General features: G+C 39.7%; 1 protein-coding gene, 1 long non-coding RNA gene and 2 pseudogenes across 2 annotated transcripts; 1 reads left to right on the forward strand and 3 right to left on the reverse strand.

Annotated features, from left to right (window-relative positions):
• Positions 1 to 2,694: 2,694 nt before the first annotated feature.
• LOC123585126 lies at positions 2,695 to 4,186 on the forward strand (annotated as a pseudogene).
• Positions 4,187 to 8,188: 4,002 nt separating this feature from the next.
• Positions 8,189 to 11,055, reverse strand: LOC123586504. The gene is made up of 3 exons (XR_006706842.1): positions 10,416 to 11,055; positions 9,480 to 9,641; positions 8,189 to 8,789 (listed from the first exon to the last, which is right to left on the reverse strand). It is a non-coding gene; the product is annotated as an uncharacterized LOC123586504 (long non-coding RNA).
• An 11,561-nt stretch (positions 11,056 to 22,616) lies between these two features.
• On the reverse strand, positions 22,617 to 111,599 carry MROH9 (maestro heat like repeat family member 9). The gene is made up of 22 exons (XM_045452957.1): positions 111,500 to 111,599; positions 106,346 to 106,434; positions 103,412 to 103,458; positions 95,532 to 95,611; positions 80,527 to 80,662; positions 79,880 to 79,966; positions 77,608 to 77,712; positions 63,380 to 63,515; positions 57,576 to 57,700; positions 55,245 to 55,394; positions 51,561 to 51,715; positions 48,815 to 48,980; positions 47,514 to 47,656; positions 46,381 to 46,518; positions 44,482 to 44,602; positions 37,303 to 37,440; positions 34,631 to 34,807; positions 32,420 to 32,572; positions 32,202 to 32,318; positions 31,483 to 31,585; positions 24,868 to 24,930; positions 22,617 to 23,115 (listed from the first exon to the last, which is right to left on the reverse strand). Exons 2-22 carry the CDS (start codon positions 106,398 to 106,400, stop codon positions 22,829 to 22,831), a joined length of 2,682 nt encoding a protein of 893 aa, XP_045308913.1. The 5' UTR covers positions 106,401 to 106,434; positions 111,500 to 111,599; the 3' UTR covers positions 22,617 to 22,828.
• On the reverse strand, positions 74,427 to 75,486 carry LOC123585128 (annotated as a pseudogene).
• Positions 111,600 to 144,179: the final 32,580 nt, after the last annotated feature.

The raw sequence follows: 144,179 nt of genomic DNA on the forward strand, positions 1-144,179 counted from the left end.
GGCACAGATTGGCTCTCTCTCTGTTCTTATATTTCAGTGATGATATATAATGATGCAATGTCTTGTGATAAACCTATCACTAATTAGGATGTTTCTTCCTGGCCCATGATCGATAGGATATGGAATTTACCGGGACATAACCAGAATTTTTCATGCCCTCAAACTATTAAAATCTTAACTGATTTTACAAACCCACAAATTGCTGCCTGCCAACAAGTGCCATAGTTATGAAACCCTACTTATCACTATGCTGAGAATGGCATATATCAAATTTGGGATGTATATTTATGGCTCACACCCACGACTGGACAGCTCAGTCAAAAGGCACTTTTATGCTGGGGACAAAGAAATCATACATATGATACCTGGGAAAATAGCCAACATCTGGGCGTTTAGGATGGCTATCATTAGAAACAAGTTCCCAAACCATTGTGCTCCAGGATACTGACAAGTTTGCTACTGATTGGATAAGGTGACCTGGAATCAGATGGCCAGCTCCAAACAGAACCCACTGGTTATGTGGCACTAACCTATGGCCCTGGCTTCCTCCGGAGTGGATAGGTTGTTGCACCCTAAGTTTTGCCTGGATTCACGGGCACATTAACAAAACCATCTCTACCCTGACTAATCTTCCCAATTTAAAACACAGGTGGGGGCACCCGGATGGCTCAGTTGGTTAAGTGTCCGACTTCAGCTCAGGTCACGATCTTGTGGTTTGTGGGTTCGAGCCCCGCCCGCGTTGAGCTGTGTGCTGACAGCTCAGAGCCTGGAGCCTGCTTCAGGGTCTGTGTCTCCCTCTCTCTCTGCCCCTCTCCCACTTGCCCTCTGTCTCTGTTTCTCTCTCTCAAAAATAAATAAAAACATTAAAAAAATTTTTAAAAACAACAAAGATGGACACGATCTGGTTTTCAATGGTATGATCATTTGGCATCCATTTTTCTCCATCTGTAAGGTTAGAAAGTATAATTTGGCACATGGAAGTCCTCAGTAAATACACCATAAAGGCACTCAGTGATTCACAGAACAGTATTTCCTTACTTAATACTGAAGTTGCACAGATGAGCAAAGCAGTTCTACAAAATAGAGTGGCTTCAGATGCTCTAACCACAGCACAAGGTGGCACATAGGGCATTATTGAAACAGAATTCTGTGTTCACACCCCAGGTTATCACAGAAATGTCACAGGGTTACTAAAAAATGTGAATATACAAATTGGGGCTCTACAAAGTCTTTCTCTCTCGTTTTTTAAAAAATTTATTTTTGGGGTACCTGGGTGGCTCGGTCGGTTAAGCGTCTGACTTCGGCTCAGGTCATGATCTCACAGTCCGTGAGTTCGAGCCCCGCGTCGGGCTCTGTGCTGACAGCTCAGAGCCTGGAGCCTGTTTCAGATTCTGTGTCTCCCTCTCTCTCTGCCCCTCCCCTGTTCATGCTCTGTCTCTCTGTCTCAAAAATAAATAAACATTAAAAAAATTTTTTTTTAATTTATTTTTTAAGTGGGGTAGGGGCAGAGAGAGAGGGAGAGAGAGAATCCCACACAGGCTTCACACTGTCAGTGGTGCGAGGGCAGAGCCCCATGTGGGGCTTGAACTCACGAACCGTGAGATCATGACCTGAGCTGACATCGAGAGCTGGACGCTTAACTGACTAAGCCACCCCAAAATCCTTCTCTCTCTTTCAATGATTGGTTACATTCCTGGCCTGGGGAGGGTTATGGTCAACAATTAGGGATCTTTTCATTGGACTTCTCATTCTTTTTTTTTTTTTTTTCACATTTATTTATTTTTGAGAAACAGAGTGAGACAAAGCGTGAGCAGGGGAGGGGGAGAGAGAGAAGGAGACACAGAATCAGAAGCAGGCTCCAGGTTCTGAGCAAGAGGTCAGCACAGAGCCCGATGGGGGCTCGAACCCACGAACTGTGAGATCATGACCCGAGCCGAGGTCGGATGCTCAACCAACTGAGCCACCCGGGTGCCCCTGGACTTCTCATTCTTATAGCCACACTCATCGTAGTGTGTTGCTTTCTTAATAACTCACTACTTGGTGCCAAGACTCCTTCCCTGCCATAACTTCAAGCTGCAGGTGATCCTTTCCACTCCACACGTGTGCCCCCCCCCTTGGACTCGCTGCTTCTCCTTTCATAACTCCTACTTACAAAAGCCCCCCACTGACAGTGTTGACCCATAGTTAGGGACATCCCCATGCCCCTATTCAGCAGGAAGAAGTTACAGAAGACAAGACCTTCCACTCTCAGCAACCTTAAAGATTTAGAGGTTAAAATTGTTCAGGGTGGCGAATGATGTGGGGAAACCGAGGCAAGCTGAGGTCAAAGCACAAGCTAACAACCACCTGGGGTGGGGGGGAGGAACCTCCCAGGTCAGGTGGGATGAGTGTGACATCCCTCGGGCACTCCTGGCTGCCCAAGAACCAAGGAAAGAGAAAAAACTAATGGTTCACTGATAGAGATCCCAGTCATGCAGGACAGAGTTTCCATCAGTTTGTAACTATCTTAATGATTACAAGGCAAAAAGCAATCAAAAAAACTTTTTTAATGTTCATTTATTTTTAAGAGAGAGAGAGCGAGCAAGCAGGGGAGGGGCTGAGAGAGAGAGGGAGACACAGAATCCGAAGCAGGCTCCAGGCTCCGAGCTGTCAGCACGGAGCCCGATGCAGGGCTCGAACTCACAAACAGTGAGATCATGACCTGAGCTGAAGTCAGACACTTAATGACTGAGCCACCTAGGCGCCCCTAAGGTAAAAAGCAATTTTATCCATAGCAAACTTCCAGAAACCTGTTGATTCAACTTCTTGGGACCCTGATGTCATCCTCCCCTCCATAGGATGGAAAATTCGTATATAATCAGTCACTCCTTACACTTACAATGCAGCTCTTTCTGCCCATGGGTCCTGTCCCCATGCTTTAATAAAACCACTTTTTTTCTGCAACAAAGATGTCTCCAGAATTCTTTCTTGGCTGTCGGCTCCGAACCTCAACACTTCAAACCACATCAGACCTATATACGAAAAGTGGCTATTCAGGTGCTGGCTAGGTTGGGGGCATTCACGCATAAAATTTGTACGGACATATGACTCCTGGCACACCTCAGGGAGATAAGGGAACCCTCTGAGAGACAGCAGACTGACCCAAGTGCAATGCCACACAAGCGGAACCCTGTGTGCTCAGAGCGGTGCTGCAGCATCTGTGCATTGGTTTGAGGGCACAGCAGATGACAGTGTCGATCTATGTATCTGTTTGGCTGAGGCACTTCTCGCTGCAGATGTTACACTGAATACGCTGCAGAACATTTCTGAAGGATTGGCGGTATACCCCAAAGTAATTGAGCAGTGCATTCAGCAAGAGCTGCCTTTCATGGCCACGGAGAACGTCATCACGGCCATGGTGAAAGCTGGGGCTAGTTTCCAGGATCGCCACGAGAAAATAAGAGTGCTTTCCTAACAGGCAGCTGCTGTGGTCAAGCAGGAAGGAAGCGGGTGACAATGACCTCATAGAGCGAAGCCAGGATGTTGCCTCTTTCAGTCCCATTCACTCCCAGTCGGACCATCTATTGGATCCTTCTTTTACAGGTCGTGCATCCCAACAGGTGCAGAGATTCTTAGAAGAGGAGGTTTATCCCCTGCTAAAACCACATGAAGGTGTCATGAAGTTGAAAGCAGAATTACGTCTGTAGAGTTGGAAGAGAATTAAACAAGAAATCCTCGTTGGCTCTGTTCACTTTTGTTGCCGAGTCACGGAAACTTGCTCCTCCAGTGCCTTATTTTACCTCAAGAGCCGTTAACCTGCAATTGATAACGGTACTTTTTGTTTGCATGACACATTTCTCAGCATTCACAATGCAGAAATAAACTACGTTAACTTGGACTCTGTTTTCTCTGTGTTTTCGTTTGCCTGTTGTAACAACAACGCAAAAATGATCTATCTGTAACACAGCCCAGTCTCCATCACTTTAGCACATCACAGGGGTAGAAAAGAGTCACACGGCTAGCACCCTTTCATCTAAGGCAGAACTTCATGCCTCCCCGGACCACAAGCCCATTTCCCTCCAGAGATCCAGCCCAGAGCCCAGCTGAACACACAAATAGGCAAGCAGAATGAAGTTGGCCCCAGGCCTCCGCACGTCTCACCTCCCCCCCCCCCCCATGGCCCTCCAAGCTTCCTGGATGCACCCTTCTGCCCCCCACTCCCAGGCCAACTCCTAGCCTCTGAGTCACCGGGGAGCTTTCTTTGTGGGATAGTTAACCAGGGTTTCAGTGTTAATATAAAACAATGTCCAGTGAAATCCATTGTTTCCTAAGTGACTCCCCTATTTTAATGACAACTGATGCTGCCTCTGTGCCTTCATACATGATGTCCCCTCTGCCTGGATGATCCCCAACTCTTCCAGATACTACATTCCTATAGAATCCGTCTGTGCATAAAGAAACCTCTCAAATCCCCATTTTATATTGGGTCCTTTAGGACATGATCTCAGCGCCTGTTATATCTTACAGCATACATTTTATAATCGTATGCTAATTTGTACATTTATATGTCTAATATCACCTCTCTAGTAGATCGTAAACTTCATGAACTTACTACTAACTCAGTGCAAATGAAAGAATTGTAGGGAGTGTGTGTACCCAGGCTTGGCTTTGGAAAAGAAGGTGGGTGTCCTTCTGAAGCCCTGGGCTCACTTCTGCTCCGTATACCTAAAGGTAGCTTAGTCTGCGACCAGGTCATAAGAAAGGTAATTTTCAAAATTTTAAGTAGCGATACAGTAAAACCTTGCATTGCAAGTAACTTGTCAGCGAGTGTTCCCCAAGATGAGCAAACGTTTCTAATAAATTTTGACTTGATAAATGAGCGATATCTTGCCATATGAGTAGTGCGTCATGCCAAAAGTCACATGACCGCAACTGAGCCAATAATTCTTGAAATTCGCTTTGATAGACAAGTGCTCTGCCTTACAAGCATGTTTCCGGAGCGAATTATGCTCGCGAACCAAGGTTTTACTGTAGATCCTTGCTACAACAAATAACTGTGTTGTGAAGGTGACAGATGTGTAAAGTGTGGAGGCCGCTTTTAGGCAAACAGGCTCGAGCGATGGGGTACAGAAAGGGCCTGGTGACCACCTGGCTGAATACAGACAGGCCCTTCGGGCAACTCACCCTGAAATATCCATAGGCTCTAGCTGACCAGCGGGCGACCTGCAGCTAGGCACGCTTACCCAAAAAGGGAAATTCTGTACGTCACCATACCTCCTCACTTTCCCTCCTTGAAAGCGGCCCCCACCCTCTGCCTCCTGGCAGACTGCCTCTCCTCTGCTGTCCTGCGACACCCCCCTGTGGTGTATTCCATAAACTTCTATCTCCTTTGTTCTGCCTCGGGTGAATTCTTTCACCTCCCATGCCACTGGCATCCACCTGATGGTTGCCCCACATTTGGAGGTCCCCATCGAATTCAGAGACACCATTTAGGCACCACATTAAGGTTTATAATAATTAGGATCTTTAGATGAATGTAAGATACTGTAACCAAAGTGTGATGCCCTCATGTCATGAGCCTAAAACGATTGGAAATAGCAGAGCTTAACACTCAAAAGTTGGGTAGGCGAGAGTCAGAAAATTTGGGTTTGAATATTTGAACTTTGCTTTCTGGTTATGTATCCTTGGGCAAATTACTGTCTCTGTGCCTTGGTTTCTTTATCTATAAAAAAGGAATAGGGGCGCCTGGGTGGCTCAGTCGGTTAAGCGTCCGACTTCGGCTCAGGTCACGATCTCACGGTCCGTGAGTTCGAGCCCCGCGTCGGGCTCTGTGCTGACAGCTCAGAGCCGGGAGCCTGTTTCGGATTCTGTGTCTCCCTCTCTCTCTGACCCTCCCCTGTTCATGTTCTTTCTATCTCTGTCTCAAAAATAAATAAACGTTAAAAAAAAAAAAAAAGGAATAAAAAATTCCTTACCTTCAGAAGGCCGATATAAAGATGAAATAACACATATAAAGTGCTTGGCTCTTAGGGGGTGTTAAAAATAAAACAAAATTCAACCAGCAATTTTGAAGATCTAATTGGCTTCCTTGAGCAATTCATGAATTAGGAAGCTTGCCGTCCAGCAAGTAGAGAGGTGCTGCGAGGAATTGTACAAGATGAAAGGTTTTTACAGGAAAGAGGTTGGAGCAAGGAAGCTGATTAGCAAAAGAAAAGAAAGATTTGCTACATCTTCTTTTGGCAGGGAAGGGAAAGGCAGGGTTTGTTTGTTTGTTTGTTTAAGTGGGACACATTTGACACAGAATGCTACATTAGTTTCAGGTATACGACATAGTTTTTCAACAAGTCTATGAGATATGCTATGTACATCACAGGTGTAGTTATCACCTGCCACCAAACAACCTACTAGAATACTATTGACTGTATTCCCTCTGCTGTACCTTTAATCCCCGTGATGTATTCATTCCATGTCTGGAAGAATGTGCCTTCCTCTCCCCTTTATCCCCTCCCTCTCGCTTCCCGCAACCATCAGTTTGTTCTCAGTATTTGTGGGTCAGGTTCTGCTTTTTGTTTTTTTATTCATTTGCCTTCTAGGTTCCACATATAAGCGGAGTCCTGTGGTATTTGTCTTTCTCTGACTTATCTCACCCAGCACAGTACCATCTAGGTACATCTATGTTGCCACAGATGGCAAGATCTCATTTTTTGTGTGTGTGATTTGGTAATATTCCATTATATACATCTTTACCAGTTCATCTCTTGATGGACATTGGGGCTGCTTCCATATCTTGGCTATTGCAAATGATGCTGCAATAAACATAGGGGTGCATATATCTTCGAATTAGAGTTTTTGTTTTCTTCAGGGAAATATCCAGAAGTGGAATTACTGGATCATATGGTGGCTTTATTTTTAACTTTTATGAGGAACCTCCATATTGTTTTGGACAGGGACTGCATCAGTTTACATTCCCACCAGCAGGGTGTGACGGTTTCTTCTCCCCACATCTTCCCCAACACTTGTTATTTCTTGTCTTTTTAAGACTAGCCATTCTGACAGGTGTAAGGTAATAGTTCACTGTGGTGATTTCAAGGTGATATTTCATTTGACAGAGTTGGTTGGGTTTTTTTGTTTGTTTGTTTGTTTTTTTACCATGCAGATTGCTTCTAGCACTGATCAGGAAATTTCGAGATTGACTGTTAAAGGATCACATTCCTGAAATAGGTTGAAACTGTAGTTCTTGGTTTGCTGTCCTGGGGAGCCAATGACTCCATTTGGAACTTGTTGTTTCTTTTTTTTAACGGAAGAGCCCTGTACAAGTTTACTACGACCTGTTTAGACACAAAAGCATACTTCAGGGAACAGGTATGGGAAACCCATGGAAATGACAGAACCAAGCAGGTGTCTGTTATTTTGTGATTCTGGCTTAACAAATTAAAAAATCGCAAAGAAAGTTTAGAAGTCAATGTTTATGCTTCAAGAGAATAGTATTTTTTATAACTCTTTCATTTAGTAAAGCCTTAAGAGTTTAAAATACCTGTAATATCCTCTGAATGCATGATTATGCTTATTTTAAACTTTTCTGAAGTAGAGAATATTTCATTGCTGGGATTAGCTTATGAATTTTTTTGTCACTAAACACATCTGTAAAGTGATAGACACTTTATGAGTAAGGAATGACCTAAAATGATCTCAAACTTCAATATATTATTCAATGGCTTTTGCAATTACTAATATTGCATGTATATTAGGCCTTATTGACTTATGGTCTCTATATCTTTTTTTTTTTTTTTTTTTTTTTTTTTTTTTTTTTTTTTTGAGAGAGAGAGAGCTTTAGCAAAGGAGGAGAGGGGCAGAGGGAGAGGGAGAGAGAGACTTAAGCAGGCTCCACACTCAGCTTGGAGCCCGCTGCTAGGCTCAATCCCATGACCCTGGGATCATGACCTGAGTCAAAATCAAGAGTCAAAGGCTCAACCAACTGAGCCACCCAGGCACCCCTCTGTATCTTCGTAAAGAACACAGTGGGAGCACCTGAGTGGCTCAGTCAGTTAAGCATCCAATTCTTAATTTTGGCTCAGGTCATGATCTCACGGTTTGTGGGATTGAGTCCTGCATGGGACTCTGTGCTGACAGTGCAGACTTGGGATTCTCTCTCTCTCCCCCTCTCTCTGCCCCTTCACTGCCTTGTTTGCTCTCTCTCTCTTGCTCTCCCTCTCTCTCCCTCAAAATAAATACATAGACATTAAAAACAAACAAAAAAAGAACACTGTGAAATAGCCTTTCCTAGCTTATTTACTGCAATGAACATCATGGTCATTAGCCACTGTTGGTCCAGATAACCCCTATTACTTGGGGCTGTTCCTCCACTTTCCTATTCTTCCTGTTTTTTGCTACTCTTGACTATAGTTATAACCCCTTAATGGAATACCTTCCTCTATAGCTTGACAGTTGGTGAAGGAAACTATGCTGGGACATATTCCATATCTGTAGGTGGTGAAAGGGAAAATAAAAGAGAGAAAGGCATTAACTGAAATCAAGCTGTAAAGAAATAGGACATCAAAATACCAGGGATTAAAGTCTCCGACACTGTGGGCTAGCTTAGTGCTTCTGGCCTCGAAAACATACTTCTAAGGAGCGGTCCAGTTCCAATCAATATATGATTATAGAATTGTGGTTCCCGTGTTTCTTGATGAAGGATCTCCAAAAAAGAATATTTTTTAGCATTCTCCTTCCAAACTATAGATTCGCAGTTCTCGACTTTTTCTCTATGTCGTGGTGAGGTGGTGGGGGAAGAGGGCCAGAGAGAAGGTTTCCTAGAAAAGGAATCAGCAGAGTCTAGTGAAACCAGAGCATTAGAAGCAAACTTATGAGTTCTAGCCCGGCTCTGTGACTGATCAGGGGGTGGCTGAAGGAAGCTGGCTTAATGTTTTGAGGCTGTACTTTTTGCGTCTACTTTTTTGCGTCTACCCAACTCACTGGGTTGGGAGGAATAGAGAGGGATACTGCCTTTTGTGATAAGTGTGATGCTGAGTTTTGAAATATTCAAAGTGAAAGGAAAATGTAAAGTTCCATCTCTTGTTCCCCATGTCAGCCTGGACAGAAGCCCTCACACGACCTCATCTGTCGGAGTGACTCACTTTCCTGACTCTCTACCTTTGCTTCTTCCATCTCCAACAGATTGCCACCAAAAGAATGCTTTTCCTGAGAGTCTGATTAAATCACAGTTCTGCCCCACATTGCAATGGCACCCTCCCCAGAATGAGCTTAAATGTCTCTGCAAAACATTTTTTTAATTCCCCAAATATTTACCCTGTTCCTAATATGGACCAGGCATTGCACAAAGCGCTCGGGATTCAATGAGAAATATGGCACAGCCCTAATTGCAGAGGAACTTGTAGACCAATGAGGAGAAAGCAGACAATTTCTGTCTTGGTCTGTTCAGGCCGCCATAACAAAGTACCGCACGGTTGGTGGCTTATGAACAACAGACATTTATTTCTCACCGTTCTGGAGGTTGGAAGTCCAGTTTCAGGGTGCTGGCACCTGGTCAGCTTGAAGACTTCTTACTGTATCTTCACATGGCAGCAGGGACTAGTGAGCGCTGTGGAATCTCTTCTAGAAGGGCTCCACACTCATGACCTCATCACCTCCAAAGACTCCACCTCCTAACACCATCACATTGGGGGCTAGGATTTAATATATGAATTTGGGGGGAACACTAACATTCATGCTATAGCAATTTCTTCATTTACTTTTTCAATGACACTGGCTTATTTAAAAAATCATTCACCTGATCAACATATATTTGAGTGTCTATTTTTTTAGATATGAAATTTATTGTCAAATTGGTTTCCATTGAGTGTCTATGAAACGATAGGACCAGGACTTGGGGTAACAGTGGTGGATGAAATTAAATGTTCACCCTCTTAGTGCTCTCATTCTGGCTTAGATGACTCCTAAAAATACTACATCTCAGAACTATAGAAAGGAAAATGCAAAAATTAACTTTCCTACCCTATATCTTTCATTTCTACTTCCCAAAGGTAATCATCATTAATGACTTTTTGTGTTTCCAAGATGTTCTATGCTTATGCCAAATGCAGGACTATTTTATTTTTAAGCAAATGGATCAAGCTCTAACTCTACACAATGTATTTAACTGAGTCATATTTAACACCATTGCAATAGGTATGTGTCTTACAATCAATATCATCTTATATTTCTGATGGGCAGAATATTTTTCTTCTATTCTTTTCTTTTTGGTACATAAAATCAGGGTGAGTCTTAGGGTTGAGTCAATAAAATATGGTATTTTAATAGTACAGGACTTGACTACAAGAATACAATACTGAGCCAGTCAGGATTGCATTAATTACATTAGACTACGAGTAACAGAGATTAAAAACAATAGCTAAAAAAGGAATGTAATTTGTCCTTACCTAATAAGAAGTTCAGGAGTTGAGAATGCAGAGTACATGCATGGCTTTAATAACCCCCCAGGGTTCAAACTCCTTTTGTCTTTCTGCTTCTCATGGCGGTCACACTTGGTGGCTCTTTTCTTCCCAATAGAGTGACCACATTCCAGGCAGGAAGAAAGATGTCATCTGCCTCTAACCACTCAATATGCAGCAGCGGAGAAGGAACAGGTAAACGTAATAAACAAAAACTACCATTCAGGAAAGGGGATGATGGGAAACATGTGGTGGTCACTGGTCCATAGCTATCATCAAATTCTGCCTGGCAGACGTGGTGAGGACTCTGGGCCTTAGCACAGGGGAAGCTCATTGGTTACACAAGCTGGCAACTCCCGAGTCTGCTTTCTGGGAGAATCTTCCTTGTGCATTGTCCTCTGTGGACCTCGATCTTTCCTCTCCGAGGTGAGGATTATAATGGATGCACTTCTAGGAGTTTGCCCAGCTTTTGAAACCCACTTATTCTGGTGGCAGTTTGAGTGCACTGAGATTATTCTAGCACCTAAAAGCTTTTACAGGCCAGGTTTAAGGCACCTTTGACCACTTTATTCTATTTAGATTTTGCAAGCCTGCTGTCTGTTTGCTTCCAGTCATTTCCACACATCAGAAACAACAGCCAAAGATCTTGTGAAGACATGCTTTTTACATGTGACAATTCTGACCTTTTCCCCACTGGCTTCTGTGCTACCTTTTCAGATGGCTCCTGCTGTGAGGAAATTTGAGAAAATGGCAAATTCGATCACACCAGAAGCTTTCTGCTCTTTTATGAAAGTAGCACTGATTTTCTCTCCTAAGCCTGTACTTATAATGCCTTCTGTTTGAAGTAGGGTAGCAGTTGGCTTTCTTAACTCTGCAAGGCTACAAACTATGGAACTGTGGTAGGCTGTGCTGTCCCAGAATGGGTACATTATTCCCAATCCCCCATGTTCTTCTTACAATCTTACTGTGACACTCCTATTGAATGATGGGTTCTAAGCTCCTTCCTTAAGCATCCCGGTTGCTTGTGGCTACTGTAGAAGTGACATTTTGGTCATAAAAGTGATATGGCTTCCTTCCATTCTCTTAGAAGGCTCACTCCTAGGACTGTGAGAAAGCCCAAGCCACATAGGAAAGTCACGGTAGCTATTCTGGACAACAGACCCAGCCCCCATCAACCTCCCTTCATATGAATGCTGGGGACTGTTCAATCAAATGAAATAAAAATAAAAATGACCATTTTCAGAAAATACTGAAAGTAGACATAGATGTATGTGTAGCACGCTGGGAGATAAAAACTAGTCTAGATGATGTTTGAATAAAGTGTTTCAATTATGGATCGATGAATTAAAGACATAAGTCATTGTGATCGGTTAAAACTACTTAAGGGATAACCTCATAGGACTATTACTCTGAAAAATACTGAAGGTTTTTTGCTTGCCCATAGCAAGAGTTTTGTTAAGATAATAAGTAATGTTTTTAAGGTTTGAGAATTCTCACTTTACATACTTTTTGAAAATATGCTTTTGAAAGATACTTTTGAAAGACAGTTCCTGATTTATTATTTAAAAAATTTTTAAAAATATTTATTTATTTTTGAGAGAGAGAGGAGGGGCAGAGAGAGAGGGAGATACAGAATCTGAAGCAGACTCTAGGTTCCGAGCTGTCAGCACAGAGTCCAACATGGGGTTTGAACCCACCAACCACGAGATCATGACCTGAGCCGAAGTCGGACGCTTCACCCACTGAGCCACTCAGGTGCCCTGACAGTTGCTGAGATATTAAAGGGAATACTCAAAATGGTAAACAGATAATTTGAAACGTAAGACTTTAAGGAAACACTGAATGTGTAAACTGAGGGTAAAATGTAATGATAGAGAAATATGAAAGTTTTACATAAAAATGTTTTGAAGACCGTATGTCTCAACTCATCTATCATTTGATTTGTAGACAGCCATCATATGTGAACATTTGCCCATATATCTGAATTCCACACGAGATGCTATGTTAGTCAAGATAATTAGGATAAACTTTGGGAATACACAGACTTGGAAATCCAATGGTTTAACATTAAAAGCATATTTTTTTACTCACATAATGTGGGTTGGACACTTTCTCTGGGACGTTATCCTCCAAATGGAGACTCAAGGATCCAAGGACCTTTCATGATGTATTGCCATCATCTTTCACAAATGACCTTTGATGCAGAAAGGGAAGAGCAAGCATATCTAGTGCTCACACCTCAACACAGAAGTGACACTCGTCACTCACTCGTATTTGACCGGCACTTGCCAACCTAACTGCAAAGGACTCTGGGAAATGTCCCTCTTCCTATGTACTAGAAAGGGTCAAGGACTTGCTATTGATCACATCACTCTGCTACAAACTCTATTATTAAACTGATTATGCTAATAAAATCCAAGCTCTTATAGACTTGTCCACTTTCTGCACTATGCAAAAAAAAAAAAAAAAAGGATCAGAAAACAGCTCTACTGTTGTCTGTCCAATGAAGAGTAGCGCGTTGTATATCAGATCAGGCTACGGGAAGCCACGTCCACTGAGGAGTGGCCGTGTCACCCAGAAGTCACCAGATTTGAGCAGAGAGCATTAACTGGATGAAACTACTGTCTTTCTTGGGGGAAAGGGTACGTTCTGACGGAATGGGAGACTTGTGTTATGTTCTTCATTCTCCTCCAGAAAGAATCCTTTAAACTCACTTATTTGAAGACACAATTGATGAGTACTATTTCATTAGGATAATCCTTAAGGACAGCACTGACATCTCAAAGGAGAGGTTTTTATGGCGAAGGGTGAAAGATTTTAAAGTATAACTTCGGGCTGTTTGAGCTGGGTGTTCAGAGTGGGGCTATATTCATCGGAGTGAAGATAGTTGTTTATTTCTGTGTCGTATAAAAGTATGGGATGGGCAGGGTCTACTGAGAAGCCATCCAGATGCCCAGGCTAGTGGGGGCTCTGCCCTAGTCCAAAGAGCGTGTTACTGTCTGCAGGGTTGAAGCTGAGTTCCACCTCCACATGCAGCCAGCCGAAAGACACAAAGCCGATGACCAGGCTGTGGGATTTCCTCTTAAGCAAGTGATGCCAAAGTTGTAAACTTTGCTTCTACTCGCCTTCCATTGGCGTGAAATTTGGCCACCTCTAGTCTTAAAGGGACTGGTCTCTGCTTGAGAAGCTAAGTATCTATGTGGGGACATTCAGCAGACTCTGCCGTGGAGGGCTTTCCTCTGCTTTGAAATCACTTCCGAAGACCTTCCTCACCAGAGAACTCCCTATTCAGAAGTCATACATTGTCTCCCTTCTTTTCAAAAGGAAGAAGATATCTTAGTTGCCATGATAGGCACAGACCGAATATAGGCAAACCATCCCCTGCAGTGTGTCCACAACCGTAGAAAGTAGCTTGTCTTTGGGTTTAGGCTTTGAAACCTTCACTTGCAGACTGGCCTCACTCGCCAAATACATTCATTGGCTGATCTGTGGGCCTCGTAAGGACACACTGAGGCTCTGATTCCAGATGCTTGCCCTCTAGGCGAAATGCACCTAAGGTCGCATAGCAGGAGGGAGATTTGAGAGAGATTCCTCCCAGGCCATGCCATCATGGGCAGGGGGGAGTCATGTACATTGTAGTAGAGGCAAAAAGCATCACTATGTGTGCAGACCGTGGTTCAGGGAGGGTAGTGGTCTTGGTCGGGATGTTGGGTCTGTGTTCTCAGTGCTCAGGGAGAGTGGAGCCATTTTCTATCGGTCTTCTTAAAAAAATATGGGGTAAGATTCACACAATCTAAAGTAATTTAAAAGTGTACAAATTCATGACATTTAGTACATTCATAATTTTGTACAACCATCACCTCTATTTAGTTCTTTCTTTTTTTAAAGTTTTCTTTTCTTTTAATTTATTTTGAGAGAGAGAGAATGAGCAGGGGATGGGCAGAGAGAGAGGGAGGGAGAGAATACCAAGTAGGTTCCCTGCTGTCAGTGTGGAACCTGATGTGGGGTTCGAACCCACGACCATGAGATTACGACCAAGAGTTGGACATTTAACCGACTGAGCCACCCAGGCATCCCACCTCTGCCTAGTTCTAGGACATTTTCATCACTCCAAAAGGAAACCCTATATATTAAACAGTTACTCCTCATTTCTTCCTGTTCCCTGCTGTGGCCCCACTAATCTGCATTCTGGTTCTCGAATTATCTGTTCTGAAATTTTGTATAAATTGAATCATACAGTATGTGGTCTTGTGTGGCCGGCTTCTTTCACTTGGCATAATGTTTTTAAGATTCATCCATGTTGTAATATGTATCAGCACTCCATTCCTTTTTATGGCTGGATAATATTCCATTGTACGAATAAACCATGTTTTGTATGCCCATTTATCTGTTGATGGGCATTTGGTTTGTTTCCACCTTTTTTCCTTCTACTTTTGACACACACACTGTTATGTAATTTTTTTTCCCTGAGAATCCCAGTGTTCAGGTACCATTGACTTGTTAACTAACACACCAGGTGCTTTGGCGTTTTGGCTCTTGGGAACAACCTGTCACATGGCCAGAGGAGGAGGCCAGAGGACCTCCAGCCACATCCTGGGAGAAGCCGGCTCTGTGGAATCCTGCAGAGCTGTGTGCGAATCTGGTGTCTCTAGCCTTAGTCAAATCTTAGAGATTTTCTTCATTGGCAAGCCTGGGATAATAAAGTTCGCCTTAAATTGTTACCGTGAGGATTGCAGGAGGTGAAATGTATATGAGGTAACTTGTACGCGGATGGGCACGCTTTGTGCTTGTCAGTTCCCTGCAAATGTGTAAAGGGCTTCGGATATGTTTCAGAGGAGATGGGCTGTGAAGACCGAAGATGTGTTGCGATCACTGTGATATACATCCCTGATCCCAGATGTCAATGGCAGGCCCTCGGGCCCAGCCCAGGGGCATCAGGCTGGTGGCCCTTGCTGGTGTCAAGTCAGCTAAAGCTTCCTTTCGATTTCAGGGCAGCATCGGCTACTCACAAATTCCTATTCCTTTGGTAGCACCCTCTCCTCGGGCCCTAAGGGTTGTCTCATTGCTTTATTCTGCGCTGGCTCTTTCATTGAATCTGGCACTCTACCAGGTGCATGGGCATGAACACAGAAGACTCTTTCTCAAAAGACTCCCATCTAGTGGACGAAACATCTGAATGCAGCAGTTGAATTTTTTTTTTTTTAACGTTTATTTATTTTTGAGACTCTAGAGAGAGACAGAGCATGAACGGGGGAGGGTCAGAGAGAGAGGGAGACACAGAATCTGAAACAGGCTCCAGGCTCTGAGCTGTCAGCACAGAGCCCAACGCGGGGCTCGAACCCACGGACCGCGAGATCATCACCTGAGCCGAAGTCGGATGCTTAACCGACCGAGCCACCCAGGTGCCCCTGAATGCAGCAGTTAAAATCTGCTATCATAGATATTGTGACTCTGGCGGGGAGCACAGAGGGACACCGCCGCTAGTCTTAGGAAGCCAAGGAAAGGCACCAGGAGGGGGTGAAGAATTAGCCAAATCCCCAAATCAAGTGGGAATTAATGAAGTAAAAACACGATTCGGATGAAGCAGGCTGAAATCATTTGACCTTTCTGAGCCTCAGTTGTTATGTCTGTAAAGTGAGGGCCATATTAGAGTTCTTGTGATAAGTGAAACATAAAAACACTATGTTTAAAATTCCTGGGGGCAGTACCTTGAAATTCGTAGCCTTGTGATAAATGGGAGCCCTTGATTCTATTATTTTAAAGGGAAAGAGGAAGAAGAGGGTTGTAAGGGCAGGAACAATAATAAAATTAGTAATAACAATGGTTGTAATGTTTATGAATGATTAAATATTAGACAGTGTACTTAAGTGGTCTTTGCGTACTATCTTAGGACAAGTTAGATGAGTGTCATCACACTTTAAGAGTTGGGTACAGTCCGGGGCACCTGGGTGGCTCAGTTGGTTGGGCGTCCCACTTCAGCTCAGGTCATGATCTCAAGGTCCATGAGTCTGAGCCCCACGTCAGGCTCTGTGCTGACAGCTCAGAGCCTGGAGCCTGTTTCGGATTCTGTGTCTCCCTCTCTCTCTGCTCCTCCCCCGTTTATGCTCTGTCTCTCTCTGTCTCAAAAATAAACAAACGTTAAAAAAAAAAAAGAGTTGGGTACAATCCATATCCCCATTTTATGGAGGAGGAAGCTGAGACACAAAAGTGTCAGCATTCCTGCCCGCACCCATGCAGAGCTCGCACGTGGTGGGATCCAGGCCGACAGATTCTAAAGTTTTGGCTTCCAGTCGCTGTGTGGGGACAGCTGCATGTGGTCCCTTAAGACAGCAGCATAGATAATAGGAGGAGGTCGGGACGTAACGAGGCTAGAGAAGATAAGCAGGGCCAGGAGAGGGAAGGTTTGCCCAACTCAGGAGTTAGAATTTCACGCTGAGAACAAGGACTCACTGAAGACTTCTCAGGAGAATGACGTGCCTGGGTTTTCTCTGGGGGATCCGACAAAAGGAGCAAGACTTCTAGTGGTGACCCCCAAATCAGTGAGAGGCCAACAGACAGCGCACAATCCAGGGAGGGAGCTCGGCTGCGAAAGATCACCCAGCTATACGTTCTCTTAGTCCCTGCAGCCTGAATAGCTGAGGATGGAGGGAGGGGTGTGAACAGAGGGAAGGTGCATGGAGAGAACGTCTCTCCCAGCTGAGAGGCTTCCAGGAATAACCACCACTCTCAGGGATCCAAATAAGGGGAAAAACCTGCACTAGGGATTTGGCCTTTACTGACCCAACGCCTTATGTTAACACAATCCGTTCTAAGGCGTTCATCTAGAATTACACCGTGAAAGCTTCATAATAATCCTGTTTCCTGGGGAATATTAACTCCATTTCACAGCAAGAGAACCTGAAATGAAGTGCATTACCTAAGGCTTCGAGCTAGTAAGCGGAGAGCGCAAGACTCAACCCCACGACTCCTCAATGCGAGTCTAGATTCTTCTATCATTATTCCGAGAGGGAGACCTTGGAGTAGTGGTTCACTTTGAATGCCGTCAGGTTTTAAGACCACCACAATACTTCCTTGCCCAAAACACTCCGTTCTTTACCAGACGTGCCTTCCTGTCTGCCCACGTGATCTTTGCCTCCACCTCAACACCATGCGCGTAATTTGCCTTCTATTAACTCGACATCGATGTCTATTTAGATATTGCAAAGAAAGCAAAATCTGCTGGAAAGTAAGCAAATTGATATAAGTGTAGTAAACATCTAATTTTTACTTCGTCTGTGTTTAGAATCCTGACTATCCTAGTCCACACAGGAGCTCTGCTTAGAATTTAGGTACTTTTTCTTTTTACAGAGAAATAGACTCTCTTTTCCTGCTGCTCACCGCGCTGTAGAAGAACTGACTGGCAATATCTTATTAGAATCGTGTATCTGGAAATGCTTAATTTATATCCTTATTCCCCAGGACAGTGCCTTGCTTACACTAGACACTTAACAAATGTTTGTTTATAAATGATTGGTTCCTGTCTAATTGGTTCCTATGGCGCAATAAATCATAGATACATTTTATAAGGTTTTTCTTCACATGTCAGACACAGTGCTGGATGCTGGGGATACACAAATGTCTAAATCCAGTCTCCTGGATAAACTGATTAACATTGATTTATAGTATTGTCTTCCCTCTAGATCACCTGGATCCTTTTTTTAATGCTTATTTTGAAAGAGAGAGAGAGAGAAAGCAGGCAAGGGGCAGAGAGAGAGAGAGAGGGAGAGAGAGAGAGAGAATCCCAAGCACAGAGCCTGGTGTGAGGTTCGGTCTCATGAGGCATGAGATCACGACCTGAGCCCAAATCAAGAGTCAGACGCTTAACAAACTGGGCCACCCAGGCACCCCATCCAGCTGGAATCTTAAAAAACATTGATGCCCAGGCCTCAGACCGGAAGATTCTGATGTAAATGGTCTAGATTAAAGTCAGCTTGCTGTTATTTAAAAAACAAACGAACATGGGGCACCTGGGTGGCTCAGTCGGTTAAGCGTCCGTCTTCGGCTCAGGTCATGATCTCGCGGTTTGTGAGTTAGAGCCCCACCCTATGCTGACAGCTCAGAGCCTGGAGCCTGCTTCGAATTCTGTGTCTCCCTCTCTCTCTGCTGCTCCCCTGCTCATACTCTGTCTCTCAAAAATAAATAAATGTTAAAAAAAAATTTTAAAAACAAACAACTGTCCAAGTGATTCCAGTATATATAACAAGGTTTTATAGCCAGTGGGAAAAATCGATCCCTAAAAGGCAAATACAATGTGGTAGTGATTGAGATCCCTGGGTCTGGAATCCCTGAGGCTAAATATTCTATCTTCCTCTCCCTAAGATGGTGACGATTTACACGACCTTTCTGAGACTTGGATTCCTAATGGGTAAAATGGAAACAGTAATAAGAGTCAACTGCTGAGATATTTGGAAGAATAAATTTGGATCATACAATAGAGCACTTTGTATAGTGTCTGGCATATAGTTGCCACTCAGTTTTATCAATTTCTGTCGCTATTTTGTTCAAAGGAAGTGGGCAGAATGTGCAACAGGAACATACTGAGAGTTAGAGAGGGTATCTCAGTGGGAGGCTATTTCCTTCCCTGACCGGGTGCCACCATCATTTTGTTGCATAGAAGAGAGGCCAGTGGTCTTTTCTGGAACAGTGACCTCACCAGGGACCACTTACATTCTCTCCAGCTCCATGGACATCAAAGCTAATAGAGTATACAGTAGTGCCTCATCTGCACAGTGGGGCAAAAAATATCTCTTTTCCAGGGTTATTGTGAAAATGAATTAAGATAATCATAAGACAAATGCTGACCACATAGTAGGTATCCAACAAATGGTAGCCCATTCCTTATACCAGGGGCCACAACAATGTACCTAATCAAGCTTTGGCTGAGTCTTCCCATTATTATTATTACCAACACATCTAGCCTCTTAGTATCAGAAAACCTGGTTATGTGTTCATTTGTTCATTCATTCATCCATTCATGTGATAAATATATATTAAATATTATTATGCATAAGGCACTGTGCCAGGCCCCTGGCGGATACAGGGGCGACCAAGCAGACACGGTGCATGACCTTATAGAGCTGACGTTTTAGCAATGGGATCAGGGCATAGGCAACTCATTGTAAAATAAATTACTTTTTCCATTAATTTGTTCCGTAATTATCCTAGTTATTACCCTAGTTATTCTAGTAATTGTGGTTAGTGCTACAGAGGCATATAGAGGGTTCTGTGAACATGAATTTTGAGTTGACGTTTGCAAGATGGGTAGGGGGGCATCTGGGTGGCTCAGACGATTAAGCGTCCAGCTTTGGCTCGGGTCATGATCTCATGGTTCATGAGTTGGAGCCCTGCTTTGGGCTCTCTGCTGTCACTGCAGAGCCTGATTCAGATCCTCTGTCTCCCTCTCTCTCTCTGCCCTTCCTCTTCTCTCTCTCTCCCTCAAAAATAAATAAACATTAAAAAAAAGAAAGAAAGATGGGTACTAACTGGCTGGGTGATGATGTTGTTTCAGGCACAGGAAGAGCATGAGCGCAGGCCCTAATGCATGGGTCACACAGAGATGAGAAAGCCATTGGCCCTGGAGAGCAGAGAGTGAGGGGTGAGTATTCCAGGACGGTGGCCATGTTCTGCACAGCACCAAAGGTCACATTCATGATTGCCATGGGGAAGCCTGCAAGAATTATTAAAATTTTTGAAAATGGCAGTAACACAGACATGTGCCAGCAGGGAATGTGCTATTTATTTAGAATCACAATTGGACCTCAGGAAGATAGGACGTTTTGCAAGAAGGCCTTTATGTCTTCAGAGCATATGGAAGTTCAGGCTAGAGTTGGAACCTGTGGAGAGCCAACTGTTTTACAACAAAGTGAAAAGAGCTCATGGTTCCTGGGAAATCAAGGAATTCAGGGCGGTGGGCGGCGGGGTGGGGAGAAGAGATGGGAGGGAGAAAGTGGAGAGAGAGCCGGGAGATGATGAAGAGGCTATAGTGTCAGTTGGGTGTGAGGATGGGGTGGCCTAATGGACTTTGAAGAGCATGTCTAATGTATAAATAGCACAGAATATCAGATATTTTACAGAAACCTTGACATTTGCGTAAGGTCCATTATATTCATTGCTGTCTGTGTGCGTGCATCCGTGTGTGTGTGTGCGTGTGTGTTTGAGTGGGGAGAGTTAGAGTTTACTTTGGTTTGCTTTGTTTCGTAGAAATCTAGGTATCTTAGTTTCCTATTTCTGCTCTACCAAATGTAGTGGCTTAAAACAGCATCAACTTATTGTCTTACAGTTTGGGGGTTCAGATGTCCAAAATGTGTTTCACTGGGAACAAAATCAAGGTGTTGGTAGCATTGTGCTCCCTCTGGAGGCTCTGGGAGGGAATCCATTCCCTTGCCTTTTTAAGCTTCTAGAGTTGCCTTCCTTGGTTTCTGGTCCCTACCTCCAGCTTCAAAGCAAGGGTGTTGCATCTCCAAAAATCTCTTTCCTCTCTGGCCTCCCGTTTTGTTCTTATAAAGAACCTATAATTATATTTGGCCTACCTGGATAATCCAGGCTAATCTCCTCACCTCAAGATCCTTTAATTGATCATGTTTGTAAAGCTCCTTTTGCCACGGAAGGTAAAATATTCTCGGATTCTGGGGATCAGGAATTGGATATCATTAGGAGGGTTATTATGTAGCCTACCACACTAGGTATCCTGCTCGCTTAAAGGTGGGAAAGGAAGTTGCTTTGATTTTGAGAAGTGAGGTCTGGAACATCTGGGTAAGAATGAAGTAATATGGACTAAGGAGTAAATTAAAAGTATCCATTCTTTCATTATGTTTAATATTAACCAACGCTTATTAATATCTGAAAATTCTTACTGAAGCGTGAGGGCAACATGTCCTGTTAGCACTTCATTCATTGGCATGCGTTCACTGAGCATTCATCCGGTGCCAGGCACCACGGGGCTCTAGAGTACTCCACCAGGCATAAGATACAGCATTTACCTTTAAGAAACTTCAATGTTGTGGGGCAGGAAGAGAAAAAAAGCAATAATTTCACTACAAGCTGGTAAATGCAACGAGAGCACACAGAGCATTAAGGCAAAACACAGGAGCAACACTCCAAAGGGTCCTGGAAAGTGCATCTCCCATACACAGGTCAGGGTTGAATTAGAGAGGCACAACCAAGGATGTGACTGCAAGCAACCATGGGGGACGTAGTCTCTGCAAGACTGTCGTCTTCACATTGATGCCAAGCTTGAAGTCTCAAGCTCAATGCGGTTGGGAAGGGAAGGGGGGGGGGTGTAAAGTAGGACAGCAAGGACGGGGTAGAACCCACAGTCTTGGAGCGGCGGTAGTCTCCTATGGCTTCTACCGTCCATGGCTGTCCCACAGGAGAAGCTGGTGTCCTTTGTCAACGGAACTAAACCCACTGGCTCAGAAGTCAGAGAGGTGGAAGGAGGACCCCAGGGCAGATGCAGTGACTGCTACCCGACACCAGTGCGGTGGGCCCACGAAGCAGTGGAAATGTGCGAGCGTTGCGAGTTGACACATTACAAAGACACAACACCTGAACCATAGGGGTTACCGGTAGTTTCCTGTGCCTGGAGGGGTTGATGCCAGAGAGGGAGCACAGGGTGGGAGGGAGGTACGGTGAGGGGAATGAAAGATGAGCCCAAGCAACAGGTCAGGCAAGACCATTGAGGACTTTCTGATGGGTCAGGATGGCGGGACACCAGATCCTGAGGGCAATGGTCACCACTAACTAGGACGGGTTATCCTATTTTCATTTCAAAAAGTTTAAAGTGATGGGCACAGCATCATCTTCCCCTCAGGCCTCAGCTCTCCCCATTCTTTCCTTGCCCACCTGTGTCCTTAACAAAGTCTCTAGCTCTCCCCCAACACTCTTCTTGCCTCAGTGTCTCCAACAAGAATGCAAGAATACAGGGGCTCCCCTTGGTCTTGCAGTGCAAGTTCCGTTCCTTCCTTTTTGAAACTGCCCTGGGCAGCATTTGCCCAAGCAGGATGGAAACAGCCATGCTGTGACTCTCCTGAGAACAGAAACCCTGTTTATATCATCCAGATGTCCCCACCGCCTAGCATCGTGCCTGGTACTTGGAAGGTGTTCGGTAGACGCAGGTTGATTTGATCAAAATCAAGAGCTTCTCATCAAATCCTTTGCTTATATGATTTTTCAATTTTATTAGCGGATTTGATGAGGTGAACTCTCTGCTCAGCATCAAACATAAAGAAGCAATAGAATTCTCTATTTGAATAGAGAGTTAAGAAGCGACAGGAAAGTCTTCCAGCATCCTTCAGAAAAGCACGTACCTATAGACTCAAGTTATCAGGTGGGAAAGGAAAATCATTCCTCTTCTGGGAAGTTCTTCAAGTCTCATTCTTTACAAACATGTATACATAATTCTCATCGGTAAGTCCTTCCTTGTCACCATCGGTTTCCTTAATCTTCATAGGACTGCTGGCCAGGTTGTTGGGCCAGTTATAATTGTAAAGAGGCTTCAATTTTTTTATATAGATGAAGTGAAATAATCTTCGGAAGGTTTGTTTAACATGTGAGGACGTCAGTCTATGGGCTATTTCCTTAAAAATTTCGTGGGTGATTTCTGCCAACTGCCTGATGATGGGATCTTCATCCCAAAGCACTCTGTCAATAGCTGTTAAGAGCAGAAGAACCTTTAATTCAAGACATCTCTTTCGTGGTCGAGAAGCTCTAACCCTGAACAAACACCATGTCTCACAGAGTCTCTCCTTCTCTCCTCTCCACCCTTAAATTTCGCTATTTTGGCTAGAAGCAGCCAGGAAGTTTTATCTGCTATCCCCACCAGACCTCATTAAAAGAAAAATAGGAATTCTCACTAAACATTGACCGAGTGCCTGTCATGTGCTAAGCATTCTGCTACATGGCATAAATATATATTCACCAAGAGGCTCAGTAGTACTCATAATAATGAGAAAAGTTGGAATCTGTCTAAACATTCATCGAGAACCACGTAAAAATCCGCCATATCATAAAATGAAATGGCACACACATATTACCACGATGATGCAAACCCCTGTTTCTTGGCATGAATATATGAATATTGGCATGAATATATGAGGAAATGAGAAAGTTACACAACTTTTTGATAATTTAAAAAATAAATATATAATAGCTTATATTCTTTAAAAATATCTGAGACAATACATACACCAAAAGGCTAATGTCATTATATCCAGACACCAGGCTTGTGGGAGTTATTTTCTTCTTCTTTTTTTTTTTTTTTAAATTTTTTTTTTCAACGTTTATTTATTTTTGGGACAGAGAGAGACAGAGCATGAACGGGGGAGGGGCAGAGAGAGAGGGAGACACAGAATCGGAAACAGGGTCCAGGCTCCGAGCCATCAGCCCAGAGCCCGACGCGGGGCTCGAACTCACGGACCGCGAGATCGTGACCTGGCTGAAGTCGGACGCTTAACCGACTGCGCCACCCAGGCGCCCCGAGTTATTTTCTTCTTAACAAGAAGAAATGGGAGGGGGGGGAGGGGAGGACAGATGTGGAAAAGGGAGGAGGAGCAGGAAGAGAAGGGGGAGAGAAAGAAGATTCTGAGGACACGGAGACAGAATTACAGGGCTTAGCATTTGCAAGTTGTCCACAGATAGGTATTGAAGAAATGAGTGAATGGGGGGAATGAGGGAATAAAAAAGGAAGATCATAATGTGTCGATGTCGGTTTATCAGTTGTAACAAACATCTGGAGTGGGGGAGACGTTGATGGTGGGGGAGGCTGTGCAACATTGTGAGGGCAGGAGGTATATAGGAAATCTCTGTACCTTCCTGTCAATTTTGCTGTAAATCTAAAACTGCTTTAAAAAATAAAGTCTATTACACACACACACACACACACACACACACACACACACACGGAAGGGAGGGAAGCTGCCACTCTATTTTCTATCCCACCTGTTTGTAAATCTGATCCAGATGAGGAAATGGAGGCTAAGAGAGAGATACCAAAGTTCGGACATCTTGAGAGCAAACACTGTTCCTTAATTCTCTCCGGTGCAAGTGGAGAAAGGGGAGGGAATGGAAGGAAGGAAAGGGAAGCAGAAAAGGGAAAGGAAGAAAAGAAAAGAGAAGAAAAGAGAAGAGAAGAGAAGAAGAGAAGAGAAGAGAAAAAAAGAAAAGAAAAAGAAAAGAAGAGAAAAGAAAAGAAAAAAGAAAAGAAAAGAAATAAAAGAAGAGAAGAGAAAAGAAAAGAAAAAAGATACCCTTTAACCTAGTTTTTCCATTGATTCCTCCCTACCACCCTCCTCCCGTCCCTGGCACCATTATAGAACACATATGTGAATTGAATCACAGACAGTGAATTCATTTAGACTTATACATAACTCATACATACAGATTTCATTATAACTTCAACACTTACCTTCAAGCATGACTTCGATTTCATCTCTGAGCAGTAAATGGCCACCTGATTTTGCCAAGTACCCTACGCACAAAGTAGTATTAGAGTGACCCCAAAATACATTGTGGAAATGCATCCTCTAATCTAGCTGCCTCCATAGCTTTCCTCAAAGCAAACCATGTCTTAGATTATCCTTGGAACACCTTTTAGTGCTTTCAAATAATTATTATTTAATGATACTTTTTATGGAGATATATTTATGTGTATCAATGTGCATAAATCATATTGGCACAGCTCAGTGCATGATCACTGCGAACATTTCTAGCTCCACTTAGGTCATTAAATAGAACAACTGCTACCATTCCAGAAGTCTCTGGCATGCCCTTCCCAATCTCCTCCCCCACCCCTTAGACTATTCTTTAGCTCAACTTGTTGTTGAGCATTATTGGGAGATTCATCCAACTTCTTTAATGAAGCAATAGTTCATTCATTTCCACTGCTACATATCAGGAGTTGGCAAATAAAGTTTTCTTGGAACAAAGCCAAGCTCATTGGCTCATATATTTATGTATTATCCATTGCTACTTTTATCCATTCTACTTTTATGGCAGAGCTGAGTAGTTTTGACAGAGACCAGACAGTACTCATAGTTTAAAACAATTACTATCTGCTCCTTTACAGAAAAAGTTTGCTGAACGCTGTTATATGATACTCCATCTTATGAATGCAGCATTTAAAAAAATCCATTCTGCTGCTGCTGAACAATGTGAGGCTATATGAATAATGATATTATCGTGGGCATTCTTGGACATGAATTTTGGTATGCATTAATGTTTGGTATGTAGCTAGCAGAAGACTTATTGGCTAAGGGATATGCTTATCTTCCCCTTTAATCGTTACTGTTAAACAGTTTCCAAAGTGGTTGTATCAATTTTCACTCCCACCCGTAACTATGAACATTTCCATTGCTTTGCCTCCTACCACTTGACATTGTTAGTCTTTTTCCTTTCAGTTATTCTCATGGATTTGGTGGCATCACACTGTGATTTTCTTTGCTGTTTTGGTCATGATTAATAAGAATTTTATATAGTGTTTATTGGCCACTTTTATATTTCTTTTGTAAAATGCCTGTTCTGACAAGTCCCTTGCCTGTTTTTATATCGAGTTGTCTTTTACTTATATATTTGTAGGCGTTTTTATTCTGGGTACTAATCTTTTTAAATGTTACATGCCTTACAAATTCTTTTCCTGCTTTGGGGCTAAACTTTTCCATTTTTTTTTTTAAATAAACAGAAGTCTTTAATTTTAATGTAGTCTAGTTCACCATCTTTTTATTTATGGTTAGTGAATTTTGGGGTCCTTATAAGAAATCTTTGCTGTCTCAAGGTCATCCTGATTTCCTACAACTCAGTATTTACTTCTAGAAGCTTTATTGTGTTACCTCTTACACTTTTGGATTGTAGATCCAACTGTAATTATATTGCATAAAATAGGAGTCAAGATATTTTTCATATCCCTGTGTGATTAACCCAGAACCGTTAAAGCAAACACTGTCCTTTCCCTATTGCTGTGCAGGGTCACTTGTATCATAATTGTGTGTGTGGCAGGGGTGGGGGGTGGGGGGTAGTGTCTTGACTTCATTCGATCACAATGCCACTGCCACATTACCTTAATGTATACTGTGTCCTGATATCTACCCAGTAGTATAAGTTTTCAACGTTGTGGTTCTTCCTTAAATCATCTTGGCTATTCTCAAACCATTACATTTTCATGTAAAATTTAGAATCAGCTTGTCTCATTTCACACGCAGACACACACACACACACACACACACACACACACACACACACACACTCACACTCAGAGCCCCTGGTGGGATTTTGTTTGGGATTGCACTGAATTTACAGATCAGTTTGGGGAAGAGTTGAAACAACCATACTCTCTGATCCTTTAGTCCACCAACATTATATATCTAAGTTTCTAAAAATTGTCTCAGGGTTTTCTGGTTTTCTGTGTACCCATCTTGGGCATCTTTCTGTAGTTTTATTTTGAGTTATTTCAGGATTTTTTGGTGCTATGGTATTAGGCATTTTCAAAAATTTGATTTCCCGATGGTTTATTCTTAGTATATAGAAATCCAATTGATCTTTGTATTTTGATGCTGTGTCTAGAAAGCTTGCTAAATTTATGTGTTAATTCAAACGGTTTTTCTGAATTCCTTCCAGTGTTCTAAATATTTTTAAATATAATTATTTATCTACATATTTTAAAAGTTTTATTTTCCTTTGTCCAAACCTAGATGTGTTATTTCTTGTTACTACCTTATTTCAGTTTTGGAAAATTCTTGGCCTTTACCCTTCAAACATTTTTGTCTCATTCTTCTTCCTCTCTCCTTATGGATGTGTATTTCTCACCTTTTCACCATGTCTCATACTCTTATGCTCTTTTCCTATTTTCTACTCTTATCTCTTCAAACTTTGATCTTGAAGCTGAATATTTTGTTCTGACAGATCTAATTCTCAAAGTCTCTTTTCGGGTCTTTCTAATCTGCTGTTAATTTTACCCACTGAATTATGCATTCCATTTTATTAATCTTTTAAACACATTTATAATTTCTATTTTAAAGCTCATACCTACTTCAAGAATTGTATATCCTGGGGGCGCCTGGGTGGCGCAGTCGGTTAAGCATCTGACTTCAGCCAGGTCACGATCTCGCGGTCCGTGAGTTCGAGCCCCGCGTCGGGCTCTGGGCTGATGGCTCAGAGCCTGGAGCCTGTTTCGTTCTGTGTCTCCCTCTCTCTCTGCCCCTCCCCCGTTCATGCTCTGTCTCTCTCTGTCCCCAAAATAAATAAAAAAAAAAAAAAAAAAAACGTTGAAAAAAAAAAAAAAAACACTGTGTTTGGGGCGCCTGGGTGGCGCAGTCGGTTAAGCATCCGACTTCAGCCAGGTCACGATCTCGCGGTCCGTGAGTTCGAGCCCCGCGTCGGGCTCTGGGCTGATGGCTCAGAGCCTGGAGCCTGTTTCCGATTCTGTGTCTCCCTCTCTCTCTGCCCCTCCCCCGTTCATGCTCTGTCTCTCTCTGTCCCCCCAAAAATAAATAAACATTGAAAAAAAATTAAAAAAAAAAAAAGAATTGTATATCCTGGATTCTATTTCCATTGTTTGGTTTTTTTCTTGCATTAAAAATTCTTTCTATATGTCTGTTTTTTTTAAATTTTATTTTATTAAATGTCAGCTATTTTGTACAGAATTCTATGCCGATAATGGGAATTTTAAGGAATTTCTTGTCTTTTCTTATGGATTTATAAAGAATCTTCGGACAGTGAGAACTCACCCTTCATTTGTGGTCTCATCTCAATTTGGGTTCTGACTGTTTATAGTGGTTTTGCCCTGCAGAAGTATTTACTTTTTTTCATAGTTTATCAATCTTTTCCTCATGGTTCCTAGATTTTGACCTTTACTTTAGAAAGGTCTTGCCCACCCCATGACTATACAATAAATTTTTCCATACTATTCTACTTTATTTATCATTATGGTTTCATTTTTAGCATATGAGCCTTTGACTATCTGGAATTTATTTGAAGTAAGTAAGTAAGATAGGAATGAAATAATTTTTGAAATTCCAGATGGCTCACCAGGTGTCCCGAAGCTATTTAAGGAAGATTCTATATTCTCATCACTGTTAGTTAAAGCCAATGATTCACTTTAAAACACTGCATGTTTTGATAGTTATTTCTGGATGGTACTTTGTTCTACTTGTTTGTCTATTTATTCCATGTGATTTTAAGTACTGTAGCTGTATTAATATCTGATAGAGCTAGTCCCCCACCCCCACCCCTGGCCCCATCTTTTTTTTTTCTCTTGGTCAGAATTTCCTGGATATTCTTGTATGCTAACTTTCCACATTATTTTTAGAATCAACATGTCAGTTTTGCAAAAAGAAAGCCATACTGATATTCGAATTGGCAGTTCATTCCATGCATAGATCCATGTAGGAAAGAATTGGCACATTTTATTTTTTTTGTTTTTTTTGTTTTTAAGTTTATTTATTTATTTTAGAGAGGGGGGAGGGGACAGGGAGAAAGGGAGAGAGCGAATCCCAAGCAGGCTCTGTGGAGCCCGATGCGGGGCTTGGATTCACCACTCTGAGGTCATGAACTGAGCTGAAATCAAGAGTTGGACGCTCAATGGACTGAGCCACCCAGGCACCCCAGAACTGGCACATTTTAAAATTTGATTCTTTCTTTCCCAAAATTTGGTTTATACCCTTCTATTTTTTCAGATCTTCTTTGTGTCTTTCAGTAATACTTGCAAGTTTTTTTTTTTTCCATAGAAAGATTGCACACATTGTAGTTTCTTTTTCCATCTCCCTTCCTTCCTTTCGTCTGTCCACACTTCTTTCATTCCTTCCTCCCTCACTCATCTCCCACCCGCCCCCCGGGACTCTTATTTCTTTTTCTTTTCTTCCTTTCCCCCCTCTTTGCTGCTCTCTCCTTTTCCCTTCCTTCTTCTTTCCTCTCTCTTCTTTTCATTCCATTTAGGATTTTGTAGGCACTATTCTACTTTATTTTAGGGTTGAATACCGAAGTGGAGAAATCTAAGGCCAGATTTACTTATTTTGTAACTTATAGATGACATTTCCCCCCCTAAATGCTCAAAGAATTCTTTAACTGTGAAGTTCCATAACTTTATTAGGAAATGTCTTAATGCTGCATTCTGTATAAAATGTTTCTTGGAAAACATTTTATCAAACCTGTTTATTTAATTCTTTTATTTCTTAAATTATACCTTTTTTTAAAGTTTATTTATTTTGAGAGAGACAGCATGAGCAGGGGAGAGGCAGAGACAGAGGGAGAGAGAGAGAATCCCAAGCAGGCTCTGCACTGTCAAGGCAGAGCCTGACATGGGGCTCAAACTTAACCAAACCATGAGATCATGACCTCAGCCAAAACCGAGAGTTGGATGCTTAACTGACTGAGCCACCCAGGAGCCCCTTAAGTTATACCTTTGGAATGAATGCCTTTTTGCTCTAATCATTTTCTTTTAAAAATTTTTTTAAATTTTTTTAATATTTATTTATTTTTGAGAGAGAGAGAGACAGAGACAGAGACAGAATGCGAGTCGGGGTGGGGCAGACAGAGAGGGAGACACAGAATCCAAAGCAGGCTCCAGACTCTGAGCTGACCACAGAGAGCCTGTCACGGGGCTCAAACTCACCAGCCATGAGAACATAACCTGAGCCGAAGTTGGACGTTTAACTGCCTGAGCCACCCAGGCGCCCCTAATCATTTTTCTTCTTCAGGGATATTTATGCATAGTTGCATATCTTTTATGTATCTTCTGGATTGCTCATTGTCCCTTAGCTTTTCAAACTGTTTCTTGCCGGTTTTCATTCCTCTTGCTAGCATTTCTCAACCCTGTACCTGTTGTTCCTTCCTTCCTAAGGTTCTCAACAATCTATATTTTCTCTTCTGCTGGTTATAGTGTACTAATGGTTATATAGTTTTTTTCTTACGCTTTCCCCCCCATTCTTTGAAAGCTGATTTTTCCTGTGCTCCCGTTCTCCTATCATACACTGCCTGTGTGTTGATATTATACCTTAGATCTTTACATAACAAAGTTTTGGGTTCACAGAAATATATATCATGGGTTGTATCTGGTCTGTAGAAACATTTTCTAATTTTTTTTTGTCCTCCATTTTCCCCATGGAAATACCTCTGTAGAAAGATAATGCCTTTTTCAATTATTTATTTTGGGATCTTGCAATATTAGTTATAGAGGACTGTTTGCAGAAAGTTCCAGGGTAGAATTCAGGATAGGAGCTCTTTCCAGTTTGAAATAAAGTTCTTATGACACAGGATTTTCTGCACGTTTGGGTTGCATTGCTCCTCTAAGCCCCAGGGAGATCGTGAGCTCTAGTGATGAGCCTGGTTTGATTTGTCTTCTACCTTCGCTGACTGACAGACTCCTCTCTACAAGTCCGACTGACATGACTATTTCCTCAGTCCTGGGTGCCCCTGCTACTCCATGATGCTAAATAGGGTCAAGGGAAGATCCCTCTACCAAACAGGGAACTCACCTCCTGTCATTCCAAATAAAGGTTTATTAATTTTGATCTTTATGGTAACAAACTAGTGAGGGGGGACAAAACCCCTGTTTGGTCAGGTTTGTACAAGATCAAAAACTTTAGTTGTCCTCTGTTAGAATCTTCCTGCACCTCCCCTCCCCCCAACAACACTTTTGAAAGAATTGGATTCAGTAGCATTTCCTCATCTGTAATTTGTAGTTACAGTTGTCCTGTTTTATTGAAGATGGTATTTGTATTTTTTATATTCTTCTTGCTCTTTGGGTAGTGATTTTTAGGCAGTGAAGGGGAAGAATTAGCAATGGTTTGCCACCATCTTAAAATCTGAAATTCATCCTGTTGAATGCACTTTGTATAATAATACTTACTGTGTTAGCAAATAGAACTCTATTCTCATCACATATCTAACTTTGATTAATAGATACCACCATGGCAGGTGCTGCCCCTCATAAATCAAGAAAATTTGTATTTTTTTAAGAAAGACTTCCAGCTGCTACCCCATTCTGTACCTTGTAAGGCAAATTAAAAAATGAGAATTGAATTTTATTTACCAATTAAAATAACTGATGCTTTCCTCAGATATATTCTGGAGCTTCTCAGGAACCCCAAGGTGTCAGATATCAAATCTGTAATGTAGTTCTCATGAGAAACAAGCTGAAAATAAAATGGGGGGGGGGCAAAAACCTCAGTCATTGGCAAAAGCACGTTTCTTCTAGAGAGGCTTCCAGAAAAAAGAGCTTGTTTTTTCTCTATAAGCTTGTTGCTTATACCAAATTAGGACCAATTTAAACCTTGGAGATTTCTATGTATACACTTTACCCTTTTGTTTGGAGATGTTATTCAGTTTATTATATGATTCCTAAGCCCAACTTTGTGTTTCCAACTTTTGCGTAGCATTCTTCCAGCCCGCTTGTCTATTGCTGCAATTCATGCTGGTTTCCAGAACACCAGCTCATTAAGATGATGACAAAGTAACTCCAGTTTTGCTTCTGGTGATCTGAAATGCTGTTCCTACCTTTATCACCATCTGTAGCTCAAAGTAGGTGGGTTGGAGAAAGATAATCAGAGGCGATCCATGTTGGGGAAGAAGCGGAAAATTTAATTTTTTTCTGGTCTTAAGCCCTAGCTTGTAACTATTCATGTCTTATCTTTTCTTCACATTCCTTCTCCAGGGTCCACTCCTGTCCCTGCCACACCTTTCATCACTTTGGGTCTCCTTTCAAGTTATTTCTAGAACTCCTAAGGTAGTAAACATTGTGGGGTTACTTACAAGATTGTTACAGATGTTGAGCACCACCAGCTCAAAATTGTAATATTTGTCTTTGAGCAAATAAGATGTTGACCAGTTTAATTCTGAGGTACAGATTGTTAATGTATGTCTACATGCCTGTGAAGCAGAAAAAGGTCACTGAGGATCTGCTCGTCTGATGTTACCAAAAACACTATGATTCTCTGCAAAACTAGGAAAAACGAGATCACAGGACTTACTTTAACTACACTGATATCTGTGTCCTCCAAAAACAGGATCAGGGGCACCAAGCCTCCAAGAACCACATCATTTAGCATCCACATGTAATGACTCATGTCCCTGAGTAATTCACCAAAGTGTCGAATGGCCATACTCCGAATGCCTTCATTACTCTACAATATGCACAACAGAGAAAGGTCACATCTGAGGATATTACTAAGGCTTTTTTCTTTAAGCAGTGGGAGATACATGTCTCACACTTGTGTATATATGTTTAAATATATTTACATGTATATATACTATATGTGTATATATACCATGTAGATATATGTACATACATACATATATATAATTATAATTTATTTTTAGAAAAGATTCATCTCAGTCTAAGTAGTCAGCTTTTTTCTGATTGGAAAATAAATATTCGCTTACTCAAATTCAGATGCGTTATGAAAATTCCCTGTGAAAAGTGTTTCTTAAATTCAGGAAGACGGTATTTAAGAACGTTCTAAAAACATAAATTGGAATAATCTGTATAACCTGGAAGTAATTTCTATAAAGGTACTTAAAGTAACCATGGTGCATTCAAAGGCTGGAGGCCTTTGCAGATTACTGGTGAATACCAATGGGAACTCTTTGCATATTGGCATAAGAACCAGGTTTCTAAGAGCTTGCTTATGCCAAATAGGAAGGTTTTGGGATTATAAAAAGCTAGGAGAGAAAAACTGCAAGTCAGAGAAGAGGTTAATCTTTAAAAATATTGTATCACTTCCCAGTTTTTGTTCATGATTTCATTAATTGCTTTTCCTTTCTGTTTTCAGAAATATATTAGATATATTCCCAGCAAAATACAAATGGCTAATGTGGCTTTGTATGTTCCTTCCCGGAGGTAACAAATGTGGATCAAAGCTCAAACCTAAAGCAATGGTCATCAAGTCATGTCCTTGGGGCTAGGAAGCTGATGTAAACAAGCAAAGCAGGTAGCAGGGAGAGGAGGGGGGCTTGAAGCAGAGGGCTCGGGCCTCTCTCAGAGAGGGCACCCAGCTCCTGCAGACTGTTGCCAAATGGGTTTGTGGGCTCCAGTATTCTCAAATCTTCTGGTATTTCATTTACAATTCAGATTTCTGTGAGAAATCTCCCAGTTTAAAAATAATGGACTCAGACAACAGTCTAAATGTAACACCAATGACATAAAATGACAGCCAAATGTAACACACCCACAAAGTGCATTCATCTGTGGGTTACCTGTTGTATCCTTAGTCTACAGGAAGATATGCTGACCATTGAAAGCCTATCTGGACCAGTGGAAAGAGCTTTTAGTGCCCCACACCTGATGAAATCCTGTTTTTATTCCCCATAGATTAAGCTTGAGCAAATTATTCTTTTCTTTTAAAATGGAGACACATAGTGGGGCGCCTGGGTGGCTCAGTCGGTTAAGCGTCCGACTTCAGCCAGGTCACGATCTCGTGGTCCGTGAGTTCGAGCCCCGCGTCGGGCTCTGGGCCAATGTCTCAGAGCCTGGAGCCTGTTTCCGATTCTGTGTCTCCCTCTCTCTCTGCCCCTCCCCCCGTTCATGCTCTGTCTCTCTCTGTCCCAAAAATAAATAAACGTTGAAAAAAAATTTTAAAAATAAACAGATTCTCCATGGCATACCAAAGTGTTGTTGCTTATTAAAATATCTTGCTTTCACCCAACTTTTCTGGAACACATTTACTATACAAAATGAGAATTTTCAAAATGCACAACTTTTTGATGAAAGACCTTTTACTTAGAGTTTTATATGATAATAACTAACACATTTGGGGCATTGTACCCATCATCTCTAATGCCCATAATACACGTGCCACTCTCTCTGTATTATAGGTGGAGAGGCTGGAACATTAAGAGACTAAATCACCTGCTCAACATTTCACAGCTCATAAGAGGCAGAACAGGGATTTGAACCCAGGGAATCCAGACCCAGGGTTAGCCAAGATACAGCTACTGAGCTACAATTCCTCTTTCATGCAAAGACAGAGGCTATTTTTTGCTTCTCTTTTCTTATGGACTGACTTTTCCAGGTCCTCACGGGTTAGTTTTATATGTATATAACTATATAGAGAGAGATTGTACTTCTTTGACTCATATTGTTATCTCTGGAAAAGATGGTGCTTCTGCACAAAATGACTATCTTCTGGGCCTTCGGCTTATCTATAAAACCGAATGATGTCACATATGTAACTGTAACTCACGTGATCCATCAGAGGGCAGTAGCTGGAAGCAATCCTAACACACAAAGAAGAGTAGGTCACCTTGTCCAGTTTGCCTAAAAGTCTTCGAAGGGTGAGTAAGGCCCGAATTATAACAGTCTTTTCTTTTGAGAGGAAGGCATCCAAGATGGATATTAGTAAGCTGCAGACATTTTCTATCTATAGATACAAGAGGAAAATGGTTGGGTTTTGGAGCTAGAAGGAGACTTGAGGTAGCATTTGGTACCAAACACACCAGAGTTTGGGCAGCATTCGGGGGTGTGGGGGGGTTGCCCCCAGACGGTCAACTGTCACATTGTCAAAAATTTTGTAAGCTGATTGTTAAAACAGACTCTCAACTCTAGACAACAAACTGATGGCTGCCAGAGGGGAGGGGGGTGGGCAGAGGGTGAAATAGGTGAAGGGGATCAAGAGTACACTTATCACAATGAACACCCCATGGGTGACGTATAGAGTTGTTGAATCACTCTATTGCACACCTGAAACTAATATAACACAGCATGTTAACTACACTGGAATCAAAATTTAAAAAGTCACTATTAAAAACCAAGTTTGGTAAATCTGTAAAGAAATAAAACAAAGGTAATAAATACTCAAAACTTATCACTTCCTATTTCTTTGCCTCCAGTTTACTCTTATATGCCATTGAGGGCATATGATACACGTATCCTATCTGTATGGCAGGAATGTTAAATTGTGATGTGCTACTGTGTATCTCTCCCCAATTCTTTGTTTAATGACGCCCCTTTGACAGCTTGAAATTAGCCGCATTAAGAGTACCTACACCAGAGAAATTGGTGTTATTTCCAGAGAGGTGACCGTTAAGCATTCACCAGCACATCACGAACAGTGTGACCTCTAAACCGGGTGCCAGTGACTTGTGTGGACGTGAGAGACACCAAGCTGCTGAGCCAAGGCCTGGGAGTCAGAGACAGCAGATTATAAAGCAAGGAAAAAGGCAAAAAGGAGACACCTTCTCTTCTCAAAGAAGAGAAACAAAGGCTGAAAAGAAAAGAAGCAAAAGAAACAGAGACCATTTACCAAAAAAATAGCCAGAGGCCTTGCATCTGGCTAGAAAGTTGTCTTTACCAATAGATAGTATGTGATCTCAACCCAGCTCCCTCTCCACTGTTTCTCTCTTTCTCTCCTAACTAACCTTGACATAGAATCTTCCTTTCAGTTATTAATAACATTGGGAAGAGTGCCAGACAAGGCAATAAATAACTCTGATTACTAACAGAATATACACTGACATGTGTGATTTATTTAAAGCAAACAGACCATGGCTCATGTCTCTCTAAGTGCAAAAGTGGGTGCCCACTGACCGGCTTTGAGCATTCAGAGACTATGCTTCATAGATAAACAAGGATTTATTATTAAACCAACAATGGGTTATGGAATCAGCATAATGCCATTATGCGAGATACTTTGGGATGGGTGAAGTAGGTGATGGGGATTAAGGAGTGCACTTGTGATGAGCACTGGGTATTGCATGTAAGTGCTACTAAATTGTACATATGAAACTAATATTACACCGTATGTTAACTAACTGGAATTCAAAAAACAACTAAGGAAAAAGGAATTTATAAGAGAATTACAAAACATAAGGGTATGCTTAGATTCAATCTTCCTGGAAAGCAAGAAGTGTTCACATGATTCAGTAGGAAACAGTGTAAGATAGTGATTCTCAGGTTTAAACTGTGTTAGAATCACTTGGAAGACTTACAAAAACACAGGTTGGTGTCCCCCCTACCCCCACCCCAGGATTCCTGATTCCACAGGCCTGGGGTGGGGCCTGACAATTTGCATTTCTAACAAGTTTTCTGGGAGATGCTGACATGGCTGGCCCAAGCATCACACATAGAGGATTTTTTTTTTAAGTTTATTTATTTATTTTGAGACAGAGCAAGAGAGTGGGGGAGGGGCAGAGAGCGAGGGAGAGAGAGAATCCCGGGCAGGCTCTCCGCTGTCTGCACAGAGCCTGACTCGGGGCTCGAACCCACAAACCGTGTGAGATTATGAGAGTCAGACGCGTAACTGACTGAACCACCCAGGTGCCCCATAGAGAATTTTTGATATAAAGTATTGTATAAGCGAGTGCTGACAGTTGGTGTGGCTCTGAGAAGAACGAGGCTGCCAGGTCAGAATATTCCGCGGAATTTGACTTGAGCTGAAAAAGGAGACAAATGTGAATATGTATGGGTGAAGGAGGAACGTGTTGTGAGGTGTGGAAGAAAAACCTTGAGCGAGGGCCCCAAGATCGGAATTAATGTGTCAGCACCTGTGTGTATTGAAGGGGAAATTAACTTAACGTGTGCGTGGTTTCGACTGAAAGAAAAGAGTTTGTGTAGGACGATGCTGCTCAATTCCGAGGGCAATGAATGATTTTGTGGGGAAAATGTAAACAAGGTCATTACGCTCCTGAATTTACTTATGCCATCTACTCAACCCAATTTTCTTGCCGATAAAACATCAGGCTTTGATACTGGTTTAGCTGTTAGAAACTGAGAAATATCAATGTTTTATCAGTAAAGATATTGAGCAATATAAAATCTCAGGTTAACTTTGATGGTGATGGCATTCACAAACCACACCCACCCCCCTCCCCACACACGCGCGCGTGCACACACACACACACACACACTCGCGCGTACCTCATTGATAACTGGCGCCATGTTGGCAATTTTCTGGAGGCTCAGTTTGCTAACTGCAGGATTGGAGTCATTGACCCAGTTTCTGAAGAGAACCAAAAATTCTTCTGGGAATGGGTCCTTGAAGAAGTTATTCAGAAGCTGCAAGAAAACAGTCAACAAGATCATAAGCAGAATAAAGGCCAATGCATGATTTCTGCTTCAGTCATAAAAATCAAGACATTCTCGGTAAAACCGTAGCATGAATGTCACTAAAATTCCAAATGCGTATATGTATCGCTACACACATTTCTGTGTTCATAATTTCTGAGTTCTCTGGAAGGAGAAGTAGCAGTCATAATAGGAAATACATGCAAACATATCTATATATCATCTGTATCTATATCTGTATATGTCTATAGTTGACCTTTGATCAACACAGGTTTGAACTCTGTGGGTCCACTTATATGCAGATTTTTTTACACCACAGTACTATAAATGTATTTCCTTTTCCTTATGATTTTTTAAAATAGCATTTTCTTTTCTCTAGCTTACTTTATTGTTAGAATACAGTATATAATACATATAACATACAGAATATGTGTTAATTGATGGTTTATGTCATTGGAAAGGCTTCCAATCAACAGTAGACTATCAATGGTTAGGTTTTTGGGGGACTCAAAGTTACATGTGGATTTTTGATGGCATGGAGGTCAGTGTTCCAACTCCCATGTTGTTAGAAATTAAATGTATATATGTGTGTGTGTGTACACACACACACACACACACACACACACACACACATATATATATATATATATATATATATATATATATATATATATATAGTTTTTCTCTCCATTCTCGGGAACTTAGTGACTCAATTTAAATTACCTCCTTCTCTCAGATTGTAGTTCAGTAGGTGAATTCCTTAACAGAGAATGGTTATATATACTCGGAGGCCGTGCCTACCATGGGCCAGGCACTATGCTAGTAAATGGGGAAACAGTAGTGAGCAAAACAGTCTCAATCTATGACCTTGTGGTCATGGCTGGCAAGAAAGGCTGACACTGTACAACAATGCTATACTACACTATAAGAGATAGGATACTATGCCAATGAAAACAGAGTTGCTAATTGTGATCAGTACTAGCAAGAAAAGCTACAAGGTGCCACAAAAACATTTAAAGGAGAACTGAATTTAGATTGTGCATTTGTAGACTGAAATTAGAATGAGGATTGTTATTTAGATTTGGACTTGAAAGCAGAGTTGGCATTAGCTAGATAAAGTGTTTGGAGAAGATAACCCCAAGGAAGGTAACCTATGTGCAAAGGTCCTGTGGTAGATGAGCAGAGTGTGTTTGAACATCTGAAAGAAGGCCAGAGTGATAGTATGAGAAGGGAAGAGAAGACTGAAAGGTAGTGAGGCTGGAGGGCGGGCAGGGATGGGGAGGCCAGTTTATGGAGTTTTAGTATTTAATAGCTAATACCCAAAATGAAGATGTGATTACCACGAGCCTTTATACATCTAGTAACTAGCAGCCAAAATATACATATTTTAAAAATGTCTTAGAAACACAAGTGACAGTTTAACAAAAAACATTTCAAGAATTTAAAATATGACTAAGGTCAAGTACATAGAAAGATAGAGAGCAAGAGAGCAAAAGTGAGAGGGAAGGAGAGACCATATATTCTTTTCAACATTCCAAACAACTTTCACAGAAATTGATTATCAGATCAAAAAAATCAATAACTTCCCTAAAACAAATCATTTAAAAAGCACCTTAAAAAAATCATGATGTATGTAAGAAAAGAAGAAACCAAGAAGAAAGTTTAAATGGAAGAAAAAAAGCCCATAAGCACTTGGAAATTTAAGAGAATTCTCCCTTTTGTGGATCAAAATGGTAAACCACAGAGGAACTCAAACATACAACAAAGATTACTGCAGAACAATGAAAATAAAAATAAAATGGATGTGTATACGGTGGTTGGAAGTAAATGCACAACTTGACTTTGCTTGAAAAGAAGTGTTAAAAATGAATACATTATTTATTTCCTGAAATTATGAGAAATAAAATATCACAAGAAATAAGAACATGCTAAGGAAAATTGGTGTAAGAAAATAACAAGGAGAGAAGCAGGGGTTATGGACTTGGGAATCAGAAACACAGTGGATTAATCAATCTAATGGCTGTGCTATGGGAAAAAAATCATTATAATAGACAAATTTTGACCAATATCATATTAAAAAGAACAAACAAAATGAGCAGTGAGAAAAGGGGTGTGACATAGATTGAAATTTAAAGAGAATATTGGATATTCTCTGTGTCAATGGTTCCTAACCAAGATGCACACTAGGATCTTCTGGGACAGCTTTTCTTTTCTTTTCTTTTCTTTTCTCTTTCTTTCTTTTTTTTTTAAATTTTTTTTTTTAACCTTTATTTATTTTTGGGACAGAGAGAGACAGAGCATGAACGGGGGAGGGGCAGAGAGAGAGGGAGACACAGAATCGGAAGCAGGCTCCAGGCTCTGAGCCATCAGCCCAGAGCCCGACGCGGGGCTTGAACTCACGGACCACGAGATCGTGACCTGAGCTGAAGTTGGACGCTTAACCGACTGAGCCACCCAGGCGCCCCTCTTTCTTTCTTTCTTTCTTTCTTTCTTTCTTTCTTTCTTTCTTTCTTTCTTTCTTTCTTTCTTTCTTTCTTAATGTTTATTTATTTTTGAGAGAGAGGGAGAGCACAAGTTGGGGGGGGGGGGGCGGACAGGAGGAAAAGGAGGAAAAGGGTTAGAAGCAGGCTCTGCCCTGAGATTAGAGAGCTCAATGCTGAACCTTGATGTATTCTTTTTTTTTTAGTCAGGAGATCATTTGGACAATGTTGATATATTCAGTTCAAATCTAATAAAACAGAGTTTTATATTAGCTTTTTACGGCTTTATGTTTGCCTCATCTTTCTCTCACCTGGAAAAACTTGGTGCCAACAGTATTAATATATTTGCTTACTTGCTTTCTGCTGTAAAATTTATACCATAGTCTTAAAATTATAGCATCAACATACAGTATCTATAAACCTCCTGGATAAAAGTGAATATTTCTTTACAGAATTTTTTTTGTCCTTAGAATATATTTCACTAAGGATGTATTTATTGTCAAAGTACATGTTCATAGATCACTTTATATCCTTCACAAATGTGTGTATTTGAGGGAGAGACACAGAGACAGAGAGAGAATCATACCATTCACTGGGAAAAACACCAAGATCGGAATGGGTAAATGGGCAAGGGAGAGGTCAGATAATTCACAAAATGGAACTTTAAAGGCCAAGGCAAAAACACATGATTCAGGAAAGTAATTTGAACACAAGTAACAATATGGTATCCTTATTCTTCATACATCAGGATCATGTACCTAGAAAATCCAAGGGAATTAACAAAAATATTATTAGAATTACTGTTAGGGCACAGGAGAGTAGCTGAATTTAAGACAATACAGTCTAATTTTCCTGAACATCCCCAGCAATAATGAGCTTGAAAATTGAATGAAAAAGGCCACATTTGGGAAAACAGTATGGAGGTTCCTCAAAAAATTAAAACTAGAAATACCATATGATCCAATAATTCCACTATTGGGTATTTTCCCAAAGAAAACAAAAATACGAATTCAAAAAGATACATGCACCCCTATGTTTATTGCAGCATTATTTACATTAGCCAAGATATGGAAGCAGCCCAAGTGTCCATCCATAGATGAATGGGTAAAGATGTGGCACACACACGGCGGAATATTATCCAGCCATTAAAAAGGTGAGATGTTGCATTTGCAACAACACGGACGGACCTAGAGAGTATCACACTGACTGAAATAATTCAGACAGAGAAAGACAAATACCACACGGTTTCACTCATATGTGGAACCTAAAAAACAGAACAAACAAATAAACAAATAAGAAGCAGAATCAGGTTCATAAATACAGAGAACAAACTGATGTTTGCCAAAAAGAAGAGGGAGGGGGAGAGGGACGGGCAAAATGGTGGAAGAGAGTGGGAGATACAGGCTTCCAGTTATGGAATGCATAAATCACGGGAATAAAAGATACAGCACTGGGAATACAGTCAGTGGTATTGTAATAGCGTTGCGCGGTGAAAGCTACACATGTGGTGATCATAGCATAACGCGTAGAGTCGTAGAATCGCTATGTTGTACACCTGAACCTACTGTAATATTGGGTGGTAGCTATCTCAAAACACAAAACAAACCCGAAAACCTGTACCCAAAGTGATACTTAATAAAGATAAATTTGAGAACCAAAACAAAGAAGCCACATTTACACTAACAGCTTAGAATAATACAAAGTACTTAAGAATTCCAAAATTAATATGTAAGATTTATATGAAAATAGCAAAATATTGAATAAAAAAAGAGAAGTGGAAATATTGTAAAGATTCCTAAGAAGCACATAGCTTTAATTCAACTGCATAGTTTCAGTGAAAGTGTTTTTCCTTTAAACCTGACAAAATTATTTTAAAATGTAACCAGAAGGGCAAATACATAGGAAGGATTAAAGACATTTTGAAGAGAGTGTAGGGAAAGTCGTTTTGCAAGATATTAAAGTTTACTGCAGGGGCCCCTGCGTGGCTCAGGACTGGTTAAATGTCTGACTTTGGTTCAGGTCGTGATCTCATGGTTCGTGGGTTCAAGCCCCACGTCAGGCTCTGTGCTGACAGCTCAGAGCCTGGATCCTGCTTCAGATTCTGTGTCTCCCCCTCTCTCTGCCCCTTCCCCACTCATGCTCTGTCTCTCCCTCTCTCTCAAAAATAAACAAACAAAAAAAAATTTTTTTAAGTTTATTGCAAACTGCCATAATTCCATTGTGATATTTCCACAGGAGTGAAAATATAAATGGAACCTAACAGTGTAATCCGGGGTAGACCCTACTATGGGTGTGTGTTGTGTGTATGTGTTTATGTACATGAAATTAATAATAGCTTTCATGAAGGTAGTATCACCAGTGAGTAGTGAATTTAAGGCTTATTAATTAAATGATGCTGGAATCAGAAGTTAATTATTCACTGAAAACTAAAGTTATATCCTACTTCATGGTATACCATATAAACTTCATGGGAAACGACATTACATGTAAAAATTTATATAAATGTGAATAGATTATAAACGAATATTTGTCAATTCTTCAGCCACAGATTTTTAATGCTTAATTTAAAAAAAAAAAATCACGTTTCATAAACAAAATTAAAAGGCAAACAACAAACTGGGCCCCGATTGTCAACAGGCATTATAATTAAATGTATAACATACTTAATATCCTTCACAAATTTCTGTGTGTGTGTGTTGTGTGAGAGAGAGGGAGAGACACAGCGACAGAGGATCACACAATTCATTGAGAAAAACACTAAGACTTTTGTAGGCAAACGGGCAAAGGAGAGATCGGATTGTTCAGATTATGGAAATTTAATTTCTGAATGACGATAGTTTTAAAATGTTCAACCTCTCGAAACATTTAAAAATTAAGGACAAGTCAAATCACATCCTCCTCTGAAATTGGAAAACTCATCAATAATGGCAAGAGTGCAGTGGGAGCACCCACAAACTGCATGGGAGTCTTCCAGAAATCAGTCTAGCAATAACAATCCTTGGCCTTGAGAATGCTTACACTCTTCTGTTATCATTTCAAATACTTGGAATCTATTAGAAGGAAGTAAGCTAAAATACTAAAAGAAAGAAGATTTAGGCACAAACATGTTAACTCTATGGTTACTTAGATCAGTAGAAAATTAGAAATAACATATATAAATAAATGTCATAAGCATCAATAGTACCATGTTAAATATTGCTGGCTGACAAGACTAAACTAAGGTAAAATACATAGATTGTGCGCTCAGAACAGCTAAAGGCCACGTCACCTCACAGTCAACTGGACAGTTGAGGATTGCCCAGAAGCTTCAATTAGAGAAAGCAGTAGAAGAATGTGGTCATTACTCAGCTCCTGGAAGGACAGGCCTGCCAATCCCCAATAGCAGTAAGCACTATATTCATGATTAGACAGGCAATCAGGGTTCGCTATCGTCTGTCACAGTAATAACGCTTATGTCTATAAATATAAATAAATCTTAGGTCATTTGTAAATTTCTTTTGAATGTATCATTTTATAGGAGCAATTATGTATGTCCTATTTAGGTCTATTTAATGTTTGTATATACTTAAAGGACAATACAATGAAAATAATGAATCGTATGATAAAAATAATGAGAGATTCAAATGGATCAAGCAAGTTTGAAACCATTGGTGATTTGGTACTGCAATGTTCAGTTAAACTGATTTATGTAGGGGCGCCTGGGTGGCGCAGTCGGTTAAGCGTCCGACTTCAGCCAGGTCACGATCTCGCGGTCCGTGAGTTCGAGCCCCGCATCAGGCTCTGGGCTGATGGCTCAGAGCCTGGAGCCTGTTTCCGATTCTGTGTTTCCCTCTCTCTCTGCCCCTCCCCCGTTCATGCTCTGTCTCTCTCTGTCCCAAAAATAAATAAACGTTGAAAAAAAAAATTAAAAAAAAACAACTGATTTATATATATTTCTAAAAGTTTTAGAAGTAGGTAGTAGATAATCTTTTATAGTTTATTAACTGTTTCGCTGACTATGATGTTTGAAATTACATCAAAATTTTGAGAATATTTAATATGGTGCCTTAGACCAGTACTTCATTATATATTACCTCTATGGAAAAATTATATTTGACTCAGATAATTTCAACTTATACAACTTTCTACCTGCCTTTTAGAAATCAAAGGACTTCCTCAATTTGCTTGACTCTAGTATAGTATTACAATCTATGGTAGATATTTATACACAAATTAATGTAGCTCTATATCTTCATTTTACTCAGTCATTTGGACCGTTCCTTTTTTTTCCCCCAGTCTGGAGTATCATTCATTTCCCAGATGCTACCTGCTATCTTTAAGTAAACTCAATTATCCCTTGATATACTTTCACAAGCATGCAGAGATATACGACTACAAAAATAATTGAGTCTTTGCAAATCCACATCTTCTAGGAAACGACTAAAGTTATCCGTCACTGTCTTAACCCTTGATAAGAACCAATATTCAGAGAGGGAGATAAAAGGTTGGAGTGTTGCCTTAAGTTTGCGTAAGGAAAGAGGACCCGGTTGTTCAGTCTCCTAATAAAACTCACTTCAGTGAAGAATATTACTGTGATGACACTGTCTTCTGACCGTCTAGGACCTTCCACTGAGAGCTTGTAGAGATACTGCAAAGTCTCTGGAAACTGTGGAAAGTTGTATTCACTGAGGGTTCTGTAAAAGAGAATAAGGCACTGAATTAGCAAAGACGATGAAAACTCTTCCTGCATCAGCAAATGCTACTGGTATGCTGGAGAGAAGCGTTATCTTCATATTTTGTACTCCCAGGTAAAAATAAAGATCTTTTCTAATCCCTAGTCCAAGGCAAACTGCATCCCCATTCTGAATTCTATGCAGACTCCAGGGAATTATATATACCTGGATCGCTGACAATGTCTCTTTCCTTAACATCACTCCTTTTCCTATCTTTCCCCTCCTGTGCCACGTAACAGAATGCCCTATAATACCGCAAGCTCCTTCCTGCCTGACCAAAAGAAAACAAATAGCGCAAAATAAATACCCTAGCAATCCAAGATGGCTGCAGAGGTCACCATCATGGTTTTAGACCAAGTCCTTCCTTGGAACGATACAATGAAGAAGAGAGTTTGGGACTATCGTGTGTTACTCGGGAGGAGAGGTGGTAAGTCCCGATTCACTAAGCCATTCTGGACAGTGACCAGGCTTACGGTTGTCCTGACACACCGGTCTGGATCAGATGGGTGGTGGCAGGCCTGGGAAAGTTGACGTGACAGGTTTCATTTGAAGACTCTGGGTTGGCATTCTAAACCAGGGCTTCTCAAACTTTAACGTGCATGCAAATTACCCAGGGATCTTGCTAAAAAGCAGATTCTGGTTCATTGGGTCTGGAGTGGGCCCTATGAGATCCCATTCTGCTTTCTATTTGTAACTTGCAGGTGCTGCTGTAGCTGCTGGTCTGTGGACCACACTTTGAGTAAGAAGATCCAAAAGTACTAAGGGTATTGTGGTTCTTAACTAGTGGCCACTTGTGGGGTGCAGATGTATCATACTTTTATAAAATAAGACGTGTTCCTGAAATCTATGTGCAAATAATTTGCCATGTGAAATGCAGCAAAAGCCCAGAGACCATAGAGCCTGTACTTTCTGAGTTGTTACAACTTCAAATGGTCTATTATGTGGTCAAGTCCATGTATCTTGATTTTTGATCAGAAAATCTGATCCCTATAATCAGAAATGTGCTATTCACTAAGAAGCTAAAAAGAAGGAAAAAAAAAACCTCTGGTACAAGAAAAATCAAACTTCTCTTTCCTGCTTTTCCAAATTTGTCTCATTGAGAACAGATTTCTATTGAACCTCTTTAAGTATTTTTTTTAATTTTTTTTAATGTTTATTTATTTTTGAGACAGAGAGAGACAGAGCATGAACAGGGGAGGGGCAGAGAGAGAGGGAGACACAGAATCTGAAGCAGGCTCCAGGCTCTGAGCGGTCAGCCCAGAGCCCATTGTGGGGCTTGAACTCACGGACCGCGAGATCATGACCTGAGCCGAAGTCGGACACTTAGCCGACTGAGCCACCCAGGCGCCCCTCTATTGAACCTCTTTAAAGTGGGAGCACGTCCATAACTGTCTGATGCCTGCAGAGCGGGAATCAGCTAACAGTAGAGGAAAGAAAAAGTAAATTTACCTCGTTCTCCATATCTGAAAGAGAAACCTGCTCTTTGGAGGGAGGATGACTAGGTATCTTTATCATCAAGTAGGAGGACAAGGAAAGGGAAAACTATCCCAATAAGTAATAAACTCCTCAAAATAAGGGAAGAATTAGAAATCAAATGGCAATTCAGGGCAATTTAGGAGACTGGGAAGTCGGAGTGGATATTGATGGCGTTCACACGTGGCTTCACTGAAGAAAGATGGAGACAGAGACAGAAAGATGAGATAGAGACAGAGAACCCTGTGCAGAGCCCCTGTTCTTACTTGGCAATAAGGTAGACCCCCTGATGGTGAAACAGCTCTTCGCAAAACTGGTTCCAGCAATTCTTTTTCTTTAGAGCAATATCCACCTGCTGCAGTCCAGAACAATTCAGCAGAACTCTCAGGGCATCCCGGGCATAGCTAAGGCCCCAAAGAAGAGCCGAGTCACCACTTGACAGTGGCCTTCACATAGTGAAGTTCATGTGACCTGCCTTTTCATTCTGTCTGGGGCAGGATGCTGGTTTGGGGAAAGGGGATGTTTCAAAGGAAACCAACTTTCAGTGCTCTCCGTCTTTCCTGATTAACAATACATGGGATTGAGGGTTCAATTGAAATGGTGGCATGTAAAATCTGGGATTAATCATGGAGCAGCTTAGTCATTTGTTAGCTTAACAGGTTATTAGCACAAAATATTAAATGATGTGATAATTTGCTGAAGTGTCCGCAGGGTTTCTTCTTCAGATGCTTTAAATAAATAGATACATTCTCATCTGTGTGGGATGATTTGGTGCATGTCTGCTTGAAAGACAGGGAATGGGTTAAATATCTTAATGGGATGCATTGTGCTTCGCAGTTTTGCCTGGCTTGGAAGTCCACCCCTGATGTGGGCAAATAGCAGGCAGTGGGTCCAGATTTCCCTGGGGCAAAGCTAACTGTACCGCCTTGGGTGAAAGGGAACAGCTGAATCTTACATGGACAGAATGTGTACCCTCTTAAGCCCACACATCACATCACCAATCATAAAACTTCACAGTTCATAAAGCACATTTGCACGCGTTATTTTAATCTCACACGTACAATTACCCCGAGAAATCACTTTCAGGGAGTAAATGGCAGAGCTAGCATGGGCCTGGATTTGGCTCTAAAGCTCCTACCTGCTCTCTCTCCCCTTGGTGCCCCCCAACCCGCTCCGCCTGTGGCAGAAAGTGGGGGTGCTTCTTTATACACGCCACATACACTCAGGGAGGGTGCTAGCTCACTTCTAGGTACTCGGGGTAGTTTCACAAAGAAAACTGTAATAAATGAATGCATTGCGTAGGATTATAAGGAGTTCCACATGAACCCGAGGGACTAGAAATAGTTGACAGCTGGGAGCTTATTTCTTATTGACTCTGAAATAACCACTGCAATCTCACAACGGCCTGTCCTCTGTCACCAGTCTCAGTTCACTGATGTAGAAGACTTGGAGCATGAGGGCCATCAGGAGCTGGGGGAAAAACTGGGCCACTGCTTTCTTGTACGAACCAACAGGCAGCAATGTGCACAGGGCCTGGGATGCCTACAAGGGAAGGAAAAAGAAGTCAAGAACGTAGCCATCTGCCTCTAAACCCAGTCAGCCTTAGTGAGGGGGAAGGGAGGAACACCGCAATCCCTCCTGCAACCCCCTGAAGGCAGCCTGGAGTGTGCATGCATATTCATTCATTCCCTAACAGCTATGGAGTCCATTTTGAATGGAACTATGCCCAGTATTCTATGGCAATGAACTCTCAAAGTACTATCAACAACCCCCTAGGTGCCAAACTGGAGGAAGCAAGCTGGTTCCCAAGGACAGTATACTTCCCAGTGTCCCCTTCATATGTGGCCATGAAGGATGGTCCTACCAATAACCCAGGTCCTTCCTGTGCTTCAACAATCCAGGCCAGTGAGATGGTTAAGAGGAGACAGGTCAGATCACTAACAGTCATTGGGCCCACGAACCACTGCAACACCCACCTGCCACATCAGAGAAACACATCCCACCACCTCACATTTGTGGAGTGCTACCCATTTTGTTTCCCATTATGTCTCTGTAAGACTAGAATTTACTCCCAGGAGTGGTGAGTTTAGTCCTTGGGAGATACAAAATGGTGGGCGCAAATGACATCAGGGCTTCACATGCGTATCAAAGTCTATCCGGTCTAGCCGGTGGCTAGTCTCTGAGACCATCTGCAAACTTCCGCCCTTGCTCCATTCTCTCCTTTCAGTTTCCTTGGAGTCACTCACTTACTAGGCAAGCTCCCATCTACAGGGCTTTTGTCTTTCTGTCTAGATATTCTTCGCTCTTGCCCAGGTATTTGCAAGGATCACTCCTTCACTCTCTGACTGGATGTCACCTCAGCAGAGGCCCCTCCCCTGACCAGCCTTCCTAAACTCCCTGTCACTTTCTTTTACTCACATCACTTTATGTCTTTTCTCAGCTCTATATCATCTGATACATAACACAGTTTTTTGTTCATTGTCTGTGTCTTTTACCGGAATGTATGCTTCCTGGTTGAGGTGTGGCATACAGTAGGCGCTCAATAAATATGTGTTGGATGAGTGAATGAATGAATGAATGAAGGAGAGGACAGTGTCCAGAAGTATGACCGAGTCCGTGGGAAGATGGGGATTTTCATGATCAGAAAAACAACACCAGGACAAGGAAGCACTTAGTACTTAATACTTAAGTATTACTTACCGCTACAGGCATCATATTAGTAGTATCGAGAGAGAAACGTCTTCTTTCCGGGAGACTAGCATGCACTTCCCCAGGCTTTCCTTTCAGTATCAATAAGATTGTTTTCAGCACATGAGGGGCCACGCTTGACTCAGAACCTGCCGCGTGCCACATCAGTATCAAAGTGCTGCAAACACAGCCCCCACCCCCCGCCCAACCATCACGATGAGAATCAGGTTGTTCATTTCCTGCTTAATACAGTGTCATGAATCGAAGTCTTTTTTTTTTCTTTTACATGTTTATATACCAAAGAGATCACAGACAAGTCTAAACCAAACTGGTATGCTCATTTCCAAATGATCTCATTAAGTCTCTTGTCCTTGAAAACAGAGGAAGAGTGTCCGTGAGATCTTATGGAAAATACAGTCTGCAAGTCTGCAAGTTGATTTCCTACCACATTTAATTTTTTAAAAATGTTTATTCATTTTTGAGAGACAGAGATGGAGCATGAGCGGGGGAGGGTCAGAGAGAGGGAGACACAGAATCCGAAACAGGCTCCAGGCTCTGAGCTGTCAGCACAGAGCCCGACGCGGGGCTCGAACTCAAGGACCGCGAGATCATGACCTGAGCCGAAGTCGGCCGCTTAACTGACTGAGCCACCCAGGCGCCGTGATTTTCTACCATATTTAAATATCTGTCCAGCTCAGTATCAAGAACTGATCAGCTTTCCCCACTCCGTACTCTGGTCCTCCCATCTTGTGACCTTGTTTGTCCAGGAATAACAGAATATTTAAAAAACTGGTATGGAAATACAAATTAACATATAAATAAATATATCAACTTAAAAAAAAACCCAAAGAGGTAGAAATACTAAGTAAAAGATTAACTATATAAATTTAAATATTAGAAAATTAGATTTAAAAAATTGAGCTCAGGGGGGTGGGCCCTTTAGTGAAAGGTCACACACATTCTAGTGGCACAGGTGTCACTAGCACCCTGGCTTCTCTACCTCCAGTCCCCTCCCTCCCTCTGCACACCTAGCCACTTTTCAAGATTATTTTTACTAGTGCTCATCTTAAAAACTGCTACACATCTCTGTGTGGGTACATTCCTGATACCTTGTCAATCCATGCGGGGTTCTGGATCCTACTGCTCAGTCTCTCTGAGTTTAGGTTCCTAATAGGGGGCCTGGTCCCCTGGAACAGACATACCAGCTCTTTAGAATCCGTTACTCAACTGTTCCTCCCTTTGGGGCTCAGCTTACAACCAAGCTTAGACCCACATGGACATCAGTTTCGCATGGTCTGTCTCATTCCCTTACCTCTCAGATCATACCTTCTAACCGATCAGACATTTCTTCTGTTTGTCTGATGTAGCTCAACTCTAAATCCCACTCTTTTCTGCCTCAGCCCTCACCTAGATACACAAGATCTGCTCATGACTATTTAAAAAAAATGTCTTAAGGTTTATTTTTGAGAGAGAGAGCGCACAAGTCGGGGAGGAGCAGAGAGAGAGGGAGACACAGAATCCAAAGCAGGCTCCAGCCTCTGAGCTGTCAGCACAGAGCCCGACGCAGGGCTCGAACTCACAAACCTTGAGACTGTGACTGGAGCCAAAGTCAGATGCTTAACAGACTGAGCTACCCAGGCGCCCCTGCTGGTGACTATTTTAATGAAGTTCACTTAACTCTATGCTTGCTTTCTGTACTCCCTCATTTCATATTGTTTGTACTGGGTTCATTGGCAACTTGTACCCATTTTCAACAAAATGCTCGAAGGCTGGTAATATTTTACATACAATGGGGTGCTTAGTTCCTGAATGAGAAAACGCTGAGTCTTATGAAGATTTTTAATTTCCAGGAATTTTCTAGGTAGTAAAATACTTTGTGAGTTTAAACCTGCTAAATAAATACAAGCTTTCAGTTGGAAAAAGAAAGTCAGTCATATAATTGGTTTGGCATTTTGTGAATTTTGATGTCCTTTTACAGATGTTAACTCATTTAACCCACAATAATTGATTTACAGATAAAAAAGAATTTTCCTCATTTCACAGACAGGGAAATCTGATCACGGAATTTAGAAACTTGTGTGGCTGGGAAGGAATTCAGATTCGTTTCCAAAGCCTGCATCTTTTTCGTAATGTGACTTCCTGCCTTTTACACTAATAGTAGAGAAGTATTACCTTCCTTCTCAAGGTACAAATGATGGAAATGGAGTGATGTCCTTTACTCTGCTCATCTAATGTGTGTTAGGCTCATACTGTCCCATAGGCTCACACTGGTATTCTTTTCCCCTTAATATTTTCTGTGATCCTGGATCATGAATTTCAGATAAACATGTAAGTAACAGGGGACTCTCCATTATATCTGGGAATTTTTAATGTTTCATTATTTTATTGGCAGGTGGAGATGCCTTCCATCTGCTCTTCCTAAGTGAGAAAAAAAGCACTATAAGTTTTATTACTTATGGGGAAAACGTCCATCATCACTCTGAGGAGTGATTTGTTCCCGTGGTATATGCAGCAGAACACAATTTAAAGCCTCAGATAAAAAATAGTGACGATGATCATTTGTCAGTGGTCTATAGTATTGTGTAGATATCGTACAACAATGTGAATAACACGTATGACCTTATTTAAGCTTTATGATCGTCCCGTCTGTTACAAACATAGATACCCTCTTTGAGAAAAAAAAGAAGCCCAAGTCTAGCTCTGTCTGATTCTGGAGACTGGGAACAAAGCACTGTAGGAAGGGGTGAGGGGGCCTTACTCGTCCGCTGGAACTGGATAATCCATAAGCTGAAAGATGACCTTCTTTGGTGAAGTGCGTGTCAACAAGGTAGTGACCCGCAGCATAGCTTGCCTCATCACATGAGAAGAGTTTTCACGCAGTTTCTTATAAATAGCATCCACAATCTTAGACACCTGGAAAAGTAATTTCAAGGGTCAAACAAGTGCCTCTTGTTCCATGGCAACCTGTCAACCAAGGCATTTCTTGGATGTAAGAATTCGGTCCTTTTCAGAATGGCCACGGCAGCAATTTATACACAAATACGCACTAGAGGAAAGCATATTCACGTGTGTGACTACACAATGTAAAATACTTATTTGGATGAGAAGAAGCCTGTCTATTTACTATAGTGGAAAAATACCTGTTTTTTTTTAATTTTAATTTATTTACTAAAATTTTTTAATGTTTATTTTTGAGAGACAGAGCATGAGCGGGGGAAGGGCAGAGAGAGGGGGAGACACAGAATCCAAGGCAGGCTCCAGGCTCTGAGCTGTCAGCACAGAGCCCGAAGCTGGGCTCGAACTCACAAACCACGAGATCATGACCTGAGACGGAGTCGGACGCTCAACCGACTGAACCACCCAGGTACCCCAAAATACCCATTAAAAAGTTTATTTGGGGAAGGTAGGCTTCATTATATAAAACACGTAGGCTCAGTGTAGAAAACATGTGTATAATTCAAGTCCTTTAAGAAGGAAGTCAAAATAGGGGCGCCTGGGTGGCTCAGTTGGTTGGGCGTCCGACTTCAGCCAGGTCATGATCTCATGGCTCATGAGTTCAAGCCCCGCCTTGGACTGTGGGCTGACAGCTCAGAGCCTGGAGCCTGCTTCAGATTCTGTGTCTCCCTCTCTCTCTCTCTCTCTGCTCCTTCCCCACTCATGCTCTGTCTCTCTCTCTCTCAAAAAATGAATAAACATTAAAAAAAATGGAAAAAAAGGAAGGAAGTCAAAATAATGGAACAGAAAAACAATGGAACTGTATACTTTAAAAACTTTCTGGCAATTAAAGAAGACTTGAATGTGCATATGGAATGGGGAAACTGTGTTTGGAAGAATGGCCCAGAATGGTGAACACTGAGTCATAAGCTTGCAAATTTTATTCATAAGTCCTATGTGTGTTCAATGTTTTCCCCTTTTTATGCATTCCTAAACAAGGAGATTTCTAGTTAGACCTGAAATTTGTCTCAAGCTAATGGTTGTAGATTCAACATCAATTTTCATCTTCCTGGATGCCTGCATTTTTTATTTGGAAATACTCCTCAGAGATCATAAGCTGAGATGTTGGTTGACGTAAATTTACATCCCATTGCGATTGCCTCATGTACAATTCAGTTAGTTATCTGTGCACAGCCCTCTACTCCAAACAAAAGAAAAAAAAAATAAGCGAAGTGTTAAGAGTGCAGGATATTCCTTCCGCCATATATGCTCCAAGGGGAGCACGAAGTGGGAGACAATTAAACATTACTCTTCTCCATAGACATTTTTAAAAACATTTATTTATTTTTGAGAGACGGCGAGAGAGCGCAGGCGCTCTCATCCCCTTTTCTCCTCATCCCGTTGCTTTCCAGGCAGCGCGCCCCCTAAGACAAGCCAGCTATGTCACTGTATGCTCAAGTGTGCTGTAATGATCTGCTTTCATTCTCAAGAAAAGACTTGCTGTGTTACGGTTGTTTAGAGACTGGAAACCCGCAGACTCCATGTGCAGTGGAGTTTACAGGGATAATTTTAACTATGCACAATTTCCCATTATAACTGATTTTAGAACCTAGCCCTGTTTAAGATGACAATCCACTGTACTCAGTACTTGAATTGTTTGTGGGAGCTTGGGTGGAGCGATGAATTGCTGAACCCCATTTCTGTTCAGTTGCTTTCTCTCTGTTTAATGATTTTACTGCGGCGGAGGCTAGTTTTACACGTCTAGTTTTCTGTTGGGCTCCTCTTCCCCTCCAGGGCCTTGGTATGGCTTTATCTACCCTCTCTTTCTCACCGCATGAGAGAAGAGCTTAATTTATCAAGGAAAGGACTGTCACCCTCCAGCTTTCCCCTCGGTCCTACTTGCCTTCTGGAATGCTCCTGGATGTAGCCATGTTGGGAGTTCTATAGAAAGCTTTACTTCCCCTTTCCTGCTCGCTGAATTTGAGTATGAGCTCTCAGTTTATTTTCTTTTTTCTTTTTTTTCAAACATTTTCAAACATTGATTCATTTTGGAGAGACCGAGCGCCCGTGGGGGAAGGGCAGAGTGAGAGGGAGACAGAAGCCAAAGCTCTGTCAGCACAGAGCCTGACATGGGGTTTGAACCCATGAGCCGTGAGGTCATGACCTGAGCCGAAGCTGGATGCTCAACGGACTGAGCCACCCAGGCTCCCCTCTCAGTTTATTTTCAGTCGAATAACACCATGTGTCAGCACCAGAAACTGAGAGTTCAGCCCTCATGTCACCATCGATCAGGGCTGGTTTCATGAGCATGTGCCCTATGCATTTGACAGGGTTCCGCACTTAGAAGGTTCAGAGCTTTGCTGTCGCCATCTCGAATATTGAAATAATTTTATTTTTGAGCTTGTGTTTTCGAAGTGAAGTCTATGGGACCATAGAGCATGCACGTGAGCCGGGAAGTTGGTGGCTGTGGCTCCCGTGTGCAGTCCCGTTCACATGCAACGTGCACAGTCTAAGTGCACAGACTTCCAGTGGACCCGAGATGTGTAGCAGTCAGTGGGAAATCACAGCGCGTATAAGATAAGCATTCATTGAAGCCTCAACCACTTAAATGGAAAATGATGACTCATCAATAAGCTGAAGGTAGAAGGCGTTAATAGAAAGTGTGAATGTCAGAAATGAAATACAAACAATCGAGTTAGTTTTGTGTATTGCTTCCACTCTTTTGGTGCGAATGAAAACATATTCGTGTATGAGCTGTCACTTGCATTATTTTCTTGAGTTAAACACTTCTGTGTTTTCACCTGTAAATGGCATGGCACGATGTAAAAATGGCTGGTAAAATTTGTGCTACTTTAAAATTTTAGGTTTTTTTTTTTTTTAACTTAAAGACATTAAGTAGAAAATAAAAATGCTATGACAAATTGAGAGAAAGAGAGAGACCATGGAGGAAAGGGGGGAAAAACTTCATAGGACTGTGTATATATTTTAGGTTTTCATTTAAATTCTAGTTAGTTAACATATAGTGTAATATTGGTTACAGGAGTAGAATTTAGTGACATATGATTGTATATTTAATGGCACTTTAAATAATAGCACATGTTTTGAACAGGAAGCCCCACGTTTATTTGCACTTGGCCCCACAAATCATATAGCCAGCCCTGCAGCAAGCTAAGGGTCCCTGAAAACTTTCCTTAGTGGCTACGCAGGAGATTTCAATTATATCTGCATTATTCTACAGTTATTAATGTATTTCTTTAAAAAAACTGACGCAAATGTGGCAAAATGTTATTATTTGGTATGATTGGCAAGTAAACATTCATGCCATTGTTTTCCACACTTTCCGTATGCTTGAAATATTTCACACACAAAAAACCCTCATTTGATCAAAGCGACATGTTGAACAATAACAAGAAATACATAGGAAAAGAAGTAGCGTATAACAAAGGCAACGAGAGAATAAAGTTAGAGAATAAACTCCGTGCCCCCTACTCATTGTCAAGTGTCTTACCATGGTGACCTTATGGGCATGATACTCCAGAGTCAGTTTCAGTATGGTTGACGCCTTGAATGCAGTTACACAATTAGGTGAAGACAGTGTCATCAGGAGACTCCACACAAAGTCAGTCAGCAAGGACGGCATTAAAGTTTGTCCTACACTCTGAAACCAAAAGGAGAGCCATGACCTCAGGGCTGACCAACAACAACATAAGAAAGACCGCTGAAGATCCAGGCCCAGGGGCCAGGTACCACTACATGGTTTTGGCGGGGGGGGGGGGGGGGGGGGGGGGGGGCTTTAGGCATTTTTGCAGTTCTAGCCCTCTTCCTTCACTCAAAAATGTTAAAAGTCATATTTCACAAGTGTGGTGATATTGAGATGACTAGAATTCAAGTGGAATTGCATTTATTTTCTTTTTCTTCTGATTTTTAAAGCGGCTCAAATATTTTCATCTGGATAAGTCAGCTGTGGGGCCAGGCCAGGAAGAAATGAAAAACTATGAACCGCTTGCAAGAGGCTCAGAGGAGGCTGCCCATCCACTCATTAGCCTAATCATGGCACTCAGGGTCCCGAGTCCAGGGCACTGGATGGAGGATGGAAGGAAGTAGAAGAACTTTCTAGTAAATTCTAATTTTTTTAATGTTTATTTATTATTGAGAAAGAGAGAGACAGACAGACAGAGCATGAGCAGGGGAGGAGCAGAGAGAGGGGGAGACACAGAATCCGAAGCAGGATCCAGGCTCTGAGCTGTCAGCACACAGCCCGATGCGGGGCTCGAACCCATGCACCGTGAGATCATGACCTGAGCCGAAGTCGGTCACTCAACCAACTGAGCCACCCAGACGCCCCTCTAATAAATTTTAGATGCTTGGTTTCTTCATGTAAATGGATAACTTCATAGTCAACCAGGCTCGTGATTTTTGAGGTGTGGGGTGGGTGAGAATAAATGTTTGATTCTGGAAAAATGCACTATCATCTGTGTCTCTTTGGTGAAATGACTCAGTAATTCAAATTCAAATTTAAGGTGCATATTTAAGACATCTATGCAGTATTTTTGACTATGTTATGTAAGGTGTATCACTTCCACATCTCAGCTTCACACGATTCTATCCCCTCGGCCATGGGAGGAGAAGACACTGCTTCACGTATGTACTTTTTAGCAGGAACCAAAAGACTCTCCCACTTCCAGAGATGAGCTAGCCTTGAAGGGCGTCCCCAGCAACTGTGCTGAGCTGTTGGCTCCATGTGTGTGGCTAGAGGGCCAGGTATTAGACAGCCCAACCTAGGCTGCAGAGCTGGGTGACCTCGCAAGTGTGTGGATAAGCCCATGTACGTTGAAGAAAGCGAGGGAGTATACAGAGCCCCATAGGTTTCCCCAAGGGTTGGGGTCAGTATAAAAATTATTTACGCGGTACTGAGGTTTATCACTTCAACTTAAAATTTGTTTTAATAAGGTTTTTATTTTTTAGAGAGAGAGTACAAGCAGGGGAGAGGAGCTGAGGGGGAAAGAGAGAGAGAGAGAGAGAGAGAGAGAGAGAGAGAGAGAGAGAGAGAGAGAATATTAAGCAGGGTCCACACTCAGTGTGGAGCCCAATGTGGGGCTCGATCTCACGACTGTGAGATCATGACCTGAGCCCAAATTAAGAGTTGGATGCTTAACCAATGGAACCACCCAGGGACCCCTAATAGGTGTTTTAAAACAAAATCTAAAGCAAGTTATTTTGATGTTTGCTGAGTAAATTATAATATTATTGAAAAGCCTGTTGATTGACGACTCCACTAACTTTGGTGAATAACCAGAGTTCCCCATCTTTAGTGACATATTTATTAATCAAACAAAAGAAGTATAAAACTAGAAAATACCTCATGTGCATGCTATAAGGATTACATAAAAATAATATAAATTGCTATATTCAGGAATATTTGGCATCATTCTTACTCATAGAGATACAAATCATGAAGGCAAACACTCTACATATTATTTACTCTGTGCTTCACTGAACTTTAAAAACATGGAAAAATTTATTAAAAATAGAAACTGTTGAAATCAGTTGCCACTAGGGACTCCTGGGTGGCTTAGTCGATTAAGCGTCCCACTTCCGCTCAGGTCATGATCTCACTCCTGGTGGGTTCAAGCCCTGCGTCAGGCTCTGAGCTGTCTCCCAGTCTCTCTGCCCCTCCTCTGTCTCTGTCTCAAAAATAAATAAACATAAGAAGAAAGAAGGAAAGAAAGAAAGGAAGGAAGGAAGGAAGGAAGGAAGGAAGGAAGGAGAAAGAAGTTGTCACTAAAAGTAATAATACACATGAAAGAAAAGCCATTGGATAAAGCGGGGGGTAAGTTACCTGGGCAATTTTAGCTCTGTCTCGTTGCAAGACTTTGGGTACAAATTCTGTATCACAGGACGGAGACAGGAGGCAGTGATTTCCATGCTTCTCATACTTTGTAGATTTAGTTTTTTCAATGTCCTCTGTATTGAGAAAAAGAGTTTAAGGTTTTTGTTGATCATCAGTTCCTTCTATGACATTGCTGTTTCCAATTTCTCCTTCCTATCCGATTCTGGAGATACAAAGTGTTCTGAACATTTAACTCTCTGCTGACAGTTTGATCACATCAGATATTACGACAGCACAGACTCAGAGTCTATAAAGTGTTTAAGTGAGGCCTCTGTGAAATACGAATGAAAGACATAGATCATTTTAATAGGTTCAGCAGATATTGAATATATTTAGGCCATCAAATGCATCATTCAGCGCCCTGGAAAAGCCGCTAAGGTGGAGGGTTTCTTGATAGGAGACCAGACTTGGAGGCATTTTGCAAAGAGCTGGGGAAGTCATATAGCAGGAAAGCCAGGAGCTCTCAGTGAAAGCTTCAGGTGCTGATGTCTTTAGTTCCAGAGAAGGTAACTTGTAATGATTTTTGTTTGTTTGTTAACAGCTCCATAGGGATATAATTGACATCCAGTTTGTCTAAAATGTACAATTTGGTAAGTTTTTATATATGTATATTATATACTCACAAAAACATTACTGCAATAAAAAATATAAATAAACGAAAAATTAAAAAAAAAACCAATTATATTCATTGCCTCCACCACACCTGCTCGCCTGTACCCACCCCTGATCCAAAGACATCCACGGTTCTGCTTTCCGTCATTGGCTTTCTGTCAAGTGTGTACTTTCTGATCTTAGATAAGTGGATTCATATAGGATGCACTCTTCTGTTGTGTCGCATGTTGCCCTCAGCGAAATTGTTTTGTGATTCACCCAAGTGGTTATAGGTATAGGTATAGGTATAGGTATAGGTTATCGTTCCCGTTTTACTGATGAATACTATTCCATCGTCTGCTTACCCATTTGCCTATTGATGGACATTTGGGTTGTTTCCAGGGTTTTGTCTTTTCCAAATAAAGGTGCTGTCAACATTTGTGTACATGTTTTGCTCTGGGTATCTGCTTTCACTTCTCTTAGCTAAATCCCAAGTTATGGAATGACTGGGTCATTTGGTCGATGTGTGTTTATCTTTTTAGGATAAACGGCCAAATTGTTTGCCAAAGTTGTTATACCATGTCACGCTCCCTCTGGCAACGTGAGAGTCCCAGCTGCTTCACATCTTTAATAACATATGGTATGGTCAGAGTTTCCATTTGAGACATCCTAATGAATATGTAGTGGGATCTCGGGCAGTTTTTAAGCTACACGTCTTTTATGACCAAATATTGAGCATCTTTTGATGTGTGTCTTTGCCATCTGTGTCTCTTCGGGGAAATGACTCAGTAATTCAAATTCAAATTTACCATTTTTTAATTTGGTTGTCTGTTTTCTTACAGAGTTTGGAGTGTTCATTTTTAAATTCTGGGTGTGAGCCTTTTGTCAGATATGTAACTTGCAAATATTTTCTCCCAGTCTGTGGCTTATCTGTTCTCTTAGCAGTGTCTTTCAAAGAGCAGAAATACTTAATTTTTCACTTTTAAAATGTATAGGTCATGCTTTTGGTGTTGTGTTTAAGACATCTTTGCCTAAACTCAAGGTACAAGGACTTCTTGTTTCATAGTTTTAGTTTTATGGGTCCATTTTGAATTAACTTTTGCATTACATATAAGATATAGATCGAAGTTCTTTTCTTTGGCATAGATACATAACCAATTTTTCAACACCATTTATCGATGTTTACTCTTTCTCCATTGAATTGCCTTTGACTCTTTATCAAAAATCATTTGACCATATATGTGCGGATCTATTTAAAAACATTTGCACTTATGTTCTTGAGGAACATTGGTCTGTAGTTTTTTGTTTTTGTTTTTGTTGTCATGTCTTTATGTGGTTTTGGTATCAGAATGTTGCTGGCCTCCTTGAATGATTTAGCATGTTTCCTCATTCTCACATTTCTGGAAGAATTTGGGTAGGATTGGAATACTTTCTACCTTTAAGTGTTTGCTAGAACATTACAGTCTGGCGTTTTCTTTGTAGGTATTTTTTCATTTAGTTCAAAATGCTTTCAATTTCTACTTTTATTTCTTTTTTTTGACTCATGGGTTACTTAGAAGTGGATTACCTGGTTTCCAAATATTTTGAATTTTCCAGGTATCTTTCTAGTTTTATTTCTAGGTTAATTCCATTTTGGTCAGAGAATACATTTTGGACAAATTAAAGACTTTATACTTTCTTAAGATTTGATTCATGGCTTGAATGTGGTCTATTTTGGTAAGTTTTCTGTTTTTCCCTTGAGGAGAATGTTCATTTTTCCATTATTGGTGGAGTGTTCTCTATATATTAATTAGGTCAAGTTAGTTCAAGTCTATATCCTTAAAAATTTTCTGTGTGATTATGAATTATTGAGAAAGAGATACTGAATTCTCTGACTATAATTGTACATCTGCTCCTTGTAGTTTTAGCCTTTTTTAAAAAATTATTTTTAGAGAGAGCATGTGCACAAGCGAGTGGGGGCAGAGGGAGAGGAAGGGAAAGTGGCTCAAGCAGGCTCCCTGCTCTGCATGGAGAGTGTTGCGGGGCTCAATCTCATGACCCTGAGGTGGTGACCTGAGCTGAAATCAAGAGTCAGACGCTTAACCGACTGAGCCACCCAGGCGCCCCCTAGCTCTATCCATTTTTGTTTAATGTATTTTAATTTTTATAAATTTTTTATTTTAGGGACATACATGTTTAGCATTGTTGTCTTATTAATTAATTGACCCCTTTATCATTATGAAATGATCCTCTTTTTCCCTGGAAGCATTCTTTGCTCTGAAATATATATTTTTTGATATTGACTCAGCCACTCTAATTTCTTTTTGACTAGTGTTACTGTGTTATCTTCCAACTTTTAACTTTTATTCTATTTATGGCTTTGCATTTAAACTGGGTTTCTCATAGGGCAGCATATAGTTGAGCCTTGCTTTTTATCCAATCTGATAATCTCCACCTTTTCACTGGAGGTGTTCAGAATATTTACATTTACTCTAGATGGCTTTAAGTCTTCACTATTTGTTTTCTATTTTTCCCATCTGTTCTTTCTATTTTTCCTCTTTTTTGTCTTCTTTTAAAGTAGTTTTTAAAACATTACATCTCAATTTGGCTTACTATATGTACCTCTTGGCTATATTATTTAGGAGGCTGCTTTAAGGTTTATATTACACATCTTTAACTTATCACAGTTTACTCGTTAAGTGACATGTCACACTCTGTTTGCAGGACCCTTAAAAAGTAATCCTACTTCCTCTTTCAAGCCTCTATTGTTGTCATATAGCTTTTACATTATTATTTTTTGCCTTGAACAGTTGATTATCATTTTAAAAGATTAAATAATGAGAAGGGGCGCCTGGGTGGCTCAGTCATTTAAGCATCCGACTTTAGCTCAGATCATGAACTCACAGTTCATGAGTTCGAACCCCATGTCGGGCTCTGTACTGACAGCTCAGAGCCTGGAGCCCACTTCGGATTCTGTGTCTCCCTCACTCTCTGCCCCTCTTCCCACTCACGCTCTCTCTCTCTCTCTCTCTCTCTCTCTCAACTAAATAAACATTAAAAAAATTTTTTTAAATAATGAGGACAGAATATTTACCTACGTAGTTGCTACCCATTACTCTTCATTCCTTTATGCGGATCTAGATTTTCACCTGGATGTTTTTCCTTGAAGGATTTCCTTTAATATTTCTTTTAGTGCAGATCTGCTGGCAATGAATTCTAGCAGCTCTTGTATATCTAAACATGTCTTTATTTCACTTTTGTTTTTAAAAGAATTTTTGCTGGCTAAAGAATTCTAAATTGCCTTTTTCCCCCCCTGTACATTGAGAGGCTGCTCCATTGTTTATGGCTTTTACTGATAAGAAATTTACTGTCATATTTACTTTTGTTCCTGTGAATGAAACGTGTCTTATTTTCTCTGGCCCTCTTGAAAATTACACTGTTAATTTTTGCCAGAGTGTTCTTCACCTCAGATATTATGCTTTTAATCTCCAGACGTCCAATTGAGGTCTTTTAGAAATTTTTCTATGTCTCTACTTAACATGTTCATCTTTTTCTTGGACTCTTTAAATAATTGGAATATATTATAACAATTGTTTTAACATCCCTTTCTACGAATTATATCATCTGAGTTATTTCTGGGTCAGTTTTGATTCATTTCTCTCCTCATTATGTGCTGTGGTCTGATTCTTTGCAAGTGTAATAATTGTTATTGGACACTGTGAATTTTAACTTGTTGACTGCTGGAATATTGGTATTCCTAGGAGTAGGTTTGAGCTTCATTCTGATTAACATTTAAAGTATTTGGAGATAACCTGATCTTTTTAGATCTTATTTTTAAGGTCTGTTAAGTGGCACTAAAACAATTTAGTTTAGAGATCGTCTTTTCCTTCTAATGAAACAAAACCCTTTGAGTACTCTTCCTCATTACTTGTGCATTATGAAGTTTTAAATGTTGGTTTATCGTCATAGGCACTATTCCCAGCCTTTGCGAGTTCATTGGATTTTTCTCCCTAAACATTCTCCCCTGGCCTCAGGTAGTTTCCTTCACATTCGTATTCTTTTTTTTGTTGTTGTTGTTAAGTTTATTTACTTCTTTTGAGAGAGTGAGCATGAGTGGGGGAGGGGCAGAAAGAGAAGGGGAGGGAGAGAGAGAGAGAGAGGGAGAGAGAGAGAGAGAGAGAGAGAATACCAAGCAGGCTCTGTGTTGTCAGTGTGGAGCCCGACACAGGGCTCAAAGCCACAAACTATGAGATCATGACCTGAGCAGAAATCAACTAACTGAGCCACCCATGCATCCTCTCACATGTGTGTTCTGACCACTACATACCTGAATAAGGAGAACCCTGTGCAAATCTCTGGAGCTCTTTCTTTGTGCACTCCTCTCTGGCCCTCAGACCTGTGAGCTCTAGCTATCAAGACCTCTCTGGATCCCTAATTCTGTCTCTTCTTGGTGACACCATTGGGTTGCAGTCTACAAACTTACTTTAGGTGGTAAGCTCAAGCAACTGTAGACCCCACCTCATTTTGTTTATTTGTTTCCCTCTGTCATAAATCATTGTCCTTTGTTATCTGATGTTCAATGTCTTACACACAATTATATATATATATGTATATATATATATATGTATATGTATATATATATACACATATATATGTGTATATATATGTTTATATTTATACATTTAGTCATGTATTACAGGAGGGTAAATCTTTTCTCTAAGTTATTTGGAAATAGTATGATACTTTCAGGACTTGCTTTTATGCTTTGTTAGGCAGGCCACAGCAGCATTTACTGCTGGTGGCTAATTTTCCCCCACCCCTGAAGCAAGAATCTGAATATTCCATTTGATGCCCCATTAGAGGGGGAAAATATACATCCTTTTTAAAAAAGTCCCATTGGTACCATTTCTTCTGTTTCTCCTCTTCTTCCCCACAGCATTCCTGTCCCCAACATTAACACCCAACACTAATCCAAGTATAGTACTTTATAGATCTTGAAGAACCATGATTGGCATATCTTGATCATTCTAAAAAGATTATGAAAGGCGTGTTAGAAAGTGGAGCTATAGATGTTGGGGCAGGCTTTAGAAATCTACAGACATAGAGCCTTCTTGGGACCCACAAGGAGAACAGTTAGGGACAATTTGTAGTACCCCTTAGAAGAGATGGTAAATCATTCTTACCGTTCTGACACTTTGCAATGCAGAGGAGGTGATGCATGCCCAAGGATGCTTGTTGTGTGATTGAGACGTCATTATGGCAACACAGAAGAGACAGTTCTGCTGCCAGGACACCCAGACATGGAGCATCAACACTTGCCTAATGGGAAAAAACAAGGGAGAAAAATGCATTTTCTGTGCCTTGTCAATATCGAATGTTGGTATCTGATCCTCTAATATCTATATTGGACTAGGGTTAGAGGATGAGCTTCCAAATTTACCAAACCTATGTTCAAATCTGTTACTACCTCAGTTTCCTCCTCTGTGAAACGTAGATAACAAATGCTGCCTTGTAATAGTTATCGTGGGGACTATTTACGACAAAAAAGCAAGTTCTTAGCAAAGTTTGGAAATAATGGGAACTCAACTAATGTTAGTTTCTATTCTGTAAATCAGGTAGCAATTTTCAGGCAGCACATTCCAGGATATTGGGGCAGAGGGAGGATATCCAAAAACTGTCATGCGCTCTTGTCTATGTATGACACACTTCAGATGCCTCTGCAAGCCACTGGAGAAATGTAACTTTTCCTCCTGGAGTTGTTCTGATTCTTCCCAAAGAAATTCATTTTCTAAAAATTCAGAGCATTTACTTTTGATGTCAAAGCTACTATCACAACATTTATGTATTTCTTCCTACAATGTCCTGTGACACAGGCTGTTCAAATAGATTTTCATCTTGATTGACTAGTCAAGAAGAAAGGAGAGGTGGAAGGGACATTCTGGTTTTGTGAAGGTTTGAGTACCATTACCAATTATTTTGTAAACAAAGGGGGCTCTGTTCACAGGTAGGTTTGGTAAACTAGTAGGCCTTCTTGTTTCTAAGACAGGTGATTGTTTTTCTTAAATAGATGTTTCGAGGATTAGAGCAAATTTTGGTGGTAAAAGTTAGAACCAAGTCAACCCTCTGGGAGGATCCCAGGGCCTGTTTCTCTTTCTTTCTACCTCTCTCATATGTCTGCTTAGCCCTGCCTCTCATGTTGCTTGACCCACCCCTTTCTCTCAATCTTAAACACACACACACACACACACACACACACACACAGTCATTTCTAAAGAGGAATGTGAAGTAAACTGGGTCATGGGTCAAGGGCATAACTGAACAAGGATACTGGGAACGATGGTCTCAGCAGAAGAAGGAGAGATAATCCTTTACTTCTGTGGATTCTTTGTAAGGCTGGCCTTGGGGTCCCTCTACTCTAGGAGTCCTATGAGTTAGGAGAATCTAGAAGCAGACAGTACAGACATTACACTGGGCTCTAGGGAGACATGTTTTCCTTCCCTGGGTGCTCTTTTCTTTGGAATTGCAGCCCAGGTTTCTTTTTCCATCTAATGCAAGATTTTGAGAACCACCATCACACTGTGGGACTGAGTAGTACTTCTCTATCGGGCCCGATGGGGGAGTAGTCCTCTCAGCTTAGTTCACAGAAGTTGGGAACCATTTACAAGGGATTGCCCCTAAAGTCTTATTTGCCTCAAATGGCTTTTCTGATTATGCCTCCTCAAGAACTTGTGGATGTGCAATTACCAGGTGTTTTTGTAAATGAAGCTATCAGTGGTCTATCTATTCTGTTTGCCAGGTTGGGTCTGTCTAATTTCTGTCTCTATTGTAGGTGTGGCTGTTTCTAGATTGCATGGCACGTTTGAGGAGGATGGGGAACATGACAGGAGAAAGGCTCTGCACTGTGGAGCACACTGATTATGCCCTTCAGAAGTGTACCAACAATAGCTACACTCTCTCCAACACAAGACTTTGGGACTTCCAATACAATATGGCCCTGCTTTTATAGAAAATCTATCCAAGTGCTGAAAGGAAAATAAGCATTAAGATCTGGAGAAAAAAAAAAAAAAAAACTTCTCAGAATCCATCCCTAAGCTGGAGTATTTTTGCTCACTTTTCTGACCCTTTCTTACTGGATTCCTTCTTTGTAGATGTGGCCTCTCCAGTTCCTTGTCTTAACAATAATGGTAGTTTAGGAACTAAATTCCATAGGCAACCACTCCTAAGTGTTTTTAGCTGCTTCTTCCGGAGGTCACCTTTTTATCTCTAAATAATGGACTCCCATTTCTGTTCTAATATCAGTTTGGGACATTGCCTATCTATTCCTGCTGTGATAAATTAGGGGTTATCACATCTTTCTGTTTTACCACCATCCTCTCTATATAGCTTGTTACTCATTATGGCACATTACTATTTGTAGTCCTTCCCTTTTCTGTTTTCATAATATGGCAGTACTTTTATTTCTTGTTTCATAGTATACAAATACCTTGTTGATCTTCTGCTTTATAGAGTAAGTGTTTGGGAGCACTTGTATTTCCCTTCAACTTTTTTCTACTATGTCTTCTACTTTCTTACTACTTTTGCCTGTACTTTATCGTGCATTTATTTATTGTGGCAAAAAATATACATAACCTACAATTTACCATTTTAACCCTTTTAAAGTACCCAATTCAGTAGCATAAATCACATTCACAATGTGGAACCACCACCACCTCTCTCTGGCTCTAAATCTTTTTCATCACCTCAAGTGAAAACCGCTAACCAGTCAGTCTTTATTCTTTGGTAACCACAGTCCCTGTCAACCACAAAGCTGATTTCTGTCTCTGTGGATTTGCCTATTCTGCCATTTCATGTAAATTTCATAGAACATGTAGGCTTTTAGGTCTAATTTCTTTCACTTAGTGTAATGTTTTCCAGTTTTATTAATGTTGCAGTATATATCCGACTTCATTTCTCTTTTTGGTGGAGTAATATTCCATTGTATGAATATACCACATTTTATTTGTCCATTCACTTTGTTGATGGACATTTAGGTTGTTTCCACATCTTGGCTATTGCGAATTATGCTGCAATGAACATTTGTGTAAAAGTTTTTGTTTGACCAGCTCTTTCAAATTCTTTTGGGTATATACCTAGGATTGCTGGGTCATATGGTAATTGTGTATTTAACTTGTGGAAGAACCACTAAACTCTTCCCTGCGTTTTTGCTTTTGCATTGTTAAGTTTATAGCATTTGATGGGATTCGATAACTTATTTGAGTTTTCTGTGATTGATCCTAAAAGTTGAAAATCAATAATGTGGTCTTATTATTATGATTAAGTAAAATTGTTTAATGCATAGGCCATTTTTACTTTAATTATATTTTCTTTTGGCATATAAATATGTTTTCTCTACTCTTTTCAAGGCTAAATTCTCACCTGTGACCTGAATTGACTCTTTATTTTGATAATCATGTTTCTCTATTTATCTTGGGCTGACTCTGGTATTGGGAGGGGTTAATCCAAATGTCTGACAAATCTTGGTTATCTAGTCATACTTACAAATGCAATGCTTCTTGGCAGAATTTATGTATGTGAGCAAGGCTCATCAACAGGTGGGCTTTGCTTTAGAGTGGTTAGGTGGGGACGCTGGGGTTACACTGAAATATTTCTGAACAATCAGGATAATTCTCTCAGGGGATTTTCTAGCCATTTTGAGGAAGAAGTCCTCAAATTTTATCTGCCAGTGGACCCAGGTCCCTGTGGAATATAGTACACGTGTAAAGGGGGATGGAAGGCAATAGAGTCTTCTGTATAAACTTTCAGTGAATCCTTTCAGTTAATGCATGTATTTTCAACCCTGTTTTGCTTCTCACCCTTCATCATTACTTGGACCTCCAAGCTCCAGCTTCTCCAGAGTTGCATAGGGCAAACTGCTTCCTAAAAAGCTGTACCCCATCCTAATGTTCACGTGCACCTGTCTTTCAGCTTCCTTTGTGAGGCTTTGTCAGTTACCATTTTCTATCTTTTCTATCATCCTGTTGACATCTAGCCCACCTAAAACTTTTTACTAATTTGACAAATTTCATCACTTCCAATTTGTGAGGGCTTTAGAGGGAGAGGAGAGAAAAGCATGCAGATAATCTGTTAGCTTTGACTGGAAATCCTCCACTCATCTTTTATTTATTTATTTTAAAATTTAATTCCAGGTAGCTAATATACAGGGTTGGTTATATTACTTTCAGGTGTACAATGTGATTCAACACTTCCATACATTACCCGGTGTTCATCATCACAAGTGCACTCCTTAATCTCCATCACCTATTTAATCCATGCCTCTCCCCACTCCCCCTTCGGTAACCATCAGTTCATTCTCTACAGTTAAGAGTCTGTTTCTTAGTTTGTCTCTCTCTCTCTTTTTCCCTTTGCCCATTTGTTTTGTTTCTTAAATTCCACATATGATTAAAGTCATATGGTATTTGTCCTTCTCTGACTTTTTCTATTTAGTCTTATACTCTCTAGCTCCATCTACATCATGGCAAACAGTGTGATTTCATTCTTTTTTATGGCTGAGCAATATTTCATTGTGTGTGTGTGTGTGTGTGTGTGTGTGTGTGTGTGTGTGTATAGATACCACTTCTTTATCCATTCATCAGTTGATGGACATTTAGGCTGCTTCCATATCTTGGCTATGTAAATAATGCTGCTATAAACATGGGGTGCATGTATCTCTTTGAATTAGTGTTTTTGTATTCTTTGGGTAAATACCTAGTAGTGCAATTTCTGGATCACAGAGCAGTTCTGTTTTTAACTTTTTGAGGAATCTCCATTCTGTTTTCCACAGTGGTTGCACCAGTTCACATTCCCACCAACAGTGCCAGAGGGTTCCTTCTCTTCCACATCCTTGCCAACATGTGTTGTTTCTTATGTTTTTGATTTAGCCATTCTGAGATGTTGGAGGCGATATCTCATCGTATGAATTTACATTTCACTGATGGTAAGTGATGATGAGCATATTTTCATATGTCTGTTGGCCATCTGGAGGTCTCCTTTGGAGAAATGTCTATTTATGTCTTCTGCTCATCTTTAATTGGATTATTTGTTTTTTGGGTGTTGAGTTTTATAAGCTCTTTGTATTTTGGATACTAACTCTTTATCAGATATGTCATTTGCAAATATTTTCTCCCATACAGTAAGTTGTTATTGTGCATGGTGTAAGAAGGGGTCAGTTTCATTTTTTGCATATAGCTGTCCAGTTTTTCCAATACCATTTATTAAAGATACTGTTTTCTCCCCCACTCAATATTTTTTTCCTGCTTTCTTGAAGATTAATTGACCATGTAAATGTGGGTTTATTTCTGGGTTTTGTATTCTGTTCTATTGATATATGTGTCTGTTTTTGTGCCCGTACCATAATGTTTTGATTACTACCGCTTTGTAATATAAGTTGAAGCCCAACATTGTGATCCCTCCAGCTTTGTTTTTTTCTTTCAAGATTGCTTTGGCCATTTGGGGTCTTTTGTGCTTCCATACAAATTTTAAGATTCTTTGTTCTAGTTCTGTGAAAAATGCTGGTGGTATTTTGATAAGGACTGCATTAAATCTGTAGATTCCTTTGGGTAGTGTAGACATTTTAAAAATACTTGTTCTTCCAACCCATGAACATGGAATGTCTTTCCATTTCTTTGTGTCGTCTTCAATTTCTTTCATCAGTGTTCTATAGTTTTCAGAGTACAGGTCTTTCACCTCTTTGGTTAGGTTTATTCCTAGGTATCTTATTATTTTTGGTGCAATTGTAAGTGGGATTGTTAATTTCTCTTTCTGCTGCTTCATTATAGGTGTGTAGAAATGCAAATAGATGTCTGGGTATTGATTTTTTTTATTTTTTTCAATATATGAAGTTTATTGTCAAATTGGTTTCCATACAACATCTGGGTATTGATTTTGTATCCTCTGACTTCACTGAATTCGTGGATCAGTTGTAGCAGTTTTTTGGTAGAGTTTTTAGGTTTTCTGTATACAGTAGCATGTCATCTGCAAGTAGGAAAAAGTTCACTTCTTCCTCATCATTTTGGATGCCTTTTATTTCTTTCTGTTGTCTGGTTGCTGTGGGTAGGACTTACTTCCAGTACTGTGTTGAATAAAAGTGGTGAGAATGGGGCGCCTGGGTGGCGCAGTCGGTTAAGCGTCTGACTTCAGCCAGGTCACGATCTCGCGGTCCGTGAGTTCGAGCCCCGCATCGGGCTCTGGGCTGATGGCTCAGAGCCTGGAGCCTGTTTCCGATTCTGTGTCTCCCTCTCTCTCTCTGCCCCTCCCCCGTTCATGCTCTGTCTCTCTCTGTCCCAAAAATAAATAAACGTTGAAAAAAAAAAATTAAAAAAAAAAAAAGTGGTGAGAATGGACTTCTTCCTGACCTTAAGGGAAAAGCTCTCATTTTCCCCCTATTAAAGATAATGTTAGCTGCGGGTTTTTAATACATGGCCTTTATTATATTGAGATATGTTCCCTCTAGATGTACCTTGTTGAGAGTTTTTATCATGAATGGACATTTTACCTTGTAGAATGCTTTTTCTGCATCTATTGAAATGATCATATGGTTCTTATCCTTTCTCTTATTGATGTGATGTACTACACTGATTAATTTGCAAATATTGAACCATTTGCATGTGAGAATAAGTCCCACTGGATTGTAGTGAATAATTTTTTTTAATGTATTGGTGAATTCAGTTTGCTAATATTTTGTTGAGTATTTTTGGATCTATGTTCACCAGAGATATTGGCCTGTGGTTCTCTTATTTTGTGGCTATATTTTACCTTGTTTGGGTATCAGGTTAATGTTGGTCTCATAGAATGAATTTGGAAGTTTTCCTTTCTCTTTTATATTTTGGAATAGTTTGTGAAGAACAGGTATTAACTTGTATTTAAATGTTTTATAGAATTTGTTTATGAAGCCATCTGGCCCTGGCCCTTCATTTTGTGGGAGTTTTTTGATTACTGATTTCATGTCTTTGCTGGCTATTGATCTGTTCAAAATATCTATTTCTTCCTGTTTCAGTTTTGGCAGTTTATATATTTCTAGGAATTTATTCATTTCTTCTAGGTTGTCCAATTTGTTGGCATATAGTTTTTAATAATATTCTACTATAATTGTTTGTTTTTCTGTGGTGTTGGTTGTTAGTTCTCTCTCATTTGTGATTTTATTTATTTCAGTCTTTTTACTTTTTTTCATGATAAGCCTGGCTAGAGGCCTATCAATTCTATTGATTTTTTCAAAGATCCTGCTCCTGGTTTCATTGATTTATTTTACAGTGTGTGTGTTTTAGTTTCTACATTTTATTACTTATTATTCTATATTCATTTATTCCTGCTCTAATCTTTATTATTCCTTCCTTCTGCTGGTCTTAGGTTTTGTTTCTTGTTCCTTTTTCTAGCTCATTTAGGTGTAAGGTTAGGTTGTATATTTGAGGTAGGTATGTATTTCTATAAATTTCCTTCTTTTTTTTTTTAAATTTTTAACGTTTTTATTTATTTTTGAGACAGAGAGAGACAGAGCATGAACGGGGGAGGGTCAGAGAGAGGGAAACACAGAATCTGAAACAGGCTCCAGGCTCTGAGCTGTCAGCACAGAGCCCGACGCGGGGCTCGAACTCATGGACCGCGAAATCATGACCTGAGCCGAAGTCCGCCGCTCAACCGACTGAGCCACCCAGGTGCCCCTAAATTTCCTTCTTAAAACTGCTTTTGCTGTATCTCAAAGGTTTTGAACCACTGTGTTTTCATTTTTATTTGTTTCGTGTAATTTTTTATTTCCTCTTGTATTTCCTGGTTGACCCATTCATTGTTTAGCTGCATGTTATTGAACTTCCGTCTGTTTGTGGTCTTTCTAGAATTTTCTTGTAGTTGATTTCTAGTTTCACGTGTGATGGTCAGAAAGATCATCTTTTTTGCATTTGTTGAGACTTTTTTCCTGGCCTCATAGGTGATCTATTCTGGAGAATGTTCCATGTGCACTTGAAAAGAAAGTGTATTCTGCACTTCTAGGATGGAGTGCTCTGAATATATGTTAAATCCATATGGTCAAGTGTGTCATTCAAAACTACTGTGTTCTTATTGATTTTCTATTTGGATGATCTCTCCATTAATTTAAGTGAGGGTGTTAAAGTCTTTTATTATTAGTGTATCACTATCAACTAATTCCTTTATGTTTGTTATTGTTTTATGTATTTGAGTGGTCTCATGTTGGGTGCATAAATATTTATAATTGTTGTACCATCTTGTTGAATTGTCCCTTTTATTATTTTATAGTGCCTTTCTTTGTCTCTTATTACAGTCTGTTTTAAAGTCTAGTTTGTGTGATCTAAGTTTTGATACTCTTTCTTTTGACATCCATTTGCATGATAAAAGTTTTTCCATCCCTTTGCTTTCAATCTGCACGTGTCTTTAGGACTGAAATGAGTCTCTTGTCTTTTGTCCAGTTTGTCATCCTAGGTCTTTTGATTAGAGCACTTAGTCTATTTCCATTCAAAGTAATTATTGATAGATATGTATTTATTGCCATTTTTTCATCTGTTTTGTGGTGGGTTTTGAAGATTTTCTCTGATCCTTTCTTGTCTTTCTTTTGTAGTTGGCTCATTTTCTTTAGTGATATATTTGGAATTCTTTCTCTTTATTCTTTGCATGTTTATCAGTGGTTTTTGATATATGGTTACCATTGGTTTGTATATAACCTCTTCTGCATGTCACAGTCTATATTAAGTTGATGGTCACTTAAGTTTGAACTGATTCTTTTCTCCTCTCCTCCCCACGTTTTAGTCATATGTTGTCATATTTTGCATCTTTTTATTTTGTGACTTACTTGACTGATTTTTTTTTTTTTACAGAAATAGTCCTTTTTACTGCTTTTGTGTTTCCTACCTTCATATTGTCAGTTTTGGTCTTTGCTTTCCACTCACAGAGTCCCCTTTAGTATTTCTTGCAGGGCTGGTTTAGTGGTCATGAACTCTTTTAGTTTTTGTTTGTCGGGGAAACTGTTTATCACTCCTTCTATTTTGAATGATAGCCTTGCTGGACAGAGCTTTCTTGGCTTCAGATTTTTCTCATGCAGCACTTTGAATATATCATGAACTCCGGCCTGCCAAGTTTCTGTTGAAAAATCTCCTTCTGGCCTCATGGGTTTTCCCTTGTAACTGACTGATGCTTTTTCTCTTGCTATTTAAACCATTTTTTTCTTTATCACTATATTTTGCCATTTTAATTTTAATATATCTTGGTGTGGATCTGCTTTTGTTGATTTTGTTGGGGAATCTCTGTGCTCCCTGGATCTGGATGTCTGTTTCCTTCTCCCCAAATTAGGGAAGTTTTCAGCTATTATTTCTTCAAATAAATTTTCTCCCCACTTTTTTCTCTCTTTTCTTCTACTGGGACCCCTACAATATGAATGTTATTATGTTTGATGGAGTCACTGAGTTCTCTAAGTCTATTCTTGTTTTGCATAATTCTTATTTTCTTTTTTCAGTGTGATTGCTTTCCATTACTCTGTCTTCCAGGTCATTGATTCATTCCTCTGCTTCTTCCAGTCTGCTATTCATTCCCTCAAGCATGTCTCTGATTTTATTTATTCAGCCCTCTATCTATGCTATGTAATTCTTTATCATGTGTTAATGGTCTCACTGATGCCTTCCACTCTCTCTTCAAGTCCAGCAAGTATCTTTATGATCACTACTTTAAATTTTCTATCAAGCATGTTATTTATATATTTTTTACTTAGATCTGCCTGTAACCTTGTCCTGTTCTTTCACTTGGGACAAATTCCTCTGTCTTCTCATTTTGTCTAAGTCTCTGTGTCTGCTTCTCTGTGTCAGAACAGTCAGCTATGTCTCCTGTTCTTGAAGGTAATGGCCTTATGAAGAAAAGGTCCTTAGTGCCCTATAATGTAAGCTCCCTTATTCCCCAGGGCTTGTCACTTCAGGGAGTATCTTCAATGTGTGCTGTGTGTGCTCTGCTGTTGTGTCCTGGCCACTTTATCCTGCAGCTCAATTGTCTGTCTCTCTGCCTATTGTGGGAAGTGTTTGGTCCTTGGCTCGAATGTGACAAGTTTTAACTAGGTGTGCTCTGGTCCGCTTGTGAGATGATACCCATTGCCACCTCTACCAGAACTGAAGCCCTGCAAAACTCTTGGGACAGGAGACTCAACGTGGGCAGGGGTTTGGGCCAGCCAGTTTTCTCAGAAAGGGCACCTACTGGGCTGGGACCAAGCAAGCATGATTGGGAAGGGTGATTCTGCTGGAGCATGGCAGCGGGGGGCGGGGAGGGGGGGTTGGAGCTTCATGTAAGCAAATTAGGTAGTGATTGCGCTGTCCTGGTTGCTGTACATGGGTCTGTGTTAATGCTGAGGGGAAGGAGAAGGAACCGACATCTGCCAGTTCCTTTGTTCATGGAGGGGGGTTTCTGCATGAATGTTGCCTTTCCGGGGCACACTCAGAGAATAGCAAATAACCTCCTCACTGTGTGCCCCAAGTGCTTTTCATATCACTGTTTCCATGCTGTATGTCCATAGGCTGCCTGTTTGCTTTCCCTCTAAGAGCAGCACAGTGTCCTCTAAGCTCTTCTAGAGCCAAGTCTGCTGACCTTTAAAGCTCCAGGCTTTAAGCCCCAGTGATTGCAAGAACTCATGAAATTTGGCTCCTCCCACTTTCCGAGCCAATTGCCATGGGGATTCGTCTTCCCTGGGTGCTATCCACTGTGCTAGTCTGTCTCTTACCCTTCTCTTCCACCACATCTCCCTCCCTACCACAGAATTCATAATTTGTTTCTTTCCCAAATGGTGTGTCCACACTTCCTACCATCTTTGATTTGGGCTCTTCTGGACTCTTCTCTACTTTTAGTTGTGGAGTTTATTCTGCCAGTCTTCAGGTTGATTTCTAGGGTACTTAAGATGATTTGATAGTCACCTACTTGTATGTGTTGGACAAGGCAAGCCTAGGGTCCTCCTACTCCACCCCCATCTTCCTCCCTAAATCCCACCCATCTTCTTTTGGTGTGGGGATTCCCACTCATCTAATTATTATTATTATTATTATTATTATTATTGCTGCTAAAAGCTTTATCGTTTACATTTGGCCCATAGCTTGGGAGAGGGCTGCAGGGTGGTTAAAAAGCTGCCTAGTGGCTGCAGGAAGAGGCTCAGGCACAAGCCCTCGCACCAGGGGGATGCCAGAGGGGCCCCTCAAAAAGGCTGCTGGGCTCCAGAAGCTCTTAGTTATGCTTCGGGGTGAGGCTTTTTAAGAGATACTCGTTCAGCCCAGCCTGGGGGTCAGCCAGCCTATGGAGGTTTGTCAGGTGGTCGCCCATCTTCTTGATGACTTTTACCGCTTCATGGAGGAAATGATTCTCTAGCAAGTCACAGAAATGGGGGTCTGCATGGGCAGAACGCAGGGCATGCAGACCCAAAAGGGGCTGGTTCAGGCTCTTCTCCAGAACCAGGGCGGCTTCCATGGAATCCAGGGTTTTACCCCCACTCATCTTGATATGGCTTCTGCATGTTCTAGAAGAGGGCATGGCTGCCACACTGGTTTTGCATCTTCAAGAGACGCTCAGTGCCCTCCCACTTCTCCTCAGCCAATTCTTGAAAGAAGTGGCTTATGCCTTTAGAGCCACATCCTCATGGCCAAAATAGAAGCCCAGAGAGAGGTAGGTGTAAGAGGCCCACAGATGTCTGTTGACCAGGCAGTTGACAGCGGCCTCCACCTCTGTGGAATAATTCTGACGAATCTGGGTGCTCCTGGTTGATCGGTAATAAGGAGTTAAGCTCAAAATAGGGTATCGGCTGGTCCTGGAAGCAGAGGGTGGCCAAGAAGATGGCTCCAAAGGTTGCAACTGGAAAAAAGTTTGGAGAGTGGTTGGAGGCTGATAAAAGGGGTGCCCCTGAGTCTGTTCCATCCAAACACTGTTGAAGCAAGAGAAAGATTGGCAGGACCACTGGTGCGCTGCCCCACCCATTTCTCAAATGCTGAAAGACTGTGCCAAAAGAACAAACCCAGGAAAAGTCTTTCTGTTAATGATATAAGATGACACGATTAGCTCACGTTTCTTTGCCTGTTTGAAAATTGAATAGTTTAATTGAAGGGACAAATACTCTCTGAGTGTGGAAGTTCTTCACACTGATAGGCACATAGGTCATATAAGGAGAATTACTGCATGAAAGAGTATTTTTGATAGAATATAAATGGTAGTTTGGATTATTTAATAATACAAGGGCCACTGAGATTCTGGAAGGTATAGAATAGGGTAATTTATTTTTTTATGTTTATTTACTTTTGAGAGAGAGAGAGAGTGAGCGCCCACAAGTCGGGGAGGGGCAGGGAGAGAGACACAGAATGTGAAGCAGGCTCCAGGCTCAGCACTATCAAGTGCAGAGCCCGAAGCGGGACTCAGACTCATGAAGCATGAGATCATGACCTGAGCCGAAGTCAGACGCTTAACCAACTGAGCCACCCAGGCACCCCAGGATACAGTAATTTATGAAAAAAAAAAAGTCTTTCCAGTGAACGGACAGCACGTGAGCACAGAATAGGTAGTTACATATAATTAGAGAAGGGCAAAGCAGATCTTCACTGATTATCTACAATGTGTCAGACATACAGATACAGAGACAAGGCCTGGGGGAAGCCTAGTTTTTAATTTAATAATGCATTCATCTGTTTTATTTCATATATTTGTCCTCTCTCCCCCATTAATTTCACTGACTTAACCATGTTTAGAGGACATTATCATAAAGAGAAAGTTAACTTAATAAAGTTTTATGCCTGCTTGACTATGACGAACTGGTTGATGCTAGCTTAGCTTCTATGTTCTGGAAAATGCTGGTGTGCTTCCACCTGCTGGTCCTTAGTGAACATTGCAGAACAAAATAATCCGTTACCCTATTTGACTTCTCAAATCTCAGTTGTAAGTAGGGACACCCAATTTATGACAGGCTTCTGCACACATGTGAATTTACAGATTTATTTTTTTAACAGTTGAGGGATGAGATGTGTGTAGGGGAGAATGAACTTCATGAACATTATCAAAATTGAGAAGAGGTGATAGAAGATGACAAAACTCCAAAATGTCATACCTGCTACCTGAGTGGAACTCACTAGAATATAAATGAACAAGTATATGTATACTGAATACAAATGCAAAAGCAGACAGCTGCTCATGAATAGATCTCGGTCAGACAGTCGCCATCAAAGACTTGCTGAGTGCATGAAACATTTAGAAACTGTTCAGAAAACAGGCTGGAGTTGCGAACTGCACTTAATCTCAAGCCTTGCTGCAAAATTTTGAATGACTAGCCTTTCAGACATATGAACGGACAACCAAGCCATTTTAGAAATAGAAGGCTGCCTTCCCTGGCCAGGCAACCAGAAGATTGAAGCAAATCACTCCATCTCTCTTTTGAAATAGAGAATTCGCTGATGCAAAGAACATCCTGGACTGCATTTCCTCCTGTAAGTAAATTATGTTACCTTCCAAAGCTGATTTTAAACAAAACAGTAAAAATTCAGATATATTGTAGAGTGTATCTAGGCTTTTTGTCTCAATATGTCTAGAAGCTCTCTGTATAAGAGGTAGAAAATGGGTACGTGAAGGTGTCATCACGAATGTATGTTTCTGGCCCCCTTTCTTCTGAACTCCTGAATGATTCAAACAATCAGGTGAGCAATTAGAAGACTTATGTTTAAAAATCACAGTAAAGAATGAGTTGCAAAACAGAGACTGGATACACGCTATCCAAAAGGGAGAGAAATGTTCATAGACGGCAAGGATTTTTAGAAGGCAAGGAATGATGTTATTAAAAATACAGAAAACCCCAGTAAATACTGGCAATTATGAGATGCCTGTTTGCTTTCCAGCTGAAAGGCAACTGTTAGAAAGTCCAATCACATCCCAGTGTTGGTGAAGGTGTGGGCAAATGATTACTCTAATATCCACAGGAATACAAACCGGAGGATAATTTTGTAATGCTAAAACTGTAACCTATCCATACTCTTTGATCTATTATCTTTCTAAGCATTTCTAAGTGAACAAGCACTTGAAAAAAGATAACCATTTGTATATTGTTTGAAGTAGAAAAAAATATATATACCCGAATTTCCATCTATAGTTAAATTACAATACATCAAAACTACGGGGATATATGCTTTGGCTGAAAGAATGAGATACACTTACATACATTGCCATGAAAATATCTGAGGAACATATTGTTCGGTGAAAAAATCGAGTTGCAGAGCCATGTAAAATCACGTAGGATATTGACTCTTCTCAGTATCCCAACCTGCCCGCATGCTCATACCAAGCAGGCATTTAGAACTCTCCAGCCTCAAGACTTGGAAGGCAGCACTACAGAGACTCGGCCTTCAGGAGCGGGTGGCCTAATTGCACTGTCACTTACGTATCCCCTGACTTTCCTGGAGGCAAAGCTCAGCACCCTGCTGATGACCACTATGGCTCTCTCCTGCAGGTATGAACTGTCTTCATTCATCCACATGGTCATGTCCTGTGGGAAACACAAGAATCATCCTAGAGCGTGGTGTTTCCATTTCTACCAGTCCCCTCCTTTTAGTCTCCATCTCCACCATGTCAAGGGTCCCCGGGGGGTTCCTGATTATGTCACATCTAACCTACATTGCTCTCAAAAAGACGGACAACCGGCTAGTTGTATGCTGCAAGCTATCTAGCACACTTCATCCATTGTAGCAACTACACCTGGGTAGCATGTTACTAATGTATTTGTTTGTTTTCTATTTACTATGATATTTTTATTTAAATTCCAGTTAGTTAACATATAGTGTAGCATTGGTTTCAGGAGTAGAATTTAGTAATTCACCACTTACATGTACCACCCCGTGCTCATCCCAGTAAGTGTTTTCCTTAATGCCCATCACCCATTTAGCCCATCCCCCCCACCCACCTCCCCTCCAGCATGGGTTGTATGTTACTTAATTCTATCCAATGAGTCTTCACTAATGCAATCTAACGGTCACTTTGTCAGTCATCATAAAGAGCTTAACATGAGGCTGTGATGGGATTATCCGCTGCTTCTCCTCCTTTTCTTTCAAACTACAATCCTCTCTCTTTAATCACAGGATCTGACTTTCTATTTTAAAAGAGAAATTGAAATGTCATCTGATCCTGAAATGTCATTTTACTCCAGAATTTCCTCTGCAGATTCAACACTCAGTTATTTTCTGGCTCATGGGTGCAGAAAATATTCCTGGAGGCAGCTCGGTTAGAAGGTTCTTGCTAATTTTGATTCAACTCCATCTTGCTGTAACTTCTATTTGTTCTAAATCTCCAGATGCAGGGACATATTTACAAGCTTGGGAAGGGAAGAAGACTGCCTATGCCTCACATGCCAGCTACCATCAACAGATTTCTTAAGGCACTCTGCTGGAGTCCATGGAATTTATGCTAAATGTCCTCCTTTCACTTGCTCCTATTGTATAAAACTGGTCTGAAGTCCATTTCCCAGGGCAGAAGAGTCTAAATCCCTGGAGGTCAGTCTCTGCCTTTCCTACATGTGGGCTTTCAGCTTTTTGAGGATCAAGAGAGTTTCTAGACATGGAAGGTATAAGAGCAACATGGTTAAGTACCAGGTTACCAAGTTCGAGTAGCTCCCCCATTCATGAGCATTGTACATACTATTCCTCCTCTCTCTGCTTCCATTTCCTTATCTGCATAATGGGGGGGCGGGGAATGATGGTAACTTCCTCATAGGTTTATTGTAAGGATTAAATGAAATAACCCATATATGAAGTACTCAGCTTAGTGCCTGATGTAGAACAAATGCTCAATAAACAATGGTTTATTGGTTGAAAGAGCATGCATGGGGAAATAGTTGTAAGAATGGAATAATCACAACTACTTTAAAGGGCTGTGAGGTGAAATTTTTAAAGTACACAGAAAATATTTGGCTTAAATTAGGCACAAAGGAACTCAGTAGATTTTATTTTTCCTCACATTCCTTCTTGTCTTCATAGATACCAATTCTGCTTCTTGAGTTGAACGTATTTTATAGTTTGCACAGACTCATAATGCTCCTGGTAGAATAAGTCACTCTGGTTACCCAGTATTTTCAGACAGGTTCCCCTGATGCCATCTTGCTAGAAATGCACAGCTAAAGGTTGTCAGATATCCTGAGCAGTCTCCTGTCTCTGACTGAGATGTTAAAAACAGTGAAGTCTTGATGCAAGTGGGGTTTGGCGCAGCTGTTACACCTTCCTCTGTTAGTTATCATGGTGTCCATGAGGATGGGATGCTCATGGGATTCTCCAGTCCCAGGGCTGTGGGGGAACAAGCAATCATATAGACACTATCGAAGTATGATTTAATGTCGCACGGACCTGAAGGTGATTTAGGCCAGTCACCCTCTCCTCTCTGTTAACCCATATTGGATTCACTTTTACATTGCCACATAACATTTGTCTTAAGTGTCTGGTGATGCCATCCTCCCCAAATTGCATTCTTAAAAGTGTGTCTCTGTAATCCAAATAAAGGGAAGTGGTTTCATTTGGGGGATATTTTACACCTTCGGAGGAAACAAAAGATCAGCCACCAAATACTTGAAGAAGATGCAAATATGACAAAAGGGAAATGATTAGTGAAATACAGTGAGCTCTTTTAGATTTCAGACCAGGGAACAAAAGTGCTTGCTTTCCCTTTACCTTTAAGATTTGCAGTTTGTAGAGGTCTTTAGACACCAAGATGAGAAGAGTGTCTTCATACATGTTTAAAATATTTTGATATAAATTCTGAAAAACAAAAATATTGCACAAACAGTCGGCCAGATAAAATTAGATGTAATTGTACTCCACGTCTATAGTTTTGTGTCCCGGGGTCCTGAGTTCTCCCCATACACTGAAGGCAAGAAAGGAACGAGGTGGCTATAGAGATGGGACCTCACACAGTACAATGTGCCGTGAACCGCTCCCCCATCTTACAAGGCAGGTGCACCGTGTAACTGTGCCGAGGAAACGGAGACCAGAGGTGTTGTCGGCCTTACTGTCAGGCTCTTCTTCTCTCCACCTTTCTTTGCTCCTCTTTTCTTCTTTGCAGCCTTGGCCCATAAACTCTGTCCTTGCTAAAACAATTAACCTAAACTCTCTTCACTCATTTGTTCTCATAACTCCTATACGATCCATTAAATCCCAAGGATTGTGGAATTCACAAGGAGTCCAGAGGCACTGGAATAGACTGTTTATTATATCTCAAAAGAGTGAAGGAGGTAGCAAAGGGCATTTGGCGCAAGGGCATTTGTCAGGATTGCTGTGGTGCATAACAGTGCCTCTTCATAACTGAAGCGGAGACTTACCTCTATGTCCTCTTTGTCATCTTCACTGTTCCCCATTTGCCTCACTTTCTCAAGACTTGGAATAGAAAATACCTTTTTAAAGGATGACTCTATTATCTTCAGTTGGGATTCAAATTGCAGTGAGGGATCTACAAAGCTAATGAGAAAAAAGGTGCAATTATTCAACAGAGAAGATAACAAATGCAACCTAACTTTGGTGGCTCGTTCTTGGGTCAGAGAGAATGTGCTAGAAAATGAGACCCAGCTCCTGGCTTTATATAACATGTGGACTTTTAAATATTCCCATAAAGATGACAATGGCACTGTAAATATAAAGGAATGAATTTCTTTGTAAAAAATCATCTGCAATCAGTTATTTAGAAACCAGAATATATTTCTCCATAGACATAATAATGTAAAGAGTGGTTACATTTCCAGGCAAGCCCACAAAGCCATGCTGAGCTTTAGTTGAAATGTATTACTGCCACATTTTCTCTAAAGCACCATACAATGTTTCTCACATTTAATATTTCTGATACTATTGGGATGCATCCCTCCAGTTATTGGCAAAAGAAACCTGCCCATCAGCAGTTAGAAAGATCAATTATGACATAGTTGTTATTCCTTTGATATATGTGATGTGGATAACAGTCCTTCCTGATTTTTTGGGAGGTGAAAATGTTTTCTTATTTTTTGAAAAGATGGTGATATTGACAGTAAGGCAGGAAATTTTGTGCTGGACTCAGAATATCTTTTCTCTACTGGACAGGAAAATTGAAATATCTAATACCCACTGTTTGAAATGGAAGCTCTTAGAATATATTAGATCATTTTCAAATCTTGGGAAGATTAATTTGACTTCTTTATGGTTTATGGATGATCAGACTCTGAACAGACTCCCAACAAACAAAAGCTCAGGACCAGATGGCTTCACAGGTATATTCTACCAAACATTTAAAGAAGAGTTAATAACGATTCTTCTCAAACTTAACAAAAAAAAAAAAAAATAGAAGAGGAAGGCAAACTTCCAAATTCATGCTATGAGGCCAGCATTATCCTGATACAAAACCAGATAAAGACACACCACACACAAAAAAAGAGAACTACAGGCCAATATCTCTGGTGAACATAGATCCAAAATCCTCGACAAAATACTAGCAAATGGAATCCAACAATACATTAAAAATATCATTTATCACAATAAAGTAGGATTTATTCCCTAAATGCAAAGTGCTGTTCAATATCTGCAAAGCAATTAACATGATACATCACGTCAATCAGAGACAGGATAAAAACTATATTGATTGTTTTAATAGATGCAGAAAAAGCATCTGACAAAGTATAACATCAATTCATGATAAAAACCCTCAACGAAGTACATCTAGAGGGAACATATCTCAACATAATAAAGGCCATGTATTAAAAACCCGCAGCTAACATCTTTAATGGCAGAAAAACTGAGAGCTTTTCCTTTAAGTTCAGGAAGAAGTCCATTCTCACCACTTTTATTCAACATAGTACTGGAAGTAAGTCCTACCCACAGCAACCAGACAACAGAAAGAAATAAAAGGCATCCAAAATGATGAGGAAGAAGTGAACTTTTCACTACTTGCAGATGACATGCTACTATATAGAGAAAACCTAAAAACTCTACCAAAAAACTGCTACAACTGATCCACGAATTCAGTGAAGGATACACTGTACAGAGGATACAAAATCAATACCCAGAAATCTTTGCATTTCTACACACCTATAATGAAGCAGCAGAAAGAGAAATTAACAATCCCACTTACAATTGCACCAAAAATAATAAGATACCTAGGAATAAACCTAACCAAAGAGGTGAAAGACCTGTACTCTGAAAACTATAGAACACTGATGAAAGAAATTGAAGACGACACAAAGAAATGGAAAGACATTCCATGTTCGTGGGTTGGAAGAACAAGTATTTTTAAAATGTCTACACTACCCAAAGGAATCTACAGATTTAATGCAATCCCTATCAAAATACCACCAGCATTTTTCACAGAACTAGAACAAATAATCTTAAAATTTGTGTGGAAGCACAAAAGACCCCAAATGGCCAAAGCAATCTTGAAAGAGAAAAACAAAGCTGGAGGGATCACAATGTTGGGCTTCAACTTATATTACAAAGCGGTAGTAATCAAAATATTATGGTACTGGCACAAAAATAGACATATAGATCAATAGGACAGACTAGAAACCCCAGAAATAAACACACAATTACATGGTCAATTAATCTTCAAGAAAGCAGGAAAGAATATCGAGTGGGAAAAAGGCAGTCTCTCCTAAAATGGTATTGGAAAAACTGGCTACATGCAAAAGAATGAAACTACTTGCTTTCATACACAATACACAATAATAAAGTCAAGGTGGATTAAGTATATAAGTGTGAGACCTGAAACCATAAAAATCCTGCAAGAGAACACAGGCACTAATTTCTGACTTTGGCCATAACATATTTGTAGATAGGTCTCTAGAGGCAAGGAAACAAAAGCAAAAATAGACTATTGGGACTACATCAAAATAAAAAGCTTCTGCACAAAAAAGGAAACAACAAACAAAACTAAAAGACAACCTACTGATTGAGAGAAGATATTTGCAAATGACATGTTCAATATAGGTTTAGTATCCAAGATATATAAAGAATTCATGAAATTCAACACCCAAAAAACAAATAATCCAATTTAAAAATGGGCAGAAGACATGAATAGACATTTCTCCCCAGAGGCCATCCAGCCAACAGACACATGAAAAGATGCTCCTCATCACCCATCATCAGGGAAATTCAAATCAAAACCACAATGAGATATCACTTCCCACCTGTCAGAATGGCTAGAGTCAACAATACAAGAAACAACAGGTTTGGGCAAGGATGTGGAGAAAAAGGAACCCTTTTGCCTTGTTGGTGGGAATGTAAAATGGTACAGCCATTGTGGAAGAAAATATGGAGGTCTTTCAGAACATGAACAATAGAACTACCCTACAATCCAGTGATTGTGCTACTGGGTATTTACCCAAAGAATATGAAAACACTAATTTAAAAGGATATATGCACCCCTATGTTTATAGCAGCACTGTTTACAATAGCCAAATTATGGGAGCAGCCTAAATGTCCATCCATAGATGAATGGATAGAGAAGTGTGCATACACACACACACACACACACACACACACACACACACACTAGAATATTACTCAGTCATGAAAAGAATGAAATCTTATCATTTGCAACAACATAAATTGATCTAGAGAATATAATGCTGAGCAAAATAAGCTGGTCAGAGAAAGACAAATGTCATATGATTTCACTCATATGTAGATTTAGGAAAAAAAAAACAAATGTACAAAGGGGGAAAAAAAAGAGGCAAATGAATAAACAGACTCTTAACTGGAGTCTGGTAGCAGATGGTTACCAGAAGGGAGGGAGGTCAGGGAAATGGATGAAATAGGTGAAGGAGATTAACATTATACTTACCTTGCTGAGCACTGACTAATAATATATGGAACTGGTGAATCACTTACTATATTGTATGCCTGAAACTAATAAACACTGAATGTTAACTACACTGGAATTAAAATAATAAAAAATTAACCAATTTCATTTATGAGTATAAAATTAAAGTTTTTAGAATAAGAGTTTTTTTGAAACGATAAAATAATTTTGAAATGCCACCAATTATGGTTTATCATTGGAAGGTACGGATGGTCCAATGTCTTAAAAACTATTGATTAGCACATGCCTATTAATAGATTAAATAAAAAAAATCATGCTTTAGTCAATCTTGGAAAAGGAATAAATATCAACATCATATTCTAAGGAAAAAGATCTGTAAAATAATTTCTCGAAAGGTTTTATTTAAACCAAGATCCACCATTTTGCTAATTGAGAAGTAGTGTAAGAGTTTTTATTAAAAACAGGAACAACATAAGGGTTCAATTTCCAATTTAAAATATTATGTCAGAGTTTGCTGTATTTCGAATAAGACATGGTCTAATAAAAATAGTTCAGTGAGCTCAATCAAACACAGGATAAATATACCCCCCTAAAAATCCCATATGCATCCCAGTATATCAGAAATTGCTGTTCAAACAAAATGGGGGGTAAACCCTGAAATATAGTATAACTAAGAAGCTAGTCTAGTAATGTGCAGAATCTATGTCAAAAATACTTCAAACTTTAAAAAAATTTTTAATGTTAATTTATTTTTGAGAGAGAGACAGAGCGTGAGCGGTGGGGGGGGGGGGGGAAGGGGGAAGAGAGAGGGGGAGACACAGAATCTGAAGGAGGCCCCAGGCTCTGAGCTGTCAGCACAGAGCTCAACGTGGAGCTTGAACCCACAAACCGTGAAATCTGACCTGAGCAGAAGTCGGATGCTTAACTGACTGAGCCACCCAGGCACCCCAAAGATACAATCAACTTTTAAGAAAGAACATAAAACAGAACTTGAATAATTAGAAATATAGATTTATAAAGAGGAAGATCATTTATAAATGTCACTTAATCTCAAATCGTTTTACAAACTCTGAAAATGCAATTAAAATTTCAGGACATTTTCACCAGAAGTTGACAAAACTTAGAAAGATAAAAATTTATCTTAGGTTACCATGCTGGAAATGATCAATAAAATAAGGAAAATCCAGCTTGATCAGATAATAAAATCTATTACAAAACAGCCCTAAATCAAAACACTTTACTGGTGGGACTACAACAAAATTCTAAACAATGGAAGAGAATGTATATTCTACAGAACACCCTAACATGGGAATAGAAAATATCTAGATAAATACTCCATTGCCCTTACCAGGCCAAATGTGGGACTAATTTATTGTGATAGTATTTCATGTTGGGTCAGAACGCGCTTTTAGAACACTTTTTTTAATTAAAAATTTTATTGAGATATTTGTAGATTCACATACTGTTGTAAGAAATAATATAGAGAGGGGCGCCTGGGTGGCTCAGTCGGTTGGGCATCTGACTTAGCTCAGGTCATGATCTCACAGTTTGTGAGTTTGAGCCCTGCATCGGGCTCTGTGCTGGCAGCTCAGAGCCTGGAGCCTGCTTCAGATTCTGTGTTCATCTCTCTGCCCCTCCCTTGCTCGTGCTCTGCCTCAGTCTGTCTGTCTCCCTCTCAAATATGAAAAATAAAAAAATAAATAAATGAAGGAAATAATACAGAGAAACATCAAACACACTCACCTCAGTTTTCCCAAACGGTAACATTCTCCAAAGACTATAGTATATCGCCATAAGAATACTGATATTGATTCAATCCACCAATCTTGTTCAGATTTCCCCAGTTTTATTTGTGCTCGTGTGCATAGTGTGTGTGTATTTAGTTCTATACAATTTTATCACACATGGAGCCTCATATATCACCACTGCCATCAAGATGCTCAAGAACAGCTTGGAACCCTTAAACCCATAGCTATTCCATTACACAGATGAATTAAAAAAAAAAAAACACAGAGTGTTTGGAAATGAGGCATTTTAAATAAGTGTTATCTGTATTGGGGTCAGCCAACATTGTCTGTAACTGCCCAGATAAGAAGTATGTTAGGCTTTGCTGGCCAAATTGTCTATGTCTACTTAGTTCTGTCATTGTGATGTAAAAGCAGTCATAGACAATACGTGAATATATAAACGTAGCTGTGTTCAACAAAACTTTCTTTATGGACCCTGAAATTTGAATTTCATATAGCATTTACATGTTATGAGATAGTCTTCCTCTTTTAAACCCCCTTCAACTATTTATTTTTTTTTATTATTTTTTTTTTTTTAAATTTTTTTTTCAACGTTTATTCATTTTTGGGACAGAGAGAGACAGAGCATGAACGGGGGAGGGGCAGAGAGAGAGGGAGACACAGAATCGGAAACAGGCTCCAGGCTCTGAGCCATCAGCCCAGAGCCTGACGCGGGGCTCAAACTCACAGACCGCGAGATCGTGACCTGGCTGAAGTCGGACGCTCAACCGACTGCGCCACCCAGGCGCCCCCCCCCTTCAACTATTTAAAAACGTAAGAGACATTCTTTTCTCTCAGAATGTACAAAACCAGGAGGCTGCAAAAAACAGCAGGATTTAGTTCATAGACCATAGTTTGTTGACTTCCGGTCTGTATTATGGAATTGGAAAGATATTTTAAAGTAGTTCATACATAAAAATATCTATTATAGATTGGAGGGTAACAAAAATCGAATAACAGAAAACTAGGAGAAAGTGAACATAATATTAAAGTGCAATGGAGAATTAATTTGATACCAGATATCACATAAAACATGAACAAAAATACAGCTATGACTATAAAATCAATTCTAACAAGATAAAAAAGAATAAAAAATTTTAAAACCATAAAAATATCATGAGAAGCTTACTAAATATATACCACCACTAAAACCCTAATGAAGTGACAAAGATAATGAGAAAATTCTCACATGAGAAAATTTATAAATATATAAACATACAGAAAATATTGAGTCTTGCTTTTTTGAAAGGAATACAAATTAAAATAATAATGAGGTATAATTTTGAACCTATTAAATCAGTAAAGTATAAAAATGTATTTCTATGTCTGTATCTTCTTGTGGCTAGGCTTTGAAGAGCCATTATTAGTGAGGTTTTTCTGGACAGCAGACTGACTCCTTATGAAAAGCTCTAAGAAACTTTTCATCCCATCTGTGTTAGTTTGGGTCCAGGGGAAGCAGACACCAAAACAGGATTAGAGATGCCTGAGATTTCTAAGAGAGAGAAGGAAGGAAGGAAGGAAGGAAGGAAGGAAGGAAGGAAGGGAGAGAGGGAAGGAGGAAGGAAGGAAGGAAGGAAGGAAGGAAGGAAGGAAGGAAGGAAGGAAGAAAGGAAGGGAGGGAGGGAGAGAGGGAAGGAGGAAGGAAGGAAGGGAGGAAGGAAGGAAGGAAGGAAGGAAGGGAGGGAGGGAAGGAGGAAGGAAGGAAGGAAGGAAGGAAGGAAGGAAGGAAGGAAGGAAGGAAGGTAGGTAGGTAGGTTTGGGTAGAAAGTAGCTGAGACTACAGCAAGTTCCAAAAAGGCTTCAGCGAGGTGGATGGGTTTCCTCAATTCAAAGACACCCATCAGAATTGACTGGCCCACCATGTTGCCTGGACAAATGTGCTGATGAATCCACATAGGCAGCAGCTGGGATTGTCAACTAATTAGGGTCCCCAGCCAAAGGGCACTTTTGTAGTTACCTATCATCTAAATCAGTAACCTCACCCTCAGAAGGCTATTTCAAAAAAACAGAGAAGATACGATCTTTTATATACAAAGATGATTATCATAATATTCGTAAAATAAAATGTAATTTAGAAAATTTCAACATTTGGGAATATTCTAGTGCCATTAAAATGAAAATACGATTAGGCAGAAAAAATAAACTTAAGACATAGTGCCAAAAGGAAAAATATTACAGAAAATGGAATTGTACAACCTGCTTATTTAAAAATTTTTTTTAATTTTATTTTTTTAAATTTACATCCAAATTAGTTAGCATATAGTGCAACAATGATTTAAGGAGTAAATTCCTTAATGCCCCTTACCCATTTAGCCCATCCCCCTCCCACAAGCCCTCCAGGAACCCTCTGTTTGTTCTCCATATTTAAGTATCTTATGTTTTGCTCCCCTCACTGTTTTTATATTATTTTTGCTTCCCTTTCCTTATGTTCATCTGTTTTGTATCTTAAAGTCCTCATATGAGTGAAGTCATATGATTTTTGTCTTTCTCTGACTAATTTCATTTAGCATAATACCCTCCAGTTCCATTCACATAGTTGCAAATGGCAAGATTTCATTCTTTTTGATTGCTGAGTAATACTCCATTGTGTGTGTGTGTGTGTGTATATATATATATATATATATATATGCCACATCTTCTTTATCCATTCATCTATTGATTGACATTTGGGCTCTTGCCATACTTTGGCTATTGTTGATAGTGCTGCTATAAACATGGGGGTGCATGTGTCCCTTCGAAGCAGCATACCTGTATCCCTTGGATAAATACTTAGTGCAATTGCTGGGTTGTAGGGTAGTTCTATTTTTAATTTTTTTTTTAACTTTTTTTTTTAATGTTTATTTACTTTTGACAGAGAGAGAGACAGAGCATGAGCAGGGGTGGGGCAGAGAGAGAGACGGAGACACAAAATCCGAAGCAGGCTCCAGTTTCTGAACTGTCAGCACAGAGCCCAACGTGGGGCTCGAACTCACAAACCGTGAGATCGTGACCTGAGCCACCCAGGTGCCCCTAATTTTTTGAGGAACCTCCATACTGTTTTCCAGAGTGGCTGCACCAGCTTGCATTCCCACCAGCAGTGCCAAAGAGATCCTCTTTCTCTGCATCCTCGCCAACAGCTGTTGTTGCCTGAGTTGTTAATGTTAGCCACTCTGACAGGTTTGTGAGGTGGTACCTCATTATGATTTTGATTTGTATTTCCCTGATGATGAGTGAAGTTGAGCATCTTTTCATGTGTCGGTTAGCCATCTGGATGTCTTCTTTGGAGAAATGTCTATTCATGCCTTTTGCCCGTTTCTTCACTGAATTATTTGTTTTGTGGGGGGTGTTGAGTTTGATAAGTTCTTTATTGATTTTGGATACTAACCCTTTATCTGATATATCGTTTCCAAATATCTTCTCCCATTGTCAGTTATCTTTTAGTTTTTCTGATTGTTTCCTTCACTGTGCAGAAGCTTTTTATTTTGATGAGGTACTAATAGTTAATTTTTGCTTTTGTTTCCATTGTCTCCAGAGACGTGTTGATAAGAAGTTGCTGTGGCCAAGATCAAAGAGGTTTTTGCCTGCTTTCTCCTCGAGGATTTTGATGGCTTCCTGTCTTACATTTAGGTCTTTCATTCATTTTGAGTTTATTTTTGTGTATGGTGTAAGAAAGTGGTCCATTTTCATTTCTCTGCATGTCACTGTCCAGTTTTCCCAGCACCACTTGCTAAAGAGACTGTCTTTATTCCTTTGGATATTCTTTCCTGCTTTGTCAAAGATTAGTTGGCCACACATTCGTGGGTCCATTTCTGTGTTCTCTATTGTGTTCCATTGATCTGAGTGTCTGCGTTTGTGACAGTACCATACTGTCTTGATGATTACAACTTTGTAGTTTAGCTTGAAGTCCGGGATTGTGATGCCTCCTACCTTGGTTTTCTTTTTCAAGATTGCTTTGGCCACTCGGGGTCTTTTCTGGTTCCCTACAAATTTTAGGATTATTTGTTCTAGCGCTGTGAAGAATGCTGGTGTTATTTTGATAGGGATTGCATTGAATATGTAGATTGCTTTGGGTAGTATCGACATTTTAACAATATTTGTTCTTCCTATCCAGGAGCATGGAATCTTTTTCCATTTTTGTTTTTGTTTTTGTTTGTGTGTGTGTGTGTGTATGTCTTCTTCAATTTCTTTCATAAGCTTTCTATAGTTTTCAGTGTATAGATTTTTCACCTCTTTGGTTAGATTTATTCCTAGGTATTTTACGGTTTTTGGTGCAATTATAAATGGGATCGATTCCTTCATTTCTCTTTTTGTCACTTCATTGTTGGTGTATAAGAATGCAATCGATTTCTGTGCATTGATTTTATATCCTGCAACTTTGCTGAACTCATGAATCAGTTCTAGAAGTTTTTTGGTGGAATCTTTTGGGTTTTCCATATAGAGTATCATGTCATTTGCCAAAAGTGACAGTTTGACTTCCTTCTGGCTGATTTGGATGCCTTTTATTTCTTTGTGTTGTCTGATTTCAGAGGCTAAGACTTCCAATACTATGTTGAATAACAGTGGCGAGAGTGGACATCCCTGTCTTGTTCCTGACCTTAGGAGGAAAGGTTTCAGTTTTTCCCCATTGAGGATGATATTAGCATTGGGTCTTTCATATATGGCTTTTATGATCTCAAGGTATGATCCTTCTATCCGTAATTTCTGGAGGGTTTTTATCAATAAAGGTTGCTGTATTTTCCCAAATGCTTTCTCTGCATCTGTTGAGAGGGTTCTTGTCCTTTCTTTTATTGATGTGATGAATCACATTGATTGTTTTGGGGATATTGAATCAGCCCTGCATCCCAGGTATAAATCCCACTTGGTCATGGTGAATAATTTTTTTAATGTGTTGTTGGATCTGGTTAGCTAATATCTTGTTGAGGATTTTTGCATCCATGCTCATCAGAGAAATTGGTCTATAGTTCTCCTTTTAGTGGGGTCTCTGGCTGGTTTTGGGATCAAGGTAATACTAGCTTCATAGAAAGAGTTTAGAAGTTTTCTTTCCATTTCTATTTTTGGAACATCTTCAAGAGAGTAGGTGTTAACTCTTCCCTATGTGTTTGATAGGATTCCCCTGGAAAGCCATCTGGCCCTGGACTGTTGTTTTTTGGGAGATTTTTGATTACTAATTCGATTTCTTTACTGGTTATGAGTCTGTTCAAATTTTCCATTTCTTCCTGTTTTAGTTTTGATAGTGTATATGTGTCTAGGAATTTTTCCATTTCTTCCAGATTGCCCATTTTATTGTCATATAATTGCTCATAATGTTGTCTTATTGTTTTTATTTCTTCTGTGTTGGTTGTGATCTCTCCTCTTTCATTCTTGATTTTATTTATATGGGTCCTTTCCTTTTTCTTTTTGATCAAACTGGCTAGTGGTTTATCAATTTTGTTAATTCTTTCAAGGAACCAGCTTCTGGTTTCATTGATCTGTTCTACTGTTTGTTTGTTTTTTTCTTCTTCTTCTTTTTTTTGGTTTCGATAGCATTAATTTCTGCTCTAATCTTTATTATTTCATGTCTTCTGCTGGTTTTGGGTTTTATTTGCTGTTCTTTTTCCAGCTCCTTAAGACGTAAGGTTAGGTTGTGTATCTGAGGTCTTTCTTCCTTCTTTAGGAAGGCCTGGATTGCTATATACTTTCCTCTTATGACAGCCTTTCCTGCATCCCAGAGATTTTGGATTGTGGTGTTATCATTTTCATTGGCTTTATGAACTTTTTAATTTCCTCTTTAACTTCTTGGTTAGCCCATTCATTCTTTAGTAGGATGGTATTTACTCTCCAAGTATTTGTTACCTTTCCAAATTGTTTCTTGTGGTTGATTTTAAGTTTCATAGCGTTGTGGTCTGAAAATGTGCATGGTATGATCTCGATCTTTTTGTACTTGTTGAGGGCTGATTTGAGTCCAAGTATGTGGTCTATTCTGGAGAATGTTCCATGTGCACTGGAGAAGAATGTATATTCTGCTGCTTTAGGATGAAATGTTCTGAATATATGTGTTAAGTCCATCTGGTCCAGTGTGTCATTCAAAGCCATTGTTTCCTTGTTAATTTTTTTATTAGATGACCTGTCCATTGCTGTGAGTGGGATGTTGAAGTCCTCTACTATTATGGTATTACGATCAATGAGTTTCTTTATGTTTGTGATTAATTGATTCATATATTTGGGTGCTCTCACATTTGGCGCATAAATATTTACAACTGTTAGGCCTTCTTGGTGGATAGACCCTTTGATTATGATATCATGCCCTTCTGCATCTCTTGATACAGTCTTTATTTTAAAGTCTAGATTGTCTGATGTAAGTATGGCTACTCCAGCTTTCTTTTGGTGACCATTAGCATGATAGATGGTTCTCCATTCCCTTCCTTTCAATCTGAAGGTGTCTTTAGGTCTAAAGTGGGTGTCTTGTAAACAGCATATAGATGGATCTTGTTTTCTTATCCATTCTGTTACCCTATGTCTTTTGATTGGAACATTTAGTCCATTGATGTTTAGAGTGAATACTGAAAGATATGAATTTATTGCCATTATGTTGCTTGTAGAGGTGGAGTTTCTGGTGGTGTTCTCTGTCCTTTCTAGTCTTTGTTGCTTTTGGTATTTATTTATTTATTTATTTATTCATTTATTTTTCATCTTTTCTCCCCTCAGAGAGTCCCCCTTAAAATTTCTTGCAAGCCTGGTTTAGTGGTCACAAACTCCTTTAATTTTTGTTTGTCTGGGAAACTCTTTATCTCTCCTTCTATTTTGAATGACAGCCTGCTGGGTAAAGAATTCTTGGCTGCATATTTTTCTGATTCAGCACACTGAAGATATCCTGCCACTCCTTTCTGGCCTGCCAAGTTTCTGTGGATAGGTCTGCTGCAAACCTGATCTGTCTTCCCTGGTGGGTTAAGGATTTTGTTTCCCTTGCTGCTTTCATGATTCTCTCCTTGCCTGAGTATTTTGTGAATTTGACTATGATATGCCTTGTTGATGGTCGGTTTTTGTTGAATCTAGTGGGAGTTCTCCGTGCTTCCTGGATTTTGATGTCTGTGTCTTTCCCCAGGTTAGGAAAGTTTTCTGCTATGATTTGCTCACATAACCCTTCTACCCCTATTTCTCTCTTTTTCTCTTTTGGGACCTCTATTCTGATGTTCTTCCTTTTTAATGAGTCACTGATTTCTCTTAATTCTTAAATTGTGCTCCTTTGCCTTAATCTCCCTCTTTTTTTCTGCTTCATTATTCTCCATAAGTTTGTCTAAATCACTGATTCTCTGTCCTGCCTCATCCATCCTTGCCACCACGGCATCCATGTGAGATTTGAGCTCAATTATAGCATTTTTTAATTTCATCCTGACTAGATTTTACTTCTTTTATCTCCGCAGAAGGGGATTCTAATCTATTTTCAACTTCAGCTAGTATTCTTATTATCATGATTCTAAATTCTGATTCAGACATCTTGCTTATACAAGCAAGTGTTAGTTAAGTCCCTGGCTGTCATTTCTTCCTGCTCTTTCTTTTGTGGTGAATTCCTTCATTTCATCATTTTGAAGGGAGAAAAAGGAATTTGATGGGAGAAAAGAAGTAAAAGCTAGTCAGGATGAAATTAAAAAATGCTATAACTGAGCTGAAATCTCACATGGATGCTGCGGTGGCAAGGATGGATGAGGCAGGACAGAGAATCAGCGATATAGACAAACTTATGGAGAATAATGAAGCAGAATAAAAGAGGGAGATTAAGGCAAAGGAGCATAATTTAAGAATTAAGAGAAATCAGTGACTCATTTTCTCCCTTTTCTCCCTTCAAATTTCATCATTTTGAAGGGAGAAAAGGAATTAATTAGGTAAAAAATTAACATTAAAAATATATTAAAATTTAAAAAATATATTAAAATTAAAAAATTAAAAACACACACACAAAAATCAAATAAATGATGCTAGATCCCGGGTGTGTTTTGGTGTGGGTGTTGAAAGGGGCTTGATAGATTAGAGAAAAAAGGAGAAAGAAAAAAAAAAAAGGAAATCGTTTGAAAATTTGAAAAAATGAATACACTGAAGTAGACAAAAATGAAATGATGGAACTAAAATAGAATTTAAAAAAACTTACACAAAAGGAAAAAATACAGTAGAAAAAAATTAAAGAAAAATATTTTTAATACAAACTGAAAATAAAAATGAATTTTTTCTCTCTCTGTATTCAAGAAAAAGAAAAGAAACGAAAAAGAGAAAAAAGAAAAAAAAAGAAAGAAAATTGAATAGATGGACCAGCAAACAGACTGAAATATGACTGAAATTACTTTGTTTTTCCGCTAGAAGTGAAACTGTGAAGCGCTTTATAGTCCATAAACTAAGCAGGCAGAGAGACTTGTGTCCTGAAGAGGGAGGTTGGCCCTTTGGGCAGGGTTTAGTGTAACGACTCTGTTGTCCACTAGATGGCACAGCTAGCTTACTGGGGTGGGCTGTTGTGGCGCTGTAGGTGTGTGTGTGCGCGCGCGCGCGTGCGCGTGCGCACGCGCGCATGCGCGGGACAGTGAAAATGGTGTCACCCAGTTACCCGCTCTCTAATATCGGAACTCTGTTCTCCCTGATCAGCAATCGCACACCCTCTTCTGTCTTCGGCTTCCGCCCACTCCCCACTCTTACACTGTCAGTGACCAAGCCTGAGTTTTATGTCAGATGCGGCTGTGTCTCCCGACCCCTTACTTCTGAGGGACCATGGCTCTGACCCTTTCTGCCCCTCTGCGGAGGGTCTCACCGAGCAATGGCTGGGTGCTGGCCGCACCCGGGAACGTTCGCAGGACCGTGCTGCTGCCGACGCCCGGAGACTGCAGCCGGGGGCCAGCCCGCCCCAGAGAAAGTTCGCGTGATTGTGTAGCAGCGGCGTTTCAGGGATTATGGAAAATCACAACACGCATCTGGCACCGGCCTCCGCCCCCAGAGACCTTGTTCCAGCACCAGCAAATGTGGCCGTTCTCCTGGGTCTGCTGGGGTCTTTGCCTGTGCGGGGGCCAGGCTGCCTCTACCAGGTGTCCTCCCAGCGGGGGAACCGCCTCTCCCGTGTGGCCCGAAGCCCCCTGGACTCCACTCTGCTCCTGGGGATTCGTCCTTCCCACCCGAGCGCCGCCAGGTATGGAGCTGTGGCATTTCAGCCTCTGCACTCCCCCTATTTATAGTCTTAAGGGAATTTAAACCCTCTCCTTTCTCCTTTCTCCCGTTTTAGTTCAGTCCCTGTGGGTGTTTCCACTTTTCCACTTTCTCTCCAGCTGCTTTTGGGGGGGGGTGCCTTTCCCGTATTCTCCCCCCTGTCTCCATCCTCTCTCCGCACACAAAAGTGGCTCCTTGTCCTACGTGGCTTCTCTCTCCCCCAGTTCACCTCTCCACACTGTGTACCTGCTGAGTTCTGTGGTTCAGGTGGTGCAGATTGTTGTGTGAATCCTCAGATCAGTTTTCTAGGTGTGCAGGACGGTTTAGTGTTGGTCTGGCTGTATTTCATGGATGTGAGACACACAAAAACTTCCATGCTGTTCCGCCATCTTGGCTCCTCCCCTCTACAATCTGCTTATTTTTCTACAATAATTAGACTATCTGTTTATCCATGCAATACAGAAGAATTGAGGAAGAACATGAGAAAGAAAGAAATAACAGCTGCTGAATTAGGATGGTAGGATTTGGAGTAATTTTCTGTTTTTCACAAGTGTGAGTTTTCTCTATTGTGTTTTAAAGATATTCAGTCAGTGAAATGCGAGAGCATTATAGCTTCTTGTACCTGGAGTTCACGGCGAGGATCATGGCTTGATCACCGAACAGGCCTGAGTATACATCCCATAGGCTGGTAGCTATGTGCTCCTGGAAAAAAGAAAAGAATAAATGCTGGCAGCCCTTGAGGCATCACACGTAGTTCTCTCCTTCACCGAGAGCAATGGACCAAACTGGACGGGACTAGAAGTCCAAGAGTTCATAGTGTTGAGACCAAATGAATTTAAACTCATGATAGCATCTTGGCCTAAATGGTGGCCTTTTACAGCCAACCACCGTGCTTCTATAAGTAGCATTTCTGGACAAAATGTTGTCGAGGATGCCCTCTACGACACCGTAACTGTTAAGTACAGTCTACTCGGTGTGGGGTCTCTTGATAAAAATACCAGCAGGATGATTTAAATCAGGACTTACTGAAGAATGTCTTCTGCTATAGAGTGAGAACCATGTTATAGGTTAATGTACAGTGATTTAAACTTATCAATTATAATCAGTGAGATCCTATGCAGACTTTCCAGATCTTTATTGAAGCAACTGGAGACCTGAGGCAAGTCTGGTGGAGGAGGATCTCTTTTCTTGCGTGCATCCTTATCTTGTTTATACAAGCCTCTGTGGCAATGTCACTTCTTGCATCGGAACCAATAGGGCTGTTTCCGGAAATTCCCAGCCTGTACTTCTGAAACAACTCAACGTTCTTTTTTAGGTGCTGCTGTAAAATAATGCTATTTCTGAGGGTATTTATTCTCTCTAATGCATAGGCAAACACCTGCCACTGACTACTTATCACCCTGAAAAAAGCCCTGTCCTGTCTGCTCAGTGCCGCTCCTCTGACTCCAGTATTGAGTACCCTGTGGGGTCTGTGTCTTACCTTTGTGGGATGTCAGAATGAATCCAGTAGATAGGGCTATATGCCCGTGAAGTCCATGTTATGGACTGCAAGCTTATGTCCCCTCCAAGACCATATGTTGAAACTCGAATCCCCAGTGCGATGGTATTTGAAAATGGGCCTTTGGGAGATAATGAGGCTCAGATGAAGTCATGAGAGTAGGACTCCAAGATGGGATCCGTGCCCTTATAAGAGAGATCCAAAAGAGCTCACTTTCTCTCTCTCTCTGCCACGTGAGGATGCAGGGAGGTGGCCGTCTGAAAACCAGGGGGACCAACCTCACTCAGACATTAAATCTGTCATATTCTTTTTAAAAAATTGTTTTTAATTTTTATTTAATTTTGAGACAGAGAGAGAGAACATGAGCAGGGAGGGGCAGAGAGAGAGGGAGACACAGAATCTGAAATAGGCTCCAGGCTCTGAGCTGTCAGTGCAGAGCCGGCCGCAGGGCTCCAACTCGTCAACTGCAAGATCAAGACGTGAGCCGAAGTCAGACGCTCAACCGACTAAACCACCCAGGTGCCCCAAATCTGTCATATTCTGATCTTGGCTTTCCGAGACTCTAGAACTGTGAGACACCTCCGCTGTTTAAGCCATTCAGTCCATGGAATCTTGTTAAATCAGCCAGAACTAAGACATTTAAGAAACTTCCTGTTTGGGATTGGAACTAAAAACTGGCATTTCCCCACTAGGCACAAGTATCCTGCCATGACCTTCCTGGGTAACAGCACCCTGAACACTTTCTAACACCCCCCTCCCTGGGCTGTGCTGAGACCGAGTGGTGTAAAAGACTTATTCTTCTTTCTCTAAAATATTTATATCCATACCTATCGTTGATTCCTAACAACACCAAATGTGATTTTATTCAATCTTAAGAGAATAAGTCTTTGCTATGTTGTTTATTAGCATATCTCACATTATCATTACGTAGGGAACATAAAACCTACATGGCAGACAACTCTCACTGTGACACGGGAACTATAAATGGTGGTTTGTCTAGTTTGAAATTAGACATTTTTGTCCTTGGCACTGTTTTCTTTCAATTTGGCCAGAAATACACTAGTATTTCTCTGGGCAGTGACTAATAGCATGTTCTGTCACTATATAAGCAATGTTCTTCTGGGACTGTTGCCTCACTGGGAACTTTCCTCATAGACAAAGTTCTAATTGGGTGTTAGTCCTTGGAAATCAATTTGTAACACTTCAAATTGAAATCTGTGGTTCTCAACCCTGGCTGTACACTCAGGGCCTGAAAAATAACCAATTTTGATTCCTGGGCCACACCTCCAGAGATTTAAGAGGTCTGTATTCAAGATCACACACACACACACACACATACACACACACACACAGCAAGGCTTCCAGGTGATTCTGAAGTACATCCAGGATTGAGCAGCACTTTTTAAGTGAACTATTTCCACTCAACCCCGGAGCTTGCTTCACAGTAATACATGGTCAATTAGTTGATCTATAATAACACAGACTTCTGTTCCCCATCTGTCAGCCAGTTTCTCTTTATTTTCGTGGAGCCAAATTGGAGTAATAACAACTCCATCACCAAGTTATTGTTCTGCTCACATTACCTTCACATCACACTGTTGTTGATTAACTGAGTTACAGCACACCCCTTCCTTCTCTTGAACGTGCTTTTGCCTGTGCTATAGGTACCACTGATATTAATGTAATACCCAAAGCCAGTGCGCATCTCAGTAAGCAATAGGTTTGTCTGACATCTATACGTGGGTTCTGAACTGGTGTGAACCTAGGAAGTTACAGGAATTGGCCAGGAATTTTACCTGCTTTCCCCAGTTAGGCTCTTTGTTATTATTCAGACTACATAACATGCTCACCGGAGTTCCCCGAAATTTCTCAGGGCCACCTCTGGGGAGTTAGGACTATCATTCTGGCTTTAACTTCTGTTATATGGATAAGTTCTCTTTCATCTCATTTTCAATTACTCCTTCATCACTATGGCTCTTCACTGGAAACCCACAGTAAATGATAAGATGGTCACAATCCTGGAAATCTATACTTTGTAATATATTTCATAATACTAGCTTCTAGGACCAGCCTGGTAGGACTTAAGCTTCCATATTTATTATTTTGGCTTTCTTCTTTAAGCTGACCATCTGCTTTTTATATATATCTTATATCACTGACATTTTTGTTCAATATCTGTTGTCATTCTTGGCCAGAAAAATTGGAGTCATGCCAGTTTGACTAGTTCCTTAAACCTCAGATGTTTCAAATCACAGACATTATGTGTTTCTGATGCCACCTTAGCCCGAGGGCAAATGGTATTATCATAATAATCATTATTCTGAGGGAATTTGAACTCCCTTCTAGTAATTCTCAAGCAATCCTGGGAATGCTCAAAGGGAACCATTTGGTTCTATTCCAACCATTAACATTGCAATGGCCAAAGGGATCCAAGAGGACTTGGTCCTCTAGAATATAATGTGAGTCTGCACCTTTTCCTTCATCTCTAGCTCCCTAGAATGTCTCTTTTCTTTGACAAAAGCAAAATACTAAAGTGCAGAGAGATGAGGAATCTGAATTGTGGGCATGAATATCCATGCATTGAGAGAGGGTTTAATGCTTTCGAGAAGTAGCTCTCAACCCTGGCTGAGCCTTAAAATCATCTTCGGATACCTTCAAAAGATCCACATGCCTAGAACTCACCCCACACCAGTGAATCCAGATCTCTGGAGGTATGGCGCTAGCAATAGTTTTTTGTTTTTGATTCTGAAGCTCCATATATAATTGTAATATGAAGCCGGAATTGAGAACCACTGTGTTACAGGACACGAAAGAAGGCCTTCTGGCCAGATCAAAGCGTGCTAAGTCATAGGCCCAGAGAGGCCAGATCACAGCAAGTCCTCTTGTGAGGCCTAAAGATTTGCTACTCATCTTTAAGAACAAGTGGGTGTGTGTGTGAGGGGGGGGGACATAGTCATTTAATCAAAAGGGGGACAAGGTCACAAGGCTGCTTGATTGAACAAGGTAAACTGATTACAAGGAGAACAGTTAAGGCTCATGTTACTCAGGAGAGAGACTATAATAGAAGAGGGTTGGTTCTGGTGTCGGCAGAGGAAATAAGAGAGATTTAAGAGAAACATAGTCACTGGTGACAGTGCTTAAAGGTCCCAAAGGAAAAAGACGGAAAAACATCTTTAGGATTTGGAGCCACAAAGGCCACTGGAGACTTGGGTGGAAGAGTTCAGTGCAAAGTTGTGTCGATCCTCACATTGGTGGGTTCTCTATGCTGAGCATTCAGTGCGGGTCTCATATTTGGATCTGAGATCCTCAGCTATCCTCAGACACAAACAAAGAAAAAGGCACTACTGGCCAAAGGTTACTTTTCCTTTCTATAAGACCAAAGTCAACACATGAGGCTCAAAAAAGCAAGTCTATATTATTGTGGCAAAATCAAAACCATGTGTACCTGCCTTTTGACTGATTCTGGTGTAAACGATTAAGACTCATTGGGGCACCTGGGTGGCTCGGTCGGTTAAGCTCTGACTTCGGCTCAAGTCATGATCTCACAGATCGTGAGTTTGAGCCCCGTGTTGGGCTCCGTGCTGACAGCTCAGAGCCTGGAACCTGCTGCGGATTCTGTGTCTCCCTGTCTCTCTCTGCCCCTCCCCTCTTGCATTCTGTCTCTGTCTCTCTGTCAAAAATTAAGAAAAAAAAATTACAAAAAGATTAATACTCACTGAAGAAACCTTGACATTGCGTGCCTGGAGACCTCAGACCTTTCTTTTTATCATTTTTTTTCAAGTAGACTTCTGTGCTTTCTCTGATTCCTCTTCCCCAAACAGAGCAGTGAGCGTTTCTGCTGAACTGCATTAGTTAAGGCCACCAAAGTGCACTCTCTTGAGGTAACTCAAAAGTTACAGCATGCCTGTAAAATCAAAGGGTGTCTACAGACCCAGAGACCCAACTATCCCTGACTTCCTAAATGGGAAGGATTTCCACTTTCTTGACTGGGGCCTGCAAAAAGAGGAACTTTATTTTTAAGCTTAAGTGTACATGGATATCAGAACCAAGTTAGTGTGTCCCCTATCACTGCCTAGTAATATCTACTTGGTACTTGTTAGTCAAAGTGTTGTTTTGGGTCCCAATCTCAACGTGACTTCACTCATGCAATTCTCAAACTTGCCGGTGGTGGCCCACGGTGCAGCCCTATGTTCACAGATATCTGTATCAGTACCTGATAGAAGTCTGCTGATATAACTTCCTGCTGTCTTCCCCTCCCACCTCTTTAATGCCATCTTTTAAACCCTCAGAACTTGTAATAGATATTACTTGGTATGTAGTATAAAAAAAGAAACTGAGTAAAACAGATCATGAAAACCATCACGTTCGCATCAACTCCGACAGCTCAAGAGGGTGCGGGTCTCTGATTATTCTCATTTTTAAAAATAAGAGTGTCCTGGGACGCCTGGGTGGCGCAGTCGGTTAAGCGTCCGACTTCAGCCAGGTCACGATCTCGCGGTCTGTGAGTTCGAGCCCCGCGTCGGGCTCTGGGCCGATGGCTCAGAGCCTGGAGCCTGTTTCCGATTCTGTGTCTCCCTCTCTCTCTGCCCCTCCCCTGTTCATGCTCTGTCTCTCTCTGTCCCAAAAATAAATAAACGTTGAAAAAAAAAAAATTAAAAAAAAAAAAAAAAATAAGAGTGTCCTACTTCCATAAAACTAGAAGAACATCGAAAATTTATCGTATATCCACTTCACAAAGAAAATCTCTTTAAGTTCCCAGAGATAGAAATTATGCAGGTCACATTGTTTTGCAACAATGCGGGATGTGAAACATAAGAGTGGGACAACAGAGATTCATATGTAAAAATACAAATTGATATTTTTACCTCATGCCTACACAAAAAGAACTCAAAATGGATGATAGATCTAAATGTAAAAGCCAAAACTATAAAACCTTTAGAAGAAAAATAGGATAACATTTTTGTCATTTTTGGTTCAGGGACAGTTTTCTTTGATATGGCGGCAAAACACAGTCAATAAAAGGAAAAAAATGATAAATTAGACTTGATTAATGGTAAAGCCTTTTGCTCTTCAAAAGATACCATTAAGGAAAAGATAAGACAATCAATGTACTGGCAGAAAATATTTGCCAATCATATAATCTACACTCAATAACCGTGCAGTCTATAAAATACCCCAAAATAAATGGTTAAGAAATGTCCAAGGTCTACATGAAGAAAAAAACCTTACTGAAGATTCAAGTAAGGGGAAAGAAACATACATGTGCCAGATGACAAGACAGTAATTTAAAGAAGTAAATTCTCTGTAAATTAATCTGTAAATTTAGTGCAATTCTAATCAAAATGCCAAAGAAATTCTGGGAGAAATTTGACAAGTGTATTCCAAAGTCCATCTGGAAGTACAAATGAGTAAAATTAGCTGATATATTTTTGAAAAAGAGAAATAAGGGGATAGATTTGTCTAATTAGAGACAGAAAGATTTTGGTTTATATATTTCAGCTATCTTTAGTAGTTTTAAAGTGTGATAACTCCTTTATTGCTGACTTGCTATGATGACACCGCCTATCCCTGTGGAAGCCAAAACATGCTGCTGAGGCTGTTCCCGCCCTCTGGTCAAAGACATTGATGCTGCTGCTAATCCTTGCTGATAGGGTCCCATGGCTGCTGGTAGCCGTTATCAAGAGAATCGGGGTCGCACAAAAGGGGCTCTTGCTTTAGAGCAAGAGCCACAGGCAACCTCATTTACTATCATCATTTCCAGCTGCTTGTTGCTTTTCTCTCTCATAGCAGCCCCATCATCCTAGGACTCAGCAGCTGCCTCGGTGAGAGCCTCTCCTCCCCTCTTCCACCATCCGCTTACCCTTGAACCACACCTTGATAATCTCTTCACTTGAGATGTGCTCTTTTCCTGCAGGCTCTTTCATTTGTTAGTTCTGTCTCAATGGGAGTGGTCCAGACGTGCTTGAAGCCTAGCAGGAACTCAACTTAGGCTCAAACCCTGACGCCCATGTCAAACAAGTTTCTGTTTTATATCCTATGGGCCATCTGACCATGTTTTTCTTTTTCTTTTGTTTCCTGTATTCGACTATTTCCAACCTAAGTCTATGTCACAATTTGATTTCTGGACTTGATCGTTTCCACAGCTAAGAGAAATAGAGACCCTGCTTTTGAAAACAAAGTAAGGCCTGAATTGTAGTGCAGTTTTCACCTTTGTAGGACCATGTTCTTGAAGCTGTCTCACTAATTCCTACTGTGACTCCAGAGACCCTGGAGCTCAACTCCATGAGTTTGTATCCTGGCTCTGCCGCTTGGCGGCTAAATGGGCAGGTCACTTGCTGCCCTGTCTCTTCAATTGCCAAGAGGGGATAGCAATAGTACTCACCGTGGAGGGCCGTCACAAGGATTAAATGACTTAGTTATTTAAAGCCGTTGGAGCATGACTACCATGTTATAAATGCTATGGATGTGTTAGCTGTTCTCCCTATGATTGGAGCAGGGAAGGGGTTCCCTCTCTCATGGCTCCCCTCACCTTCTTGTCTTTATTTCTCCAGGTCATGGCTGTGAATTGGGAAAAATAATTTTCTTTTTCTGTCTGCTCATGGCATTACTTCTGACCCAGTTTGGTGGGAAGGGGTTTCACAGTGATGATGGAAGGAAGGATATGAGGCTGTTGTAGGAGATCATTTAGGAGATGGGGGGTGGGTAAGTGGGGAAAACAGTGGGATGGTGGGTCAAAACTTTCATCCTTTTGAATTAGTGTTGAAAGTCATTTCCAGGGGGCACATGAGGGTAAGCAAGAATATGATTCTTCAGGGAAGAAAAAACTAAAGCCAGTTTTCAATCAAACTGCCTCTTTCCTTGCCCCAGATACATGTATTTTAAACATGAATTATGATATCCTTGTAATAGAGACAGTGAACAAGGTATTTTGTTTTACTTTATTATTATTTTTTTTTTACCCAGGAGATTTCAGTTACATTAATGTCTTCTAGAATCTCACTTACCAGGCGATGCCATTTCACGCTGGACCGTAGACACTGGAGACCAGTTACTAGTCAGGGAGAAGAAGGAGACTAGTTAAAAGGGAATCAACTTAATCTCTTATCATCTTAGTGGGATGTATCCCCAAATTTGAGGCTAGTATGATCTTGATGGCAAAGCCCATCAAGGATAGTATGCACACACACCCACACACACGCACACTAAAACTTCAGATACTGAACAACACTTAATAAAAAGGTTAGCAGACAGAATACAGAGACACATTAAAAGAATAATAAGCTATAACCAAGTGGTATTTATTCCAAACATGCAGGGATGGTTCAATAAAAGAGAGCTCATAACACAATTATTAACATTAATTGCTTTAAAAAGAAGAAAATTTACATAATAATTTTTGTGGAGGCAAAAAAATCTGATAAAATTGTAAGCATATTCTTTTTTTTAAGTTTATTAATTTATTTTGAGAGAGTCAGAGACAGCACGAGTGAGGGAGGGGAAAGGGGGATGGGGAGAGAGGGAGAATCCCAAGCAGGCTCTGCACTGTCAGCACAGAGCCCGATGCGGGGCTCGAACTCATGTACCCAGAGATCATGACCTGAGACGAAATCAAGAGTCAGATGCCTAACTGACTGAGCCACACAAGCGCCCCGTTTTGTAAGCCTATTCTTGATAACAGTTCTTAATAAAGTAGATATGTGGTTAATTTCTCAATGTGATATATAAGCACAAAAGCTAGGACCAGATATAATAAGGAAATAATTAGAAGCATTCTCATTGAAATAAAGAATGAGACAAAAATTTCTACCACTATTTGCCATTTCTGCACATAACCATCCAGTATTTTTATTTAAAAAAACTTTTTTTTAGTTTATTTATTTTGAAAGAGAGAGCAAGAGTATTAGCGGAGGGAGGTCAGAGAGAGAGAGACAGACAGAATCCCAAGCAGGCTCCGCACTGTCAGCACAGAGCCCGACTCGAGGCTCAATCTCACTAGCCGTGAGGTCATGACCTGAGCCAAAATCAAGAGTCAGATGCTGAACCCACTGAGCCACCCAGGTATCTCATCATCCAGTATTTTTAGAAAATAGAAATAATATATTACAAAGGAAAAATATATTATTTTTTAATTATTTACTCCATGGACAATAATGTGAATGCTCTTTAAATTTCTCTATGTTATCAGAATGACTAGTTAGATTGGAGTTATCAGTTACTGAAATATTTGGAAAATTCTTTTATGGAAACTTTAGGACCTGGGATACTTTTGTTTGTTTGAGGAGATAGCCCTTTGGTAATTATTCTTACTTCTTCCATTTTAATTGCTCTGCCTAGATTTTCTAGGTCTTCTGAAGTTCTTTAGATTTTTTTTTTTTTTGGAATAATTTTAGATTTTCAGAAAATTTACAAAGCTAGTAAGAGATCTCATATACCCCTCACGCAGCTTCCCCTAATGTTAGCATTGTACATTACCATGGCACATTTGTCAAAGCTAAGAAATTAATATTAGTACGGTTCTATTAACTAAACTATAGAGTTCATGTGGATTTCACCCATTTTTTCCATTTCAGGATCCCACTGCATTCAGTCATCCTGCTGCCTTAGTTTCCTCTGACCTGTAACTGTTTTTGCAACTTTCCCTTGTTCATGACCTTGACAGTTTTGAAAAGGACTAGTCAGGTATTTTGCAGACTGTCCCTTGATTTGCATTTATCGGGTGTTTTCCTCATAATAAGACTGGGTTTTTAGGAAAGAATGTCACTCAAGTGAAGTGTCCTCTTCATCATGAGAAAGTATCAAAATTTGAGCTTAGTAGTCTTCTTATTCCTCTCATCAAATTCAGGAATTCAGCCTTGTCTTTATGTATGCCTTCTTTTTTTTCTTTGTTTTTGTTTTGTTTTTAAATATGAAATTTGCTGTCAAATTGGTTTCCATACAATGCCCAGTGCTCATCCCAACAGGTGCCCTCCTCAATGCCCATCACCCACTTTCCCCTCTCTCCCACCCCCCATCAACCCTCAGTTTGTTCTCAGTTTTTAAGAGTCTCTTATGCTTTGGCTCCCTCCCTCTCTAACCTCTTTTTTTTTTCTTCCCCTCCCCCATGGACTTCTGTTAAGTTTCTCAGGATCCACATAAGAGTGAAAACATATGGTATCTGTCTTTCTCTGTAGGACTTATTTCACTTAATATAACACTCTCCAGTTCCATCCATGTTGCTACAAAAGGCCATATTTTATTCTTTCTCATTGCCACATAGTACTCCATTGTGTATATAAACCACAATTTTTTTATCCATTCGTCAGTTGATGGACATTTAGGCTCTTTCCATAATTTGGCTATTGTTGAAAGTGCTGCTGTAAACATTGGGGTACAAGGGCCCCTATGCATCAGCTCTCCTGTATCCCTTGAATGTATGCCTTCTTTTTTGAGTGCCTTTTTTGGATTTATTTACTTACTTACTTATTTATTTTCTAACTTCTTGCTTTGGATATATGATTCAATTACTTTCATTCTTTCTGGTAGTCTAGATATTTAAGGTTATGGATCTTTTTCTGTTTGCAGTTTTGGCTGTGTGCTGTAGGTCCTGCGATGTGTTACCAGCACTCTTCAATTTCTGTATTAATTTCCTCGTTGACCCAAGAATTGTTCAAAATAGAGTAGGACAGATGGCAAAATGGTAGGTTGTTTTTTGTTTTCGTCTTTGCTTAGTCTCATAAGTTTGTTATTACTTTCTAATGTTTTGCCTTGTGATCAGAAAGTATTTTCGCTATTTCTACATTTTGGAACTTATGCAGAGATTTCTAACCTAACAGGGTGATCTTTTGTGAATAGACCTTTTGTGCACCCTAGGAAAAAAAGATACATTCTCTGTTTTTAATGGATAGAGACTGATATACAGATCTCTCTCACACAACATACACATACATACACATATTTACCTTTGTCTTTGCTGTATCCTAAATTCTTACTTGTTTTCTGAATCTTTGATGTCATGCTGACAAAGGTGAATTAAAGTCTTCTAATAGTACTGCAAAAGAGTGTTTTGTGTTAGTATATGAACTAATAACGTTCTTATAGTTTTGTTTTGCTTTATCATTTTTTTTTTGCCCAAGGGTACTTTTATTAAGGGGTAATATACACAAAGTGCATAAAATCTTAAGAGTACAGCTCAATGACTTCTTACATATTTATACAACCATGTAACCATGAAGGTGTAAAACATTTCCAGTGTCTGAAAGGGTACCCTTGTGCCCTTTTCAGTGGGAACCCTTCCCCCTCGCACCCTCCCTGTCCCCCCCTCCAGCCTGAGATAACCACTATTCTGACAGCTAACATCAGAGGATTAGTTTTGCCTTTTCTTGAACTTCATGTAGGTGAGATTGTATCTTTTGCACACTATCTGATTTCCTGTAAGACTTTTTTTTGTGCTTGGTGATTTGTAGTTGCCTTATGATTTCAGGAATATGTGTATTATTTTCCGTTGCTTTATCGTTTTCATGCTACTATGTTATACGGAATGCACATTGTATTTATTTTCTTTTGCTGTGTAACAAATTACTACAAGCTTAATGGCTTAAAAAGCCATCCATTTATTGTTTGACGGTTTCTGCAGATCAGAAGGTTTAAGCTCTGCTTAGGGTCTCACATGGCTGGAGTTGAGGTGTCGGCAGGGACTGCAATCTCATTTGAGGCACAGGATCCTCCCCTAGGTCATTTGGGTGTTTGGCAGAAATCAGTTCCTTGAGACCGTTAAGATGGAGGGCCACTCTCTTGCTGGCTGTGTCTGAGTGCACCTTTCAGCTCCTAGAGGCCATCCCTTGCCACGTGGGCAAGACCTTCTCTCACTCCAACCTCTGACTTCTGTCTCCCACGTTTAGACCCAAACTTGCACCAGGCCCACTAGGGCAACACCCATTTTGATCAACTCAAAGTCAGCTGCCTAATAACCTTTATCGCATCTGTAAAATCCCTTTTGCCATATTATGGAACATTGTCATCTCTCATCACAGGCAGAGAGCAGCCCACATCCTGCCTTACCTTTCCAGCTTCATGGGGGAGGGATTTATTCAAAGCATGGATACTGAGAGACAGGAATATTGGGGGGCATCTTAAAATTCTTCTTATGTAGATTTTTATAATTATTTTGTCTTCATTATGGATTATACATTTTCTCATTAAGTGCTGCTTAAAAATACATTTAATGTTTTAAAGTCTTTTTTTTTTTTTTTTTTGAGAGAGAGAGAGAGAAAGAGAGAGCTCGAGTGGGGAAGGAGCAGAGAGAGAGAGGGAGAGAGAGCGAGAATCCCAAGCAGGCTCCAGGCCCAGTGTGGAGCCCAACGTGGGGCTTGATCTCAAGACAGTGAAATCAAGACCTGAGCCAAAATCAAGAGTTGGAGGCTTAATGGACTGAGCAAGCCAGGCATTTATTTCCAAGTGTGGAATTCAAGTTGTCTGGATTAAGATCTCAACTCCTAATTTGCTGTCACAATTATTTGTGTACATTTTCCTGGAATGCTTTTTTTCCATCTTTTTCTTTACAACCATTTTGAGATCTTTTGTTTTATAAATGTCTCTAGTATGTAGCATATTTCTGGGTTTTATTTGTAATTCAGCCAGATTCTTTTCTTCTTCTTTTTTAAAAATTTTTTTTGAATGTTTATTTATTTTTGAGAGAGAGAGACAGAGCATGAGCAGGGGAGGGGCAGAAGAGAGAGGGAGACACAGAATCCAAAGCAGGCCCCAGGCTGCGAGCTGTCAGCACAGAGCCTGATGCGGGGCTCGAACTCACAAGCCGTGAGATCATGACCTGAGCCAAAGTCGGACGCCCAACCGACTGAGCCACCCAGGTGCCCCAGATTCTTTTCTTCTTATAGGTGAGTTTTGATGTATTTACATAATGGATTTGGGTTTTTACTTTTGTCCTATTTTTAAGTTCTGCTTTTGTTGTAGCTACCTTTAAATCCTTTATGATTTGGTATTTTCTCCCTTACTTTGTGTGTGTGTGTGTGTGTGTGTGTGTGTGTGTGTGTGTAATGTGATGTGTTTGTGTGTTTCTTTAATATGAAAGGCTTATATTCCTCTTGTGATTATGATTAATATGACTAACTTTTTGTAATGTATTTATTCTTCAAAACTTTAGAGCGAATCTGTCGAGTCCCAACTGTGAGCCAAGATGAAATTTTTGAAATCAACAATGAATTTTTATTTCCTCCCCTCCCTCATTCTCCATATAATTTTAACTGATTACTTAGTGAAACCTTTATGCTTTTCTGTTTATATTACAGTGGACCCTTGAACAATAGGAGTTTGAACTGTATGGGTCCATTTATATGTGGATTTTTTTCAGTGTATACCATAGAGTACTATAAATGTATGTTATCAGTAAGGCTTCCAGTCAACAGTAGGCTATCAGTAGTTAGGTTTTTGGGGAATCAAACATTATATGCAGGTTTTTGACTGGCACAGAGTTTGATGCCCCTGACCCCTGTCTTGTTCAAGGGTTGACTATCCTTGATAACTTATTAATCCCTAAGCTTTAATAATGAAGAAATCAATGTCCTGACATTACCTTCCCTTTTGTTTTCTAATTTTTATGTTATTAGTTATATAATTTCTATATTTTCAAAGTTTATAATATTTATATTCAGTTCTGAAATAATAATCTTCATTTTCCTTCATTGTCTTAGCCATACATTGAGCTAGATCCACTGTCATCGGCCATGCTTTGCCCATTCATCTCTAGTTGGGTTAAAGTTCATTTTCTGTTAGTCTGTTGAGGAGGGGAATCACGTGAGTTCTTTCATGTTAAAAAATGTTTGTTACATTCACTCTGAATTGAAGTCTGGCTGAGTCACAACATTGTTGGGCCACAGCATCTTCCTCAAGGATTTTAGAGGCTCAGCTCCAGAGTCCTCTAGCATTGAATAGATTAATTGAACGTTTTTCCTTTTCTTGGATTTCCAAAGCATCTTTTATTTACCTTTGAAAATCACCATTTTCGATGTGATTTCAATCAGCCATTTTCAATGGCTATAACTCACCATTGATTGTCTTGAGTTAATTTTTCTGGGGACGTAGCCTGGTTTTCAATCTATACATTCATGGAAAGTTTTACTAAAATTTGTATTTAAATACTTTCTTCTGTTATTTTAGTTCTCTTCTTTGGTGATACCAATTGTGCTTACATATGATGTCTTAAAAATTTTTTTTTTTTTTTTTACTGTTTCTTTATTTTTGAGAGACAGAGTGTGAGTGGGAGAGGGGCAGAGAGAGAAGGAGAGACAGAATCCAAAGCAGGCTCCAGGCTCTGAGCTGCCAACACAGAGCCCAATGTGGGCCTCGAACCCACGAACCATGAGATCATGACCTGAGCTGAAGTCAGGCGCTTAACCGACTGAGCCACCCAGGCACCCCAAAAATGTCTTTTAAAAAGTCTTTCTAGCTGACCTCAATTTGTCCTTCCTGCTCCTTATCATGTTCTCAGCAATGTTTATTTTCTTTGTACTGTTTCCGACATGCCCTTTGTTTTTGTAGAATATTTCTCTCCTCCATTTCTTTTCTGAGCTGCACTATTCTTCCCTGAATTCTTATATCTCTATTTTATCCTCACATTTTATAGATAAAATTGTTTCATTGAATTGTAAAGTCTTTGTCATCTGCTCTTTGAAAATATTTTTCTAAAATTATTTGTCATTTATTTTTATATTACTTTCCTGCTTTTTTTCTTGTAAAATCTTTCTTTGATTCCTCTGTAATCATTACTCAGTATCGAATGAGATGAACTATCCTCCAATCAAATGTTTGTTGGACCTTCATGTGGAGGAATTCTCTTCCTGACCCAAAATTGTGTGTGTGTAAATTTGCTCTTTCAGCCTTATTCTTCCCCAGCTATTTGATCCTGTTGGCTTCAAAGCTACTACGGAATTTCTCGTATCCATCCTGAGCCCTCTGCACTAGGGCTTATCTTTCTGACTCCTTGCTTAGTTCAGCTTCACCACTTATCCTTGGTTCAAAACCAGAACCAAAGGTTATCCATTCCCAGGGAGGCATGTCTGGATCCAAACATGGGAATGAAAGCCTCATCCCAGAGATGTTGTATGTGCTCATAGTTTAGCTCTTTTTTCATTTGTTGAGTGTTTTCATTGTCATTTCCAAACATTTTGCATCTTACTAAATGAATGTGCCTAGACTATCCCACCAAAGACTTCGCTCTGGGAAAAATTTGCTCTTTAAAATTCTCATGGGATTAAATACATAAATTTTAAATTTATGAATAAATTTTAGGACAGATCTAGAATTTTCTCCCTGATCCGATTTTTGTTATTCTATGCTTCTATGTGTGTCTGGTTTGTTTTAATAAATTGTGATTAGTGTTTCTTAAACTGATGTGTACACTGATTAGTCTCACGGGCTTTTCACCACCTGATGGATTTGTTTCCTGATTCCTTGAAGTCCAGCTTCATTGAAGAAAATGAAAGGTTTTCTGGATGGGAATTCAATTTTAGACTTTGGGTGCTTGGGTTGAGTCCAAATTTTGTGGGTGCCAGCCAATAGGTGGTTTAGATGGCCATCAGCTAACACAGGAGCTCAAATGCCTGCAAGGCAGAAGAGATGTGGGCAGATGGTGGAAAAGATGATAGACATGAAGTCAGGAGATCAATGACAAAGATGAACTCTTCCAATCGGCAAATTTGGTAAGAACTTTAGAAGAGGGTAGATGGTGAGGTACATCCTCATGTATCCGTACTTGTTTCTTTTTTTTTTTTTTATTTAAAAACATTTTTTTTAACATTTATTTATTTTTGAGACAGAGAGAGACAGAGCATGAACAGGGGAGGGGCAGAGAGAGAGGGAGACACAGAATCTGAAACAGGTTCCAGGCTCTGAGCTGTCAGCACACAGCCCGACGCAGGGCTCGAACTCACGGACTGTGAGATCATGAGCTGAGCCGAAGTTGGACGCTCAACCGACCAAGCCACCCAGACGCCCCCGTACTTGTTTCCTTTAACAATACAAACTAAGGAAAGTAGTCACCTGAGAAAGAAGACAGGCTTTTGACTGACTGAAGGGTTAATAGGAGAAAAATTACTTACCTGTGTGTAACTTCTCTGTTATTGGTGATGAGGCACAGTAGTGAAAAGAAACTCAAGTACTTTACCTCTTAGCCAAAAGTAAAATACTCTGTCACTAAAGGAATCCTTTGAGATGTTGTCATTTGTCATGGTAACCATGTGTTTCAGAGATTCCATTCTGGAATGGATGTGGTTCCCTCTCGAAAGTACTGATATGTCCAAGTGGCCACTAATGCTTACTTGTCACTGCTGTAGAGGGAAGCTTCTGGTTCATACATCACCAGCACTGAAAGGTAGTTTTGCACACCACCAGCCCAACAGAAGCCAGGCAAAGAATATGGATAAAAATTCACAGAAGAAGAAAACTGATCAATAAATATTAAGGGATGCTTAAGCTGCCTTGAAGTCACTGGAATGTAAATAATAAGATAGCATTTCACAACAAATAAGTAAAAATAAAGATACAATTCACACTCCATAAAATTCATTTTCTAAAAGTTTGCAATTCAGTAGTTTTAAATATATTTACAGAGTTGGGCAACTATGTGTCCTATCCAATTTTAGAATATTTTCATTAATCCCAAGAGAAACCCTGTGCCAATTTGAAGTTACTCACTGTCTCCTTCCCCTAACACCTGGCTGTCACTAATCTATTTTTTGTCTCCATGGATTTGCCTATTCTGGACGTTTCATACAAATGGAATCCTACAACGTATAGCTTTTTGTGACTGGCTTCATTCACTTAGCATAATGTTTTCAAAATGCATCCGTGTTGTGGCCTGCATGGGTACTACATTCCTTTGTATGGCTGACCAATATTCCAGGGTATAGATAGGCCACATTGGTTTATCCGTTTGCCAGTTAATGTAGATTTGGGTTGTTTTTTTACTTTTTGGCTATTATGAATAATACTGTTATGAACATTCATGTACAGAGTTTTGTGTGAACCTATGTTTTTATTTCTCTTGGGTATATACTGGAGAAGGAAAGTTGCTGGCTCATATGGTAGCTTTATTTTTAATTTCTGAAGAACTACCAAGCTGCTTTCCAAAGTGGCTTCACCATTTCAGAATCTCATCCGCAATGTCTGAGGGTTCTAATTTCCCCATATGCTTGCCAACACTTAATATCTTTTTTTATTATTATTATAGCCATCCCTGTGGGTGTGAAGTGGTATATCTCACTGTAATTTTGATTTGTATCTCCTTTGTGCATGTTTTTATCTACTAATTAGCTACTTGTGTATCTTCCTTGGAGATGAGTCTATTAAGACCTTTGCCTATTTTTAAATTGAGTTATATTTGTCTTATTGTTGAGTTGTAAGTGATTTTGCAGATACTCTGGGTACAAGACACTTACCAGATATATGATTTGCAAATATTTTCCCCCATTCTGTGAATTCTTGAAGGGTCCATTGTAGCACAGTTTCTAATTTTAATAAATTCCAATTTATCTGCATTTTTTCTTTTGTTGATTGTGTTTTTGATGTCAGATCTAAGAAAAAATTGCTTAAACCAACTACACTCTAAGATTTAAACCTATATTTTCTTCCAAGAGTTTTACAGTTTTAGGTCTTACATTTAGGTGTTTGATGCATTTTGAGTTAGTTTTAGTATATGATGTAAAAATAGGAGTTTATTCTTTGCATGTGCAATACCTACTTATATCTACCATTTCTTTTTTTAAATTTTTTAAAAACATTTATTTATTTATTGAGAGACAAAGAGAGACAGAGCATGAGTGGGGGAGGAGCAGAAGGAGACAGAATCCAAAGCAGGTTCCAGGCTCTGAGCTGTCAGCACAGAGCCTGATGCGGGGCTCAAACCCACTGAGCCGAAGTAGGATACTTAACTGACTGAGCTACCCAGGTGCCCCAATCTCTACCATTTCTTAAAAAGACTATTTTTTTTCTCTATTGAATTGTCTTGGCATTCTCATTGGAAACAAACTGATTAAATGGTAAGGGTTTATTTATTTCTGGACTTGGTTCTATCCCACTGATCTGTCTATATGCCTATCCTATGTCAGTACTGTCTTGATTACTTTTCAGTAAGCTTTTCAGTAAGCGACTTTTCAGTAGCTTTTCAGTAAGCTTTAAAATCACTTTAATTTTTTTTTTTTTACTTTACTTCAAAATCACTTTTACTTTTAAAATCACTTACTTTTCAGTAGCTTTTCCGTAAGCTTTAAAATCACTAAGTGTGAGTCATCCAAACTTGATCTCCTTTTTCAAGATTGTACTGGCCATTCTGGGTCGCTTCCATTTCTATGTGCATTTTAGGATCAACTTGTCAGTTCCTACAATGAATACAGTGGGCATTTTGGTAAAGATTGCATCAAATCTGTAGATCAATTTGAGGAATGTTGCCATCTTAATGATATTAAGTTCTGATACATGAACATGTGTCTTTCCATTTATTTATCTCACATTGTTTTGTGGTTTTCAGTCTACAAGCCTTGCATTTCTCTAGTTAAATTTGTGCCTAAATGTTTATACTTTTTAATGTGATTCTGAAGGAAATTGATTTTTCTTAATGTCATTTTTGGATTGTTCACTGCTAATGTGTAAAAATACAAGTGATTTTTATATACAAGATTTTTTTTTATCTGCAAGTGAGAAGAGTTTTACTTTTTTCTTTCCAATCTGGATGCCTCTTCTTTTTTTTGTCTAATTACCCTGGCTAAAACCTCCAGTACAGTGTTGACTTGTAGATATAGATAGAAGTAGTGAGGGAATTCAATTTTTCACCACTAAGTATGGTGTCAGCTGTGGGTTTTCACAGATTCTTTTTATTAGGTTGAGGAAGCCCCCCTTCTAACCTTAGTTTGTTAAGTATTTTTTATCATGAAAGGATATTAAGTTTTGTCAAATGTTTTTCTGCATCTATTGAGGTGCTCATAAGGTTTTTGTCCTTTATCATATTAACATGGTGTTTTGCATTAATTAATTTTTGGATGACAAATCACTATTGCATTTATAAAATAAATTCCACTTGATCATGGGATATAATCCTTTTTATATGTCACCAGGTTCAGTTTGCTACTCTTTTGTTGAGGATTTTTACATCTATATTTATAAGAGTTAGTGATCTGTAGTTTTATTATCTTGAGATACCTTTGTCTGGCGTTGCTTTCAGAGTAATGCTGGGCTCACAGAATGAATTGGACAATGTTCAATCTTCTTGTTTTTTGTTTTTGTTTTTGTTTTTTAAGAAGAGTTTATAAAGAATTGATGTTGATCTGTCTTTAAACACTTGGTAGAGTTCACCAGGAAAGCCGTCTGTGCTTGAGATTTTTCTTTGCAGGAAAGTTTTTGATTAATAATTTAATCTCTTGTTATAATTACATCCAATCTAATTTTTTTCTACTTCTTGAGAAGTTTTGATAGTTTGTGTCTCTCTGGAGATCTGTCCATTACATCTATGTTATTTAGTTTGTTGTCATGCATTTGTTCAGAGTGTTCCCTTATAATCCTTTTGATTTCTAGAAGGTTGATAGTAATGGCTTCTTACCATTGATGTTAGCCATTTCAGGTTTTCCCTTTTTTCTTGGGCAATATAGCCAATGGTTTATGATTTTGCTATCTTTTCAAATAGCCAAGTTTGGGTTTCAATTAATTTCCTTCCCTCCCCACCATCTCTATTTCATTTATGTTCACCCTAATCTTTGTTTCTTTACTTCTGTTAGCTTTGGATTAAGTTTGCTTTTTTTTCCTCTAGTTTTTAAAGTAGAAAGTTTGTTGTTGATTTGAGATCCTTTTGCATTCTTTATTTTTAAATTTATTTATTTTTTTTTTAAAAATGTTTATTTATTTATTTTTGAGAGAGAGGGAGACAGAGAATCCCAAACAGGTTCCACACAGCACAAAGGCCAACAGAGGGCTCAAACTCCTGAGTCATGAGATCATGACCTGAGCCGAAGTCAAGAGTTAGATGCTTGACTGAGCTACCCAGGCACTCCTATTTTTTTTTTTTTTTAATTTTAGAGAGAGAGACAGACAGACAGACAGACAGAATCTTAAGTAGGTTGCATGCTCAGCGTGGAGCCCGATGCAGGGCTCGATCTCAAGATCCTGGGATCACGACCTGAGTTGAAATCAAGAGTCGAACATTCAACCGAGCCACTTAGGTGTCCCCTTTTTTCTTCCTTAATATATGCATTTCCTGCTATAAATATAGAGATGTACTGAAGGAGCCTGAGTCAGGTAAAGACAAGCCCTGTGAATGGTATTTTTCAAGGGGACAACAAACAAATCAAACAGGGGTGGTTATTTGGAGGAATTAGGGGGAAGCTATACTGCCCTTTCTAGCAGCGTCTGGGCTCCTAATTTTCACAGCTACTGTGGTTTTAATGTTGTGGATTTTCGTCCTTTTTTTTTTTTTTTTTTTTTTTTTTTTTTAGTAAATAGTCCTTAGATGATTGCAAACCTTTGACTGGTTCCCCAAATTCTGAAAAGAAGTTGATTTTGACAATTTTGCCAGTGTCCTCATCTCTTTTATGGATGAACAGAGTTTTAGAAGTCCTTACTCCACCATTACAAAAGTACCTGCACAGTATTGTTTCCAACAGGAAAAAAAAAAAAAAAATACTGTTGTAAAAAAAAATTTCTTACAGTAAAGAGAATGGACAGATAAATTGTGATCTCTTTATACAATGGAATTCAGCAGTTCAAATAAAGGACTAAGATTATATATCCATACATGAATAGCTATAAAAAACAAAGTATAGAATGATACCTACAGTACAATAATATTTATATAATTAAAACACACACTGAATAATATTTTTGATGGGTGCATATATAGAGAGAAAATTGTTTCTACAAAACATTGGCTGGGAGAATAAATACCATATGCATGATAGTGATGGGGAATGGGATTGGAATGAAGGAAAAAAATAAGACCAACTTTTCCCATAATATTTTCTTTATTTTATTAAAGAAAATGGGGACACATGAGTGTATGCTATATTATTTTTGTGCTTTTTTTCTACGTACAAGTTAGGAAGAAAGAAGAAAGTCATACTGGATTAGATTCCTCTGTTCTCTGGGAATTCATTTAACTCTGCCCAATTTTTTGTAATCTATGGGTTGAGAGAAAACAAAAGACAAGAGTAAAATAAATTTCAGTCGAACCACAATTGGATCTGTTATAAAATGATTTTGAAATGGCTTTCAAATCTGGAATGCCAAATTCTGGTTTTCGTTTTGCTTTTAAATAATTACAAGTTCAAACCAGACAGAAAAATGTGAATCATTGGATTTCTTCCTCTCTAAAAATCTCCATAGCATGTCTCTGCTCTAACCAGGGAAAGGGAATGGAAACTTTTGGCATTGCTTTTCTACTTTTCTCCATAGTGTTAATTTGTAACACCTTCATAGTTTCCTAAAGTAGGAAAGGAAGTTGCTTTCTAATTACCACTTGAAAGAACATAGTACCTCTCTTCCAGAGATATTTGACATTCTATCAATGATGTGGGGGACACAAACATTCTATTTTGCCAGTGGGAAGTGGGAGAATCTGAATTTCCATGATCCAAAGACATTTTTCCCACCCGACTACTTGACAAGGAGGTTAAAGGTGAAAAACAAATCCCAAGCCTAACCCCTCTTGGCCTGTGATTTCAGCCCCGTAAAGGATCAAAGCTGAGATGTTCGCATTATAATATGTAACCACTAGATGTCACTAAAGATAAAACTTGTAGGCACTGGCCATTGTAACTGGGAAAGCATAACAGGCAAGTGAAATTCACCATGCTAATGGAGAAAACTGCAATTTATACCTTTAGGTGAGAAAATGGAAAGAGGCCTCTCTCTAGCCCAATACCCCTAGGAAATGGTTTCAGACTCTTTCTTTCATATCTGTGTATGGACCCATTTGGGTTGGCATTACCTTTTAACCGAAAAATAACTATATGAGCTCACAACTCAACAGATACGTTATAGGATGACTGTTAATAAAATGAAGTTAAAATTCCAAGCTTCAAATGCTGGAGTCCCTCCTGGGAATTGCGTCTAAAATTCCAACAGCTTCTCCCGGGTGGTAATGAGGCAGATACGTCGAATTCTCTTTAGACAAGAAGTGATTGAACTCTTTTTAGACCAGAGATGTGAGATAAAGATTCTTCTTTTCCAAATCCACTTCTACTGTTCGCTCTGATGTTTTCCCCCTCCTATGTTTTTATTCTGAAAACCATAACTGGCAAGTAGTATGAATTCAATGCATAGTTGTGCAAGGAATAATAAGAATCAAGGGAAGGAAACCAACGTTTATTTAGTGCCTCTCTAAGCCTTGTTCTCTGCAACTTTCTTACATTCTTCATGAAAAATCCTGCGAGGGAGTTCTCGCAACCACTGCTTTGTACAAGCAATGCTCACAGGGTATAATCACGAATGATCTTTGCTTTTATTTCTCATTGTTCTTTTAAACTTTATTCAGAAGAAAAGCTCTTTCCCTGATCCTGGATAAAATCCCCAGGTGCATCTGTGACATTTCTGATCTCTCGTATAATCACTTTTACTGTCACAACTTAGTAATTAAGACTGTCCAATTTGGGGGCTTCTCAGTGGCTCAGTCAGTTAAATGTCTGACTCTTGATTTTGGCTCAGGTCATGATCTCACAGTTTGGGGGTTAAGGCCCACATCAGGCTCTGTGCTGATAGCACAAAGCCTGGTTGGGATTCTCTCTCTCCCTCTCTCTCTCTCTCTCTCTCTCTCTCTCTGCCCCTCTCCTCTTTCAAAATAAATAAATAAACTTTAAAAAATGTCCAATTTTGTGTAAGAACTTATTTCAATCAAAATCACAGCTTTCTCCTCCCCAGGCTAGGGCTGGTGTTGGTCTGGCCACCTCCATGAAGGGGTAAGGTAAGTTTCTTCTCTTTCTCGTTGAATTCCTCCTCCAACCCCTAACATGGGTTGGACAGGGTGGGAAACAAGGAGAAATGAGGAGGGCAGTAAAATTTCTTTCTTTGAACAGTGCTTTGGAGATATTCAGAAGTTCCTACTAGAAACATGTAATTGCACACTTCCCAAGGTAGAAGAGTTTCTGGCTGGCCACTCTCCCTCAGTTTTTTTGTATACCTTATTTTCTTTAACAGTTTCATTTATATACTTTTCTTTCCTTTAACGTATCAAATGGTGTGGCATTTTCTTCTTCTATAATAACAGAATCCCCAAATTTAAGCTGAATACATGGCTGCTTGGAATAAGGACTACATTTCCCCACCCCCCTTATCATGGTCCACATGCAAATTCTTCGAGGCATCAGTAAATGGAGAGATTTTCTTTGTTTTCTTTTTCCTCTTTCCTATTGTCTGCATGGTAATTGCAGACTGGACAATGAGATGAAAGCCCCGTGCTGAGAGCCTCGGTGATCACGGGACTGACTTGATAGCCTTGCACTGTCCACCTCTGGGCCATATTCATATACAAAGAAACTTCCAACCTTCTGTTTTAAGTTTTTGTCACACGCAAACAAAGTTCTAACTGATAGAAATACACAACTGAGATTTAATTTTAGGAACGCTTTTGCTGATAAAGTCACCAACTGAACAACGGAAGTGTTTTCCCAATTTGTGGATAAAAGGTGGAGAAAAGTTCCTTAGTTTAAAATTATTCTTTCATAAATCTCGCTTGCATCTTTGGTGTCATTACTGATGATCTGTTTGAATAGATAAATGAGTAAGTACCAAGCATTATTACTGGGAGAAGTTTTAAGCAACCAGTCAGTCTTAGATTCATGGCTTCTTTTTCCAAAGTAACAGTTTTCACAGTTGTGATTTTATATTACGCATCTATGGTAACACAGATTTCTTAGAAAATTATTCACAGATTTTTGATCAAATACATTTTGATACTACTTCATGGTGAGTCTCAAACTACAACTGAGGAGCTGGAGAAACACTACTTTTTGGGTTGACTGGTGGACATTTGAAGGAGCAGGAAGGCTTGGGGCACCCGGGTGGCTCAGTCGGTTAAGCATCTGACTTTGGCTCAGGTCATGACCTCATGGTTTGTGGGTTCGAGCCCCGCATCGGGCCCTGTGCTGACAGCTCAGAGACCGGATCCTGCTTCGGATTCTGTGTCTCCCTCTCTCTTTCTGCCCCTCCCCCACTCGCACTTGGTCTGTCTCTCGAAAATGAATAAAGGTTAAAAAAAATTTTTTTGAAGGAGCAGGAAGGCAGTTGTGTATGGGAGGGGGAAATTGGTTTCTTATTAATGAAAACTTTCAAAAGTTCACCTTTCCTATGTTTATAAACTAAAGTGTCCCAAAGAAACTTTCTTGTTTTCTCCTCCCATGTTCCACCCCCCACCTTTGCTCTTTATTTTTCTTTCTTTCTTTCTTTCTTTTTTTTTTTTGTCGTGTTTCAAAATAGAAAGGGCATGGTTAAGATGAGCAGAGACTATTCTGATTCTTTTATTACCTAGCATTTAATTATAGGAATGGTTAATATGTGAGGCTAAAAATATGGCTAGTGGAAAACCATACCTAATGGAAAACCCAACTGGAAAGCAGCAGGTTGGCACCAGCCATGGCATGTGCATTAGAGCTCAGTTCTACTGTGTGTCTTATTTCATTTAGCAATTTTATTTACTTTTTTAAAATTAAAAAAAAATTAAACGCTTGTTTATTCTGAGAGAGAGAGAGAGAGAGAGAGAAAGCAGGGGAGAGGCAGAGAGAGACAGACACAGAATCCGAAGCAGGCTTCAGGCTCTGAGCTGTCAACACAGAGCCCGACATGGGGCTTGAACTCACAAGCTGAGATCATGACCTGAGCCGAAGTCAGACACTTAACTGACTGAGCCACCCAGGTGCCCCTTATTTAATCATTTTAAACTTGGCTTTTAATTAATAAAAAAAACTTCCTCAAGACTACAGCAAATAATTATGCCAAGTTTTGGTAAAACAAAACAAAACAAGAACTCCCCTTCCCACGTTTGCACTGAAGAAAATTACCCAAATCATAGGCCCTAATTTTGTAAGTTCTCCTTTCAGAGATGTGGAAATTTGGGAGGAGGGTGGGGCAACTAGTTATACAACATTTTCATTTAGACATGGTAATTCTTAGAACAGATTATTGAATTTAGAATGAAATTCTTGTGACGGGAAATGGGAAAAAAAGAGGAAAGTCCATAAACAATTATAACACACAATTTGTTATATCCTATTATACAGCAAAATTTGAGAAGTGTTGCAAAAGGACAAGATTCTCCCGTGGAAGTCTTTAAATATGAAAAATCTGTAATATTCTAACACCAAGTGTTTATTTTTAAAAGACTTTTGGTAAAATGTAGGGCACAGAACATTACATAATAATTTTTCTCACTTTTATACTACCAAATTTCAAAAGTAGATAGAAAACATAGAAACTCATCTACATTCAGTAAAAACAAACAAACAAAAAATGACTCTGAAAACTATGATCTACTTAAACACCTGGAGTTGTTTTTTCCCCCCTGAGCATTAAGGAATGAAACCCTCGAAGAACACTTTGATGGGATTATAAATACAAAAACATAGAGACTGAAGATTTACCAGCGAAACAAAGAAACTTTATTGCTCTCATGGTCTCCTTCTAGTGTGGGGAAATGGACAATAAACAAGTAAATGAATACAAATGGTAGTATGCCATCTAGTTCTAAGTGTTACAAAGTAAAACAAGGTAAAGTCAGAGGCAGAAATTTGGAGCATAAGAGGAGTGAGTATAGTTTGCAATTTTAAAGAGTGTGGATAGCAAATGCTTCAGTGAGAAAATGATATTTACGCAAAGGCCTACAGGGAGTGACAGTGAGAGCCATGCATCTACCTGGCCAAGGGGCGCTTCTGGTGGAGGAGAGAACAAGTATAAATGCTCTAAGGCCAGAACATGCTTGCACTGCTCAAAGACCAGCGAGGAGACCACTATAGTTGGACAGAGGTGAGAGACAGGTCAAGCATTAGGAGAGGTAAGAGGGGGATGCCACAGGCTAGGGTAAGGACCTCACCATTGTATGCCATTGGGAAGGGCAAGCCATTGGGAGCTTTGGGCAGAAGAAGGACAGATGTAACATACCTTCTGATGCTGTTTGGAGAACACTCTTGAAGTTAGCCTAATGCAAAATTACACAGAGCAGGTAAGAGATGGCTGTAATAACTTAGGCAAGAGGTGATGGGGCTGGAGCAGAGTGGAAGCAGTGTCGGTAGGAAGAGTGGTTGGATTCTGACTGTTTTCAATGTAGGGCTTCTGCATTAGCTGAATGGAGTAGATGTGGTGGTGTGAGAGGAAGAGAGAAGTCATGAGCAAATAGAAGAATGTATGCGCCATTATGTAAAACAGGGAAGCCTGGGAGGGATGGGAGCAAGGATGGTTTAGAAAAAAAGGAGGCCTGTTTTATACACTCATTATGCAGATGTTCAAGTAGAGATGCTGAGTGGACAATTGGATATGATAATTTTTTTTAATGACATAGGATGCATTACAAGGCTCTGGAGAAGGTATGGATTAGACAACAGAGAGTATAGGCAAAACTGGTTATTCAGGGGACAGCAACAGAAATTTAAGTTGGATTATAGAGATGAATGCTTTTAAAAAATCACAGCAGAAAATATGAGCAAATTTCTGACCTGAATAGAAAAAGATCTGAGTCTAAAAATAATGGAGGGGCACCTGGGTGGCTCAGTCATTTACAAGTCTGACTCTTGATTTCAGCTCAGGTCACGATCTCACAGTTCATGGGATTGAGCCCCACATCAGGCTCTTTGCTGACAGCCCAGAACCTGCTTGGGATTCTCTCTCTCCCTCTTTCTCTGCCCCTCCCCTGCACGCTCGTTCTCTCTGTCTCTCTGTCTCTCTCTGTCTCAAAAATAAATAAACTTAAAAGAAAATTCAAAGGTCATGAAGATACAATTTACTGAAAAAGAAAAGGCCAGTAAATATATTCTAAGTGTTCAAACCAACCAATAATCAAAATGATGAAAATGACTACATAGCTCTCCCCATCTTTTTTTGCTTATCAAAATGTGTGTCCCCAGCAGCATGGGATGCTGTCATTCAATGCTGTGGGGACATGATTGGACCTCCTATCACAAAATTAGGAGACATAAATCCAGACCCTTGGAGGAGTTCCTACTTTGTGACATCACAACAATCCCACTTCAAAAGATCTAAGAGAGATAGAGACACATTCAAAATCTTGTTTACAGAGGCTTTCGTTGCAGTGTTATTTATACAGTGAAACATAGGAATAATGTAAGTCTCAACAAAAGAAATATGGTTAACTCAATTATGAGGCATACCTAAAACCAAAGAATACTGTGCAGCTATTAAAATTTTGTTTTGGAGGGGCGCCTGGGTGGCGCAGTCGGTTAAGCGTCCGACTTCAGCCAGGTCACGATCTCGCGGTCCGTGAGTTCGGGCCCCGCGTCGGGCTCTGGGCTGATGGCTCAGAGCCTGGAGCCTGTTTCCGATTCTGTGTCTCCCTCTCTCTCTGCCCCTCCCCCGTTCATGCTCTGTCTCTCTCTGTCCCAAAAAAAATAAATAAACGTTGGGAAAAAAAAATTTTATTTTGGAGAATTTTTCAAGATGGAGGAAACTCTAACAATGTAATTTTTTAGTAAATAAAATCAGAATACGAAACTGTGCACAGCATGAATCTAATGACATAAACATTAAAGAAAAAATATGTGGGTCAAAAACGGTTCCCCATATAAAAAAAAAAATCATGGGATGCCCCATGTACGTAATAGACTAGACGATAGACATTACCCACAACCTGGAGATGTAAGTGAAACCATCCTAGACCATCAAGCCTCAGCTGAGCCATCCCAGACCTGGAGAATCTCATAGGCAACCCAAAGGATTGAGAAACCATCAATATTGAAAAATAATAAATCTTTGGTCTTTTAAGCTACCATGTTTTGTGCAGTTTGTTATGTCACCAAAGCCAACTGATACACTTAGTTCTTCAAGCTCAGAAAGCAACTGTTCTTTTTCCCGTGATTATGGCATCTAGGAAAGGAAGGATCTTATTCTCAACAGGATGAATGGTACCGTGAACCGGCAGGCAAAGGGCACACCTTGCACCCCTTTACCTCAAGAAAAGCAGGCTTTATCACAGATGGAAGCTTCCTCCTGTTAACTTTGGGCAGTAACACCATCTTGCCCTGGCCCTTTGAGAAGCCGGTGAGCAAAGGCTCATCAGAAGTTCAGTACTTCCAGAGTATTGCCTGCCTCCCTCTGCCTTATTCTAGGTGCCCCTGTGGTTTGTGTAATGGGAAGAAAGACTGGACCTAGTTAATTGAATGAATAAAGTCATACTTCAGGGTAGAGGAAAGCAGCTGACTATCAAACACTTTTTGTCAGGTACCTGAGAAGGAAAGGCAGACAGAGAATTCAAATGGCATTTGAGTGTTGGAAAAACAGGTTGTCATTTTTTGGCAACACATTCCAATGCTTTCTTAAGGACCTCTGGTGGACGTTTTTCCCTCCCTTCATTTTTCAGTCCATTTATGCTTCCAGGGAAAGCCAATCCTTATGTTTCTGATTCATTTACACTTAACTCATCACAGTGTTTTCCAAAACTATTTCCAGTGGGTCTTTAAAACATGATTCCATGTACCAAGAGAATGAGTTCCTAATCCTTCCTATCCCAGATAGCACACAAAGAAGTGACATTCCCTAGGAAAATTATTAGAATGCAGCTTCACAGGGCAAATAGGTCTCGGCTGGATAATTTGCTTTACTGCTCCCCATGCTCAGTAGAACTCAATAAAGGAAACCAGAAGTTCCTGGTGGCCCAAAGCAGCTTGGAATTAGTTTGGTGGGGAGAGACAACCAGAACTGTCCTGGACATGTTGACAGATTCCAGGCCTAGGACGATGCACACATCACCTCATCTGACTGAGTGGGCTGTCGGTAACAACTAACATTGTAGTGGGGGCTCTGGGGTGCAAGAGCTCCTGACTCCTGGGGTTGCCAACAGACCAGGCTTGCCCGCTCACCCCTGACAAAATCCAAAGGCAGAGAAACAAGGGCTGGTGAAAAAAGAATTTACTTCAATGAGGCCAACACCAGGAAGATAGCCGGCTACAGGCTCAAAGACTCTCCAACGTGCTGAAAATTCTTCCAGGTTTATATAAGAAAATGCGGGACAAAGGTGAGTGAGTGCCTGCAGGTAGGCAACGAAAGTCAAATCAGTCACTGCCTTGAAGTCCATCATTGGTGGCATCCTGCTGGCTCAGGGCAGGGGGTAGTTTTGTTTCCCATCGGAATGTTTTGCCCTCGGGGTCTTCTGCCTGAGTCAAGGGACAAGCTGGAAAGAAGAAATTAGAAAAGATGAGGTCAAAATAGAGGCAGCTGAAGTTGTCTTTTACAATAACTCACTGGAGCAGTTCTTATAGCCAGGCATTAACTTATATTCTCCTGGACTGGATTAAGCAACCTACTTAATGGCAGTGAATAAACGCAATCTGATGAACACTTATAGAGAAGCATTCGCTATCTCAGAGAAGTGTTGTCCTACTTCCTTTGCTTAACCAATTTAACTACCTGGACTCTATCCCAATGAAATTTGATTCATCAAGCATCCTCTCCCTTTTGTATTCTTTCTCAATTGTTTCCTTCCAGTCAGCATATAAGCATGCATGGCCCTCCATTCAAATCCCCTTCCTTAAACCTCTGTCTCTACCATTCTACCTTCTCCCCTTCAGCTAACATTCTAGGAAAATTGACTCATACTCCTACTATCCATACTTTGATTCTCAAATGCTTCTCAACCTGTTTTTTTTTTTTTTTTTAAACTCTACCTACTTAAAATTGTTCTGGCTAAGCTTGGCCAAGATTTTCATAATTAGTATATCTAATGGAACAGACATGTTGTGTAACAGAGCCAACATGAGTTCACTCCTTGGTGTCGGAAACTATACCAGGTTGAGTTGTCGCACAAAGTAAATTTGTATTTGCGGTCAGTAAGGAGATCACAGGGAATGGCTTCCAAAGTTGTGACTCTCCAAGAGAGAGTGAATGGGTTTCTTTTGTTTAGGGTTAGGATGAATATTTAGATAAGGAAGCCTTGTCATCCTGTGTAGAAGTGGGCATAAGGTCACGTATGTGCCTTAACGAAACATGCTTAGACGTACATTGTATGTTATGTAAATGAGGCTGAGGCTCCTCCTTGGGCAGAGATTTTAGTATTATAATGAGGTAAAGGTAATTATAGGTCATGCCAGAGGTCATTCCATGGTCCATCTAGGCAAGTGTGAGTCAGGTTAGCTCAACCAGTCTGGGTGGTCTGTGCCTGCAAGAGGTCTTGTCAGGGCAGTCGCCATCGACTGGGGGTTGGTTTCCAGGTTTTATTTGTGTGTGTTTTTTAAATTTTTTTAACGTTTCTTTATTTTTGAGAGAGAGAGAGAGAGAGAGAGAGAGAGAGACAGAGCTCAAGTGGGGAACGGCCAGAGAGAGAAGGAGACACAGAATCCGAAGCAGGCTCCAAGCTCTGAGCTGTCAGCACAGAGCCTGACGCAGGGCTTGAACTCATGAACCCCGAGATCATGACCTGAGCCAAAGTTGGATGCTTAACCAACTGAGCCACCCAGGTGCCCCTCAGGTTTTTTTTTGAGTTAAGGGGAAAGCTCAAAAGGAGAGCTTAGGGGGAAAATGTGAGACAAAGGTTAATGAGTACAAGCAGGTGGGCAGTAGAGGCCAGGTCTTGGGGTCTCACTGGTGACAGTTGCACTGCATATCACTCTCGATGTCTCTGCTGCATTGAATCTTATAGGAGTGTCTCCCTACATTGATGTGTATCACCAACAAGGAAGCTCAGTTGAGTTTCTGTGTCCAGAATTTTATTGGGGTTTTATTACATAGGCATGATTAATTGAATCATTGATCATGTGATTGAACTAGATCTCCAGCCCCTCTTCCCTTCCTGTAACTTTCTGGTGACAGTTCTGGCACGGCCAGAAACCATCTAGAGGCCCACCATGAGTCACCTTGGTAGCATAAACTCAGGGGTCCATTATGAATAACAAGACACTCCTATCACTAAGGAAATTCCAAGTGTTTGGAGGCTGCCTCCCAGGACAGACAGGGACAGACACCAGCCAAATTCTTTTTTACACAACACTCAACTAAAACCTTTGCAGCCACATTGAAATCCTGTAGGGTAGGGGTGGTTTACAGAAGGACGCTATGGGGTTTCAACACACATGAAGCATGCGTGTTTAAAAAGAATCTGATGTATGGAAGTCATATTTATAAAAACAAATTGAATACAACAATAATGGAAAGGTATCAAATAACCATATGACAGTTTAATATGCAGGCATTAAAATTATGCTCAAAGAATTAAAAAAAGGGTTTTTTTAATGTTTATTTATTTTTTAAAGAGACAGAGAGCAAGTGGGTGAGGAGCAGAGAGAGAGAGAGAGATACAGAATCTGAAGCAGGCTCTAGGCTCCAAGCTGTTAGCACAGAGCCCCACACGGGACTTGAACTCATGAACTGTGAGATCATGACTTGAGCCAAAGTTGATTGACTGAGCCACCCAGGCAACCCCATGACAAAATTTTTTAAAACATAAAAAAAATACTTAGATAACGTTAACCTTTTCACATGGACAAAGAACAAGCAAAAAGGACAAAAACACAGTGAATGAATGTTAGCAATAACTGTAGTTGGGAAGGAGTGGAAAATGGTGAAGTAGGCATGACTCTCTCCAGTAGAGTCCAGGCCCAAGGGCTGGAGCTCGGGGGGCAGGAGGCTCTGAAGTCCATACCGGCTGTGAGATTAAAATGGTAAAGCTTTGTGTCGTCTCCTATATATCAGCATGAGATAGGAAATAAAGCTGCAACCTAGCCTCATTAAAGGCAATAATGAGGAAAAAATATAAAACACTTTTGTGCTTTTATTTCTACTGAGTTCAGACTGCTTAACTGCTTAACTGGTTTAATGAGAGGGAGGGAAAGAGAGAGGGAAGTGTTAACAGTGGTTTCCATTTTTTTTTAATGATTCCTATTTCTTTATGCCAACTTTTATTAGTAAATTTTAAATTTTCACAAAATTTTTTATAGTGAATATGTATTTTCCTCTTAAAAAAATCCCATAAGTTACAAAATGGTAACGTGGCATTAAGGATGATTTTTCTATTGTCTTTCCTCACCCCCTTTTCCCCCTTTGCCCCCAGAAAAAATGTAAAACACTTTCTACGTGTTCTGTAAGGAAAAGGCTTTAGTTTTATGCTTAGAAAAGACAACCAGTAAACGTTTAAAGAAATAGGAAGTGATTACCTGTCTGACAAAGGTTCATCTGAGAATTCTTTTCAAAACCAAGTTTTCTTGATGAATATTTGATACATCGATGTGCAAAACTGTGCTATCCGGTTGGCCCACACACCTATTGTATCAAACTAGCTATATTTGCACCTAACTTGGCTTTATCTGTTACATTACTTTGGTGGAAATTTCCCCGCAATTATCAGGTTAATAATAGAGTTGCTATCCAATGCCAGTAAATGGAAGGCACAGATTTTACAGTTCTTTGAAATGCTAATGTGCAATTCTACAAAAAAGGAATGATCGTTCTTGAATACTCTACAAAAACTTAGTCATTCCTAGATTGACTAAGAATTGTCACATCCAATTTCTTCCCATGGTAGAAATTCCAAATGCATTTTTCACATTTCAGATGCAAAATGCTTTTATTGTATTTAATGTAATTTCTCATTTTGTATTAGATTTTTATCTATTTACATTTCCTTTCTTCATTTACCGCTTAACTGTAGGATGTTTGTAGCCTGCCCTGAAGATACTCTCTTCTATCTTCCATTAAAGGTTACTTTTGATAGAACCCAAGTAGGAATTAAGCTCTTTTTAAGAGCCTTTTCTTTCTCGCCTCTCCTCTAGTCTTTATTCCTTTTTCTTACTTCAGATTATAGTCTGTCAGAATCTATATGCTATACAGCAGCAGTTTTCAGTGTCATCAGCAGATGATTTGTTGGCCTCTGAGACCCTATCAGGGGGTCCATGAGGTCAAAATGATCTTCATAATAATGTATTTATGGTCAAAAGCATTGGTAGATAAGACTGCTAGTCCTTTAACATAATCAATACAGGGACCCCACGCTGTTCCAACAAGCACTGTATTTTTCACCACCATACACTCACAGTAAAAGAAAAATAAAACAAAGCTAGTGTGTGTCCTTTTAATAGTCTGTGTAACAAAATGGGAAGACGCACAAAGCACTTCTCTCTAGATAATGAAATATGGCGGCTTACTATGTTTAAGGATAAGCACACATGTGATTATTTGAGTCGTGAGCTGAGCTCTCCGCCTTTATTCATGAAACCTTTTTTTTTTTACTTGAAGGAAGGAAGGAAGGACACACTACTGTTAAACAACAAAATTCAACTGTGGAAATTTAAAGATCAAATTGGCTTTATGAAAGGATTTATGAATCAGGCAACATCCCATCTAGTAAACAGAAAGGAGCCCCAGAGAGCTACAGAAAAGGGAAAAAAATTAAAGGCAGAGGAGGGGTGGGACAAGGAGGTCATGAATTAAAAAAAGGATTATTTTGGGCCAGGACATGTTTTTGGGGGAGACAAAAGGGTCTATTAAATGGATTATTCAACTGTTGCTACAGAGAATCCCAGACTGTCTAGTTAAAATTGTATTCCTGGGCGGGGACTAAAACAGCAATTAAGTTAGGCATTAAGTTTTGGTCTGGTGACATCAGCTTAGCACAAGTGAGTCCATTTTGGGTGTGTCGTTTCTTTTTTTAACACTGTGATTATTCATACTCAGGTATTTGGCGGATTTTCTCAAAAAGAAGTGAAGTGAGTTTGTCACTTCAGGGAAAACAAGTATCTGTTGCCAATGATAAAATTAAAGGTTTAGAAAGAAAATGAGAATCTTGGAAAATTTTGTCCGCCACCTTGAGTTTGACAGCTTCCCAATACATAAAGGTTTTTCTGATGAAATTGGTGGTGATATTAATAAATGTGATTTGGTAAGCCAATATGTTTCAAATTACCAATGTATGATGTCACAAAATCAGACATGAGTGAAAGATGTTCTCAGGGTACAAGAAGATAAATGGATTTTAATGTAATAGAGTATGAAAAGTTTGTTGATATGGTTTCAGATTCCACATTGCAAGTGATTTAAGAAATTACTGCTTATTAAGTTTTAGCAAAGAATAGCCAAAAAGGCATGTGAAAAGGCATATGGAAAGACATGATGTCCAGGGGGCTACAGGTAAGTTCAGTCGTTACTAGAACAGTGGTCCTTTTGCAAGCGTATTTGCTACAGAGAACTGTTTTTAAGACATCAAACTACTTTGTGAAAATTACTGCTTAGTTTATGAAGTGCTTCCCTGTGTGCAAATGGCCTCTAAGAGCAGTAACTGGTTCATAGTTTTCTTTCCCATCAAAAATTTACATGGTGAGGATACATGAAAAGGGTTGATTGACCTTTGTGAAGGGCCGTTTTGCTTAACAGTACATTTTAAAGACAATATTTTGAATTGACTTCAATTTTTAATTTCCTTGGGAACATTTCTTCAATTTAAGCCACTGAAATGTCCCAAGAAGAAATGACCTGTTAACAGATAAGTTTAAAATGTCTTTGAAATACACTTTCACTCTCAAGTGCCTCACAGATTAAAGCTTTGTTCTTGGCAATGCAAGAAACATACACCCTTCTTGAAAACTGTTTTTGGGAAAGAATATGCTTACTTTGGATGTTCCTCGTGAACAGTTAGGACACTCTCAAATAGAACAAATGTTTCCTTTATTTCAAGGCAAATGAATGATATTTTCAGATGCCTCCAAACAGACCTCAAAAATGATCCCTGCCCCTGTCATTATTGAGTTCTTGGAGTGACCGTGCAGAGGGGTCTCACTGGCCATAAAGGAAACCAGAGATCTAAATGGTGATAGGCACTAATGTGTAGGGTTTGACCTATAAAATCCTTTGGAAACTTGACTGTGCAAAACAAAGAGATGAGTGGTGGGGAATGATTCAGTTTCCTACTAACCAGGGAGTGGTGTTCCGGTGTCTGCTCCACCCCTCCTCAGCCCCACCACACTGATTCCGTTCTCTCTTTCTCAAGATTTTGGGAAATCCCAGAATAAGATAGCTTGTGACTCTAGTCATAATTAGATTCATGGGTGAATGCACTTTCCTTACAGATGTGATGTTGGGATGTAAGAAACACAACTTGTCTTACTGGGATCTTGAGATCTGAATTCTATGGGCTGTAGAAATGCCAGCTGTGTGATTTTTAACACATCACTTGACTTCTCTGGGCCCTAGTTTTCTCCTCGATAAAAGAAAGGTAAAGCTAGTTTCACAGTGCTGTAGTTTTATGAAACTTGTCCGATCTTTGGTTCTTGGACACCACAGAAAAGAGTTGGTAAGTATCTCCACACACACCTAACTTTCCCACCTTTGCAGGCCTAAGCCGAATTTTCTTTTTTTGTGCTCACATTTGGTCTCAAAATCATACTCATTTCAAGACTTTAGGAAGCTATGACCAAATGATTAGAGTTGGAAAGTTTTCCAGTTGAGCTTCAAAATTAATTCCTGGTTAGAATGACCTCTCTTTATTTTTTATTTCTTTTAAAGTTTATTTATTTATTTTGAAAAAGAGAGAGAGGGAGAAGGTGGGAGGGGCAGAGAGAGAGGGAGAGAATCTCAAGCAGGCTCTGCACCATAAGTGCAGAGCCTGATGCAGGGTTCCAGTCCATGAACCGTGAGATCATGACCTGAGCCGAAACCAAGAGTCTGACGCTTAACTGACTGGGCACGACCCAGGCACCCCAAATGACTTCTTTAAATAGTTAACATGTATCAATATAAACTGTGTATCTGTCACAGTTCTAAGTGCTTTACATGTATTAATTCATTGAATCTTGGCAACCTACCATTACTATGCCCACTGAATGAATGAAGAAACTGAGGAATAAGATTTTTTTTTTGTAGTACTTATTACTATGGTTACTCAGCTGATAAGTAGTAGAGAGCTGCAGTCTGAACCACAATCCTGCATTGTTTTAAAAATTCATTTCTGCTTGTTTTTCCCTTATTTTACACTGTTTATTATGGAAATATTAAAACATATATGAAAGCAGCAAGAACATTATAATATGTCCACATATACCTATCACCCAACCTCAATAAGTATCAAACATGACCAAACATGTTTTAACTATACATTTCTTATCTTCTCCAGCTGGATTAACTTGAAACAAATCCCATCTATCATATCCTTTCTCCGCGAATACTTCAATAGGTATCTGTAAAAGATTCCCACCAATACCATTAAATAAACTAACAAATAATTCCTCAATATGATAAAGTATTTAGTCAACACTCAGACTTTCTTGATTGCCTGATAATTGTTTAAATTTATTGTTTTACAGTTTGTTCAAATCAGAACCCAAAAGTGTTTACACTTGCATTCGATTGATACATGTTTTAAATCCCTTTCAAACCATAGGCTTCTCTCCCTCTTGTCATATATTTGTGGAGGAAATTGGTCTGTTTATTGCATAGGATTTCCTAAGGTCTGGATTTGTTTATTGCATTCTGTGGTGTCACTAACGTGTTCCTCTGTCCCCTGCCGTTCCTGTAAGCTGGAAATTTGATCTAGAGGCTTGATAAGATTCAGATTCGATTTTTGGCAGGAATACCTGGCAGATGTATTGTGAATGTTTTATGTATCGTACCAGTAGCCATGACATGCCTGGCTATTTTTCTTTTTGTGATATTAAGATTGATGGATTCTGGTATTGTCAGCCTGAGCCATCCGTTATAATGTTCCCTTTCAGCCTTTCAACTAACGATTTTAGTATCCACTGATGATTATTGGTTACATCTGCTATTTCATTAAGGCTTGCAAAATGGCGATTTCTTTTTTTTCCATTCATATAAAGGGGTTTTAATTTTATTTTTAATATATTTATATAAAAATTTATTAATATAAATTTATTTATATAAACAATTTATTATCGATGTAATTTATTGATATGAATTATATAAAATTATATATAGTTTATTGTCAAGTTAGCTAACATACAGTATATACAGTGTGCTCTTGGCTTCCGGAGTAGATTCCTATGATTCATCACTTGCAACACCCAGTGCTCATCCCAACCAGTGCCCTCCTCGATGCCCGTCACCCACCTCCCTGCTCCCCACCCCCATCAACCCTCAGTTTGTTCTCTGTATTTAAGAGTCTCTTGTGGTTTCCTCCCTCCCTGTTTGAAACTATTTTTCCCCTTCCTTCCCCCACCATGGTCTTCTGTTAAGTTTCTCAACTTTCACATATGAGTGAAAACATGATGCCTGTCTTTCTCTGACTGACATATTTCACTTAGCATAATAATCTCCAGTCCCATCCATGTTGCTGCAAATGTTAAGATTTCATTCTTTTTCATTGCCAAGTAGTGTTCCATTGTGTATAAAAACCATATCTTCTTTATCCATTCATCAGTGGATGGACATTTGGGCTCTTTCCATAATTTGGCTATTGTTCATAGTGCTGCTATAAACATTGGGGTACACGTGCCCCTATGAATCAGCACTCTTATATCTGCAAAATGATGATTTCCAATTCTATCTTTCCTTCTGTATTTGTTAGCTGGAATTCTGATACCAGAAAGAATCTCTCTTTATGAACTATTAGCTTAAGGTAGAGGTCCCATATTTTTCTGCCTATCTTTATGTGGTTGACATATGTGTCTCACCTTTGGCTTCTGAAGCAATGCACAACTTAAATTAGTTACAGTAAGATTCATATGTTGGAATTTTGGAAAAGGCAAACAATAAAATAGAAAGATAATAATAAAATATCATTGCACACCAGTCTTTCGACAACTCATCAAAAATTATAACACATGAAAGATGTGTTCATATTAAATTTTTATCTTAACTTTTGATTCCAATCTGGACTGGTTTACTCACTTATTCATTTATATGTTAAAGGAATGTGAATTGAGACCTATTGCAAGGTGCTGTGCCAGTCACTGGCTACACAACATCAAACAAAATGGTCTCTGTTCTTTCTGGGCTCCCAGTCTAGTGGGAAAGAGAAAAATTAAGTAATTACACAAATGTGACTTGCTATATGAATGCAGAAAAATCTCAGAGGTGGAGTGGCTCATCAAGGAGTCTGTTATAAGTCTTTTTTTCTTCAGAATCTCTATTTCTAAATCCTGAACCATGTAGGCAGAACACTAATGCTTTAATTGTTCATGAAAATCACAAAATGACCAATTAGATTCACTACAATAACTTCACTGAAACTTGCTAGAGAATGCTGTTTCTCCATAGCTTAATGATTATATTCCACCCCCACCCCTACCCCCGAGTGGCTAATGATCAGCAGAATGTTCCATGATCTTGATGGAAGCCATGACGGAGGCAGTGTGGTGGAGTGTGGAAGGGGGTGTGGTTCAACCACAGTGACCAGCATGTGTCTTCTCAGCGCTCTGTGCAGGGAGATGAGAAGAACTTACACACAGATGTTCCTTGGCTTCCAAGTTAAAGTTCTCAACTTCAAAGTTCTGAAATGAGGAATGATATTAAAGTTTTCTTATTGACACTGGAAATTCCACTATGTCAATTTTATAATTGCCAAACACTTGCTTTGGTGATATATTTTAGCAACATACAGCATTTATATGGCCAGAACCTGTTAGTGTGGGGACAGTAGTATCACCATTTGCATTATTGAGGATGAGATATTAGGATTAAAAAAATTTTTTTTAATGTTTATTTTTTTTTTGAGAGAGAAAGACAGAGCATGAGTGGGGGAGGGGCAGAGAGAGAAAGAGAGAGAAAGAGAGACAGAATCTGAAGCAAGCTCCAGGCTCTGAGCAGTCAGCACAGAGTTAGACGTGAAGCTTGAACTCACAAACCAGGAGATCAGGACCTGACCCAAAGTTGGATGCTTAACCTACTGAGCCACCCAGGTGCCCTAAGATATTAGGATTTTTAAAATTATTTTATTTTGTTTTGTTTTATTTTATTTTATTTTATTTTATTTTATTTTATTTTATTTTATTTTATCTTATTTTAAGAGAAAGCATAAGCAGAGGAGGGGCAGAGAGAGAGGGAGAAAAAGAATCTTAAGTAGTCTCCATGCTCAGTGTGGAGCCCAGTGTGGGGCTTGATCCCCTGATCCTGGGATCATGACCTGAACTGAAATCAAGAGTTGGTCACTTAACTGACTGAGTCACCCAGGTGCCTCGATATTATGATTTTCGAAAGAAGGCTAAGCTGACCCTGTAGTCACTCACAGAGGTCTCAGTTGTTCCACATTTGGGGATTTCCTTTTCTCTCTGGAGAAAGAAATCAATGATTTGTTAAGAACTGAGAACAGCAAGACTAAGCAAAACAAAACAAAATAACACACATAAGAGAACTAAGAAATGCTTCCACTGCCAAATGGAAACAAAAAATGAGGAAATTATTTGGAAATGAAGGTTGAAACCTTTTTTCTTGCCTATTTCAAATGAAGCTGGCAGAGTTGGCCATTGACACAGCACTGATTTCAGTGACAGATGTCAGCATCCGGGGTTCAGGGTTGATTAGGAATATCTGGAACTATCTGAGAGAGTCAACAAATGCTCTGATTCCTAACAGGCTGTGAGTTGATTTTTTTCTAATTTAGTAAACTAAAAAAGGAAGAAAAGAAGCATGTGATAAAACGATACTTCATGCTGATGGAGTGTATGCTAACTTATTTATGGTCACACAGTCAGTAAGAGGTAGAATTGGGTTTTGAAACCAAATATTCTAATCCTGGGACCCCACATTATATCTACTGTGTTACACTTTGTCCAGGAAGAATCAACTGACCTACACGTCAGGTTGTCTTTACTGATCAAGAGGTAAATACATGGGCTGACAAAATTTGCAAATAATACCCCTAAAATAAAGTAATCATCATGACAAAAATTTTTAATACTAGGATTTCTGATTATTGAAAATTCTGATGACTGAATTTTAAATTGATATAAAATTAATGGTCTTATGAATTGATTGCTCAACAAAAAGCCTGCAGAAATGTTGCTTTAGGTTATACCACTGTGGGGGCACCTGGGTGGCCCAGTTGGGTAAGCATCTGACTCTTGATTTCAGCTCAGGTCATGATCTCAGGGTTTGTGGGATCGAGCCCCACATTGGACTCTGTGCTGACAGCATGGAGCCTGCTTGGGATTCTTTCTCTCTCTCTCTCTAAGTAAATAAATAAATAAACATTAAAAAAGATTATACCACTGTGAAGAAAAATAAAATCCATGAAGACTAGCTCTAGTATATGGATACCAAGAAAAAGAAAGGGGCAGGAATAAAGAAGTAGAAGGAGAAGAATACAAGTGTCTCCTTGAGGTTCAGAATAGAATTGCTTGATCTGGTTTTGCCTGGGGATCTCAGGGCAAAATCCTCAGAGACAGGACGTAAATGCCATGAAGGTGGGGCCTATACCCATTTTGATCACCAATGGCTTACCCAGTATTTTAGGCACACACAAAAATTGCTGAAGAAACAAATGAGTGTTATAAAAATGTTTGACTCCTCAGCAATGAGGCCCAGTGGCTTCACAGGGAATGGGGAAAGAAAAGCTATAAGCTTCCCTGAAACTGAGATCCAGAGGTTAAAAATGGGTACTATCCAATAAAGTCAAGTATATTTGCATGGAAAAAGGAAAAAAAAAAAGTACTAATCCACTTTCTAGAGTCAAGGCAACATTTTACAGAGAACTTCAATGCCTTTAGGGTCTATTGGGGGCTGTAGTTACATCAATCAGTGCATGTGTATTTTTGAGGATAACTTGCCAATATGGTAGCCATTAGCCACATGTGACTATATATAAAGTAAAAATCCAGTCCCTTAGTTGCTCCACCCCCATTTTTCAAGTGCTCAATAGCCACATGTGGCTAGTGGCTACCAAACTGGACAGCTCAGCTCTAGAATACTCTCATTATTACCGAGAGTTTTACTGAATATTGCGGCTATAAGGAATGAACAGAAAATAATTATTATGTTCAAAGAGTGGATCTTGATAGAGTTCAAACAAGCAAGTCAACTGCCATCATCCATGCTGACAGCAGCACAAGAAGAGTCCTTATTTTTTACCCACACTACTAGATAAAATTGTCTTTCTGGGGTTTGCTGCTTCCCACCTCTGGGCGGAAATCTAGAGCAGTTCCCATGAGTTTTGTGGTCACTCTCAAATGTGATTTTTTATTCGTGAAATTTAGTTCAGTAATTATTTTGTCTAATTTTACCTCATAATCAAAACTCTAATCTTCACTACTAAGATTAACTACTAAGAGTTCCCTTAATGAGTTCCCTTAAGAGTCCCTCTGGCTTGGGGCGCCTGGGTGGCGCAGTCGGTTAAGCGTCCGACTTCAGCCAGGTCACGATCTCGCGGTCCGTGAGTTCGAGCCCCGCGTCAGGCTCTGGGCTGATGGCTCGGAGCCTGGAGCCTGTTTCCGATTCTGTGCCTCCCTCTCTCTCTGCCCCTCCCCCGTTCATGCTCTGTCTCTCTCTGTTCCAAAAATAAATAAACGTTGAAAAAAAAAAATTTAAAAAAAAAAAGAGTCCCTCTGGCTGGCAAACACCTCTCTTTCCTCTGGCCCTGGTTTTCAAGCCCCTGTGAGATTGCCTTCTTTGGAGATGACTCGAGGCTGGTCGTTGGGAAAAAATTCATTGTTGTATTTCCAGAACACATAGCAAACAATGCCTGGCACTGGTACTCAATATGTCCTTGTAGTTAAATAAAGATAGTCACTAGTTTTGTAAGTAAATGAAGTTTAATTTTATACTCAAGTACTCATCAAGAGTGGAAAAAAAAGGGGGGGGGGTAGGCATTTAGGAAGAGATGGGATCAAAGAACAAAATTATAGTATGAGTTTTTTTTCATTATAAATCTTAAAATGAAAGTATAATCTATATCAAGTAAAATGTACAGAATTTAAGGGCTGAAGAGTTTGCTCAAATGCATACACCCTTGTAGCCCATATTTCTTCCAAGATATGGAACATTTTAATCAAGCCAGAGATATCTTTCCTGCCTCCTTACAGTTAATACCAGTTAATCACCCATTACCCCACCCATGAGAACCATAGATTTGTTTTAACTGGTTTAGAACAGTTTAATATAAATCAAATACCATTACATAAAATTAAATACTATCAATTCCTTTGTGTCTGGCTTTTTTAACTCTGCATAATGTTTCTGAGGCTTAGCCATGTTATGTGTGGTATTACACTCTATGGATGCGTGACATTTTGTTCATTCATTTGTTAATGGACATCTGGGGCATTTTCAATTTTTAAGCTATTATGAATAAACTTGTTTTGAACATTCGCTTTTTAAAATATAGGTTTCCATTTCTGTCGGTTAAGTACCAAAAAGTGGAATTGCTGGAATATAGATAAGTATATGTTTGACTTTATGAAAGACTGCCAGAATGTTTTCAGTGTGGTTTTACCCTATAATATTCCCGCCACCAGTGTATTAGAAATTTGATCATTCCACATATTCATTGGAATGAACACCACAATTGGTGTTATCAGTCTTTCTATTTTAAACATTCTAATGAGTAACAACTGGTATCTCGTTGTGATTTTTTTAAATGTTTTTTTAATGTTATATTTGAGAGAGAGACAGAGGACAAGCAGGGGAGGGGCAGAAAGAAAGAGAATCTGAAGCAGGCTCCAGGCTCCAAGCTGTCACCAGAGAGCCCGAGGTGGGGCTTGAGCCCACAAGCAGTGAGATCATGACCTGGGCCGAAGTCCCAGGCTTAACTGACTGGGCCACCCAGGTGCTCCAGTATTTCATTGTGATTTTAATTTGCATTTTTTTCCCTGATGACTGATGATAGAGTATTTTAAACTTTTTCATATGCAAATTGGCCACTTGTATATTTCCTTGTACAATGCTTGTTCAAGTATCGTGTCCTTTTAAAAATGTATGTATATATAAATTAATAATAATATATAAAAAATAGAATATATATACACATAATATATTTTCTCCCAGTCTGTGGCTTGTTTTCAGGTTGTCTTAACAGTATCTTTCAAAATGTTTAATTTTGCTGAAGTTGATTTAACATTTTTTGTTTTATGATTAGTGTTTATTAGGTCATGTTTAGGAAATTTTTGACTGCACCAACATCAGGAAGATATTTTCCTTTTGTTTTTGTTTTTTTTTTTCCTAGAAACTATATATGCTTGACTTTTATATTTAGGTCTATGATCCATCTCAAAATAATTGTTTATGTAACATGTGAGGTATAGGTTGAGGCTCATTTATTTTCATATAAGTAGTAGTTGGTCCAACACCATTTATTGAAAAGACTTTCTTCCACTGAATTCCTCTGGATTCTTCATTTAAAAAAAAATCAGGGAGCCTGGGTTCAGTCAGTTGAGAATCTGACACTTGATTTCGGCTCAGGTCATGATTCCAGAGTTGTGGGATTGAACCTGGTGACGGGCACCACACAGAGCATGGAACCTTCTTGAGATTCTCTCTCTCTCTTTCTCTCTCCCCCTCTGCCCCTCTCCCATGCTCGCTTGCTCTCTCTCTCTCTCTCTCAAAAAAAAAAAAATCAATTGAGTGAAAACTATGGGTTGATTTCTGAACTCTTTGTTTTGTCTCATTAACCTATTTGCCTGTCTTTATGCTAATATCACACTCTCTTGATTATTGTAGCTTTATATTAAGTCTTGAAATCAGCAGTCTGTGTCCTTCAAGTTTATTCTTTTTCAAGTTTGTTTTAACTCTTCTTGGTCCTTGGCATTTTCCTAAAGATTTTATAAAGAGCTTGTCAGTTTCATTAAAAAAAAAAAAAAAAAAAAAGGCCTGGTGATTTTGATTACTGCTGTTTTGAATCCATAAGTTAATTTCAAAAGGATTGATATCAAAACAATATAGAGTCTTTTAATCTATGAACATGGTATATCTCGACATTTATTTAGCTCTTTAATTTCAGCAGTGTTTATAGTTTTGCATGTATAGGTCTTACTTAAACATCACTAAATTTGCCTCTAAGTATATAATATTATTGGAAGCTATTGTAAATGGTATTGTTTTCTTTAATTTTATTTTCCAAATCTCAATGTTAGTATCTAGAATTAAAATTAAAGTTTTGTATACTGGCCTTATGTCCTGTGACCTTGCTAAATTTATATATTTGTTATACTAGATTGAGGATTTCTTAGAATTTTCCATGTCACCTTTGAATAAAGATGGTCTTATATCTTCCTTTCCAATATGCATGTCATTTATTTATTTTTCTTGTCTTAGTCAATTGGTTGGGATCTCCAGTAGAATGGTGAATAGAAGTGGTAACATGGATTTCTTTCTTTGTCACTTCCAGAAATCTATATTGAAACTTTGGCCAAATCATAAGCTACACATGCTCAGGGCAAAAGTCTATGAGGCTGGACAAAGTAAGACTACCAGAGAAGAATGACCACTGAGGCACTTTGAGCTAAGCAACTACTAGAGCTCATGCAGGGGTAGAAAATGTTCAAGGTTCAACAGAACGAGTAGAAAGACCTTATATAATAGCCTAAAAATCCAATAAAGATCTAATAAATGCTAAGCCTACTTAGTGGCCTGCTCTCTCCATCATAATAAAGTTGGAACTATCCTAATTCACTCATACATCAAGCTGTCTATGATACTTCATTTTCCTTTCAAGGTACTATCTAATGATTACCGTAAACAGATATCACTTCTTGGGGGTTGGGAAGTCCTCACTCAGATTCTTTAACATCTTCTCCCTTACACATACCTATCCCTACTCTCAGTACATTAACTATACGAAATGTTTAAGTGCCTTTCTTAACATGAAGGTCATAACCCATGTTAGGATTACAGCACAATATAGAAGAATGTAGTTCAGAGAAGTATGAGTAGAAATTTTGGAAATGAAGAAAGGAAAACCAGAATCAGAAAGAAATAGTTAATAATAAGAATCACTAGATTGGGAAGTCATATCCCAGAGAGAGTAGTGAGAGCATTACCATAATTTAAGGTTAATTTAATTCATAGAAGTCTTAGAATACACAGCATAAGAATAACTCTTTGGCCAGAGCAATAGAGAAGATAACTTACTTTTTCTCAGTTTTGGAAAATACCGCATTACCACAGTTAAAAAAATAATAAAAGAAAGAAAAAAATACCACAGGCAAAATTTGAGTTTTTTTGCCTTGCCAAGAATAACAGGAAGACACTTATGCCATCACTCAAAGCATAAAAATACAGTGAACTGCGGTCTAAATCCATCATCTGCCTTTGACACCAAATTTTTACCAGCCATATAGTCTGTCTGCCTTCTTTATCTCTTTGAACTATTTGGAAAGTAATTTATTTTGAGCCACTTTGGGCTGATGCTGGCCCTCAGTTCTGTGCCTGCCTCTCCCAATGCGTGTTTTAGGAATTGCATCAGCACACATGAAAGGAATTCCAGGTTGGGTTAGTCTTTCTGGCTTTATCCAGTCAGGGGAAGCTATGGGTGTAAACAGTGAAGGCAAGGGAGTACAGTGACGAATGGGTTGAGGCATCATTGTCTTTTCAGTCCACAGTAGAAGGGGTCTTTCCTTACCATTTTATATCTCTCTGCAACATAGTGCATTATACACTGATAGGGAGGTCCAGGCACAGTTCTGTAGTCTGGAGGATGTTTTTAGAACTAGTCTTTAGCTGAAGTGTCTCTTATTTTGAGTTGCAAAGTAATCATAAGAATGGAGTGGATCGCAAGAAGAGATTAGTGGGATAGACTGAAATGCTCAGGACACAGAAACTGGCTCCAATCGGTTGTCAAAACAAAGAGGGATCTAAAGCAAGTAATAGGAGCTGGGCTACAAAGCCAAAAGATCAAAGGCCCATGAGATGAGAGATAGAAAAACCTGGTCAAGTGAGTAAGTGAAGAAGTTGGAGGGTGCTTACAGCAAACACTGGCAACAGAGAGCCATTATGTGGGGTGGGAGTTTTACTTTCTCACACTAGTATGAAGGTGGACCAAGATTAGAGCAAGCAGTTGTATTCAGTTAAATCCAGCTGATTCTACCTGGGCTGAATTGATATAAACTGAAAGAATGGAAAGCAATGAATAGAAATTGTATTGGATTTCACAATTTCCCTTTAGAAACAGTTTATATCACATATATTTATATTTATATAATATAATATACAATATACAAATTTTAATGTCTGTTCCCAAGCCTAAGCTTACGAATAATTTAGACAAAGCATTGTGGTATCTGAATTTAATAGTTGTGTCTGGGTATATAAAATACTATCTATTATATACCATTACGTATAATGGTATTTACGTATATTATCTGTGCCCCTGCCCTTTGTACCATCTTAACCTGGTATAATGCTATCGATGCTTCACGACGGAAAATAACTTTGTAAAAATATGAGCCCAAGTATGGGATGAGGCAAAAAGAATGAGATAAAAAAGAAATTGTAGACTGAATTAAACAGATTATGAACTAATAACAGCATTGCAAAATTCATAAATGAATTAGAAAGGACAAGGAAGTGAATAGGCATGATTGAAAGCAGAGATAATGGCATGTGGCAGATGTTGACAAAAGATTTGAGCCATTAGGGGAAGACGATAGTTGTGAGAGACAAATATAATCTAGCATTGAAGGAAGTATCCCTGAGATAATAACAAAAATTTTCCTGAAATAAAAGAATGAATTGAATTTACAGCTTGAGAGGGCACTTTGCATATTAAAAAATGATAGAAAATTAGTGCTATCTAGAATCCTGGTTAAATTACTGAACTTAGGAAAAAAAAAGCTTTTTAAAAAAGAATTGCTTTAGATGAATAGGCAGGAAAAGTGAGACACCAAAGGAGGAAAAAAATTCCAGAATATCATGAGGCAGGTCTACAAGCCTCTATAGGAACAAATGTCAGACCCTAGAATATTTAACCCAGCCAATTCAAGGAATAAGAGAAACGACCAACACCTCATATATTAAAAAGGTAAAGGACTGTAGAGCTCAGTGAAGATTTCTTGACTAAAACATTCAATAATAAAAAGAAAACCCAGCCAATTAAGTGATTTTTAAAGAAATTAAGAAACACCAGATTGGAAAACTGGTCAAGTTAAACCAAATGCTGGTGGCTGTTGAATCCATTTAAAAATAGGAAGAAAAAAAAATTGTAGGCATTTATGGTTGCAAAACACAATATAAATGTTGTAACCCTTAAATAAAAATAACATAAGTAACAAAATCAGGAAGGTGGGGTATTAAAGGAAGTGTAGCAATACTAATTGCTTCATTGTTGGTGGGAGAGAGGAAAATGGGTCTGATATTGGGAATGTAGCTTCTAGAAAAAGTGGCACCAATTTAATTTTCTTCATATATTCCTATTAAAATTAGATTTTTAAAATCAATAAGTGACACAGAAGAAATTTTGACCTCATGTTTAGTAATTTATTTGCTTCTTTTTCTTCTTAAGGTAAAATTAAGTGTTTGGTATTATTTAAAATAGCATAAAGAGTATGATCCCATTCTTATAAAATTAATTCCGTCTATCTACCTGCTGATACCCTCGATTGCTTTGTTGTATTCAAGTTTTATTAATTTCTTTTCTTCTCTAGAGTTAATTTTTCTTTTACTTCTATATAAGCAGCACATTAGCAAACAAATTACAATTATCCTAACAATTTTTTTAAATTATCCTAAAAAATTACAAAATTTAGTATTTTCAACATTATTTAGTTGTAAATATATTTACAAATATATTTACAAATATATCTGTTTTGTTTTATACCATGAGTATTTTTAAGTTTTTTAAAAATTTCATATAGAGGGGATACTTTATCTTTTTGTTATTAATTTTTCGTTTAATTCTATGCTATTGTGTGGTTAATTTTTTATACATATTATTTTTGGGGGGGAGAGAGAGTCCATTTGGGGGGAGAGGGACAGAATGGAGAGACAGAGAGAGAGAGAGAGAGAGAGAGAGAGAGAAACCCAAGCAGGCTCTATGCCCAGCATGGAGTTCAATGGGGGGCGATCTATCTCATGACTGTGAGATCATGACCAGAGCTGAAATCAAGAGTCAGCCACCCAAGTGCCCCTATACATTTTATGTTCTTAAAAACAGTGTATATTTTCTAATTAAAGGGAGAAAATTTCTATGGATATAAAAATAGAAATATGGATATTAGATCAAGCTTGGTAATGGTTGATTCAAATCTTGTATATTATGGTTAATTCTTGGTTTGGTCTGATGGAGGACATATTTATTTCAGATTTTTCTTTATATATTAGAAACTATGGCTTTCAGGTGCATATACATTTTTGATCATAATTTCTCCTTGGTGATTTCTCTTTATATTGTTGTGTTGTATTACACTTTATTTATATTAACTTTCTCTAAATTCTATGTTGTCTGATATGAACATTATAAAATAAGCTTTTTTCCCCTTAGAGTTGTATGGTGTATCTTCTTTTTATAACTGCATTTCAGCCTGAATCATTTTATTTTAGTTTTATGTCTTATAAGTAGCAGATAGCTGGATTTTATTCTTTATTTTATCCAAAACTTCTCATCCCTCTCTTTTAATAGTTACTCTCATTGCATTTACACTTATTTTAATTATTAAAATGTGGATTTATTCCTTCGGTCTCATTTTGTGTTTTTCTATTTACCACTGTTTCTTTTCTTCATTC

Source organism: Leopardus geoffroyi, chromosome C3 (genome assembly GCF_018350155.1).
Source record: "Leopardus geoffroyi isolate Oge1 chromosome C3, O.geoffroyi_Oge1_pat1.0, whole genome shotgun sequence".
NCBI lineage: Eukaryota > Metazoa > Chordata > Mammalia > Carnivora > Felidae > Leopardus > Leopardus geoffroyi.

Coding starts and splice junctions, on each gene's coding strand:
- MROH9 (XM_045452957.1), bottom strand. CDS start 106,400: ATGACATCAAAGATTCAGAAAACAAGTAAGAATTTAGGATACAGCAAA. Junction 63,516..77,607: donor CCAGGAAAGTCAGGGGATAC/GTAAGTGACAGT, acceptor TTTTCCCATTAG/GCAAGTGTTGATGCTCCATG. Junction 48,981..51,560: donor TATCCAGTTCCAGCGGACGA/GTAAGGCCCCCT, acceptor CTGTGTTTGCAG/CACTTTGATACTGATGTGGC.